General features: G+C 57.1%; 7 protein-coding genes and 2 long non-coding RNA genes across 17 annotated transcripts; 3 read left to right on the top strand and 6 right to left on the bottom strand.

The window, feature by feature from the left end:
• Positions 1 to 370: 370 nt before the first annotated feature.
• GRIN2C (glutamate ionotropic receptor NMDA type subunit 2C) lies at positions 371 to 17932 on the bottom strand. 6 transcript variants are annotated; one of them, XM_070480000.1, is made up of 13 exons: positions 17629 to 17932; positions 11674 to 12087; positions 8963 to 9561; positions 8543 to 8657; positions 6591 to 6802; positions 6268 to 6430; positions 5822 to 5975; positions 5394 to 5519; positions 4823 to 5052; positions 4293 to 4453; positions 3616 to 3803; positions 2316 to 2548; positions 371 to 1881 (listed from the first exon to the last, which is right to left on the bottom strand). In XM_070480000.1, the coding sequence occupies exons 2-13, from the start codon at positions 12070 to 12072 to the stop codon at positions 781 to 783; spliced, it is 3681 nt and encodes a 1226-aa protein (XP_070336101.1). In that variant the 5' UTR covers positions 12073 to 12087; positions 17629 to 17932; the 3' UTR covers positions 371 to 780. The 6 variants fall into 6 exon arrangements, with proteins under 6 accessions (XP_070336101.1, XP_070336102.1, XP_070336103.1 ...); XM_070480001.1 differs by lacking the exon at positions 17629 to 17932 and adding an exon at positions 16666 to 17456; XM_070480002.1 differs by lacking the exon at positions 17629 to 17932 and adding an exon at positions 15925 to 16648.
• A 694-nt stretch (positions 17933 to 18626) lies between these two features.
• Positions 18627 to 30267, bottom strand: FDXR (ferredoxin reductase). Its single transcript, XM_070480003.1, has 13 exons — positions 30226 to 30267; positions 29721 to 29801; positions 28850 to 28947; positions 24442 to 24537; positions 24114 to 24236; positions 23863 to 23976; positions 23435 to 23536; positions 21256 to 21363; positions 20855 to 20939; positions 20523 to 20722; positions 20268 to 20439; positions 19281 to 19451; positions 18627 to 19135 (listed from the first exon to the last, which is right to left on the bottom strand). Exons 2-13 carry the CDS (start codon positions 29797 to 29799, stop codon positions 19005 to 19007), a joined length of 1479 nt encoding a protein of 492 aa, XP_070336104.1. The 5' UTR covers positions 29800 to 29801; positions 30226 to 30267; the 3' UTR covers positions 18627 to 19004.
• A 73-nt stretch (positions 30268 to 30340) lies between these two features.
• Positions 30341 to 41690, top strand: LOC139039193 (uncharacterized). 2 transcript variants are annotated; one of them, XR_011492476.1, is made up of 3 exons: positions 30341 to 30457; positions 36706 to 36891; positions 41160 to 41690. It is a non-coding gene; the product is annotated as an uncharacterized lncRNA (long non-coding RNA). The 2 variants fall into 2 exon arrangements; XR_011492475.1 differs by lacking the exons at positions 36706 to 36891; positions 41160 to 41690 and adding an exon at positions 30981 to 31670.
• Positions 35064 to 57228, bottom strand: FADS6 (fatty acid desaturase 6). The gene is made up of 6 exons (XM_070480004.1): positions 56986 to 57228; positions 56201 to 56367; positions 38577 to 38757; positions 37621 to 37808; positions 36229 to 36408; positions 35064 to 35464 (listed from the first exon to the last, which is right to left on the bottom strand). The coding sequence occupies exons 1-6, from the start codon at positions 57146 to 57148 to the stop codon at positions 35315 to 35317; spliced, it is 1029 nt and encodes a 342-aa protein (XP_070336105.1). The 5' UTR covers positions 57149 to 57228; the 3' UTR covers positions 35064 to 35314.
• Positions 57229 to 60679: 3451 nt separating this feature from the next.
• LOC139038976 (uncharacterized) lies at positions 60680 to 64967 on the bottom strand. The gene is made up of 3 exons (XR_011492071.1): positions 64817 to 64967; positions 62296 to 62441; positions 60680 to 60951 (listed from the first exon to the last, which is right to left on the bottom strand). It is a non-coding gene; the product is annotated as an uncharacterized lncRNA (long non-coding RNA).
• A 2889-nt stretch (positions 64968 to 67856) lies between these two features.
• On the bottom strand, positions 67857 to 75225 carry USH1G (USH1 protein network component sans). Of its 2 annotated transcripts, XM_070479996.1 has the most exons (3): positions 74418 to 75224; positions 71023 to 72243; positions 67857 to 69594 (listed from the first exon to the last, which is right to left on the bottom strand). In XM_070479996.1, the coding sequence occupies exons 1-3, from the start codon at positions 74579 to 74581 to the stop codon at positions 69591 to 69593; spliced, it is 1389 nt and encodes a 462-aa protein (XP_070336097.1). In that variant the 5' UTR covers positions 74582 to 75224; the 3' UTR covers positions 67857 to 69590. The 2 variants fall into 2 exon arrangements, with proteins under 2 accessions (XP_070336097.1, XP_020741510.2); XM_020885851.2 differs by lacking the exon at positions 67857 to 69594 and having other exon boundaries at positions 71019 to 72243; positions 74418 to 75225.
• A 407-nt stretch (positions 75226 to 75632) lies between these two features.
• OTOP2 (otopetrin 2) lies at positions 75633 to 85399 on the top strand. Its single transcript, XM_020885850.2, has 7 exons — positions 75633 to 75805; positions 76093 to 76438; positions 77065 to 77201; positions 78469 to 78527; positions 78983 to 79116; positions 81525 to 82402; positions 84877 to 85399. The coding sequence occupies exons 2-7, from the start codon at positions 76126 to 76128 to the stop codon at positions 85045 to 85047; spliced, it is 1692 nt and encodes a 563-aa protein (XP_020741509.1). The 5' UTR covers positions 75633 to 75805; positions 76093 to 76125; the 3' UTR covers positions 85048 to 85399.
• Positions 85400 to 91938: 6539 nt separating this feature from the next.
• On the top strand, positions 91939 to 98808 carry OTOP3 (otopetrin 3). Its single transcript, XM_020885842.2, has 6 exons — positions 91939 to 92482; positions 92587 to 92723; positions 93642 to 93700; positions 93982 to 94100; positions 96149 to 96963; positions 98114 to 98808. Exons 1-6 carry the CDS (start codon positions 91939 to 91941, stop codon positions 98282 to 98284), a joined length of 1845 nt encoding a protein of 614 aa, XP_020741501.2. The 3' UTR covers positions 98285 to 98808.
• Positions 98809 to 99517: 709 nt separating this feature from the next.
• On the bottom strand, positions 99518 to 119716 carry HID1 (HID1 domain containing). 2 transcript variants are annotated; one of them, XM_020885787.2, is made up of 19 exons: positions 119528 to 119716; positions 113907 to 114056; positions 113065 to 113235; positions 112358 to 112474; positions 111724 to 111830; positions 111146 to 111262; positions 108803 to 109025; positions 108587 to 108643; positions 107309 to 107449; positions 107084 to 107174; positions 106716 to 106867; positions 106538 to 106616; positions 105073 to 105237; positions 102631 to 102858; positions 102274 to 102380; positions 101641 to 101721; positions 100962 to 101053; positions 100676 to 100834; positions 99518 to 100447 (listed from the first exon to the last, which is right to left on the bottom strand). In XM_020885787.2, the coding sequence occupies exons 1-19, from the start codon at positions 119591 to 119593 to the stop codon at positions 100384 to 100386; spliced, it is 2367 nt and encodes a 788-aa protein (XP_020741446.2). In that variant the 5' UTR covers positions 119594 to 119716; the 3' UTR covers positions 99518 to 100383. The 2 variants fall into 2 exon arrangements, with proteins under 2 accessions (XP_020741446.2, XP_020741447.2); XM_020885788.2 differs by having other exon boundaries at positions 112358 to 112471.
• Positions 119717 to 120115: the final 399 nt, after the last annotated feature.

Below are 120115 nucleotides of genomic sequence, written 5' to 3'. Positions count from 1 at the left end.
ATCTGTACCATGACATTGTCAGGCTTCCATCAGGGCCCCTGGCAGGGCAGGGCACCCACAGCCCCCTGGTGTGAGTCCTTGTTTTCAAGGACACTGGAGGATGAATGCCATCCATCAACCACCAGAGCCCCCTGCTGAGCACATTTGTCATTTTTGGCACCAGGGTGGGAGGGAGCTGACACTGTAAACCAAGTGGCTTCTGCCCGGAGTCTTCGCTCAGCCTCACTTCCTGGGTACTCCCACCCCGGGAGCTGCCCACCTGCTGTAGCCAGGCACCTCACCTGGGATACTCCCATGATGCTCCTCTCACCTAAAGGCTGCCCTGTGCCCCCCTCCGGGGAGGCAGAATGAGGCAGTCAGGGCCAGTGGGTTGTAAAAGGTTGGTTTAATGTCCCAGCACTCTGAGAAAATAAACTCCAGCCAGATGGAACAAGAAACACGTCAGCCCTGCCCCAACCCCAAGTTCCAGCTTCCATGCCTCCCACACCAAGCCCCCAGCAGCGAAGACCAGGGACTGGCTCATGGCACAGGAGGGAGACCCCACTGCTCCCCCCGTGACTCCAGGCCAGGTGGGAAGGGATTTGCATAAGAAGATAGCAGAAGCCCAACCCGCAACAGGACTGCGGCCGCTGAGTTCACCGGGCTGACCATGAAGATATCATCTGTCACTCGGTTGGATTTCAAGACGGAAGCCAGGAAGGCTGGAGACCACCTGCCCTCTAACTGCTGGCAGCGCCAGGCAGAGGATCCAGCTGAACAGGAACCAGAGGACCTGAGCCCTCAGACTTCTGACTCCAAGCTGGAGATCCGCCTCCAGGTGCAAGGCCGCGGAAAGTCGTGTGTCCCACAGGCCGCCCTGCTGACCCCTTCCAGTTCCCCACTGTCGCTGTATTCTGGGCTCAGCCCCAGGGTCCTGTGCCTGTGCCCTGGAGGCCCCCAGGCCCCAGGGAGCCAGGGGCCATGGGCAGCACAGGGTGGGAGGTGAGGGCAGACAACCCCCCAGCAGAGCGGCAGGTGGGCATGGGCGTGGAGGCAGGCGTGCTGTCTGTGCGGCCAGGCGGGGGGCCCGGCCCACAGCCCGTCCTGGCAGGCCTCGCGGTAAGACGGCAGCCGCATGGACTGCGCGGGTATCAAGCGCCCGCAGGCCGTGCGGGCACAGCGGGCGGGCCCGGAACTGGGCCGAGTGAAGGCTTCCGCCACTGAGCTGGGCAGGGAAGCGTGGCGCGGGCGCGACCCCTGGGCCCATGCGGCGCGCAGGAGGGCCTCCCGCTGGGCCAGCTGCTCCGGCCCGAGCAGCGGCAGGTCCTCGGGCTCCGGGGGCTCCGAGAAGAGCGGCAGGAAGGGGCGTCCGCACCGGTCGGCGCGAGGGAAGGAGCTGTAATGGCCGCGCTCGGGAGACAGGGGACGCTCCGGGTGCGCACGCCGCTCTGAGGCCGAGAAGCACCGCCCGCGCCGCCCGGGCCGCAGCGGCCACCGCGCCTCCCAGGCCCGCCGGCCCGACGCCCGGGAGACGTCGGGGAGGGCGGGCCGGGGCGTCGGGGGGCGGCCCGAGGGCTGCGCGGCCCTGCGCCCCAGTGCGGCGCGGCCCTCGCCCGGCGGCCTCCAGCCCGTGGGGCTCGGCTCGCAGGGAGGGCCCGGGGTGGGCGGCCGCGGGCCGGGGCAGGCGGGCGGCGGGGGCGCAGGGCGACAGCCGCCCCAGCTCTCGATGGTGCGCGTGGCGCGGTCCAGGGAGCTGCTCACCCCCGCCGTGGTCACCATGTCGCGCGCCGCCTGCAGCATCTTGAGCACGCTGGCCTGGGCCGAGCCGGCGGTGAGGTCCGGGCTGGGCGGGCGCGCGGGACTGGCAAGGCTCTGCACGCCGCTGAAGCAGCTGTAGATGCCCTGGGCGGAGGGAGGGGGTAGACCCGCCGTGAGCCGCGCCCTGCCCTCCCGGACCGCCCCCCACGCCGCACGCCCTTCGCCCAGGTGGGATCCAGCAACTCAGGCATTTCTAAGTCCCAGGAAGAAACTAACATTTGTTAGGCGCCTCTTACTTATATAAGGTCCCGCTGGGAGCGTTTACAGAAAAGCTCTGAGGCGCCAAGAGATGAACTCCTCTTAAACTCACACCGCTTGTAAATGGCAGTGAGGGCTCTGAACCCAGGTCAGCCTGGTTCCAGAGTCCTACCCTGCCTGTTGGAGAAGGGCTCTGCTTCTCATCTGCTGCGTGATGCTGGCAGGCCATGCCACCTCTCTGGACCTCAGTTTTTTACATCTGTAAAAGGGGCCAGGGGCCAGCTGGGTTGGTGACTGACTGGGGCAGGGCGGACACCCACCCTGCTGAAGGCCAGCAGGAAGTCCAGCCGGGACGTGTTGGGCACGGAGTGGCGCAGCTTCCAGTAGACCAGGTGCTCCCAGGCGAAGACCAACAGGGCCAGCCCCATGGCCACAAGCAGCATATAGAAGACGCCCGCCATGTTGTCGATGTCCAGCTTGCTGCTCATCACCTCGTTCTTCTCATTCTGGCAGATCCCCGAGAGCCACACCGTCTCCAGCTTCTGGGTCTCCCCTGGGGGCGGGGGTGGGTGCACATCTGGCTCAGGGAGGACCCTTCCAGCGCTCACCTATGCCTGGAGTGAGGAGGGGTCTGGGGCCAGGGTACCACCCACCTGTAGGACTACACAGGGATCCAGCCCTACAGGGAGGATGGGGGAAGGGTGTCAATAAGCAGGACGGAGGAGACCAGAGTGGGACCTGGGGGCCAATGCCAGCCTCTGACACGCTCACCTCCCACATGCCCAGTAAAGGCTTGCTGACTGGGTAAATGTTATCATTCATTTATTCATCAAAGACTTATTGATCACTTGCATGCCAGGCATGGAGCTGGGCACACACAGACAAAAGACCTAGGCCCCCAAGGAGGCTGCAAACACCTTCACTGGTATCACTCAGATTACTCTGCAGTAATGATGGAAAACCGGTTTCTTTATCTAACTGGGACGCTAAATTCAAAGCTCTCTCTGGGTCTCGGAGCAGCCTAGCTGGACCGCTCACGGGTGTGAGTTCTCAGTACCAAGGCCAGCCTGGGCTGGGGCTCTGGAATTAGGCTGGCTCTTGGCACCACCCCCAGATCATCTCAAGATGGGAATGGAGAGAATTCCCTGACTGTCCAGTGATTAGGACTCCATGCTTCCACTGCAGGGGGCACAGGTTCAATCCCTGGTCAGGGAACTAAGATTTCACATATCCCAAGGTGCAGCCAAAATAATAAATAAAAGATAGCTGTTGTTTAAAAAAAAAATGGAAATGGAAGGGAGGGGTCTTGGGAAAAAGTAAAGGAGTTCAGACTCCCCACCCCACCCCCCACTGTGTGGCCTGAGCTCCCTCCTTCAGGGACTCCCCGACTATTCCCTGCTCCCTCCTGGCCAACTCAGGTCTCCCTCCAGTTGTTCCTAATGCCCCTACCCAACTACTGTGCCAGCCTCCCACCCCCAGAGCCTCTCTCCCTGCCAGCGGGCGCTGGGCACTCAGAGGACAGCGGTGGAGATGCTGACCAGCCACCACGCAGCTGTCCCGGCCACAGGCTTTGTCAACCATGTGGGACCCACCCCGGCCCCCACCAGAGGCTGCACCCACCGTCTCCCAGGAACTGTAGGAGCGCCAGGTCTATAGCCCGCTTCCAGTGGGAGTCCTTCTGCATGGCGATGCCATAGCCGGTGGTGGCAAAGACCTTGCCAGAGCCGATGGTGACCAGCTTGCAGCCCTCGTCCTTGCCCGCCATGTAGTTGAGGACAGCGGCATCATAGATGAAGGCATCCAGCTTCCTGGGGGACAGGCTGAGCCCTCAGGCCAGTGATCAAGCAAGGTGCAGAGCACCGAACCTGGGGCCTGATGGGGATCTGGGCCACGTGAGCCCACTGGCCACCACCCGGGGGGAGGTGAGGAATGGGCAGAGCCTTCTCTTCCCTGGGGTCCTGGATGCAGAGAAGCTCCCTCCCACGGCTTGGGAACCCCAGCTCCCTCCTCTTCAGAGAGGCCAGGGGGCTCTCTGCCCCTGGAGGACCCACCCTCTCTGCCCTCCAGGCCCCTGAAGACCCTGAGAAGGTCGTAACCAGCACTGGGGGGCAAGGCTGAACCCTGGTCAGTACCACAGCTGCGCCCCTGGGCTCTGGTGGGCTGTCCATTTTTGTCTCACTCTGCCCCTCCCCAGGAGTCCTACAGGGCAACCCAGTCTCACCGTCCCCACCTTGGGTCTCTCGGGGAGACACGTGGGTAGAGACAGTCAGACGGGGGGTGCAGGGCTGCAGACCCACCCCATCTTGAGGCTGGTCAGCGCATCCTCCACCGAGCGCTGGTTGAACTTGACCATGTGGGTGTGCATGTCGCGGTAGTTGCTGCGGATGTTCCGCTCCGTGCTGCCGTTGGGCACGGTGCCAAAGCGGAAGGGTGGGTACTGATCCTGTGGCCGCTGGAACTGGGAGCAGAGGGCGGCTGTCGGCATCCCTAACCCTTCCTCCGACCTTCCAGGCGCCAACACCCCCAACCCCATCCCCGCAGCCTGGACTTGCACAGGAATGGCAGAACTGTCTTAGAGACCGACTGCGCCAGGTCTGTCTTACAGACGAGGACACGGAGGCCAGGACAAGGAAAGATGCACTCAAGACATACTAAGCGGACTGAAGCATCTCTCCCCTCCCCAGGCTCCCTGGCTTCTTCCTGCTCTCTCCTCCAGTTCAGATTCTGCTGATTCCAGCTGTCCTGCGTCCCACCCAAGGCCTGCCCCTGCCTGCCTGCCCGGGGCATCCCCCGCCCCGCCACCCTCCAACAGCAGGGGCTCCAGAACCTTCTTATCACTGAGTCCAGACACGGTGTCGATGTACTGCTCCTGGATCATGAAGGCGGCCAGGTTGGCGGTGTAGCTGGCAAGGAAGATGACGGCAAAGAAGGCCCACACCAGCACCATGATCTTGCTGGTGGTGCCCCGGGGGTTCTCGATGGGCACTGAGTTGTTGAAGACCAGCGCCCAGAGCAGCCACACGGACTTGCCAATGGTGAAGGATGGGCCCCCCGACCCTGGGGGCAAGAGGGCAGACACTGAGGCACAGAGGGCATCAGGTCCAGCCCACCTGAGTCCACGGCTCCTGTCTCCACTAACCCCATCCCTGGACATCCCCACCCCAGAGCACATCAACTCACTTTGCTTCCCCCTCTCATGTATCTGATGGGGCCCCTGCATGTTTTCTGAAGGCCAGGAACCCCCCCAGGGGGCATTCTCTGAAAGGCTCCCCCCACCCCACTGCCCCATCCTCTCACACTCTAACCTCCCCCTCAACCCCTCCACCCGTAGTCCTGAGCCCACCCCTCCAGGAAGCTCCAAACCTGCTCCGTCCTCCCAGGCCCAAGTGGGAACTTACTCTTGCCGCTGGTGAGGTTCTGGTTGTAGCTGACGGGGCTGAAGTACTCGAACATGAAGACAGTGATGGCCACGACCGTCAGGCACATGACAAACATCATGACCCACACGGCAGGGCTGTAGGGCTCTGGGAACAGAGGGAGGCGGCTCAGAGGAGGCCTGGGTGCAGGCAGGTGGGTCCACGTGGTCACCAGCCCCTTGGATGGAGCGGAGGGGGTCTCTGACTCTCAGAGCAGCGGAGCCCCAGGGGAGACACCACCCCTGGGGAGACCACGCTCCCCAGCAAGCTTTGGTCTCCCCTCTCCATCTGCCCTGGGACAGGGTCCTATCACCCAGTGCTTGCCCTCCAAGGGCCCACCCCAGGCTCCACACATCCACCTGGGGGTCCCTCCGCACCACCCTCGCCCCCCACCCCGCCGCGAGCCGCACCCAGGAAGGCCGAGGGGGAGACGGTGCCGTTGCTGCGGGCCACCATCACGCTGATGCCTGTCTCCACGAAGGGCACGGAGAAGTCCACAATCTCGGAGCGTTCCTCGTTGATGGTGAGGGAGCCGATGGCCATGTCTGCCCGCTTGTAGTACACCTGAGGGTCAGACCCAGATCGGAGGAGGAGCTCCCTCTCCCCTCCTGGTCCCCTCGGCCAGCACCCTCCACCCGAGTCCTCAGAGCTCTACCCCCGGGAGTCATCACTGGTGCCAACACAGTACCCATGCCAGCTCGGAGACCCGTGGGAGATGGGCCTGGGTCTCACCCCGACGGATCCCCAGCACAGGAGGAAACACTGAACGGACCATCTGGGGGTGGCTGGCAGATGTCAGGGCGGGGGGCGCCGGGCAGGCAGGCGGGTGGGCTCGGGCGGCCTGGGGGTGGCCTACCTCCCCGATCATGCCGTTCCACACGCCGCGCACCCGTTTGCCATGCTTGCCGTTGGTCACCAGGTACAGGTCGTAGGAGAACTTGACCACCTTGGCCAGCTTCTTAAGGATGTCGATGCAGAAGCCCTTACAGCACAGCTTGGTGTAGGGGGCTGCGTCCCCGCTGCCGCCAAGAAGACCAGCGGGGGTCAGAGCCAGCGGCTCTCGCAGCCTGGCGTGTGGGCCCTGCCCCGACTCCCGAGCGTGAGACACACTCTCCCGCCATCCCTCAGCAGTGCACAGCTCACGTCGCCCCCTCCCCGCGCCCGTGTGTCCTGGCAGACCTGAAGCTGTGGTTGCTCTGCCGGCGGCAGGGCACAGTGTTGGGCACGCAGCCGCCTGTGCCAGGGTCGGGGCTCTCCACGATGACAAAGGGTCGCTCCTCCAGCGTGGCCACGGTCAGGTGCCGGCTGTCCACCACAGGCTGCAGGGAGGCACTGTAGCGAGGCCACACGGGGTACTTCATGTGGAGGATGCCGTGGTCCCAGCGCCCCACCTGCAGAAGGTGACCCGCCTCAGCCTGGGACCTTCAGCCCTACTACACCCATCCGGTAGGTATGGCTTCTTGGGGGGAGCCTGCCAGGACCAAGAATCCCCCCACCACTCCTAGGGTCACCTGGGACAGGCCAGAGCAGGGCCTGGGGTGAGAGAGTTTGGAGAACAGGAGAGTCAGGGCAAAGGGCTGGGCATGCCCAGAAGGGAAGACCTCCCTGCAGCCTCCCCGGCCTCTGGTCCCCACATTTTTCAGTCCAGCTTCCACACTGCTGCTGGCCCAGAGAGTCTTCCTAAAGCCCAGACCTGAGCCTGTCTCTCCACGTCATTCCCCAGACCCTCACACAAAGCCCTTAGTCCAGCACTCAGGTTCAACTTCACACTCAGGTTCAACTTCCATCACCTCTTCCTTCTTCCGCAGTTTCCACACCCCTGAACACATCGATTAAAAATGCTCCACATCCTTCTTCCCCTTGGTCTATATGAGACTAGTATCCCTTCCAGGTGGGCTCCTACTCAACTGTCTATCAGTTCAGTTCAGTCGCTCAGTCGTGTCCGACTCTTTGCAACCCCATGAATTGCAGCACGCCAGGCCTCCCTGTCCATCACCAACTCCCGGAGTTTACTCAAACTCATGTCCATCAAGTCAGTGATGCCATCCAGCCATCTCATCCTCTGTCATCCCCTTCTCCTCCTGCCCCCAATCCCTCCCAGCATCAGGGTCTTTTCCAATAAGTCAACTCTTCGCGTGAGGTGACCAAAGTATTGGAGTTTCAGCTTCAGCATCAGTCCTTCCAATGAACACCCAGGACTGATCTCCTTTAGGATGGACTGGATGGATCTCCTTGCAGTCCAAGGGACTCTCAAGAGTCTTCTCCAACACCACAGTTCAAAAGCATCAATTCTTTGGCATTCAGCTTTCTTCACAGTCCAACTCTCACATCCCTACATGACCACTAGAAAAACCATAGCCTTGACTAGACGGACCTTTGTTGGCAAAGTAACGTCTCTGCTTTTTAATATGCTATCTAGGTTGGTCATAACTTTCCTTCCAAGGAGTAAGCATCTTTTAATTTCAAGGCTGCAATCACCATCTGCAGTGATTTTGGAGCCCAGAAAAATAAAGTCAGCCACTGTTTCCACTGTCTCCCCATCTATTTCCCATGAATTGATGGGACCAGATGCCATGATCTTAGTTTTCTGAATGTTGAGCTTTAAGCCAACTTTTTCACTCTCCTCTTTCACTTTCATCAAGAGGCTTTTTAGTTCCTCTTCACTTTCTGCCATAAGAGTGGTGTCTATAGCCCAGGCCAAATGTTCCAACTTCTGGGAAAACTTCTCCAGCTTCCTCCTCTGAAAACAGAATCAATTTCTGCCCCTCCTCTCTACTCCCTTAATGCTTTGCAAACCTTCTTTCATAAGCAAGGATCTCCCCAAAGTCTATTTTTTTCCATCCATCTAGCCAACACGGCTATGAGTTACTCCTCCAAGGGCAGGACTGTGTAATAAGAGTGCTTAATAAGTTCTATAGTGGAAGGAGGCCAGGGTGGTGTGGGAGCCTGGAGCAGAGGAGCCTCACCCACCCTGGGGGACCTGGAGGCTTCTCAGTGGCGATGTTTCAGCTGAGACCTGAAGGATGAGGGGCTGGATAAGGGGCAGATGGGACTCTCTGCTCAGCTGTGGGGCAAGGAGGGGGGACACAATGAAAAGATACCGAGGGCCCCTGGGCTCACCCCCTTCTCACCATCTCCCAGAGGCGGTGCCGGTTGAGGGCAATCACCACCATGGTGGGCTGGACCAGGTACCCACCAGGGCTGAAGGAAAAGTCCCGGCCCTCCCAGGTGACATTCAGGAGGTGCCTGCGAGGAGGGGAGAAGCCAGTGCCCCCTAAGCCCTGCCTGCAGCAGGGCCCAGGCCCGCACATTCCCTCCCCCATCTCCTGCCTCATCACCACCACCAGGACCAGGGAGCATTTGCGTATTTACTGCTCTGTTTCCTTATGTTGACCCCCGAGGTCCTCCCCACACTCTCACGCCCCGCTCTTTTCTCAGATGAAGAAACTAAGGCCCAGGGAGGTGAGGTCACTCGGCCCCAGCTCACACAGCTCGTGGGAGGTGTCACAGGCAAGCCCAAACTCACGCCCATGCCCTGGGCAGGTGCCTACCTGTAGAAGGCCTCCCGGGCAGGGCTGAGGGGCCCAGGGTGGGCGCGGCAGTCCCCAGCAGGGGCGGGAAGGGCGCCGTGCTGGCGCCGGTAGCCGTGGGCGCCCAGGGCCAGGATGGCCACGCCGTCTCGGACCTTCTGGCGCAGGCTGAGGCGCCAGCTCTCGGTGACGACGCTGATGAGGCCCACGGGGAAGGCGGCAGGGGGCGTGTCGGTGCTGCCCAGCGCCAGGCTGGGCACCAGCCACACGTGCCCAGGCCCCACCAGGCCAGCCTGCGCCGCCTCAGCGAAGAGCACCTCGGCCTCCTCGCGCGAGCAGTAGGCCACCAGCACGGGGGCGTCGAGCTGGCGCAGCAGGCGCTGGGTGTGCGCGCGCGCCCCGCCAGGGCCCAGCTCCAGCGTAAGCACGTCCAGCAGCCGCCAGCTCAGGTAGCTGGCGTCGGCGACGGCGCGCACGCCCTCGAGGAAGAGCGCGTGGCCGGGGTGCAGGCTGGTGATCACGGCGAAGGCGCTCCAGTCGTACTCCTCCAGAACCTTGAACAGCACCTGCAGCTGCTGCTCCAGGGACACGCCCAGCTGCAGGAAGGCGGAGCCCGGTTCCTGCGGGACGGGGGCGGGGCCTGAGCGGGGCGGGGGCGGTCGTGCCCCGCCCCTGCGTTAAACCCCGCCCCTCAGTTAACCCCGCCCCCACGCCTCTGCGTCGGAAGATGCCGGGCACCTCGGCATCCCTTCATCCCTCCGTCCGGTCCTGCGCGTAGTTCTCAGCCTCTGCTGCCCATGATAATCCCCTGGAGAGCATTTTTAAAACCCTGGTGCCTGACCAAGTCTGGACCGCAGACTGGCAGCAGCAGCGTCACCTGGGCGCTTGTAGAAAATGTAAATTCTCTGGGGCAATGCACACCTGCTGGGTCAGACTCTCTAAGGATGGCGCCCAGGGATCTGTATTTCAACAAACTTCAGATAACTCTAGAGCCCCTAGGCCCGTTCAACTGAATGGGCCTCTCAGAAACGGTACACTAGGCATCTGTATTATTCTACAGCACTGTGAGAGTGGAGAGTCACCCGCGCTGAGAGACAATGTCAGGCCCAGAGGCAACTGGGAAAGCTCCATCCTCTAGGGAGCCCTGGCGATGAGAAGGTTCCTCCTCTCCCCTGCCTCGGCCACCACAAAGCGCCCTGGCCCCGCCAGATCTAGCCTGGACTAGGGCAGTCCTCTCCAAGCTGTGGGTTTCCTGCTGCCGCCCCGCCCCATCACGATTTCACCACTCTGCGACTCTCCCAATCTTTTAAAAAAGCAACTCCATGAAAACCCTATAAGACAAGCAAACCAGTCCCTTCAACAAACAACTTTACAAGGAAAAAAGAGAGAGGTGGAAGAGGAGACTTGAGACGGAGACTCGGAAGTGGTACCAACTGATTGCTATGTGGGACTCTAGTTTGGCTCCTGCTTCAAGTGAACAGACTTTAACATACACATTTATGACGTTTATGAGACAATGGGGGAAGATTTGAACACTGCCTGGAAGTGTTTTGCTGTTAAGGGATTTTTATTGTTTCATAGATGGGATGATGTATGGTGGTTTTATTACTTTGTAAAGTCCTATCTTCTAGAGTTGTGTACTGAGCTGTTTATGGATAAGATAAATAGTACATATGGGTTTTGCTTCAAAATAATACGGAAGAAGGGAAAGTGGGTGGGGGTAAGGATAAGGCATGGTCGGCCTGGGGGTTACCTGGGATCATTAAACTCTTCTATTTTTATGTATGCTTAAAAATTCCCCATAATAAAAATATAAGCATAAAAGACAGGCAAATAGATCAGTTTCTCCCCTCAACACCGTCAGCTCACTTTCTAGGGTAAAACCCAAACGTCTTCCCATGTGGTTGAGACCTCACCTCCCCCTCCAGGCTTCTCTCTGTTCCTCAAATACTCTGCTGCTTCTAGCCTCTGAGCATTTGCGCTACTGTGAACTGCCTGGAACTGCTCCCTTGGCCTAGGACACTCACTCCCACTCCACCCCACACACACACAACTTGTCAACCCCACTCCATCCTCCAGGTCTCAGCTTAGGTGTCACTTCTTTTTTTTTTTTTTTTTTTTTAGGTGTCACTTCTCAAGAGACCTTCTTCTCTGACCAGCCCCCGACCCAGAAGGGGCCCTGTTGGACTGCCTCGAGGCACCCCGTGTTTTTTCTTCCAGACGCTGATCCCAGCTGTGACTGCAGGTGAATGTATCTTTAGAACTTTCTCCCCCCAGGACAGACAGCGAGGGCGTGCCTCCCCCAGGTCTCAGAGGTGACCTGCCCCCACAAGTTCCAGCCTGCAGGCCAGCTGCTTCAGATCCCATGCCCAGCCTGGCACTTCAGACCTGGGGTCTGAAGCCTGACCAAGGAAGGCCAGAAAAACAGGGGGAAGGCGAGCCAGGGCTGTCTCAGAACCAGAGGTGGGTTTTCCACCTGCCCACCCCTCATCTAGTCACAAATGCGATGTGAAGCAGCTCAGAAAGTTTATCTTCCAGAACATAGAACCATCATTCCCACAGCCTTCCCCTCCCTCACCCATGTCTCCCTCAGTCCCCACATGCTTGCTGGGCCCACCCAATCCCACCTTCCTGGGACCCAAGCATCAACCTGGCCCAGACTCAGCCCACAGACCCAGCCCCAGCCTGGCTCCAAGCTCAAGGGATAGGAAGACATGACTTTGAACGGGCACCTTAGGGGTGAGGACGACAGCAGAGCCCCCACTGATGCTGAGGATCGGCACATGGGTCTGGGAGGAGATGAAGTCCAGGATCTGGGCCACGGCCTCGGTGCCCACGTTGTCCTCAAAGACGATGCCATGGACCCGGGCAGCCCCCAGGAGCCCGCAGATCTGGGTGAGAAGACTGCTGGGGTTGGTGTTGTTGACGCCCACGGTCAGCGGCTGGATCTCCAGGGGCAAGTCCAGGAAGCTCTGGGGGGTGAGGTGGGTACGGGCCTGGGCCTGCGGGGACCCCGAGCTGCCAAACACCACGGCCACCGTCACAGTCTGCTCTCCCTGCCCAGGGCCCAGCCCTGCCCAGGCCCCGAGGAGTGAGGTAAGCAGCAGGGCCGGGCCCAGGGCCACCCCCATGTCCGCCGGAGAGTCCTGCGGAGAGAGCAGGGTAGGCACAAGCAGGGAGACGGAGGCATGGAGAAAAAACAAGAAGGACAGAGAGGAGGCGAGAGCCAGAGTCAGAGGGACAGACACCCAGAGGATGAAAGAGAAGAGGGAGGAGCCTCCCTCCACAGACAGAGGCGGACAGACACAGACAGACACAGAGAAAGAGGCAGAGAGGTTAGCTGAGTGTCCACATGCAGCCTGGAGACCGGGGTCTGGGCAGAACGTGGCCTGGACGGGTATTCTTAACTTCCCTTCTGCTGTCGAACAGCACGCTTGGCTAGAAAGGCCAGACCTTTGAAACTTATCTGTCTGGGCTCTGCCCCAGGAAGGTACACATCAAACGCTAATCTGGTACCAAGTGCATGGATTTGAATCAGGGAGACCTGAGTTCAGGTCCCAGTTCTGCCACTCACTGACTGTGTGATCTTGGGGAAGTTGCTTAGCCTCTCTGAGCCATGACTTCTTGCCTGCAATAATCACAGGGCTACATCATAGCAGTGGGAGGGCTACCCACTGTTACCGGCATCCTTATTTTCTAGGTGACAGCCCCATAGTCAGGTGAAGGAAGGCAGCTCTTGTAACACACACACACACACACACACACACACACACACACACACACACCTTCTGCATCTTAAGCTGAATCTAACATCCCTGAGGACCCTGCTGTGTGTAACCCTGCCTGGCACAAAGCCCCCTCCTTCTGGGCTCTGGACATCCTACCCTTCCCTCCGTGGCTTCAATTAGTAGCAGCTCTTCCACAGCAGGAGTGTGACCCCGCTGAGTTTTTCAGGGTTTGGGGTCATCTGCAGTCCCCACAGTATCTCACACATGAGTTGCCTCCCTGGGCCATCGCTGGTGTGAGGGATTTTTTAAACCTACCCCAAGGGCCTAATGTGTATCCTCGTGAAACAAGCATCACTGCTTTGGATTGGGACCAACAGCCACACCGCTGAGTGGCGTGCGGGGAGGCAGTTCTCCCTCCCTGCTGGCCCTCAGCCACAGCTTTGCCACCCTCTCCATCTCCATCACTTCCCCGATGAAACTTCTGAACGGAGAGGGCCAAAGGGTGACCGGGCTGGGCCAGCTTTCATTTCAGAATGAGAAGACAGGATTTTTGGCAGGAGAGGGAATACTGTACTTGTTTTTGTGCCCTTGAAATCTCCCCCTGTGTAGGGTTTCCCAGTACACTGAGAACGTCAGCCCGGAGAGACTTCCCTGGTGGTCCAGTAACTAAGATTCTACGCTCCCGATGTAGGGGGCCTGGGTTCGATCCCTAGTCGGGGAACTAAATCCCACATGCCATGACTAGGAGTTTGCATGCCGCAACTAAAGATCCTGAATGCTGCAAAGAAGATCAAAGACCCCACGTGTCACAGCTAAGACCAGGCACAGTGGAATAAATAAATAAAAAGAATGTCAGCCTGGAGACGTGTGTGACTCTAGGATAGGGACATAAGCCCACCATGTCCACTGCTACCTTCAATCAGAGATTTGAATCACACCAGCAAAGGACACTGTCATGCTCCTTTCTCCTTCTGCAAGCTCTCTGTGCTCAGCTGCCCATCTCTGGGAAGCCTGAAGCCTCCCCCGTTTCTGCCTCCCAGCTCTGAGTTCCGGACCCGTGCTGTCAAATATAGCAGGCACCAGCCATGTGTGATTATCAGGCCCTTAAATGAGGCCCATCCCAACTGAGGTAAGCCGTAGGTGTAAAATACACACTGGATAACAAAAACTCCTCTTAAAAAAAGAACACATCTCATTAATATTTTTATATTGATCATATGTTGAAGAAATATTTTAGATACATTGATTCAGACACAATATAGTGGTAGAATTCATTTCACTTCTTTTTCCTTTTTTCTAATGTGCCTACATGTGGTTCTCATTTTGTTTCTTTCCGACTACGTGACTGTAGATGAAGGACCCAGGTCCTCCCTCAGCTCCGAGGGGGCACCGCCCCCAGAGGCTGTCTCAGATGGGAAGGTGTCCTCCAGGGCTGGAATTGGCGAGGAGAGGAAGCTGGGGCAGGTTTTGCCTCTCCCCAGGAGTGATCACAGAATGCCTGTGGACGGAGGGACCCCAATCAAGGCAGTCCCCAGGCTTCAAAGAGCAATGGGAAAGGCTTCCCATTTGGCACAGTGCTCAAGAATCCGTCTGCCAGTGCAGGAGACACAAGAGACACGGGTTTGCTCTCTGGGTCGGGAAGATCCCCTGGAGGAGGGAAACGGCAACCCACTCCAGTACTCTTGCCTGGAGAATCCCATGGCCGGAGGAGCCTGGCGGGCTACAGTCCACGGGGTCACAGAGTCAGATACGACTAAGTGACCGAGCACGCATGCGTGGCTGATTCTCTTCGGTGTACAGCAGAAACTAACACAGCATTGAAAAGCAATTATGGGAGATGGGAGGGGGAATCGGGATATGGGGAATACATGTAAATCCATGGCTGATTCATGTCAGTGTATGACAAAAACCACTACAATATTGTAAAGTAATTAGCCTCCAACAAATAAAAATACATGGAAAAAAAAGAGAAAAGCAATTATCTTCTAATTAAAAATAAATTTAAGAAACATTTTTTTAAAAAAGAGCAATGGGCAGATTCCAAGAGTCTCAGCCTCCACAGTCTCAGCACCACAGGGCATCCAGCCTCCCCAGCAAATCAGGAGGGTCAGACCTGAGCCCCAGCCTGACCCCCTCTCCCACATGTCTCCCCCTGGCCTCCCACCTCTCCGCCTCCCATCCAGCCACCGCCCCCACCTGCCCCAGTGGCCAGAAAGCCCTCTGGCCGCTGCACCCCTCCTCAGACAGCACGCCTGCTCCCTGGTGCCCGCACACGAAGCCGGGACACCCTGGTCCCACGGACAGAGCCCGCCCGCCCCTCCGGGGACCTCCTCCTCCCTCCAGCCTGGTGGCCAGACGGCGCACTGCCTTCATCTCCAGGCCTTTGCTCTGCCGCTCCCTCGGGCTCCAGTGACCTCTTCCCTCTGCCTCTCTCGGCCACACGACAAGTTCCAGAACTTTCAGAGCCCCAGGTAAATCCCCCTGCCACAGATCCCCTGACTTAGTACCTCGCAGCTCCGGACACACAGGTGAGGACCCAGAGGGTCTGGGTCTGGTTCCAGGCTGGTTGCCCTTCCCCCCACCACCTCCGGTCCGGGAGCTCCGGCTTTGCCTCTGGGATGGCTCCTGTCACTTCCGGATGCCCCCGCCCCGCTCTGGACTGTTGCCTTCCAGATCTCTGCCCACCCACTTGCAGTCCACACCTTTCGCAAAGGGGCTGGTAATACTTGATGAACACTCCGACCGCCCCCCTCCCAAAAAAAGCCCGTGCGAGGGAGTCAATGGTCGGTCTTCCGAGACACTCAGCATCACCTTGAACGGCCCGAACACCTCCGCCTGCTTAGAGCTCTTCTCTCTCTTCCCCTGCTCCCCCAATCCCAGGCAGGCTCCCCGCACACAGACGTGCACACACTCTCCCACGCCAGACATCTGAGGGCCGTTCCCCCTCCCCCAGGCCGGGAACCTGGGTCCCCGGAGTCAGCCCCACCCACCAACCGCGCAGCTTCAGGGAGCAGCCGAGGGACCCCAGCTGCGCGGCCCGTCTGGATCCTCCGCCCACCGGTTGAGCGACCTGCCGTCGGGTTTCCCTGCCTCCCTTCTGCCGAGCGCCAGGGGAGAACCCGGACGCCAGGGGCGAAGACCACCCCTCCACCTCGCCCCCACTGTCGCGGGCACCGAGGTCTCCCTCCTGCAAGACTATCTCCCCACACACACCCTCGCCGCTGATTCCACTTGGACCCCCGGGGAATCTCTTACACTCGGGCTGTGAAGTTCGGGGTATTTTTAGGCCAGCGATAAATAATTCATAGGGAACGTGGCATCAGGCTCCCCCCGCGGGAGGAGGGGGCGCGAGCGGCGAGAGCCACTGTCACCCGCGGCTCAAGGACACTTGCGATGCGGCGCAGCCGACTCCGGACGCCGGGACCCGCGCCACGCCTCCTGGCGGCCAAACTGGGCACCACGCACCCCGAGCCCCCCGCCTCGCCACTGCCTTCTGCGGACCTCCCCGGCTCCTAGGTCGCCATCCCCGCTGCCCCCAAGCTGGATCGCGCCCCAAGCCCCGCGGCTGGGGAGAGCCGAGCTCGCCTGGCAGGTGGGGCTGTGGGCGCCGTACCAGCTCAGTCCTGTCCTAGGGCAAATCCGGGAGTCAGGTTGCCGGTCTACTGGGTCCTCTTCACGTTAATATTCGAATTCCTAGTACCGAGTTTAGGAGCAGCTTGGAAGCTGACTGGCACAGCCAGAAACTAGACGGGCTCTGAGACAGAGCAGGCATCCCCACCCCCCAAGTTCCCTTCCTCAATTTCGGGGATGAAGCCAGGGCGGTGCGCCTTGGGGAGCTGGGGACCGAGCCCGAAGTCCCTCCGGGGGAGCAGGGCTAGGACCAGTAGGGTGAGCGTCAGGGCCCGGCAGGAATTCCCCCTTCGCTCACCCGGCAGGACCTTTCCATGGCTCGTGGGATGCACCCTTGGGGATTTTCTGGCCGCTAGGTGACTTTACCTTCGCATGGCCCTAGCCCTGCCCGCCTGGGCCTAGGCGTGAACCTCTTTCTGCAGCAGGAGACTTGCGGCCCCCCTTCCCCGCCGTCGGGGATCCTGGTCGAAGCCCGGGGAGACCAGAGCAACGTGCTGGTGCGGCCGCCAAGGCCCAGCGCACCGGGGCGCGCGGCGGTGGGGGGGCTCTCGCCTCTCCCAGGTCTTCTTCTCCCACCCTTCGTCTCCCAGCCTCGAGCCTGGCAGGGTCCGCCGGGCGTGGGGCCAGCGTTTGGGGAGATCCCACCACCCCGTGAAGCCCACTCTGGTTCCCCGAGGTCAGAGGAGGGAGGTTGCACCGAAGGAAGAGCTGGGAGAGGGGATCGGGGGGGTGGGGGGCGGTGCTCACAGCCGGTGACGGGGCGGGGCTGCGAGGGCAGATGCTCGGCCGACCTCCGGGAGCAGGCGGCCGACTCCTGGAGCCACCGACGCTCCTTTCGTCCTCTCTGCTCCGCGCCCTCTCCAGCCCCCTACGCTCTGGCTGAGCTCAGCCACAGCTCCAGCTCCCCAAGCCCTGCCCGGCTTCCCGCAGCAACAGTTGCGGGGCTCGTAGCCCCGACTCCTGCGTCCGCACACCGCACCCTCCCCAGCGGTGCCGCGGCGCCCGGCGAAAAAGGGAGCCGGAGGGCTCGGCGACCCGGGAGACGAATGTCTTGGGCGCCTCGCCCGCGTCCTTCCCTCGCGTCCACCGTGCGTGCCTGGCACCTCGGCCTCTCTCCCACACCTCGTTCCCGCCCGCCTGGGTCTGAACCCCCAGGCCAGGTGCCCCAGGTCCCGGCCCCCCAGCTCCACCCCCCTCGGGCTCCGAGCGCCCGCCAGACTCTCCCCTGTGCCCCGCGTCTGTCCCCGCCGTCCTTGCCCGCGAGGCGCCGGAGCCCAGCCCCAAGTTGGCGGCGAAGTTGGCGCCCCCCGCTCGCCACCCGCCACTCACCGGGAGAAAGGGGCGCTGCGCCCGCGCCGGCCGCCTCCCGCGCGGTGCGAGTCCCGGCGCCTCGTCTCCGCGCGCTGGCGCGCTCTGTCCTAGCTTGGCGGGCGCCTGGGCAGGGGCGCCTGCGGGGCCGGTGCCCGTGGCGCGGCCTGCCTGGCTGGGGCCGGGCCCGCCCCCGCGCCCCGCAGCCCGCGCCCCTCCCGTGGCCCGCTCGGCGCCGGGTTCCGTCCCGGGCTGGGCGGCGCGCCGCGCCTCCGGCTCCCGGGTCTCGCCAGCCGGCTGTGTCGGAGCGCTGGCCGCCGCCGCCGCCGCCGCCACCCGCGCGGGCCCGCCCCACCGGGGCCCGCCGCCTCCGCCCCGCCCCGGCCGGCCCACCCCACCGGCGCGTCTCTTCTTCCCATGTCCCCAGACCCCACAGCCTCGGAGAAAACAAGCTGCCCGCAGCCCTGGGTTTGAGCCCCAGGCTTACTGGGTGTGTGACCTTGGGCTGGTTAATTTCGAGGATTCCGGCCCCACCCCACCCCCAGTCTGTAAAGTGAGGCCGGCAGCTTGGGGGACTGGTAGAAAGATGATGAACACGCTAGGGACACCGGGGTGCTGTTTTTCAAAGATCTATCTGCCTGGAAAGCAACAAGGCAGGAAGGAGCCGGGGACCCGGGCCAGTCCGAGGGGCCACAGGGACGCTCCGGGCGCCCTGGCTCCCACTTTTTGTCTTGCACTTGGTTGTGCTGGAGACAAACCAGGGACCGGGACCCGACAGGAGGGCGAGCGGAGCGGGCAGGCTGGGGTCACAGGGTGCCTGCAGGGCGGGCAGAAGGCAGGCCGGCCGCGGCAGCAGGGCCAAGCTGGGAAGACGGGTGGGTGCCAGGCGGGGCTGCCAAAAGCCCCCACCGGCCCCCCGGGGGCAGGGAGCTGGCTCTGCAGCGCCACCTGGCGACTGGAGGAGAGCTGCGGCCGGAAGGTGACCCTGAGCCTCGAAAGAAGTTGCGCACACGGACCAGTGACCCTCGGTGGCAGATGCTTTATTTCCAGCATGTTCCTGACCTCGGGGCCCTCCACAGTCCAGCAGGAGAAAGCAGGAGGGAGGGAGGTCAGCCTGTACCTGCCACCATCCCTAACTAAGGTTATCTCCTTGCTGAAATGTACCCACACTGGCAGAAGCGACTTTCTGGCTGGAGAAAGCGCTCCCACGCCCCTGGAGAAGAGGCAGCCAGGGCCGTATGCCAGGACGGGCAGACGACGCAGCTGGGGTGCAGAGTCCCGCTCAGGCTGACCCCGACGCCTCTTGGCTGCCTAGCACACCTCCTTTCTTCTCTGAGCCGGGCTGGAATCTGGGCTCACCCTCTTCTCTCTGCACCGGGCCAGACTGGGATCTGGGCTCAGTGCCCCAGCAGCTGCAGCATCTCCTGAGGATCCAGCAGCTTCTCTCTGGGCTTCCCCAAGGCCTGGCCCCGGGACACCTCCTCAGCATCCAGTTTCTCCCAGTCCGAGAAAGACACGGTCCAGACCCCTGCAGCAGAGGGAAGATGGCTCAGGGCCTCCACCTGCTCCCCCGCCACAGCAGGGAGCAGCCCCCTTCTGGCCCAGGAACTCCCCCCACTCCCACCCCCCACCTCCCACCTCCCACCTCCCGGAAGCTCACACGGGGCCCAGACCTCGGCTGCCCAGCAGGCGCTTGATGGCCGCAGAGCCTGGCCTGGGGCCAGACGGCAGGTGCCCGGCCTTCAGGTCCTGCAGCAGAATCTGGCTGGTGAGGAAGCTGTCGGTCATGGTGGTGGTGATGACACCCGTGGGTCCCCGCTTCACCCAGCCGCTGCAGTAGAGGCCTGGGGGTGAAAGAGGGTAAAGGAATAGGGAGTTGGGCCGGGTACCCTGGCAAGCCTGAGCCCCAGGATACACATGCTGGGAGCATGGCCCCCCAGCATCCATCGGCCGGGCCCACTGTCTGCTGCCCACTGCCCTCAGGTCTTCCCCAAACACACCCAGGTGTTCTTACCACGCACCGCCCCCCACTTCACACCTTAGTGTCCCTGCCTCTTGGAGCTCCCTGTAGGAGCTGGGTCCTGTCACTTCGCTTCAGCAGGCTCTCAGTAAACACTGACTGAATGAATTAATAACTAGATGAGTATGTGGCTATTTGGGCTTCCCTGGGGGCTCAGATGGTAAAGAATCCGCCTGCAATGCGGGAGACCTGGGTTTGATCCCTGGGTTGAGACAATCCCCTGGAGGAGGGCATGGTAACCCACTCCAGGATTCTTGCCCAGAGAATCCACATGGACAGAGGAGCCTGGCGGCTACAATCCATGGGGTCACAAAGGGTGGGACACAGCACACATGTGGACACTTAACCAGGTTGGAAACTCACAGAGGACAAGCATTAAGCTGCTGCTTAACCCCTAGTCTCAGCCCTGGCCTAGCCCAGAGCAGGCCTCAGTACCCTGACCAACTTAGTAACCAGACATACGAGTGGGCATCTCAGCTACACTGGGGACTTCTTGTAGGGCCAGGGGGCGGGTGGGGCTGAGTCACCAGCCTGACTCAGAACAGTTTCTCCATGCATGTCACTGGATGAAGGAATGAATGTGAAACAGCCCTGAGAGACACCAGCCTCCCTGGCCCACCCCTTCCCGACCCCCTCTCACCTGGCACATCCACAACCCGGCCCTCCATATTGGGGACGACCCCAAGCTTGGGGTCAAAGGGCACACTGGGGTCGATGGGGCGGCTCTTATAGCCAATGCTGCTGAGCACCAGCCCACAGGGGAGGTCCTCCGTGTCGCCCGTGGGCACTGCCCGGCTGGCCTCACCGGTGCCCTGCAGGGAGAGTGTGGGAAACACCAGGCTAGGGGGTAGGGAGACTTGAGAACGGGGGTGTCTTTGGTTAACAGGAGACTCACCTCCAGTCTAGTGACTGCCAGGCGGATGCCTGCCGCCCGCCGCCCATCTGGCGAGGGCAGCACTTGCTGCGGGCTTCGGAAGAAGCGGAGGCCCCAGGCGCGGGAGGCTGATGCCCGGCGGGCAGCCTCCTCCACCCCTGGCTTCTCCGTGGCTGTTCGAAGCAGCAGTTCCATCAGCCGCTTCCTCGGGCGAGCGGCCTCTGTTAGCCACGCAGGACATCTCAGGGCGGTGTCCAGGCCCCAGTCCTCTCCCCACATGCCCTCTCCCCAGCCCTCCCTGACCTAGACCATCCCCTCCTAGTGAGCTGGGGGGCCAGACCAGGGCCCCTCACCCTTGATTCTGTCCTGAAGACCCAAGAAATCTGCAGGATCCAACATGGGCCGAGTTCCTGGTAACTGAATCATCTCCCGAAGCTCCTTGGGGGTGGGGGTGGGGAGTGGAGGAGAGGGTCAGGTCCAGAGCACTGTCCACTCCCGAGCCCACCCCAGAACCCAGCCCAGGGGAGACATCACCGCCACCCACCGCCACGGAAGGCACTGGGCCCCAGGGGGCCCTGCCTGGCCCCCCTTCGTCCACCCCGGCGGCTCTGCCCTGCCACGCCTCCGCCACCCACCACCACGGAAGGCACTGGGCCCCAGGGGGCCCTGCCTGGCCCCCCTTCGTCCACCCCGGCGGCTCTGCCCTGCCACGCCTCCTAAGGGACCCTGGTGGAGCTCCCTCAGACCCCAGTACCTTTATGGTGAAGGCCGCTTGTAGGGGTCCACGTCGGCCCACAATCCACACCGTCTTCACCCGACTTCGTCTCAGGGCTCCCAGGGCAGCCTCAGTGATGTCCGTTTTCTGGCACAAAAGGAGGACCTTAAAGTCACTGGAAAATGACAGCAGAAGGGGACTCTCCATCTGCTGGTGTCCAGACCCTGGGCGGTAAGAAGGCTGGCAGCCTGAAACGGCAACACTGTCCCCTCTGGTGGCCAGATGGAGCACTGCGGCCAATTCTACTAGCAGCAAACCGTCCCATCCCTTCATGGCAAAGAGATGGGGGAACAATGGAAACAGTGACAGACTTTATTTTCTTGGGCTCCAAAATCAGTGCAGATGGTGACCACAGGCGTGAAATTAAAAGACGCTTGCTCTTTGGAAGAAAAGCTATGATAAACCTAGACAGCATATTAAAAAGCAGAGACGTTACTTTGCCGACAAAGGTCTGTATATAGTCAGAGCTATGGTTTTTCCAGGGGTCAAGTATGGATGTGAGAGTTGGACCATAAAGAAAGCTGAGTGCACAAGAATTGATGCTTTTAAACTGTGGTTTTGGAGAAGACTCTAGAGAGTCCCTTGGACCACAAGGAGATCAAACCAGTCAATCCTAAAGGAAATCAGTCCGGAATATTCACTGGAAGGACTGATGCTGAAGCTGAAACCCCAATACTTTGGCCACCTGATGCGAAGAACTGACTCATTGGAAAAGACCTTGATGCTGGGAAAGACTGAAGGCAGGAGGAAAAAGGGACGACAGAGGATGAGATTGTTGGATGGCATCATCAACCAGATGGACATGAGTTTGAGCAAGCTCTGGGAGTTGGTGATGGACCGGGAAGCCTGGCGTGCTGCAGTCCACGAGGTCACAAAGAGTCGGACATGACTGAGCAACTGAACTGAACTGAGTAGCAAATCAGGCTGATCATCTTCATTCAACAAGTGTTTACCAAGTGTGCAAGGGGCATAGGGGGCAGGGTCAATCAATGGTGAACAAAACAGACATGGTGCCGGCCCTCACAGAGCTTCTGATCTGGGAGAGAGGCTTATCAAATACTCATTAATAAGTGTAACATTGCAGTGGTGACAACATACTTTGAAACAAAAGTAGCCAAGTCTATGGGAAGGAGGGGAGGTAGACCTATTCAGGGTGGTCCTGGAACGTTTCCTGGAGGAACAACTGAGTCAGGAACTAAAAGATGAACACAGGTGAGTTTCCCTGGTGGTTCAGTAATAAAGAATCCGCCTGCTGATGCAGAAGACATGGGTTCAATTCCTGATCCGGAAAGATCCCACATGCTCTGAAGCAAGTAAGCGCGTGTGCCACAACTACTGAGCCTGCGCTCGACAGCCCGGGAGCTGCGACTACTGGGCCTGCGCTCGAAAGCCAGGGAGCTGCGACTACTGAAGCCCATGCGCCCTACAGCCTGTGCTCGGAAACAAGAGAAACCACCACGATGAGAGACCCTCACACCACGACTAGATAGCAGCCCCTGCTCAATGCAACTGGAGGGAAGTCTGCACAGCAACGAAGATCCAGCACAGCCAAAAATAAAATAAATGAAATTATTTAAAAAAATTAATTAAAGATGAATCCACCTGCAATGTGCGAGACCTGGGTTTGATCCCTGGGTCTGGAAGATCCCCTGGCGAAGGGAAAGGCAACCCACTCCAGTGTTCTGGACTGGAGAATTCCATGGACTATACAGCCGCAATGAGTCAGACATGACTGAGCGACTTTCACTTCCCCTGGAGGAGGGCATGGCAACCCACTCCAGTTATTCTTGCCTGGAGAATCCCATGGACAGAGCTGCCTAGTGGGTTACAACCTTTGGGTCACAAAGAGTCGGACATAATTTAGCAATTTAGCACGCACACACACACATAGGAGGTGTGTTGAGAGGCTTCTGAGTAGGGGGAGTGGTGTGTGTACACTGAAAACTTTCCCTTTTAAAAACCCTATGTAGCTGCAGAAAGTGATGAGGAAATGGCATGAGATAAAGCCGCCTTTTAGAAGGCCTCTGCCAGGCACTGTGGGGAAGCAGGCACTGGGTTCAGCCTGGAGGGACGAGGCCCAAACCCTGCAGGCAGGGGCCTCCTCTCCTTGGTGTAACCCCCCACTCCCACCCCTCCAGCCCCTGACCTACCCACTCACCTCCAGGTGCTCGGGTGGGGTCAGCAGGATCCGGGCCACGTCCAGAGCCACGTTCCCCTGCCCCAGAATCACGGCTGTGTCACAGCTCAGGTCCGGGGCCAGCTGGAGGGCAGAGGTCGGGATGAGGCTCACCCAGCCTGGGCCTCAGTCAGGCTGATCTCAGCCTCACGCCCCATCCCCAGCCATAGCCTCAAGCTCCTCCATGCTCAGAACGTTCGCCCCCCCACCCCAAGCCTCAACCCAGGTCCCGCCCCCAGCACCCCTCACCCCGTCTTCCCAGAGGCACCCCCCCCCCGCCAGCCTGATGCTTCACATCTCATCTCGCCGGCCGCCTCCCAGGCCTGCGGCTGCCCCTTCCCCCAGCTGTGGGAGCCAAGAGCTAGCTGAGAAGTGAAGGAAGAGGCCGAGGGAGTACTCCCCAAACTCACCTCCCGATTCTCAGGAAGCCCATTGTACCAGCCCACGAAGGCCCGGGCCGAGAACACGCCGGGAAGCTCCTCACCAGGGATATCCAGGGCCTGATGGTCCTCTGCCCCGTAGCTCTGAGGACAGACCCAGAGGCCTCAGCAGCAGCTAACGGGCCGGGCAGCCCACCCCCCAGGTTCCCACTGGCCTCCTTCCAGCTTCTTCCCCATGGCGTCCCCCCAGCCACCACCCCCGCCCACCCGCCTGCACTCACCAGCACCACGGCGTGGTAGGCGTCCCGCAGCTCCTGCACGGTCACATCCCTGCCCACCTCCACGTTGCCGTGGAAGGCACAGCGGTCAGAGCGGGCCGTCTGGGTAAAGGTGTTGATGACATTCTGCCAGGCCCGGGGGAGTGGGGGAGGGGTTAGAGGGTGGGGCAGCGCCAGGGCCCACGGCAGTGCCAAGCTCACCCCATAGTATCTGGGGTATCACCCCCTCCAGAGAGCCAAGGGTCATCCCATGAGGTCCAGGAGCCTCCCTCTGCACCCCCCATCTTGACCAAAGCCTCTTGACCCCCGCTCTGAGTCCAGAGACACCCACCTTGACCTCAGGGTGGTCAGGCGCCACGCCAAAGCGCACCAGGCCGAAGGGCACCAGCTGTTTCTCGTAGATGTCCACGTGGGCCCGGGAGTGATGCTGGGGGAGAGGGCAGCGGCTAGTGGGGCCAAGCGTCTTGCGAGCTGAGTCGCTTCAGTCGTGTCCGACTCTTTGCGACCCCGTGGACCATAGCCCACCAGGCTCCTCTGTCCATGGGATTCTCCAGGCAAGGATACTGGAGTGGGTTGCCGTTTCCTCCTCCAGGGGATCTTCCTGACCCAGGGATGGAATCCACATCGCCTGCATTTCCTACATGGGCAGGCCTCCTGGGAAGCCCTGGTGGGGTTGAAGCAGAGGCTAAGTCTGCCCTTCCCAGGGCAGAGCAGGACAGCCCCGCTCAGCGGGCTGAGGACCCAGGAGAAAGGAAGGCCCATCTGTCCTCACCTGCCCAGAGAGCCAGACTAGAGGGATGGGCAGTCCAGAGCCAGGGAAGCCAAGGCCCGACTTCAAGGGCCACCAGCCCATTGAGATGGCGAGACCGCTGGCCAGCCGAGGAAGGCGGCAGCTTTCCCTTCACCGGAGCTGTATCAGGAGAGCTTCTTCATCTACTTGGGTCAGGAGTGACACACAGCCCTGTCCCAGAACCCTCTGACGCGTCTAGCAACACCCAGCCTGTGGATGGCCTGAGAACCACTCTTGGAAACTTACAGCTGTGTGTGTGCTCAGTCGCTCAGTTGTGTCTGACTCTTTGTGACCCCATGGACTGTAGCCCACCAGGCTCCTCTCTCCATGGGATTCTCCAGGCAAGAATACTGGAGTGGGTTGCCATTTCCTCCTCCAGGGGATCTTCCCGACCCAGGGATCGAGCCCGTGTCTCTTATGTCTCCTGCCGTGGCAGGCGGGTTCTTTACCACTAGCGCCACCTGGGAAGCCCACTGCCTGTGCCCAAGTCCAGGCACCCCACCCCCCAACACTGCCCACCGTGCCTCCTGACTCTTCCCATCCGTGCCATCCACAGGCAGCGCCAGAACCACCTCCCTCTGCCCCATCGACCTCCCTATGCCCTTGAAGAGCTGAAGTTTTGGAGTCAACAGCCACGGGAGCTGACCCAGCGCCACCACTATCTGACTCTGTGCCGCTGGAATGATTCTTAACTTCTCTGGGCCACAGAACACTCCCTGGCGTGATGCTCCAGATGCAATGAGCAAGGCCTGCACCCTCAGCCCCGGGCGAGACCCACTGCGAGTGTTCAATCAGAAGCTGCCATCACCATCACTGCAGTTGCTGTGGTGGCTGTGTCTCACCGCCTGGCTCACGAACCTTCCCTGGCTGCCCGGCCAGGGGACAAAGTTCAAACTGCTTAGCCTGCAGGTCAGTATCATACACTATCTGCCTTCCCATCTTATCTTTCCTTCTTTCCAGCTTGGAGCCTTCCCTCCAGGACTCAGGGCCCTCTCCAAGGCCACCTCCGAAAGACTAAACCCGCTGGACCTGTTCACTGGTTCTCTCACAGGACCGGACTCCTCTTCCGGGAAGCCCGTCTTTCCTAGCTCTCACACGAGTGCTGAGTTGCTCCAGTCGTGTCGGACTCTTTGGGACCCCACCTGTAGCCCACAGGCTCCTTTGTCCATGGGATTCTCCAGGCAAGAATACTGGAGTGGGTTGCCATTTCCTCCTCCAGGGGATCTTCCCGACCCAGGGATCAAACCCTCATCTCTTGTGTCTCCTGCATTGGCAGGAGGATTCTTTACCACTGGTGCCTCCTAGCTCTCCCCCGTCCCTCCAATCCCTCTAGCTGTTCTTTCCCAGGTCCTCTTTGCTCTATTCCTCCTCTAACAAGAATATTCTTGGAGGTTCTTCCAATCTGAGTTCCCCTCCCCTTGCCCAGGACATTCCCTTGGGGAGGTGTCATCGCTCCCTCCTATGACCTCAAATTCCTGTGGACTTACTGATGACGTTCTACTCTCTCCTGCCCAGCCTTCCTACCAAGCCTGAGACCCCTGGACAGCTCACCCGAGACACCTCACACCAATCTGGATGGAAGCCAGTCCCCCTTCCCCCAAACTTCTCCCCACTCTGCTCCCAGGCTTCCTTCCACCCTGAGCCAGAAGCTAGGGTTCCTCTCTGACTCCCCTTGATCGTGTCCAATCAGACCCCCGTCCTCCCCACTGCCACCCCAGCAGCTCCCACTGCTCTCCTGGCCACCAGCCCTGCCCTCCCTGCAGGCAGAGAAAGCTCCAGATCAAAATCAGGGTGCTTTCAACCCCCCCGCCTAAAACCCTCTAGCAAAGCCAACCACCTGTGGCAACTGTGCACCCAGGAAAAAAGAGGTGTGTTGTTTTCAAATGCTGATTCCTGGGCCCCAGTCACAGCTTGATTAGGTGGAAACTAGGCCCAGAAATGTGTGTTTTCCCCAGTCCCCCAGGGGACTCTGATGGAGGGAGGGGGTGGACAGCACCAAGAGAAACCGCCGGCTTCCAGCCTGCTCAGGGCTTCCAGGTCCCCAGAACCTGTGCCCACGCACCTCCTCCAGCCTTTGCTCCTACCCTTCCAGCTGCTGAACTCGCCCATCCCCAAGCCCACATCCTCTCTCCTCGGGGTGATTGTCACGCCGTTCTCTGCGCCCGGGGCTCTCTGGCCTCCTGCCCCACCCCTCCTCTGTCCTTTACACATCGATCAAGGACATCACCCCCTCTGGCTGGGTAAGGTGTCCCCCCTGTACGCAGTGTCCCCTCGCCCATCAGGATCCTAGAATATCACGTAAACCCTCTTCTCCTCTACTCCACAACCCCCCAGGTAGACGCTCAGGTCCTTGAGCGTGGGGACCATGTCTGTCCTGCTCATGTTCCCCGTGCCGAGCCGTGCCTGGATCATGTCAGAGTCCAGTGGTTGATAACTGAACGGCCCAGCGTGGACCTTAAGGGCAGGCTCTGCCATCGGACAGTCCACGCTCAGAACCCAGGCCTTCCCTGCTCAGCGGTGGGGCCTTGGACAGCCTCCCTCAGCCTCAGCATTCTCACCTCTGAAGCAAGAGTCATGCCACCTGCTTCGCAAGTTGTCTTGAGGCTGCGAGGAGCTGCTGTGCAGACCGTGCCTGACTCAGCTAAATGCCACTGTCCCAAACCTGCCTTGTGTTCCCGCCCCGGGAGCACAGCTCGTAGCTTGAAGCTCCCAGTGGACAGGGACCAGCTTGTAATTGGCCCCGGTGCCCACCCCCAGTACCTCCCACAGGGAAAGAACGCACAGGTCAGAGCCTTTGTTCACACTCGGGGCACTGAGCATGCTGCCGGGAAGGCCCCCTCTGCCCACATTTCAGACTCCGCTCGCACGGCGACCCTTACCCAAGCCCCGGAAGATCCCTGGTCTCCTTCCCAGTGCCCAGGTCTGTTGTGACACATGGCAACTGGCCTGTAATGAAGCCCCACACGTGGGAGACCTTCTCCAGAGCCTGGGAGCCTCCCTCAGTGCAACGCAAACACAGCTTCTCCAGGAGGCACCTTCTTACCGACCCCACCTAACCAGGCTCTTACTGGTCACTTCACTGTAATTAGCTCTTTTACCTGTGCTGCTTGGAAGGTGAGCTTAGGTCACTTTCTGGCAGGGGGACCAACTCATCCTGGCCTCCCCAAGACCCTCCCAGCAGTAAGGCTGAAAGCCTCACATCCCCGACAAACTGGGAAGGTCGATCGCCCTACTTTTTAAGTAGAGTGTATAGTTAATATATTCATCCATTCTCCTGTCTCTCCACAGCAAGGTCATTGTCCTATGTCTTAGTCAGCTGAACTCTCCCACATCCCTCTCCCATCCAAGACTCCTGCCCCACCAAGGCCTGCCGATGTTTCAAGGGTAACCAGCAACCTTGGGGCCCTGCCCGCCAAGGCTAGTACTATAAACCTTGAGACTCTGGCCATGGGGTGGGGGGAAGGGGTAGGATGGGGAGTGGAGAGCAGGCTGAAAAACAGCATGGCATAGGGCTGGAACTATTGGCAAGGAGAGTGCAACGAGGCACCTAAAGTTACAGAGGGCCTTGAGAAGAGGGGATGGCCTCAAGATGCAGGATATTGGAACAGAGAGGAGAGAGAGGAGAAAGAAGGGAAGATGACGGGCAGAATAAAGTTATCCTTCAGGTCTGGAGTAAGCTCCCTGGAGTACTTGGCCAGGAAAGCATAGCCAACTGTCTGCCACGAACCACCACCCAGGAGGCAAACACACTTCTCTCCGAGCTGAGGACCTACAGTGGGGAACCCCAGGTGACAAAGCATGTACAAAGTGTCCTGTCCAGATGCGCTGGAAGCCTCTTCCCCATCAGGAATCCAGGAGTGCTTTTAAAACCCAAAGGAGTGGGGCTTGCACTTAAGACTGGAGCAGCAGGTGAATCTTGGGGAAAAGGTACCAGGGGGAAGTGGCTTACCTTTAGCAGGTGCTGGGCTGTGTAAAAGCCAGCTGGGCCACTGCCCACCACACAGATCTGGGGGGTCTGCTCCTGTGTGGAGAAGTGCTGGCCGAAGTCTAGGGTGGAGGGATGGGGGCAGAAGGTCAGATCAAGACTCCCTCGCCCATGCCAAATCCCAACTTGAGTATCGAAGAGAAGACGGAATTTCCCAGCCTTCACCCTCATATGCATCCTCCTTCTCTTTTTCCTCGAAGCTTCGACATTTGCCAGGGTCCCTTATTCCATCTGAATCCCCAAAGGTTGTGTGTCCATCCAGAGGCCCCATCTCACTCACATCCAGAGCCCGCTTTAGAGGGCCTACTCAACACTCCCCATCACCCCTGAAGCTGCCCTATTTAAATTTTCTTACTGGGTTTTCACGACCCACTCAGCTAGAATACCACATCTTCCAACAGACCCAGTATCACCCAATCTCACCCCTGTGGATCTCCCCACAATGCCCCGTTTTACTTCTTCTAACTCCTCTCCTTCCACAGAGCCCTCTATCACCGATACAGACGCCTGTTTCGCCTCAGACTTCCCTCCTGCCCCACAGACCTCCTTATTCCCCTCATTCACTCCTTCTCACACCTTTGGACATCATGGTCTCCCCTTCGAACCTTTGTTGACCCTGTCTCACCCCAGCAGCCTCACACCTTGCCGCACAGGCCGTCATCTGCCCCTGGACACCGCCCGCACCCCGTCTACATGAGTGCACCCCTCCAGTCTCGGCCTTGGTCTCCTCCCTCTCCCCTCTCCAGCCCTGCCCCAGCTCGGCTCCTACTTCTCACGGAATCGCTCGCAGGCCTCCCCGACCTCCCACCCAGCCCTAGAGGCGCCCTGCTCTTACCCTGGGTGCTCCTGGAAGAAGGCAGCCAAGTCCGAGTCCAAGACGACCAAGGCCACCAGCGCCAACAGCGCGGAGCCATGCCTAGGAAGAGGAACCAGCCAGGGGACCAGCCTCTGCCGGCTGCCCCGCACTCCCGCGCCTGGCCCGGCCCCGCCCCCGCCTCCCCTGGCCCCGCCCACGGGCGCGGCCCCGCCCCAGTCCTTCCTCTGGCCCCGCCCACAGGTTAGGCCCCTCCCCCAAGCCCGCCTCCCACGCTCCAGGACCCCACGGCGTGGCGGCTCTATCCCCACCGCCCCACAGGGAAAGGCCCGCCCTCCCGACCCACCCCCTTTCTCTGAAGGCCCGCCCCCCAGGACTTCCGGGCAGTAAGTGACGCATTAAACTTCTCCCTCTTCACCCTTTCTCCAATTATCTGGAGCCTAGACTTGGAGGAGAGCAAATCCCCATTGCTGTTTCAACCTTCCTGAAAGAGCGAGCCAATTAGAAAGGAGCTTAGTTTGCTTACCTGCTCCCTCTAGAGGCACTCGTCGCTCGCTGATGACGCAAGGCGCCGTTCCCTTTTGAGAGCCTATCCCGGCTCGCTTCGGTCCCAGCCAATCACAAGCCGGGTTCAAGCGCGCCTCCCCGCCCATTGGGTCATAAAGACGAAGTTCGGAAGTCTGGGAAAAGGGTCTTCCCGAGGCACGCTGGCTACCCCGCTTTTTATGGCGCGTTGTACATGGTCTGACCCCGACGAGGTGAGTCCTGGTCGGGCCAGGAAGAATTTAACCTCGGTGATCTTGTTGCGTAACCGTCCTTCCCTTTACAAAGATGAGGGACCAGCAGGAAGGTCTTGCCCTCCGTACTAAGGACAGAGCCAGGTCTCCCACCCTCGTCCAACAAGCTGGAATAGACGGAGGTGAATTTTGCACTGGCCCCGAGTGCAAAATTTAAGAGGGCGCCAAACCGTCAGAAATCGAGGTAATAATATTGTAATGCAATGTTTTAAAAGATGAAAATAAGGCCAAAAATTCATCATGAACAAAATGTATTTTAAATGACAGCCCTAGTGACATCTGACCCAATACTCGTGATGCCGCCTCCCCCAACCCCCCGCCCCAAGTGCCCTCCTGTCACGCACATCCTTGAAGAAGCCTTCCCTGACCCGTCGTCTCCCAAGCAGGGTTAGCGCCCTTTTTTGTCCCCTCAACACTCCAGCTCCTCATTACTTATTAAACTGCTTTATCATTCTTAAGTTATCTTTTTATTTGACATTGTCAGCTAAAAGAATAATGCACAATGTACACGTTGTGAGTTCAGTTTTATTCCGGGACCTTACTGAGGAATGTTGCCCAGGAAGACAGCCTCTCAGATTACTCTGAGACACTGCTTCAAAGAGGTAAGGGAGGAGCCAGGATATTTATAAACTTGTTTTTTTTTTTTTTTTTTTTGCTAGAAATAACATGTAATCAAGCATAAAAAGATTACTGTTAACCACAAAGAACAGACATCTTGAGTTAATGATTTTAGTGCTTTTCCATGTATGGGAAGACGCAAGAATCTGGGGTCACTGGAATTTTTCCTTAGTTATATAACTTAACTATCTGGGGGCCCAGTATATCTAAAGCACAGGGCTTCCCAGGTGGATCAGTGGTACAGAATCCACCTGCCAGTGCAGGAGACATGGGTTCGATCCTTGGGTCAGGAAAATCCCCTGGAGCAGGAAAAGGCAACCCATTACAGTATTCTTGACTGGGAGATCCCATGGACAGAGGAGCCTGGAGGGCTACAGTCCAGGGGGTCCCAAAAGAGTCAGACACGACTTAGGGGCTAAAACAACATACAAAGCACGGAACACTTCCTGTTTTTCCCCATCATGAATTCCCCTCAGGGAACATTGTTGGTGAGTGACTGCAGGAGCTAATAGCTTGATCCTTGTAGAACTGGAATGGCAGACTTTTTTTTTTTTTTTTACAAAGTATGATGAACAGAAAACTGCACAAACCATAAGTGTACTGGTTGATGAATTATCACAAGATGTAACCATGACTTAGATCAAGAAGTAGAACTTGGCCAGCACTTGCAGGGGCTCCTTTTGCCCCTTCTAGACACTTCCCTTCCCTTTGCTTACTTCCCTTCCCTTCCACTTACTTCCCTTTACTGAGAAGTAAACACTGCTCTGATTTCTAATAAGTCATTGTGTTTTGTACTCCTCCCATCAGACCAGGAGTAGGCAAGCTACAGTTTGTAGCACAAATTCCTCTCACCACCTGTCTTTGTATTGTATAACCCACAAGTTCATGACTTACATTCTTAAATGGTTTCCCTAAAACTAGAGAATAATATTCTGTGACATGTGAAAATTACATAAAAATTTTTTTTTTTTTAATTTAGGGACTTCCCTGACAGTCCAGTGATTAGGACTCAGTGCTAAGACTGCCAGGACCCATGTTTGATACCTGGTTGGGGAACTAAGATCCCACAAGTCTCACAGCATGGCAAAAAACAGAACACAGTGATGTTCATTTCTTTACATATTGTCTCTGGCTGTTTTTGTATTTTCATGGCACAGTTGAGTAGTTGTGACAGAAACCATATCATCCACGAAGCCCCAAATATTTACCATCTAACATTTTACTGAAAAGGTTTCTCGATTCCTGCACTAGACAATAAGCTCCAGCAGACTGGGGCCCAATCACACTTTTGTATCCCCTGAGTTTGCACACTGCCAGGCACAAAATGGATGTACATGAAGAGTTTCTCTTAACATTCCATTTATTATCCTCTCACATGGGAGGAAGAGATGGAGACTGAGGATAGACACCCTAGAAAGCCCTAGACTGCTCCCTACCCAGAGGTGGTATCTCTGGTGGTTAAGAGCAGGAATTCTGGAGTTGGACACACCAGGTTTGAATCTTTCTTCCTCCACGTACAAGCTATATGACATTGATAAGTTCAATCTCTCTAAGGCTTATCTTCACAATATGAGGGGGAAATAGTAACAATTTCTTGTAAAGATTAAAGTTAGATAGCATAGGAACTTCTCTGGTGGTCCAGTGGCTAAGACTCTGAGCTCCCAATGCAGGGGCCAGGGTTTGATCCCTGGTCAGGAAACTAGATCTCACATGCTGCAACTAAGACCCAGCAAAGCCTAATAAATAATTTTTAAGTTAGACAGCACAAGTTAAAAATGTGCCATAAGTTCTGAATTGATGATAGCTAACATCATCATAAGTATTATCCCCTCCAGTATGTCTCTGTAAATTAGACCTTAGGTCTCTGCAGAGCCCTCAAAGGGCTTCCTTCACTCTTGTCATCTCTCATTTCTCAAGGCCCAGTCAATCCCAGTCACAATCCCAGAGTAACAGATAATTAAGCCTCAAAGTGACAGAGCGTTCTTGGGGGCCTGCTGTGTAGCCAGGTCTGGTACCAGGGCCTCCAACTTCAGCCTGTTCCCCACTCAGGCCCAGATCAATAACACTGAGTCACTGGTTGTATTAGGATGGTTTTAATCATTAGCCAGGAGGCCTGGAGGTGCAAGGGGCCTTTTCTGATGTTGCATTTTTCATGTGGAGAATTAGCAGTTTGATTAATCACATTCCTAGACCTTAAGGCCATTTCTGAGTTGCTAATGCATTTCACAAGAGCATCAATAACATATAGCAGAGCAGTAGGCGGAGGAGGCTGCCAAGCCTGCCTCCTTCCAAGAGGGCTGCTTGGATCCAAAACTGCTCTATCAGTCAGCCTCCCAGCAGGAACCAGATGGCATGCTCAGAGGGGCTGATTGAAGAGAGTTTAATGAAGAAACTTTGTGCAGAGGTGTGGCAGGATGAAGGATGTGCTGAAGCCCCCCCCCCCCCCCCCCCCCACGGAGGGGACAATCAACAGCTGGAAGACACTTTCACCCTAGGCCCTGAAGGAGCAAAAAGAAGGAGCTATTCTGGAAGAAGCAAGAGCTGCAGCAGGAGGAGAGGGCACTGGCCAGGAGCTGTGGGCTTCCAGAGAGAAGGGCAGGGTGGAGGAGAGGGGAATGGACCTGGCCAGGCAAGTGGGAGCTACTCAGCAGAGCCGCCTAAGGCCACACCAGTGACCGGTGCTCTCACGGGACCAGGCTCAGAGAATGCCTTCGCCTGCCCCTCTCCCCTCCACCCACCCCACGTGCTGGCATTCAGCCTTCCCTTTATCAGGATCAGCATGCCCTTCACCTCGTCCAAGGACTTCACTGAAAAACAAGGTGATCATGCACTTAGAACTGACTTGTGTGTCCTCAACCAGAGGGTTTTTGCCACCTGCCCCCCAACCAGGAGACATTTGGCAATGTCTGGAGACGTTTTTGATTGTCACAACTTGGCATCCTAGTAGATAGAAGATAGAGATGCGACTAAACACCCTACAATGCACAGGACAGTCCCCAGTGACAAAGAATTAGCTGGCTAAAGCATCACTGCCAAAGTGAGAAACCTGTTTTAAACTTAACTTCTCTGGCCTCCTGTCAGAGGCCCGGCCTCCTTCTCTGACTCTCCCCCAGCCTCCAGCTGGGCCCTGCCTCCCACTTTCTCATCCAACCTCCAGGCAGCGCTGCTCCCGCCTCTCTCTCCAGGCCGCCAGCTTTGGGCTGGATCTCAGTGGCGTCCCCACTACCTAGGCTCTTGTTCTGGCTGGCATCAGTCACTCCCTTATATCTCCGCCTCACTCTCAGGCTGCAGACATTCCTTTCACAGCTAAGCGTAGCCCTTGACTCCCAGCTCTTGTGTCTGAACCCCATCCCTCTCCCCCTCCTTCCTCTCCTCTCCAAGGCCATCTGACCTCCAGCGCCAGTTCCCATAACCCCTCTCCAGCCTCAGCTACCCTCCCAGTCATTTTCTCTCTCTCCCAGTTGAGAATTCCTCCACCCCTTGCAAATAACACAAGCAAAGCTGACTTGGAGAGCTAGCCAAGGTCCCGCTCAAGGCTACTTACCCCCTTGCTATCCTCATCTGCCCTGGAGCCTTCCCCACAAAACACACACTTTGATCTCACAGATGCTGTGGGTCTCGGGAGCTGCTGAGCCCAGGGTCTTGCACAGGCTTCCTGGCTGAGATACTAGGAAAGTCTGCTGGAGGTAACCTCTCCCTGTGGTCCCTCGGGAGAGGGCTCCTTTGGGGCCGGAACCTCAAACAGCACATGAAGGAGTAGTGGCCAAGTCCAGAGCTCCCTGGCACCAGGGAGGCCCTCGCCAGGGGGCAGGTGGACCCCTCTCTCTTGGTGCCCCTCCCGGCCTGCCCCCAACCTAGAGCCTCTCCATACCCCTGTCCACTAGCCCTCCCAAGGCTCAGAGCGAAAGCAGGAAGGAATCCAGCTGTTTGGTCCTGAGATGAAGCTGGCTGAGGTCCAGACTGAGCAGAATGCCCAGCCATCTTTATTCCAGAAAAGCAAGCAGAGCAGGTGACCCCCGGAACCCCCGGCGTGAGCTCCCTGCCTCACTATCCACCCGCGCCTCCGCACTCTGGTGGAGCGAAGCACAGCCCCTGGGTGGCGGCCGGCGCCCTCCCCGCCCCAGGGGTGGCCAGCAGAGACAGGAGCGCCAGGGCTGGGCCCCCGGGAAGGACAGCGGGGTGGCCGGGCTGGCCCGCCCCTCACTGCAGCCCCACCAGCTCTGTGATGGGGGGGGTCTGCACCATGAATTCCTCGTAGCGTTGGAGAAACAGCCGGAAGCGAGCCAGGTAGGAGTCCTCGTTGTATGGCAGCTGCTTCTCATGGAGGAACCGGGACACCACGGGCTTCACCTGCCAGAAGGTGGGCGGGAGGAGACACTGCAGGTGGGCGCATCCTCATGGGGGCTTTCCTCTCCCAGCCCCCAGCTCCCATCTGCTTGGTCCCGTGATGCTGGGGAGGAGCTGAGGGGCTGGGAGAACTCCCGCGTTTCCAGCAGGCAAGGGAAAGGGGAGTTTTCATCCCCAGCATTCTTCTCCGGGGATCCTGACTATCTGACAGTCCTCCTTAGCATAGGGGGATAAACTCCATCTCTCCCTTTCACCAACCATACAGGTACCTGACATTTCAGGTCCATTTCTCCATTATCTTCAAAACCTGTCAATGTAAGCAACGTATCTGACTCTTTGCAACTCCATGGACTGCAGCCTGCCAGGCTCCTCTGTCCATGGGATTCTCCAGACAAGAATACTGGAGTGAGTAGCCATTCCCTTCTCCAGGGGATCTTTCCAACCCTGGGATTGAACCCAGGTTTCCTGCATTGCAGGTGGATTCTTTACTGTCTGAGGCACCAGGGAAGCCCAGGCACGGCTTAGTCCCATTTTACAGATGCGGAAGCTGAGGCTCAGAGGTATTCAGTTAACTTGTCCAGAGTCACACTGCCAGATCAGAAACCCAAGTGTTTCTGATCAAAAGCCACACTGCTGCTTGTTCCCCGAGCGGCCCTTTCCTGGGAAATTCTGGCCAGGTCAGTTGGTCAGAGGGCCCTGAAGGGGACTCCCCCTCCACCCTCAGGCAGCTCCCTCATCCAAGCCCCTCCAGCCCCACCCTCATCTACCTTCAGGCACATGTTGTCGGAGAGCCTGGGGAAGAGGTGGTGTTCCACGTGGCAGCTGATGAGAGAGTGGCCGAACGCCCAGTCCAGCACGGGCAACCGGGGCAGGTTAAGCACCCCCAGGCTCATCATGTGGATCCGTCGGGGCTTCTTGTCGGGGGAGAACATGGGCAGCCCGATGTGCTGAGACAGACAGGAGGGTCAGGCCCTGGGGCCAGGCCGGGCAGACCCGTGTGTCCCCACCCCGCCCCGGCACCCTCAGCCGGCACCCGGGGCCCCGTGGGTCCTTCTGTCCGTCTCACCTCCTGCCCCGTCAGCACCCTGTCTACCCTGTGCTGAGCCTCGCCCATCCCTGGACCACTCCCCCCGTCAGCGCAGCGAATGGGAGTCTGGGTGCCCCTCTGACCCCGTGGTCCTCTGAGTCCACGGCTGCCCCCCACTGTCCCTCACGTCCCTGTGCCTTCGCTTCATCCCAAACAGACCCTTCTCTGCTCTCTTTTCAACAATCAAAATCCTGCTCATGGTTCAAGAAACGCCTCCTCTGCGAGGCGTTGTCCTCAGTCTAGAGGATGTGGAAGTGAATGGGAACTTCCGGTCTCACAGGACAAGCGAAGGGAACACAACTATGGGACTGCATCCTGGGATTAAGGCATTAATGGCTGTGTGGTAAGTGCTAGGTTGGGATCCTCACTGGTCCAGGGAGCAGGGAGGGGACCATCCCCATGGAAGTAGCCCCAGAACTGAGCGCTGAGCTGCCGGCCTCCCACAAAGACCTCCCATCTCCAGCTCCCCCAGCATCTTACCTAGACACATGCCCGCTGGGATCTCTGTGATGGCCCTTGTTTCACTTCCCTCGGGCTCATCACAGTAAGAGCCGAGGCTCGGAGCTGGGGTCCTATTCACTTGTGTCCCTAAAGAGCTTAATCAAGTAAACTCTGCACATGTGCGTGCAAGGTCACTTCAGTCCTGTCCGACTCTTTGCACCCCTATGGACTGTAGCCCACCAGGCACCTCTGTCTATGGGATTCTCCAGGCAAGAGTACTGGGACAGATTGCCATGCTCTCCTCCAGGGGATCTTCCCAACGCAGGGACCGAACCCGGGTCTCTTACGTCTCCTGCATTGGCAGGTGGGTTCTTTCCCACTAGTGCCACCTTTGCACAGAAGCTGCTTAATAAATCTCCCATTCATGCTCAAATGGCAGCCAGTGTTGAAGGGAAGTAAACTCCTTACCTGAGACCAAAACCCTCTGTGATAACCCTCAGGGAGAAGGGCAGAGGCTAAGGGTAGAGAGGTACGTCACCTGGTGGCCTCTCTCTCCCTAGAATCTAGAGTCCAGCTGCAGCCAGGCACCCCGGAGGCTGGTCCCCACGCCCCCCTCCCCAGTGGGCCTCACCTGGAAGATGTTGACGTGGAGATAAGGGTGGGCCAGCAGGGACCTGGTGATGAGCATGCAGGCCAGGGCCGAGCCGGGGCTCCGGAAGCCAGACACGTTCAGGAGCAGCCAGTATTGAGAATAAAGGCCCAGGGAGATCAGGCCCAGAGTCCGCAGGGCCGTCCTGAGCTCCACCTCTCTCAGCCGCTCTGCCAGAACGGGCGAGAGATTGGGGGAGAGGGGGTTGGCAAGGTTCCCATCCAACATATGCAGGCTCCCTGGTGGCTGAGTGGTGCAAACTCGGGTGACCGAGGTAGTGACAGCCCTGAAAAGTAGGTTCATTCTCTTTTCTTTCCCCCTCTGGCTGCACTGTGTGGCTTGCAGGATCTTAGTTCCCCGACCAGGGATCAAACCCAGGCCCCAGTAGTGAAAGTGCCAAGTCCTAACCACTGGACCACCAAGGAATTCCCTTTTTTTCCCTTTCACCCATTTTTAGAATAGAAAACAGAGCATTAAGCAACCTGAACGAGGTCAGTCTGATACTAATAGTAAGTGGTGGCATGTGGCTTGAGCCCTGAGCCCCTTAGGGCCCTGCTCCTTCCACCTAACGATATTGCCCCTATGAGACTAACAATTATAACATACAACAGAGGGAGGCCTTTACAAAACACTGTTACATCATCTACGACCTCGTTATGCTTTCACACCATCCTTGAGGAGCAGGTAAGAACCTGAAGTTCAGAGATGTTAAGCTACCTGCCTGTGGTCATCACCCCCCAGTAACCAGCAGACGCAGACTTGGCCCCAGCTCCAAAGTTCTGTCCACCCTGCTTGGGTGTCTCAAAACGTTTCTGTCTGGTCTCAACCCAGGGCTCCTCGCTTCCTTCATGAAGCCTCCACGAAGGCAGGAGAGGGGGGAAGGGAAGGGGGGTGGGGGGGAGACCAGGTCTTTGCAGGGCACGGCCCGGCTTACTCACCCACAGCCACCAGCGGGGTTATGATGGGGATCAAGAAAGGAGCGAGGAACATGTAGACGTAGCGGTTGAGGCAAGGCAGCCTCCACGTGCTTGAGTCCCCCAGGCCCAGCACGTTGGTGTAGCCGTGGTGCATCTTCACGTGTCCATACTTGGCGTACTCCGCAGTGAAGGACGTGCATACCTGGAGGAGGAAGCCAGAAGCGGGGCGGGGTCCACATCACAGGCGAGCAAAGCTGGACTTTTGGAGTCTTGAAAAGACACTCCTTCCCCAGACCCTGCCTTTCCAGGGCCTTCCTGCCTTCCACCCCCAGCTCATCGGCCTTGACCATCAGCTCTCGGGGATCTAGGACAGCAACCCCATCCTGGGACTTCCCTGGTGGTCCGGTGGTTAAGAATCTGCCTGCCAATGCCGGGGACACGGGTTCGATCTCTGGTTGGGGAACTAAGATCCCACATGCCTGGAGGCAGCTAAGCCCAGTGTACCCCAACTACTGAGTCTGCACACTCAAGAGTCCGCAGCACAACCAGAGAAGCCCGTGCGCTGCAGTGAAGAGCCAGTGAACCACAGAGAAAGATCCTGCGGCTGGTGCCGCAGCTAAGACCTGGCGCGCGTGTGCGTGCGTGCGTGAGCGTGCTACGTCAATTCGTTGGTCCATACTGACTCTTTGCGACTCCATGGACTGTAGCCCGCCAGGCTTCTCTGTCCGTAGGATACTCCAGGCAAGAATACTGGAGTGGGTCGCCATGCCCTCCTCCAGGGGATCTTCCTGACTCAGCAATGGAACCCGCATCTCTTGTCTCCTGCACTGGCAGGCAGGTTCTTTACCACTAGCGCCACCTGGGAAGCCCCTAAGACCCGATGCAACCAAATAAATAAACTTTTTTAAAAAAAGCAACTGCATCCACTCAGCATGATGCTGCAAAGCATTTGGGGGCGGGAGGCCAGCAAGTCTGAGAGGGCCGCTGGAGGACTGGACGCACCGAAGGCAAAGCTCCAGGCATCTGATGGCAATTATTTCCTGAGTGTTCATCGTGGAAACCTCTGCACCTTCATGACGCTGCTTTGCATCCTGAGCCCCCCGCAGTGAGGGGAGTCTCGGGAGGAAGAAAGGCCATCTTCTGAACCGTCCCTGAAGGTGGCACCCAGGGTAGAGTTAACTTCTTCCTAGAGGTGACTCTTTGCCATGACCCTACGTGGGAGTCTCTGAAGCTGGTAGCCAGCAGCTGCAGCAGCTCCGTGACGCCAAGAAGAGCAGTCATTCTGAATATAAAAGAGGCGCCAAAGTGTTCCTCATGCAGATATATGCAAATTAACACACCCAACCTCAGCCTCTTCCAATATTTTATCCAAAAGCCAGAAGACTTTGCTAATTTTATTGAAGATGCCGCCTGCCTATTTCCTTGAGGATGTGAAGGGCGTCCCAATGCCAGTCACTGTGAACACCATAAACACAGCAGAGCAGGGAACTTCCCTGGTGGTCCAGTGGTTAAGGCTGCAGGCTCCCAGGGCAGGGGCCACGGGTGCAGTCGCGGATCCCTAAATGCCGCACGGCACAGTCAAATAAATAAAAAATAATTTTTAAAAAAGTAAAACATAATCAATTATTTAAAAAAAAAAAAAAGGACCAAACAGTTGGTTCACAAAGGAGCAGTTGCCGGGATCTGGCAGGGCCTCCTCAGAGGCCAGCCTGCCTCTGCCCAAGGCTTGCAAGTGTATTTTGAGCCTCACGGTTCTGTAACTGGAAAAAAGCAACTGGGCTTTTGTTGTTGTTGCTATTTTTAATTTAATTATTACTTTTTGGCAGCTCACGGACTTTCTTGAGGGTGGCTTCTCTTGTTCCCGAGCACAGGCTCCAGGGTATGTGGGCTTCGGTAGTCATGACACACGGGCTTAGTTGACCCTGGGTATATGGGATCTTCCCGGACCAGGGATCGAACCTGTGTCCCCTGCATTGGCACCACAAGGGAAGTCCGTGACTGTTTTTAACTGCTGTTTTTAACTGCTTTCCTTCCTCACACTTCTGTGTGAGGCCGAGCTTGTCTGCATTGCTTTTTGCTTCAAGAAATGTTAGCTGCCCTCAGCAATCTGCTCTTCCTTCTTGCCCTTCCTTTTGGCCCTGCTCAGACTAGCAGCTGATCATGCTTTGAGCCAGAAACAGCCTGGGGCCTGAACCCTACTGAGCATGGTAGGAACTTGACCTCAGGGGCCTGCAGGGCCAGGTTCTCAGCCACATACCCAGACCAGAGAATTGGGGGCAGGGGCCAGCATGTGTGTAACATGTGGTTTGTGACTCAGCACAGGCTTCCGGAATCTGTGTGACCTGCCTTTTTGCAAGAATAAATAAGAACAGATCTAGGGGAACTTCCTAGGTGGTCCAGGGCTGAGACTTCACCTCCTAATGAGGGTGTTCGAGTTTGGGTTCCATCCCTGGTTGGGGAGCTAAGACCCCACTGCTTCCCAACAGAGGCACAATTGTAACAAATTCAATAAAGACTTTAAAAATGGTCCACGTTAAAAAAGAAAAGAAAAGAAACCCAGATTTGAGTCTATTTCTATATACTGGAATTCTCCCTCCCATCTAGATGTTCTTTCCAGAATGAGGGGGAACACGGTGGGCTTCGGAGGAGGAGAGAGACTGGACACCAGGCTCGGCGTGTATCACGTGTACCCATCAAAGGGCCGGGGGACAGGGCCACGCGTTACAGACGGTCCTGCTACAAAAGATTATTTACAGGCCTCGCCCAAGATGATCTCCCATCCAGACCCAGAGAAAGTTCCAGAAACTTCTTGATATCACTACCCTCTACGACCCTCAGGCAGACTTAAGAACCTAGATCTCTCAGCCTCACTCAGTCTCCTCAAGTGGCCAAAGTGAGTGTGGGGTAGACGTCAGTATAATTCCCCTCGACATCTCCTCTCAGCGACAGTTGGGGGACCCACCATACCCTGGAGCCTTTGAGTGGCAACTACTGGAGCCCACGCGCCTAAAGCGCAGCAAGAATCCCCAGCACCATAACGAAGAGTATCCCCGGCTCACCACAACTAGAGAAAGCCCATGAGCAACAGCGAAGGCCCAGGGCAGCCAAAAACAAATAAATAAAAATGAAAATAAATCGGAGCCCCTCCTCAGATCTCTCATTCGTTCATTTAGTTGTTTATTCATTAAGCATCCTCAGACCTCCACCAGCAGCCAAAAGTAGTTCTCTAACTTGGTACTTTTTAAAACATTTTATTTTTTGAACAGGTAATATGTTTGCATAATTCAAAAAGTACGCAGGGTGGGGAGGGGTCTTCTTCCTACCCCACCTGCCAGTTGCCCCATTTTCCTCCTGGGAGGTGAGGGAGGTTCTCTATCTCTCTATGTGTCCTCTAATATTTTCCTCTTTTAATTTTTAAACAAACAATACTTTGCAGGATTGAAAACCGTCATTATGAGATTAGGACACAGAGTTGGGCTTCAAATAGATCACTAACTGGATCAGAAGGGAAGGGGCAGGATGAGGCAGGTGCCAGGCTGGAGGCTGGAGGCGTGGCCACTGAGAGAGGTGAGAGCCAGAGGGCAGGGTGGAAGGAGGGATCTGGGGCAAGGAGGAGGAGGAGGAGGCAATCAAGACAGGAGCCAAGTCTCCAGCTCAAGGCCTGGGGGGTGCGGCTCACTCTGGAGGTGGGGACAGGAGAAGAGGGCCACAGGGTGGGCAGGGTGAGGAGGAGGGGCTGGGAGTTGACCCACAGGCAGGAGGGGGACTGTGGGCTGGGGTCTTCCCCGCTTTAGGTTTGTCAGATAAAGTATAGGACACCTGGAGACGTACTTGCTGGTCCCGTGGCTAAGACTTCATGCTCCCAGTGCAGGGGCCCTAGGTTCATCCCTGGTTAGGGAATACCCCACATGTCGCAACTAAAGATCTCACATGCTGCAACTAAGACCTGGCACAGCCAAATATACATTTTTTTTAAGTATAGGATGTGGAAACAGAAATGGCAACCCACTCCAGTATGCTTGCCTGGAGAACTCTATGGAGCCTGGTGTCTTACAGTCCATGGGGTCACAAAAAGTCAAACCAGCAGCTGCCTTCCCACCCCTGGGCCCAGCCAGCCTGTCCTGACAGCGTCTCCTCCAGACGCTCTCACCAGGGGTTCTCAGCCTCACCACTGTTGCCTTTGGGGACCGGGGGCTTCCCTGGTGGCTTAGATGGCAAGGAATCTGCCTGCAATACAGGAGACCTGGGTTCGATCCCTGGGAAGGGAAGATTCCCCTGGAGGAAGGCATGGCAACCCACTCCAGTATTCCTGTCTGGAGAAGCCCATGGACAGAGAAGCCTGTCAGGCTACAGTCCATGGGGTTGCAAAGCCTCAGACACCACTGAGGGACCAACACGTTCACACTTTTTCGTTCCATATCCTGTGTATAATAGACTACCAGCAACCTTGGCCCCTACCTGCTAGATGCCAGCAGCACACACACACACACACACACACACACACACACAAACACAGACACACCCTAGTCATCACAGCCCAAACACCTGCAGACACTGCCCGTATCCCTGCCACCCTCTCTCCTCTCCGTGTTCCCACGGCCTCCACACAGCCGCCTTCACCATCTGCCTGCCCTGGCCCTGGGCTCCACCGTGTAGCAGCTGAGCAGTCGGAGGCAAGTGACCTAACCTGCCAGACCAGTGTTTCCTCATCCACAAAGTCAGGGTGATAATAGGCTTGACCTCACAGGGAGGCGTGATTTTAAGATAATTGACATCAGCTACACAGTAAGCACCCAGTAAGGGTCAGTTGGTATAATTAAGGCTTCTATTATTTTGATGTCATTCATGTGTGCCTGTTTACCCACTGGACTCTGAGCTCTTGGGGAACCGGACGAGGGTTCTGCTCACCATTGTGTCCCCAGCACTCAGCAGACGGCTGGGCCGGGAGCGAAAGCGCGATGATTTTGAGCTGCTCAGCCAGTGCCCACATGGAGCCTCAACTACCGACACTGTTTCAGTTCCTACATCTCCCCAGCAAACCCAGCTTCCCTCCACGTCTCCCCTCCCCGCTGGGCAGCCACGGGCCCCCGGGAGCAGCCCCACCCTTTTCTCCGAGCCCCCCCCCCCCACCATACCCACCCCAGGACATTCACCAGGCTCAGTGCTACCACCCACAGAGGACCACCCGATCCTGCTCCAGCATCCTTGGCCTCTGGGGGCCCATGTGCAAGCCCAAGGGGGCCAGGCTTTTGGAGCCCCACAGTTGTGGGAACTGCCACACGACCCTTGCAAGTACATTCACAAATCTGCACACATGATCAAATCGCACAGACACACACACACCAAAGTCAAGGTCCTGGCGTGCTGAATTGCTGTCGTTTAGCCACTCAGCCGTGTCTGACTCTCTGCGACCCCACAGACTCCTAGCCTGCCAGGCTCCTCTGTCCATGGGCTTTCCCAGGCAAGAATACTGGTGTGGGTTGCCATTTCCTTCTCCAGGGGACCTTCCTCACCCAGGGATTGAACCCATGTCTCCTGCACTGGCAGGTGAATTCTTTACCACTGAGCCACCAGGGAAGTCCTGAATGTCAAATGTTGAATGACATTTTAAATATATGTAACTATTCAGGGAGACTAGGTAAAGGGTCCACTGGACCGCTCTGTCCCCTCTGATCCGTTTTTGCAGGGTCTTGTGAATCTCTATTTCAAAAGTACAAAATTTTTTTTTTAAAGAAGTATATTTTGTACTACAGATCTCTGAGTTTGCCTGCTAAATATTTTTTTTTAATTAAAAAATTTAAAAATCACAGTGAAGCATACTCAGAGGACCACCCCTCGGGGTTCAGGTGGGGCCAAACAGAAAGAAGGTCAGAGACGGCCCAGAAGATGAAGGCCACAGTGAACTGGTGGGAAGAGAATCGGAGTCATTCCTGCATCATAATCAGGCTGGGGGTTCTGGGCTTGGGCTGGGTTTCCACAACCACCACAGGGGACTGGAATGAAGGTGACAGTATCCCCCCGGGTGACACCCCCTGCCCTAGGGCAGAGCCGGCCTGGGCTCTCTGTGGACCAGCTGCGACACCACCCCCGTAGCACAAAGCCGACTTTAAAAGGAGAGTTGGAAGTTGAGACACAATGGGGCTTAGTAACTGGCACGGCCTGTTCCCTCCCACTTAGGGGAACATCTTGACTGTGAGTGACTTGCAAGGGAGTCCCTGAAGCCCTCCTGATTACAGGAGTTAATCTTCTCCAACTAAAAATAGAGTTGCCATATGATCCTGCGACCCACTCCTGGGTGTGGATCTGGAGAAAAGATACATGCATCCCTGTGTTCACTACAGAACTATTTACAACAGCCCAGACATGGAAACAGACTAAATGCCCATCGACACATGAATGAATAAAGAAGATGTGGTGTGTACATACATAAATATATTATATGATAATATATACTATATGGAACATAACATGTGGTTATATTATAAGATTTGATAATATATATTTTATGGAATATTAATCATAAAAAATAATGAAATAATACCACTTGCAGCAACGTGGATGGACATAGAGATTGTCATATTAATAAGTTAGGATGAGAAAAACAAACACCATGTGATAGATATCACTTGTATGTGATAAATTTATCTACAAAACAGAAACAGACTCACAGCCACAGGGAAAAGGCTCACAGACTCAGGGAACAGATTCACAGATACAGAGAACACCCTTGGGGTTGCCAAGGGGGAGAGGGATGGGGGAGGGACAGGGAGTTTGGGGTCAGCAGTTGCAAACTACTCCGTAGACACGGGTGAAAAACAAGGTCCTACTCTATAGCACAGGGAACTATATTCAATACCCTCTGATAAGCCCTAATGGAAAAGAATATGAAAAAGAATGTGTGTATGTGTGTGTGTAACTGAATCACCATGCTGTATAGTAGAAATTAACACAACATTGTAAATCAACTATAAATTAAAAACTAAACTTTTCCAAGCTTCAGTACCTGAACCATGGGGGCCTGCCCACTCCAGCCTGCCCCCTACATTCTTGTGGCCCTTGACAGGCAGTGCCCAAGAAGATAAGCGGAAGTCGTCATGACAAGGGGCAGGCAGACGAGGGTAATCCGTGGGCAAGGGAGAGGATCAGAGGTGCACGGAATGGAATGGAACGTTAGGGTGTAGACGGGAAGTGAGTGTTCGGAGGGAAGTCAGTCCTGGCGTGAGTGCGGTATATGATTTTGGATACTTTAGCAGAGAAGCAATAGCAACCTGGATGTCAGCCGCCCCCGCCATCCTGCCCGCCCTCCCCTCAGACCCAACGGGTCAGAGAGGGTGACCTCTCTCACCCCCAGCTCTTGCCAGCAGATCGTGAAAGAGGCCTGGCAAAAGCCGGGTGCAGTGACACTCAGTCGACACCTGAGGCTGTGACTAGGGGACCAGATTCTTCTATAGTGATGCTGGCTCCTGCAGGTCAGTTTGGAAAGAGTGCAGGCAGTTGACAAGCGGAGGATGAAAGAGAGACAACGAGAAGTGAAAGATGGGGGAGCCGGGGATCCAGGAGGGTCCCAGGTAGTCCACTGAGATCCTGCGTGGCAAGAGCTGGTCGGTCCTCTGCGTGATGCAAAGGACAGGTATGGTTCAGGGCCTCAGCAAACAGCCCCCTCAATACAAACACACACACAGCTCCACTGAGCTTTGTTCAAGTTGGTCAAACTTTCAGTTAAAAATCAACAACGCTGGGCTTCCCTGGTGGCTCAACGGTAAAGAATCCGCCTGCCAATACAGGAGACATGGGTTCGATCTCTGGCCCAAGAAGATCCCATGTGCCATGGTGCTACTCAGCCCATGTGCCACTGAAGGGGGAAGCAGACAGAGCTGGGTTCCGTCTTAGGCCAGGCTGCGAACATCAGGCTACACACATGGTCACCCTCCCAGTAGAGTCCGAACTTTGGGCCCTGTGTCTATAGAAAGGGCATACCAATGGAAAACCAGACCCCCGGATAAAAGAGCCTCAGGACTTGTACTTGGACGATCCGTTGCCTAAAAGAATATGCTAATTATCTCTGTAACAGAACAAAGTGGTAGATTCCATTATGTTTATCAGGATATGGCCACAGGCCTGTTGATAAATATCCAGTTTATCTAGTCTTGTGACACATGAATCATGGGTTAACTTTGATCGAATCTCTCTTTTACCTTGTCCAGACTAGTTTTAAGGAATTTGGGGAGGTACACAAATTCAAGGAATTTGAACAAGTACACTTAGGGTATATAAGGTTTTCCTAAAAACCAGTCAGGGTCCTTGGCTAAGAAGAGACTCTGCCTTGGGCCCGCAGGTGTAATAAACTGCACTCCACTACCTGCATTGTCCTTCTGAGTGAGTTTGTTTCCCGGAAGGCGTGGCTACAACATTTGGTGCATGGGCCGGGAAATTCCTCACTTTGAGGAGACAAGTCCCATTTGGGACTACTCCGAGGCCTTGCGGCTTGAATCTTCTAGAGGGGGGAAGGCGCCTCGCCCTTCTGGAAGGATTCTGCTTCTCAACGCCCGGACCTTTCACGTTAGCAGGTGGTGGACGGTAGCAGGGGAACTGAGCACTCAGGTGAGGAGGAACCCACCCGGCAGGGTGGAAGAGGGGGCCTGATCACCCCCCTGGGAGGGACTAGAAGGGGCGCGGACCCACAGGAGCCTGGAATAGGCAGGTGGTGATTGCTTGGTACACAGGAGCGTGCTAGGGCTTAGGGAGCGAATTTGTGAAGGTCATTTAGGAGGTGTGTCCACGCTGTCTCAGGGAAAATTATTACCAGCGATCGCCAGGGGATTTTTAGGATAGGAAACTGGTCCTTGTATGCTCATATTCTGCCCTCCCCCAGGAGGTGTCCTGTCTGCTGTGAAATTCTTGACCCCCTTGGAATTGTCAGGCTAGAAGGAGGGGGATACATGAGTATGAATTGGCTTTTCCAGAGAGATGGCCTGGGACATGGGATATTTAACCCATCTATGTTTTCATCCACACCTGATCAAGCCCACCAAGGCAGAACAGACTTTAAGGGGGAAAAACAGTCTTAGACCACGTGGTGTTCTGGTTCAGTAGTGCTGACCAGCAGGTGAAGACACGCCGATCCCCCTTCTCCCTCTGGGATCTGGCAGGATTTGGACGGGGATGACCTGACCCCTACCCCATACTGGATGATGGCGCGCCTGCCGGCCCAGTGCTCCACCAGGACCGGAGGCCGCCTTAATGCCCAATCCAGGGCCAGGAAGTTCCTGCAGCAGCCGCTGTTCCTCCGCCAGCTCTCCCGGAGGAGGTCGTAGAGCCGCCACCTCGGCGGGCTCCGATCCCGGTGGCAGAAGCCTCTAGCCAACACTTCCAGGATCTGGCTCCAGCCGGAACCGCCCAAGCAATACCCACCTCTCCCGCGAGTACTGACAGGAAGGGAAGGGAGACGCTGGAATTAAGCAGAGACTGCGCTCTGTCAGAGAGCCGGAGGGAGCGAAAGAGAACAGATAAGAGATTTGCAATGCTAGCTCCTGCTCTGGGAAAGTCTATCTCTGGCAGAAAACCTCCTCTGCCCCCCAGGAACAGGACAGTCCTTCAACCAGTCCCAACGGAGGCCCAGGGCCCCAAACCAGTGTGGCCGGTGCCGAGGTTTTGGCCACTGGAAGAATGAATACCCTAAGGCAAGGAAGGAAGAGGAAGCTCCTGCACTTCTGAGGCTTGCTGGAAATGAAAATTACTTGGAAATTAACTAGGGCTGCGGGGCTCAGAGATATCAGGTCCCCGAAAGCCCATGGTAACCTTAAAAGTGGGGGACCAAAACACTGATTTCATGGTGGATACAGAAGCAGAACTGTCGGTGGTAACAAAACCTGTGGCCCCACTGTCCAGAAAGACTACCGCTGTAACTGGGGTATCGGGAGAAAAGATGATTAAATCGTTTGCCAGCCCAGAAAATGGGCAGATGGGGGGGGGGGGCACCAAGTGATTCATGGATTCCTCTACATTCCTGAGTGCCCAGCACCCCTGTTGGGAAGAGACTTGCTCTCCAAACTAGGAGCACAAGTGACTTTCTACCCTGAGGAGCGGCCCACCTTCTGGACGGACTCTATGACTTATTTGCTTTCTCTCTCAATACCACCCCAAGATGAGTGGAGGTTGCATGAGCCTCCAAAGGAAGAACCGGGTGGGCCGGAAGAGCATGAGAGAGAGCTAAATCAATTATTCCCTGAGGTCTGGGCAGAAGACAACCCCCCTACCCCCAGGCTGGCTAAACATCAAGCCCCAGTGATAATAGAGCTCAAACCAGGCACCATCCTGGTTAGAAAGCGCCAGTACCCGCCACCAATAGAGGCCTGGGCCGGCATACTGCCTCACATCAATAGATTGAAACAAGGGGGCATACTAGTATAGTGCCAGTTGGTTGGAATATGCCGATCCTGCCAGTCAAAAAGGAAGAACGACAGGACTATAGGCCTGTACAAGATCTCAGGCTAGTCAACTAGGCAACTGTGACCTTACACCCCACTGTTCCAATCCTACACCTTACTTAGCCTCCTCCTGCTGAGGACTAAAGTTTATACTCGCCTAGATCTCAGGGATGCCTTCTTCTGCGTACGCCTCGCCCCAGTATCACAGCCCATCTTTGCCTTTGAATGGGAAGATTCAGTCGGGGGCACCTAACAACAGCTCATCTGGCCTCCCCCACGAGGGTTTAAGAACTCCCCAGCCATCTTTGGGGAAGTCTTGGCTTCGGACCTGGACTCATTCCATCCAGAAGAGTATGGATGTTGGCTCCTACAATACGGGGATGACTGGCTGCTGGCTGCTGAGACCAAGGAAAAATGTTGGGAAGGGACAAAAGCACTGCTCCAGCTGCTGATGGAAGCAGGTTACTAGGTGTCAAAGAAGAAGGCACAGATCTTCAAGGAGGAGGTAAGGTATCTGGGGTTTGTCTTAAAGAAGGACACAAGGTCCCAGACCCTAATTGGGTCCTATATACTGACGGCACTAGCCTGATAAAACAAGGACAATGGCTGTCAGGTTAGCCAAAGCGGAAGGGACCATCAAGACTGAAAAGGGATGGTGGGAATTGCCAAATGGCAAATTATTGGTACCGGAAGAGCTGGCAACACTCTGGTAAGCCAAACACACCAAGCGACCCACCTAGGCCATGCTGCCTGCTCACAGGTTAACGCTGCCTCTCGGGTATTCAGACAAAACCTCCGGGTATTCAGCTGAAAGGCACGCTGCCCCTTGAACACCTGCGAGTGGACTTCACTGAAATGAAACCTGTACCGTTACCTGCTGATCATGGTATGTACGTTCTCGAGATGGGTAAAAGCTTTTCCTACCTGGACTGGAAGAAGACAAAAAGAAAGGCCATGAGAAAATACTCGAGGAGATAATAGCTGAAAACTCCCCTAAAATAGGGAAGGAAATAGTTACATAGGTCCAAGAAACCCAGAGAATCCCAAACAGGATAAACCCAAGGCAAAACACCCCAAGACACATATTAATCAAATTAACAAAGATCAAACACAAAGAACAAATATTAAAAGCAGCAAGGGAGAAACAACAAATAACACACAAAGGGATTCCCATAAGGATAACAGCTGATCTATCAATAGAAACTCTTCAGGCCAGAAGGGGATGGCAGGACATACTTAAAGTAATGAAAGAGAATAACCTACAACCTAGATTTCTGTACCCAGCAAGGATCTCATTCAGATATGAAGGAGAATTCAAAAGCTTTACAGACAAGCGAAAGCTGAGAGAATTCAGCACCACCAAACCAGCTCTTCAACAAATGCTAAAGGATCTTCTCTAGACAGGAAACACTGAAAGGTTGTATAAACGTGAACCCCAAACAACAAAGTAAATGGCAACGGGACCATACCTATCAATAATTACCTTAAATGTAAATGGGTTAAATGCCCCAAACAAAAGACAAAGACTGGCTGAATGGATACAAAAACAAGACCCCTATATATGCTGTTTACAAGAGACCCACCCCAAAACAAGGGACACATACAGACTGAAAGTGAAGGGCTGGAAAAAAATATTTCACGCAAATGAGACCAAAAGAAAGCAGGAGTCGCAATACTCATATCAGATAAGATAGACTTTAAAATAAAGGCTGTGAAAAGAGATAAAGAAGGACATTACATAATGATCAAAGGATCAATCCAAGAAGAAGATATAACAATTATAAATATATATGCACCCAACATAGGAGCACCACAATATGTAAGGCAAATGCTAACGAGTATGAAAGGGGAAATTAACAATAACACAATAATAGTGGGAGACTTTAATACCCCACTCACACCTATGGATAGATCAACTAAACAGAAAATTAACAAGGAAACACAACCTTTAAATGACACAATGGACCAGCTAGACCTAATTGATATATCTATAGGACATTTCACCCCAAAGCAATCAATTTCACCTTTTTCTCAAGTGCACACAGAACATTCTCCAGAATAGATCACATCCTGGGCTATAAATCTAGCCTTGGTAAATTAAAAAAAATTGAAATCATTCCAGTCATCTTTTCTGACCTACCTGGACTGAAAGAGCATCAGAAGTAGCCCGGTGCCTGCTTAGGGAAATAGTTTCCAGATTTGGATTTCCTACCAGCATTGGATCAGACAATGGCCCGGCTTTTGTAACTGATTTAGTACAACAAGTAAGCAAAACTTAAACATCAAATGGAAACTGCACACTGCATATAGACCTAGAGTTCTGAGATGGTGGAATGAACCAACCGGTCTCCAAGTGGACCATAGAGACTGACTGCTCCTGGGTGGACTTGCTTCCGACAGCTCTGCTCAGACTCAGGATGACCCCACAGTCCCAAGGCTATTCTCCACACAAAATTGTGTATGGAAGGCCTCCTCCCATAATAAAACAGGTGTCAACAAATTTGCCTCAGGTAAGGGGGGATAGGATTTTGCAGCAGATGGACCTGGGTAAGGTAATAAATCAGGTAACTAATTTTGTACAAGAAAGGGTGCCGTTCCCCTTTGGGGAACAGATTCATGAGTTTACACTTGGTGACCAAGTATGGGTCAAAGATTGGAAACTTGACTTACTAGCCCCTTGGTGGAAGGGCCCTTATACTGTTATTCTAACTACCCCTACTGCAGTTAAAGTTGCAGGTATTGTCCCTTGGATCCATCATACGAGGGTGAAGACAGCATACTACGCAGACCCAGGAAACGCTGAGTGGACTACACAGAGGGACCCTGCTGACCCTCGAGAGACTAAGACCATCCCTAAGAAGAAGGAAAAGAAGATCCCAGACCAGCCCCTTGAGGATGAAGCCACATAATCAACTCCTGCTGCTTTGGTCTCATCAACGTGCACATTCCTATACCAACTTCCACAATACCTCCAACTGTTGGGTTTGTGGGGCTATGCCTCTGTCTGTGATGGATGGACTTCCCTGGGGGCTGTCACTGCTCCACCAAGGAGATTTTAAACCACTCTGCTCTTTTCTGGGACACAATCATAATCTCTCCCTGTTCTCTGGGTATAAGCCAGACCTACAGTCAATAGACTCAGGTCATAGGGTTACATTTGATATAAATGCCAGTGTAACAAAAGCCTAACCTACAACAAGCCCCAGCAAATCTACCTTATTTACATGCTAGGTGGACAAGATCTGTGTTTCAATGGTATGAGTATATTGCTGCCTTATTCGTACCCTCTATAGGGACAACAGATATTATGATTAAAGTAGAGGTCTTGACAAATTTCACAAAACAGGCCCTCCTAGATAGAACAAAAGCCTTCCAAACCTTAAATGAAGAGCAAATCCAAATGAGAAAAGCGGTAATTCAAAATAGAATGGCTTTGGACATACTCACAGCGGCTCAAGGAGGGACCTGTGCTATAATTAAGGTTGAATGTTGTGTATGCATTCCTGACTTACCTGGCAATGTATCAACTGCTTTAGATGACATGAAAAAACAGGTAAAAGCAATGTCAAATGAAAACATTCCTTTCTGGACTTCGGTCCTATCTTGAGTGAAGGGCGATTGGTGGAAAACTATATTTACCATTGTTATAGTTGCCTTGATAGTTCTGCTTTGTGGACCCTGAATTTTACAATGTATTATGAACTTTGTAACCCGAAGGTTGATGTCATTCTCCCAAATTGGAGGTCGGAGAGCCAGGGTGCAATATATCCCTGTGCATGATGCTCATAATATGAGTTAAGAACATCAAGAGGGGAGAATGAAGGAGGAAACAGACAGAGCCGGACTCCATCTTAGGCCAGGCTGTGAACAGTAGGCTACACGAATGGTCACCCTCCCAGTAGACTGTGAACTTTGGGCCCGGTGTCTATAGAAAGGGCATACCAATGGAAAACCAGACCCCCGGGATAAAAGAGCCTCAGGACTTGTACTTGGACGATCTGTTGCCTAAAAGAATATGCTAATTATCTCTGTAACAGAACAAAGTGGTATATTCCATTATGTTTATCAGGATATGACCACAGGCCTATTGATAAGTATCCACTGTTTATCTAGTCTTATGACACATGAATCATGGGTTAACTTTGATCAAATCTCTCTTTTACCTTGTCCAGACTAGTTTCAAGGAATTTGGGGAGGTGGGTTTGAGCAAGTACACTTAGGGTATATAAGGTTTTCCCAAAAACTGGTCGGGGTCCTTGGCTAAGAGGAGACTCTGCCTTGGGCCCGCAGGTGTAATAAAGTGCACTCCACTATCTGCATTGTCCTTCTGAGTGAGTTTGTTTCCCGGAACGCATGGCGACAACACCACAACTAATGAGCACGTGCTCTAGAGCCCGGGAGCTGCAATTTCTGAAGCCCTCACGCACGAGAGCTCTGTTGCTCTTCAACAAGAGAAGCCACCGCAATGAGAAGCCAGCGCACCGCAACTGGACAGTAACCCCAGCTCGCCACTACTAGAGAAAAGCCCATGCAGCAACAAAGATCCAGCACAGACAGAAGTGAAAAAAAAGAAAAAACAGAAAACTAAAGCATTTGATTAAAGCAATTTCTTTAAAAAAATAAATGCTAACAAACAGAACAAAACAAGTAACAAAAACCACTAACCTTTCCCTTGCAACTGACTGTGGGTTCCCTCAAGAGGAAAAAAAATGTGATGGGGGGCAATGGGGGAGCTTGTTACTTGGAAGCAGGCATTGAAGAGTCAGGCCCAGGCCCTAATGACGATCTAGGGTGTCTCGTTTAATAGTCACACTGGTTTCACAAAGGATGTAACATTATTATTCTCATTTATTACATGGAGAAACCAACACTTAGATGCTAAATTAAGTAACTTGTCCAAGGTCACAAAGTCAGTGTGGCCAAGGTGGCCCCGACACTGTCCGCTGCCTGGTTGACAGCAGGAAAGAATCCACGCCCCACCCATGCCAGTGGCCGAGGAGGTGGAGCTGTCCCCTCCTTCCCACCGGGAGCTGAATCTTCCCTGAGGTTGGCCAGAGTCAGGGCCATGCCTTGAGGCACGGGGGGCAGAAGAGCAGAGGCCTCCCACTCAGGTTGCCCCTGAGCAATCTGTGATCTGCCTGCGGCATACCAGCCGTCACAGCTCAGGAGTGGAAGCCAAGCCTCCCCCACTTCATGGGGCTCACCCGCCTCCAGGCTGTGACCTTCCGGCAGCTCGCTCTTCCCAGGACTTTGTCCCCAGGTCCCCTGCAGGGTCACTGTCAACAAACATTGAGCTCAGCCCTGTGCCAGGGACTAAAGAGGCAAAGATGAGGCCACTGCCCTGGGTCCCAGGGGACAAGATGAGGTGCAGCTACTAGGCTGCCGGGGTCCTTCCAGGAGGGTCCTGCGCTGTGGTTCAGCTGGAGCCCTCCATCTGGGGAGCCTGGGAAGACTCCACCTTCTCAGCCGCCCCCGGGCCCCTGGGGCTCAGTGTAGCTTTGACAGAGCCGACATGATAGCACAACATGCCTGGTTCCTCCCCTACTTGTGATTACAAACTTGGGGGGGGGGGGTCTGACCCTGGCTCGAGGGTTGGGTCTGTACCTTAGAGTCTGGCTGAGACCAACGCTCAGGGGTCCCTGGGAAGAAGAGTGTCTTGAAATGGACCCTGAGGACCCATTGGTTCCCCTTGTCCTTTTTAAAAAGTGTATTTCTTTATTTTTATTTATTTGGCTATGCTGGGTCTTTGGTGCAGCATGTGGGACCTAGATCGCTGACCGGGGATCAAACCCAGGAGCATGCATTGGGAAACCTGCATTGGCATCTTACCCACTGGACCAGAAGCCCCCCCTTCTCCTTTGCATTTTAGAAATGTGTGCAGGGATTTCCCTGGTGATCCAGTGGGTAGGTCTTGGCGCTCCAAGTGCAGGGGGCCCAGGTTCAATCCCTAGTTGGGAAACTAGATCCCACATGCTGCAATGAAGACCAAAGATCCCGAGTGCCACAACTAAGACCTGGAGCCAAATAAATAAATACTTTAAAAAATAAAAAATTAAGGAATCTCCCTCCCTTTAAGGGAAAAAAAAAACAACAGAAATGTGTGCAGGTGGGAGAGGTGGGTTTGGGGAGGATGAAGGCAATGGAGGGCGCTAGACAAACAATGCTTCCTCTCATCTAACTCATGCACTATAATTTTATAAAATGTCCTGTGTGCGTGTGTGCACAGTTATGTAAAGTTATATAACTTTATTAAAAGTTAGTAATTGAGGGACTTCCCTGGTGGTCCAGTGGTTAAGACTTTGAGCTTCCAAGCAGGCGGTGAGGGCTGCATCCCTGCTTGGAAAACTAAGATCCAACCTGCTTCGTGGTGCAGCCAATAAACAAATAAAAGGTCTTTTTTAAAAAAGTTAATAATTGAGTTGATTGGTCACAGTAACCAGTTCCTGGTAGAAAAGGACAGTGTCTGGTACCAGCTTTCACGTTTGTTCATAAGGGACCCAGGGCCCACGGTGGGGGGTCACCTGGAAGGGAGGGAAGAAGGGGCGCTCAGAGCATCAGAGACAAGAGACTGGTCCAGAGAGAAGGGGAACTGGGCCAGACACCTTTGCCTTCCTGACCACGCCCACAGGCTGAGGCAGGCTGGGGAGACGGTGGAAGAAGCGGGGCAAGAGTCAGGAGAGAGGAGGGACCCTCTCAGTACAGACCGGGGGAAGCAGAGGGCTTCGAGGAGGCTCCACCATCGCCAGGTGTCAGGAGGTGGGGGCTGCTGTGGAACTGGGGTGCTGGGACAGACACCAGGCCCCTGCTCCCCCTGCCTCTGTCCGTGGCTCACATCCCAAACCCCAACTGCAAAACCAGGACGCCCGAGGGTTGCAGCCAGGCCCTGCCAGCTGCAGGAGTCCTGGGGGGAGTAAGAAGGTCCGCCCTCCTGAACCAGTGCTGCAGAGAAGAGAGCCACCCCCAGGATAAACCGGTGCTCGGGCCGCGTCCACGGCCTCAGCTGAGCACTGGTCATTCCTCATGCAGCCCTCTCCCCTCTCAAGGGCCTGGGGTCGTGCACACATACAGACACACACAGACTGTAGTGCAGGCAGGCAACACGCTTGGGCCCATGTGCCAACAGCCACAGCTGCTGACCCTCCAGGGCTCACAGGGCTGTGCACGCCTGGATTCTCACACCAAAGCCCTGCAGCGGCTCCCACCCAGGCCCAGGCTCACCTCCACAAAGAAAAGTGTCCAGACCTTGCTCCAGCCTCTGGACTCGGTGAGGGCACCATGAGTGGCCAGGTGGCTGCCCTTGACGGTCAGTGTGTAGTGGCACACCCCGAGGATGGTGATGCCCAGGGCAAAGACCAGGGGACTGTCAGAGCGCAGGCACAGGAACCCTGCACGAGGAAGAGAGAGTTGGCTGCAAGCAGAAGAGGGGTAAGGGCGGCAGATCTTTCTCTGGTTCTTGGAGATCTGGGCCCAAATGCCCCAGCCTGCACCCCTGGAAGCCCGGGCCAAAGAGGGCCCAGCCCTGGGGACTGCCACAGACAGCGGTGTGGCAGGTTCCACGAAGGCCCAAGCGGGATGGCTTGGCTCCCTCTAAAGGCTCTGAGACAAGACAGAGCCCCACTGACACCGAAGAGGTCGCGGGAGTCTTGTTTCTGCGCCTCTGCCAGAGGAGCAGTGGGGAGAGGGCACGGTGGGGGGGCCAGACCAGGCAGGACCAGGGAACACGCCCCTCGCCCCCTCCCCCAGACAGCACCCTCCCCCTCCCCAGGCCATCTCATCCCCCGACCCCCACCCCACCCCCGCCTCTCCCTGATCGGCTCAACTTTCTCCTCCACTGCCCTTCATCCATCAGGGCACCTCCGGGTACACAAGTCAGGACACCCCAACCAGACTTTCCGGGCTGACCCTCTGTCCTAGGGTCCCGGGCACGCGCCATCTACCCCATCCTGCCACCCTCCCCCACCGTCCAGCGGGCCCCGCAGCCCCCAGTGCCCCGTGTCCCTCACCGGGTGGCAAGGCGAGGAGGCTGAGCGCGAGGATGGCGCAGTCCACGCCGTGGCGCTCCCACCACGAGCTGGCCCTCACCACCTCCTGCACCCGCGCCTCCAGCTCGCCCAGCAGCGCCTCGGCCCCGGCGCTCTCCCGGGGCGCGCCCCCCGCCGGCTCCATGGGCTGCACGCTCGGACTGGGAACCCGCCGAGGACTCGGAGGATCCGGAGCGTCTGCGGCGCCGGGCGGCAGAGGCGCCGAGCGCGAGCGGGGGCGGGCGGGGCGGAGTCACGCGCGCGGCTGGGGACACCCGCCCCCGGTGTCACGGTGCGCGCCCAGAGACCCGGCCGGCCCGGGGCCACCCTCCTGGCGGGCGGGACCAGAACGGGCGCAGGAGGAGCGCACGGATGCGCGGGGGTGGGGAGGCCACCTGCAGCCAGAAGCAAATCGCCGCAGAGGGGACGCGGGCGCCGGCGGGATGGGGGCGCGAGGACCCCCGTAGAGACCCTTATCCCCCAGGACTTTCCCGACCGCCTGACCTCAAATAGCTCCCTTATGTAATTCCGGCGCCGCACCCTGCTCGGGTTTGTGGGACCTTTTTTTTATCCCTGAACTTAAGTATTTTTCCCAGTAGCACTTAGCAGCCGCTCCACACCCGACACGGACATTCGTCCCCTCTCTCCACCCACAGAGGGGACGCTGGTACCGGCAGACCTCACTTGGCCAATTTTTCTCCAGTCTTATCTTCATGACCTAAAACAGTGCCGGGAAAGATGTGTGAATTCATGGGACAGAAAGTTCAAGGCCTCGCTCAAGCCTCCGAGTGATGGTGGTGGGTGGGCGCTCCCCTCTGAATCCGGCTTTAGCAGCGGCACGTGGAGAACTGTCTCTAGCCCAAAGGGTTTGGGACTGAGAAGGGATTGCTGTAGCGAAAATAGCATTCAGAGCTGACCATCCAGGTGGGGTCGCTCTGCGGTACCGCTCACTCAGGCCACCCCAAAGGGCCCTGGAGACGGCAGCAGCACCCGTCCTGGCCCTTGCATCGGCCCCGGCCCTAGCCCGCGCTGTGGGAGGCTGGCCTTGGCCCTGGGAGCAAAGCCGCTGTGTTGTGCAAACATCCTCCGCCACTTCTGATTGTCCTTTCTCTTTTTTCATTGGGAAGTCCTGGCTTCATATGGAGGTCCCTCTAAAATGAGGCCTGGAGTGGTGGGGGCGGCAGCTCTGGGGGCAGGAGCCCCTTGGAGGAGGGAGGAGAAAGGAGAGAGGAAGGCGAGGAGCAGGCGGGGAGGAAACGGAAGAGAAACCGGGAAAGAGTCCGGAACGCTTAGAACTTGGATTCCTTCATCTTCCTTCGCGTTTTCCTTCCTGATTTCTTTTGCGTTTATCCCTCCAACTTTTTTTTTTAAATACATATAAAGGAGTTTCTTTACCAGATCGATATTCTAAAGAGTTTGTAATTTAATAGGCCAACACATACACACCCAAGCAAACACACCTGATTCCTTACAGTTTACCAAGGCTTCGCCCTTAACAGGTTCTGTGTAACCCCCACAACTCCCAGAGGATGAAGTCATCCCCATTTAATTGATGGAGGCCCAGATCTGCCCACAGCACCCCCGCACAGTTACTAAATAGCAGAACTAGAACTCAAATCCAGGACATCTCCTCCAAGCCCAATCATCTTTTGTTTTTATCAGAGATTCTTAAGACAGAGGCATGGGGTGGGGTGGGTGGGGGGTGCCTTTCCCCCTCCCCATTCCACCTTCATGTTCCTCTTTCTCAGATAGCCTGGAATTTTCAGGGAGGAGGATACATATAACTTTAAAAAGCATAGTTGCCACTGGTGTGCAACATTATAATTCTATAAGGGCAGAATCCCACTGCTTGTGAACTTTCTGTTGCCAAGAAGCCCCTCTCCAGCCTCGTGCACCCTTTGGACATCTAAGCGGTACTCTACGGAGGCAGATGCTGTGTTAAACAGGAGCAGAGGCAAATGTGTATTCACGGAGTTCAGAGGAGCGAAGAATCCCCGTGGGGTGGGGCTGACTGGAGTCTCCTTGGAGAGAGGCAGCCTTAATTTAGAACCCACTTAAAACAAGAAGGTATACTGCAGGTGGAGACGGCCGGGGGAGGGGCTGTGGATTGGGAGATGGGGGAATAACAAAATCCGAAAGACCTGAATAGACAGCTCACCAAAGAAAAGGTACAAATGGCCAATAAACACAGGAAACGATGCTCTACGTCATTAGTCTCGAGGGAAATGCACGTTAAAATCCCAGTAAGAGAGGGCCCTTCAGATCCAGAGCATAGCTAAAATTAAATAGCCGGGCAGTGCTAATCCTTGGCAAGGGGATGCGAAGTCACGGACCTCTCATTTGTTGTTGAGGAGAGTGCAAAGTGGTGCAAACCCCTTGGAAAACACTTTGACAGTTCCTTTTAAGGTAAATATACACTTACCCTGCAGTGTGTGCTGAGTTGCTTCAGTCTTGTCCGACTTGTGCGATCCTATGGTTGTTGCCCGCCAGGCTCTGTCCATTTGATTCTCCAGGAAAGAATACTGGAGTGGTTGCCGTGCCCTCCACCAGGGGATCATCCCAGCCCAGGGATGGAACCCTCGTCTCCTGTGTATCCTGCCTAGCACTTCTTTACCACTGAGACTGAGCCATCCAGGAAGCCCATTGGAGCCTCAGCTTAAAACATTGGATTCTTTACCACTAGCGCCACCTGGGAAGTTCTATATGCTTAACCTATGACCCAGTAATTCAGCTCCCAGATATTCACCCAGTAAGAATGAAAACATATCCATATAAAGACCTGAACCTGAACGATCATCGCAGCATTGTTCATTAGAGCCAAGTTGGAAACAGCCTAAATGTCCGCCAACAGGAGAATGGACACGCTGAATATGATAGGTTCACACAACCTACGCAATAAAAAGGCATTGGCAGAGGCAAGAGGGTAGATGAACTGATGTAATCTCACAGACATTAGGTGGAGGGTAAGAAGCTGCAATTACTGCATGATCCCATTTTTGTGAAGTTCAAGAACAGGGAGAGCTAATGTATAGCGATCGAAATCACATCCATCCTTCCCTGGGGAGGGGTGGGTGGGGGACGTTTATTGCAAAGGGACATGAGGAACCTTTCTGGGAGGGTGGAAATGACCCAGATGGTGATTGTGGTGGTGTTTACATGGGTGTGTATACATCTGTCAAAAGTCACTAACCTGCACACTCAACAGGCGTGTGTTTTATTATAGTTAATCAGACCTCAGTAAAGTCGACCAGGGCAAAAACAAAGCAGCAAAGCAGATTTTGATTCAAAATGGAAAGAACTTGGGGCTTCCCTGGTGGCTCAGTGGCTAAGACTCTGTGCTCCCCATGCAGGGGGCCCGGGTTCAATCCCTGGTCAGGGAACTAATCGGAAAACTAGGATTCCACATGCCACAACTACAGACGCTGTATGCAGCCACTGAGACCCAATGCAGCCAGATACATGAATAAAAGTAATTATTTCCAGATACAAAATACTATACATAAAATAGATCAGCCAAAAGGGATTTGCTGTATAGAATAGGGAACTATGGTTAATATCTTGGAATAACCTACAGTGGAAAATAACCAGAACAAAAGAAAAAAAAATATATATATATATATATATGCCTGAATCACTTTGCTATGTGCCTGACAGTAACACAGTATTGTAAATCAACTATAATTCCATTTTTTATTTTCAAAATCTATAATGGTTTTTTTAATAGGTATAATTCAGATGGTAAATGTCACCCATAAATGTAGCACGCTGAAGTGTGGGAAAGCAGGGTGATTCTGGCATCTGAGGTCCCTTGGCCATGGGGTTGACAACCGAGTGTGTGGAGTGGCTGAGAGGCCGATTTACCAAATTCTTCAGTCCTCTCTGCGAGCTCCTTCCGGGTTCTCAGCCCTGGTCCACTGCCTTCCAGCTCCCAGCAAAGATGAGAAAGATCTGAGAACAAAGCTTGGGGTGAAAGGCTCTGGGTGGTTGGCCAGGCAGGCCTGCTGCCATCAAGACTCTCTGCTTGGATTCTCACAACAGGTCCTGGGGGGGCAGGCCTGGGCAGGCTCCTGGCCCTCTGCCCACAGTGGGATGCTAGGCAGAGACAGCCAGGGCTGGGGGCCGTCTACGCCTCCCGGCCGCTCTGCTCTGCACCAGCCTCTGCTCCCACTCAACCTCTCACCTGTCTGCACAAGACTCGGTGCATGTGACGAGCACAGCTTTGCAGTCTGGCATGCTTACTAGCTGTGTGACCTTGGGTAAGTTACTCAACCTTTCTGAGCCTTAGTAGCTTCACATACACTAAAACAGAGGGAGATAAATATCAATAGGAGTTTTAATATTTTCTTCCTGTATCCCAGTAGATTGTGTGTACACTCCCACTGTAGAGATGACTAGACCACAACCTAAAGTCTGAATTACTCAGCTCGGTCTTTGAGGGCGGCCAAGTTCTAGCTCCAACTCTAGTGTCCAAATCTTTGTGACCCCGTGGACTGTAGCCTGGCAAGCTGCCCTGTCCATGGGATTCTCCAGGCAAGAACACTGGAGTGGGTTGCCACGTCCTCCTCCATGGGATCTTCCCCACCCAGGGATTGAACCCGGGTCTCTTACATCTCCTGTATTGGCAGGTGGGTTCTTTAGCACCACCTGGGAAGCCCCAAATAAATAAATTTATATATATGTTTTTTTAAAAGGTAGACTTTGTGCTTTTTTTTTTTTTTTTTGACTTTGTGCTTTTTTAAAAAACTTAAAAAACAGATGATAGAGAAGACTCCAGACCCCCAAGGGGCTGGGTTCTCATGGACCTACCTAGGCATCAGTAATAGCATGGGGGGGTGTGGTGTTAGATGATGCTGGGTTGGGTCTTCCTGGGAGACTCTGGAGTTCCCCACCCTGGGGCAGCGATGAGTCCTCCCTTCTGCCATCCAGATCTTTACTTGCTGGAGTTCATTGGGGTTAATTACTGTTGTGTTTGGGATAGGGTGGCAGAGAGTGTTGCCTGGGACCCAGGGCCTGGAGGGGGAACCCTGAGAGTCAAGGATGGGTTTGGAGGCCTGGAGGGTTGGAACCGGGAGTCTGGGGGGCACAGGGTGGTCTAGAAAGCCACCTCCTGCCACCAGGGCAACCTTTCTTGCTCTAAATCTAGGTGAATGGGCCTTTAACCCTTTCTTGTGTTCCACCCATTCCTGCCACCCCCCAAATCATCAAAGGCCCAGCTCCATGAGGCAAGTGGCATTATTCACAGGGGTGGGGCTGAGTGCGCTGGGGAGAAGTGGCCGGGCCGCTGGCTCAGACCTTGGTCAGCTGAGAGTGGGAGCAGCACCCGAAGCTTCTGGATCCAGCAGGGCAGGACCACAGGGACGGGGTGTCTCGGCATCAGCCTCGCCTCCAGGGACCCTCTGCGGGGTGCCACAGTTACCTGCAGCCTCCATCCCGCCCTTCTGCAGGGACAAAGCCAGGTTGGTTATGGACCAGAGGCAGGTCAAGGAAGAAAGAGCAGTGAAGGAAAGGGGCCCGACCTGGATCTGGTGGGGATGCTGCTGAGACTCTGGGGCCATCGTCTGTCCTCACCTTACAGGCATTGAGGCTTCCTCAGCATCTTAGGTCCTTGAAAACCCAAGGCTGGGGCTCTTAGCAGCCCAGCCTTCTGCCTTGTGACGCTTTCTAAGGGTCATCTGGTCCCTCCCCACCGTACCAGGGCAACACCATAGCCAGTGTGAGTGAGTGACTCTGGGGCATGGAATAGCCTGACGGGTGTGTGGGGGGCCTGGGGTGCCAGTGCCAGGGCTGGAGCAGGGAGTAAGGGCTGCGACTCTTGTATACAGATTCCGGTCCTTGCTGTGTGACCTTAGGTAAGTCACTTGGCTTCTCTGGGCCACAGTTTTCTGAGAGGGTGATTTGGAGAGGATGAAGGTGATACTATTAATATGTACTTTACCAGGAAGGTAATAAAAGGGCTAAGGTTTGAAGCAGATACACTATCACAAATGCCATTCCTTGGGACATGGCAATGATAGCAATGTTATTTTGGCTATTGATATGATTTAAATCTAATATATATTGGTGTCAGTAATGATATTCATAAACGGTTTCTGTTTCCAGTGAGGAAAAGGCCTGAACAAGCTCACTTCCTCTATGTTGCTCTTGTCCTTGCCCACATTTTGCATGTGTGTGTGTGTATGTGTGAAGCACTGGGGTTCAGAAGTGTGATAATCCCCCGACTTCCATTCTGCATGACTGAGCGGAAGGTGTGTTAACATGGGGTTCAGCCCAGCATGGCACTGCTCTCTGCCAACAGCTCAGGGATGCCCAGGCCTGGCTGATGCCCACTGAGCCCTCCCCCGTCCCCAGATTCCCTGCCCCCAGGTCCCTGGGCTGGTTCTCTACCTACTGGATGTCAAGGCTGAGCTAAGTGCTTTTAGGTAGTTTATCCTCACAACTGGTCTGTGATGTGGGGTATAATTATCCCCATTTACAGATGAAAATACCGAGGCTTGAAACAGCAAGTCAGCCCTCCCAGCAAATATCAGGGCTGGAAGGCCAGTCTGGGCACTGCAGCTCCTAGAAAGGCCCATCAGGCCCCTCAGTACCCGGACCACCCCGAAAGGTGGATTCCTGTCTACCCCATTCCCTGCCTTCTGGACCACCGGCCCTTCTCCCACTACTGCCCACCCCCGCCCCGGGGCTCTGACTCCCCAACAAGCCAGTTACTGAGTGAGGGCTGGAGGAAGCTTCATGGGAACCCTTTGCTCAGGGCGAGGGATGGGGCCGGAGCGTCAACCTCTCCGTCTAAAGGAGCTGGGGCCCCGACAACAGACGGGAGGAGGAGCCTAAAATAGACTCTAGGGACGTCCCTGGTGGGTCAGCAGCTGAGACTCTGCCTTGCAAGGCAGGGGACGTGGGTTCAATCCCTGGTCAGAGAACTAAGATCCCACATGCCTTGGGGCAACTAAGCCTGTGTGCCACAACTAAGACTCTATGCAGCCAAATAAGTAAATATTTAAAAAATAAAGTAGACTCTAGACCAAGTCATGAAGCCCTCTGTGACTGTGCATGCACACACACACACACACACACACACACACTCACGTGCACACATCCCTCCTCTGGAAAACCTGGAAACCCCGAGGCAGACAAATGGGGAAAACGACAGAGACACAGAAGCACACTGAAGCTCACAAGTAAATACAAGCTTCCCAGGACGGGCTGGGTCCATCACACCCTGTCCTTGCATGGATCCACGTGCGGGTCCTCAGCTACATCACATACACCCACCCACACGTGGGCGCACACGGGCACACATGTACACATGTACACACAGGCAGAGAGCCATGAGTGGTATAGTTAACGGCTGAGCAGGAGGGGGCAGAGAGGCCCGTCTGTCCCCCATCCCACCTCCCCAAGTCCTGCCAGCGGAGCCCCTGTTCGGACCCAGGGAGCCCCTGAATCAGGCTGAGTAAGCATCCAGCTCAGTGAATGGGTCTGGGACGGCCATGGAAAGAGCCAGAGTTTGGGGTTTGAATCCCACAGCCCTGACATTTCTGCACTCAGAAGCTTGGTGCTGTACAATATTCAGTCATGTCCGACTCTTTGTGACCCTATGGACTGTAGCCCATCAGGCCCCTCTGTCCGTGGGATTCTCCAGGCAAGAATACTGGAGTGGGTAGCCATTTCCTCCTCCAGGGGAATCTTCCCAACCCAGGGATTGAACCCAGGTCTCCTGCATTGCACGCAGTTTCTTTACGGTGTCAGCCACCAGGGGAGTCCCAAAGCTTGGAGAAATGACTTAAACCTGCCCGAGCCCCGGTCTCCTTACCTGTGAGACAGAGCCGTGACACACCATTTTCCTGGGTTTGCTGGGCCCGATATGTAGAAAGTGCTAGATACACGCCCTGAGACGGCAGCTGACCAAGTGCAGCTGTGTGAATGGTCCAGACTAAACATCCTGGCTTACGCAGTTCCCAGCAGGTCATTGCCCCCTGAACCTCGGTTGCCACACCTGTAAAATGGAGCTTGTATGTAATGTCCTCCCGCCCTTGCAGGAGTGGCAGAAGGGGCATAGGGGAGGGATCCTGAACTTTCCTTGACTTTCGAGACCTTGGGAACATCAGAAAACCTTTCTGATACTCATTATCTTCACCTGTGAAGGATAAAACCCCTCACCTGCCTACATCGCAGGAGTGGGGAAAGCTTTTGGTAAAGTTCCGACAATGGCAAAATGGGGGCAGGCTGGTGGGTCTGCGACTCCCCCTCCCTAAAAGATACTCAGCTCCTTGGGCACCTTAACAGCTCGGACTTCTCCAGGGGTCCTCCCCCACCCTTGGCTAGGGGACGCTGGCTGGATTGTCAACACCCCCTGCTGGTTTGATGAGGATGGGCTCTGTTTGTTTGCCACATAAGGGTCAGAAAAGCAGGACTGCTCACTGGAACTGTCTTGGACTCACCTACTGGGCCGCCGGGACCACAGATGCAAGGAGTGCCCTGTGGGCCCGTTTCAGACCCCACCGATAGCCATGATCGTTACTAACCCACGTGCACTAAATCCTGGGCAGCATGTTAAGTGCTTTCTGCGCATTGTCACTACCATCTCCCAGTGACCCATGCGGGTACCACTTTCATAATATATTATAAGATCTGTTTTACAAATGAGGGAACACTCAGAGAGGCTGGGTACCTTCCCTAGGGCAACATCTGGAGAGGGGAAAAGCCAGAGTTGCTGCCCAGATCCGGCTGCCTCCTGGAGTACGACCACCTCCCGAACAACCCATGCTCGTCTCAGAGAAGGTTACATAGGTTACACGCTGGGAGGATGGAGTATGGTGCCTCCCGGGACTGTCTAACCTGGGAACAGGAGGCAGCTGGCACTGCAAGAGGCATCAGGCAACCGAGTGTTACTTAACCCACCTGGCTGCTCTGTGATCTTTGGCTAGCCCCCTTGCCCTGTGGCCTGTTACTTCATCTGTAAAAAGAGAAGTCTGTTGGGTCTTCCCTGGTCGTCCAGGGGTGAAGACTCTGCGCTTCCAACGCAGGGGGCCCAGGGTTGATCCCTGGTCAGGGAACTAAGATCCTGCATGCTACAAAGAGCAGGCAAAACAAAAAAATGTGCCACATTCCCTGAGGCCCTTCCTGCCTGATTCATCCCACCACCCCCACCTCCAGCAACTTCGCAATCTTGTTTATGATGTAACGTCACAGCAGTCTCACTAAGCCTTCTTATTTAAAAATTAATTTCATTTATGTATTTATTTTTGTCTGCACCAGGTCTTTGTCGCTGCAAGGGCTTTTCTCTAGTTGTGGTGAGCGGGGGCCAGGCTTCGTTGCAGGGCACGGGCTTCTCATTGCGGTGGCTTCTCTAGTTGCTGAGCACGAGGTTTAGTGTGTGTGGGCTCAAGAGCTGTGGTTCCCAGGCTTCAGAGCACAGGCTCAGTAGTTGTGGCACATGGGCTTAGCTGCTCGGAGGCATGTGGGATCTTCCTGACCCAGGGATGGAACCCATGTCTCCTGCATCGGCAGGTGGCTTTTTCACCACTGAGCCTCCACGGAAACCCTAAGGCTTGGGGAGCGCGGGTCCCTGAGCTTTTACTGGCTACAGGAGCTGCCTGGAGTCAGGAGGAAAGTTGTGAGTGTAAACGTGTGCAATGTGCATTTTTCCAGGGCAAGTGTCTATACTGGCACCAGATTCTAATCCCCCAAAGCTAAGACTCATTGATTAGTCTAGCATTTCAGAATTTCCCTAACCTCGATCTAAATTTTACGGGGAATGAGCAGAGAAGGGTGAATCCCTACTGTATAAATCTGCCCCCTTCGCTGTGTTTAAAGTCCCCTTAGACCTCCTGGAGCCACACCAGCTGCTGCACCCCAGGCTTCCACCCGTGGGGACCCCAGCCCCCACTGCTTCCGGTTAGTCTCGCCTCCACGCCGAAGCTCGGGTCTGTTCTGGCTTCCTCACCCCCATGTCCGTCCCTGGACCGGCGGCGCCAGGAGGCGGATCTTCGGTGAGGTAGGTGCAGTGACCAGGACTGCCAGTAGGGGTCGCGAGGTAGCGGAACGCCGAGGAGCACCTGAGGGCGGCATCTCGCATCTTTATTGGTCCCCCTGGCAACCGAGGTGGGGATGGGGATGGGCGCGATGGGGGTGATGGGGGTGATGGGGGTGATGGGGGTGAGGAACGCCTGGCAGCAATCAGGAGGCCTGGGTCTCCTCGGTAGGCCTCAGGTTTCCCATCTGTAAAGTGGAAGGAGGTGGCCTAGAACCTCTAGATGCTCGCTGGGCAATCTTGTGGCTCTGATGTCCTCCTATAAACCCTTCTGATGATCCTGGAGGGACGAGGCTGTCTTGAACTGCCCTTGACAGCAGCACTGGGCCCAGCAACCTTAGGAAAAGAAACAAAATGACTCCAGGGCCCTTTCCCAGACTTGGCTGAGAAAACAGAACCCATTGTCCTGCAGCTTCAAGGCAAGCCTTCCCCTGGGAGAAAGGGCATCGCTAAACAGGACTGCCCCACGAGCTCCCTGGGGGTGATGAAGGAAATGGAGACCCCACTGGGGCTGGGTCTTGAGATCCTCCTCACTCAGCTGCTGGGGGCTCTTCTGACCCCCCTCTCTCCATCAGCTCTAAATCCTAGGTCCAGAGAGAGCAAGGTGAAGACTTGGGGATGAGGGAGGCTCTGCAGAGATGCGTGGGGGCTGCCCTACCATCTATCCCAGGACCCCCTCCCCCCAAGGAAGAGGACCAAGTCCTCGTACACACAAAAAGACCCTCTCCCGCCTCCACCCTCTTGCTCTCTTCACCCCCCACCCCTGTCTCCCACCCCCCACATGAGTAAACCACGACACAGACATGACAAGGATGCAGAATGTTTTCTACAAAAATTATAATGAGCCTGCAGGAGGGGCGCTTCGTACAGTGGGGGGAATCGGGGATCACTGGGAGGATGGGGAGGGGGCCGAAGCCATCCGTGGACAGGGAACGGAGAGGAAGGGCAGCTCCCAGGGCTCCGGGAAAGTTGCATCGGCACGTGGGAGTGGCCCCAGGCCCAGAGGACGGGCAGAAAGACTGAGGCGGGCTCAGGGAAGCCAAGCCTTCAGTGTGGGAACAGAGGCCACCTCCATCATGCCCCCACCTTGGAGCACGTGTGTGCCTGGAGGCCATCCTCAAACATAGACACTCCGCAGGGAGGCCTGTGGCGTTCTGTGGGGGTTCTCTCTCCCCTGCCCCAGCCCAGGGGCCCCAGGAAGGAGCAGCTGGGGGCTGTGGCAATGCCCCCCCCCCGTAGGAGCCGCTTCCCAAGCTGAAGATCAGGGACGGGGGGGACCATTGTCGGCAGAGGAGCAAGGACGCATCCACATGGGGGTATATGTGCCCCCCATGTGTGGGCTTTAGTGACTGTCCCACACTCAGGACCTTGGTCTGAGGACCCTCTGAGGCTGGCCTTTCCGCCGACCTCACCAGCATGACGGGGCAGGGACTCTAGCTAAGCTCTCCCTCACCTGCTACCCATGCAGAACCAGAGAGGCACCCAGCAGCTTCCAGAGCATGAGGGACATCCACCAACCAACCTCCTGACAGAGCCCTGGGGGTCTGGGGACAATCAGAGTTCAGACTGTCCACATCCTCAGGCTCCCAGGGTCCACCTCACAGGCCTTGCCCACACTCGGCTGGACACCTGGCTACAGCCAGTCTCTGCCCTCCTGGGCCTGGGGGACTCTGAACCAGTTGGCAGATGCCTTTCCCCAGCCCAGAGCATGCCCACTGGGCCATAATACTGCAGCCAGTTGCTCTAGCACCTTGGATCTACGGCCTTGACCTTCGGGGGCCTTAGGCAGGGGGTGACAGGCTGGGTAACCAGGCTGCACATCCGAGGAGAGAGGGAGTGGACGAGGTCAGGGTGGGGAGGGCCAAGTCAGGCTAGACCCCGCCCCGGGGTATGCCGGAAGGGCACCAGTCACCCTACCCCAGCCCAGCCTGGCACTCCAGCCACCCACCCCCAGCATGGCCAGTAGAAGAAGGAGGGGGGCTAGCCATGCCCAGTGACAGGCCGGGGACTAAGCTCAAGCATTTGGCTGAAGAGTCTAGCTGGGACCTCCTCCCTGGGGTATATGTGGGGAGGGGAGGCAGCCCAAACCCTTCCTTCACAAAAATGTAGGAGGTGAGTTTCCAGACTGAGCAGGACAACAGCACCCTTGGAGGAGGGGTGAGGACAGACCTGGTCCCCAAGACAGGTGCCCCCATCCCCCTACCCACACTTCCATCTAACGGGCGCATCATTTAGCGCCCCCGGCCCTGGCACTGGGGCTGGCCTTCCATGAATGCACATGTCCTTTAAAGCCACTCAAATAGACGTGACTTAGGGGCCCTGAGACCCCTCAGAATTGACATTCTGGGTCACTTTCTTGACCTTCCAGGTGCCTCCAGGCCATACCCTCCACTGCAGAGTGTGGACAGGCATTCAAGAGAGATGACCCGCATGGTCCTTGCTCCAGGGAAAGGGGCCGGGAAGCTGCAGGGCTGGCAATGGTGAGGACCTCGTGGTCCCACTGTGGGCTGTGGCAACTTGCAACTCATTTTGGTCTGGGGAGAGGAGCCCCCTGTTACCTGTGGAGAAAGAGACAGAAGCAGACTTGAGCTAAGAATCTTTGAAGACTATTTTAAGCCAAGACCAACTATTCTGACCACTTGCCTTCCCTGGGCAGGCTAATGGTCAGGGATGCAGAGTGGCCGCAGGGTGCCCTCCCATCCTCCAAACTCTAAACCAGATGCCCTTCCCCACCCACCCCTGCCCAGCTGTGCAACGTAAAGCCAGAGAGATGGAAAGGGGGCGGCAGTGTTTGCTGGGCTTGTGGGATGTCACGATGGCGAGTCAGCCCAGGGGCAGGCCAACGACACTGCCAGTGAGACAGCGGCCCTTGGCTCCCATGGTGGCTTTTTGAAGGTGACAACTCCACCCTCAAGGCTGCTGTTGGCAGCAGCTCCCCCAGCAGGGGCTGGAAGCATTTGCTCCTGTTCCTGGTTCCAGGGTTCAGGGACCAGCAGGTAAAATATCTGCCTTGAGGGTTTGGGCATCTGGAGAGATGACTGACTGCACACCATCTATCCCATGGGAGTCACCTTGTCCCTAGCCCCTAGAGCCACAGGGATCAAGCCTAGCTCTGCACTCAGCAGCAACAGGACCTCAGGCGAGCTACTCTAACCCTCTGAACCTCCACTTGCTCACCTGTCAAATGGGGATGATATAGCCCCTTCACGTGAGAGGATTAACTGAGAGAACTTGCACAAGGGCATCTCCAGTACCCAGGAGATGGCAGGGCTCAAAACAGCCTGGCTGTGATTACCACTGTGTGGCATCCATAGGAAGACACCCATTTCCCTGCATCTTGACATCTTCAAAATTGAGGTGCATTTGACATTAGCAATGTAAATTGGCAGCTTCTTTGTCAGAATCGGGGATAAATAAGTGGTTTCCCTGATGGCTCAGTTGATAAAGAATCTGCCTGCAATGCAGGAGACCAGGGTTTGATCCTTAGGTAGGGAAGATCCTCTGAAGAAGGCAATGGCAATCCATTCCAGTATTCATGCCTGGGAAATCCCAAGGACAGAGGAGCCTGATGGGTTACAGTCCATGGGGTCGCAAGAGCTGGACATGACTCAGCGACTCAACCTCTTCAAGTGGAAGTGTTAGTTGCTCAGTCGCGTGGGACTCTTTGCGACCCCAGGGACTATAGTCTGCCAGGTTCCTCTGTCCATGGAATTCTCCAGGCAAGAATACTGGAGTGGGTAGCCATGCCCTTCTCCAGGGCATCCTCCCCACCCAGGGATTGAACCCAGGTCTCCTGCATTGCAGGCAGATCCTTTACCATCTGAAACACCAGGGAAGCCCTGCTAAGTAACTGGGGCCTCTTGCAGTTGATGACGACCTAGTTATTATCACCCCCACTCCCTCCCCAAAAGGCAGATCCACGCCCACCCCAGGGCGTTACACACAAGCCCTATCTTCCCATCCCCGCGGAGGCGCAGCGCACTCACAGCTCGGTGTCCTCCAAGGCCGGCGGGCGCTCCAGCGCCTGCCTCCGCCTCCGCACGGCACCCAGGATCTTCTTGCGGGGCCCCAGGGGCACGCTGATGCTGCGGAGGTCGAGGTCCGAGCAGAGCATGAGCGCCTCCAGGTCTATCTTCTCCTGCCGCAGGAGGGAGGTGAAGTCCTCCATGTGCAGGGAGGCCAGGAACGTCTCCAGCGGGCTGGTCTCGGGCTCCAGGTCCTCGTCCAGGCCCAAGTCCAGCTCGTCCCAGGGCAGCTCCTCCCCACAGCTGCGGTCCTGCAGGCTGTTGGCACTGCCCAGGCTGTCGTCGTCGAGGCTGGGGGAACTCTGCAGCCGCCCCCGCGGCGGGCCCGCGCCGTCCAGCGCCGCGTCCTCGCGGCCCAGGCCGTGCAGCCCGCTGCTCAGGTAGTTTCTGCGGAACACCATGGTGCCCAGGCCCGGGCGGGTAAACAAGGAGTCGTGGCCGGAGTCGGTGCTGACCTCCGAGTGCGCAGGCTCGGCCGCCAGCGTGGCACGGGAGACGCTGTCCTCGTCGGAGAGGAACATGTCCCGGAGCGGGGCGCGGCCCCACTCCTTGGGGTTGGCGTAGGTGCCCTGGCGCACGAACATCACGTCGCTGCCCAGCTGCAGGCCCGAGAGCGAGCGCACGCTCTTGCGGCCGTCCTCGGAGATCTTGAAGGTGCCCTCGCCGCCCTGCTTGCGGCGCCCCAGCTTCCGCTGGATCTTGGTCTGGCCCGCCTTGGCGGTGCCATGCAGGGTGGCCTGCGAGTAGGGCAGGTGGCCGGCGAGAGCCAGATGCTGCAGCCGGCCGCTCAGGGTGCTGGACGTGAGGCTGGAGAAGCTGAGCGAGTCGGCGCGCTCGGCCAGCTCGCGCCGGTAGCGCCGCTCCATGCGCTCGTGGTGCTTGCGCTGCAGCTTGGCGCACTCGCGGATGCGCCGCTCCGCCTCGCGGAAGGCCTTGTCCTTCAGCTTGCCCACCAGCTTGGGGCTGAGGCCGCTCTGTTTGGCCGCGATGGAGTCCAGATAGCGCACGCATTCCATGTGGCCCTTCATGGCGGCCATGTCCAGCGGCGTGTGGTAGTCGTTGTCCAGGCACCAGATGTTGGCCCCGAAGGACACCAGGAAGGAGAGGCAGTGCAGGTGGCCATTGGAGGCCGCCAAGTGCAGGGGCGTGTTGCCCCAGATGTCGCACTTGTCCGGGTCACCCCTGCGGGGACGAAACGCGGGGAGGAGTGAGGAGCCCTCGCAAGCTCAGGCCGACAGTCGGCAGGCGGCGGCTGCAGGCGGGGGAGGCGGCCGGCCTGGTTGAGCTCCCCCCCAGAGGCACCCCAGAGGGGACTCGACGGCCTGAAATCGCTCCTCCGACTCCAGGACACCCGGACCCGCAGCCTGGAGCCACCGCAGGCACCCAGAGTGAGCCCAGGCTCGCAGAGGGTGGGGCGACAGAGAAGGCGGGGCCAGGGCCGGGCCTTCCCCCAAGAGAACCGCGGGCTGGGAATCTCAGGGGATAAATATTTGATGCCCAGAGAGAAAGGAGTGAATTATTCATGGTACCCGGCGGGGAGCTGGCCCAGAGAGGTGGTGGGCCAGGGCCGAGTCCGGGTCTCTCGGGCAGGCGTGGTGAATGCGGCTGCCAGTACAAGGGTGGTGTACTAGTGGCGTGTGCTGGGCCTGAGCCCCCGGGAGTGTGTGAGCGCGTGCCTGTGTGTCCCCAGGACCCGCCACGTCTGCAGGGAGCAGGGCCAGCCCTGGCAAGCCCGCGTGTGAGAGCAGGTGTTGGGTCTTGGCCTGGGCCAGAAGGGGAGCGTGGGGGCAGCCAGGACGGGAGGGGAGGGGGCCGGCAGCCTGCCACCTGGGCCCAGCTGCTGTCCAGTCCTGGGGCCGCTGCATCTTCACGAGCCCTGGGAGGCAGGCTGGCTTGGGCCTGTCCCAGGGACCCACGCAGCCCCTCCATGCCAGGCTGTTTTCCCTCCGGGGACATGTCCGCTGGCTCCTCCAAGCTCCCTCCTCCCTCAAGGGCCTAGCTCAGGCCCTCTGCCCCAAGTTAATGAGGAGGCCACCCTGCCAGGGCTGGAGGAAGAATAGCTTCATTGTGTGACCGCTCCTCCTCCCACCCTGCACCCCACTCCTCATTTCCACTGCTGGTCTTCAAGTCCTGCATGTGGGAATGAGTTGCTGGGCAACAGGCCCGCACCCCATCAAGCACCAGCCCTTGCCCTCCGAAGGAGCTGGGGGGTTGGTGCACTCAGGGGGCCCCCTTATCCCCTCTTCCCATGAACTTCTCCGAGGGGCAAGCAGGATCACTGTGTACCCTCTTGGCGTGGACAGGGGCCAGTCTTGGCCTCTTGGAACATGGCTCAGCTCCTAGTCTTGGGGGCTGCTGTCACCTGCTGCTGGGCTCGGGGAGCAGCCGTGGAGGGAGGGCAAAGGCGGGCTCCCCAATCACCCCATGCTCCAACCGCAGGCCAGGGCCTGGCATCAGCTGGGCCCCTTTGCCTGCACCATGATTTCCCAGGCCCTGAGATGTTCTCATGTTAACCCTCCGGGGGCATCTCTGGCCTCCCTTTGCCCCGTCCAGGCCGCCCTGGTGTCTGGGTCAACCTGGCTTCTCTTTGTTAAACCGCTGGGGCTGGCAAGTAGTTCACAGGGTCAGGCAGCCCCAGGGAGCCCACGTCAGTGGCCCTGGGCACCACATTCCTCAACTGCTACTTCCAAACCCCTTCCCTGGCCCTGACACTTGGATGCAATGCCCAATCATCCCCCCAGACAACTCCAAAGGGAGGGTGAGGGAGCCTGTGTGGGGGAGGGGGACAGAGGGAGCTGGTTAATGGGGTGGCAGAACCGAGTGACATTTGGTCCTGCGGGCAGTACCCATAAATCCCGGGAGTGAGCAGGGAGCAAGCTATGTGAGAACAAGTGTGTGGGGGCTGTGGGCGCTGGTGGGAAGGACCCCTTGGGCCCCCGCTGGGGGTGGGGGTGGGTGTGGGCAGTGAGTAGCGGCTCCTTCTGCAGCCCCACTTCTGAGGTTTCTGCCCCTTCTCCCCAGGCTTCTCCTGCCCTTGCTCTGGCTTCCTGGTGCCACCCACCCAGGCGCCCCCCTCCCCCTTTCTCCTCACTCTGAAGCCCCAGCCACAGTCATGGACCCCACCCCCAACCTGCAAAGTCCCACATCCAGGTCACAAATGTCACAGGTCTCAGCTTGTCTCCACATCCCACGACTGCCCGTCTCCCAGGTCCCACCTTCGGGCCTTGTCCTAGGGGAGGAGGTGACTCAGAGGAGGTGGGGGGAAGATGCCATAGGGTTGGGCAGCGGTGGTCTCAGGGGCTCCAGATGGGCCCTGAGGCTCTTGCCCTCCCCCACGGGGCCTGGCCGGCACTCACCCTCGGCTCACAATGAGGCGCAGGGACTCCAGGTTGCCGTGGTAGGCGGCCCAGAGGGTGGGGGTCATGCCATCCTCGTCGGGGGCATTCAGCTCCTTCCTGGTGGCCTCCTTGAGGAGTTCCAGGTAGCCGTCCCGGGCCGCCCGGTGGTACTGGTCGTTCATGGCTCCTGACTTGGACGGGGCGGGCCGGGGACAAGGGGACGTGCCCCCCGCGGGGGAGGGCGGCGGGGTTAGAGCTGCGGCATGGGGCTGGGGGAGGGGGCCGGGCAGGGGCCGGGGCCGCCAGCCCCCGCCGCCGCAGACCGAGGACGGGGAGCGCCAGAGCCGCCGCTACTCCGACACCTGAGCCGCGCACCCGGCGGGGAGGGTGCGGGGAGGATCGCCCGCCGCCCGGAGGGCCGCCCCGCGCTGCCCCTGGGTCCTAAACTCCCTGCTGCCGAGCGCTCGGCGGCGACCCTGCCCCTGAGTCCACAGGGCCGGCCCCTCTGCCGGAGGGCCCACCCCAGCGTCCCGCCCCAGGAGGCCCAGTCTGGGGGCAGCTCGAGGTCTGTCCTCACTAGAGCCCAGGCGCGGCGGCTCCCGATGTCGCTACCCGTCGAGGGAACAGGCCAAGGACTGGGGAGGGATGTCTGAGGGCTGTCCTGCGCCCCCCACCGCCTCGCCCTGGACAGAGGGTCCAAGAAGGTTATGAGGACCGACTCCCAGACGGTCAGCGATCCGCACTCAGCTGTCCAGGCCGCCCCCTGCCCCCGCTGTCCAGTAGAGGGCGCTGGAAGACTAGCCAGGGACTTGATACCCAAGTGCGCCCTCGCAACATCCCCTGGAGCAGGGATGCGGGAAAGGCTAGAGGAAGACCCGACTAGGGGTCCTGGTGAGGGTGCCGGGAAAGGGGCGTTAGGGTCCCGATCTTGGGGCGGCAACAGAGGAGCACAAAGGTAAGGGCCGCCGGGGCTGGGGGCGCGTCGGGGTGCCTACGGGCCCTTAGGGCGTCTGTTGAGCGTCGGCTCTCTGGGCTCTGGGTGTTGGGATCGCGGGGCTCCAGGGCGCGGTGGGCGCCCGGGGCGGGGTGTCCTCTGGGTGCCGCACTGCGGGGCCGCGCCCGAGCCGGGCTGCGCCCAGGTGACAGGGCGGCGGGGGAGGGGGCGCCTCTTAACGGGTAAATATAAATCTCACCTTATCTGGCTCCCGCACGCTCTTCCCTAAATTCAGCCCGGAAAAAAGATGGATCATGTGAGTGAGACTGAGAGGTTTATGGAGCTGAGCTCCCGCGGCTGTAAATCACTCTGCCCTCCCCGGTATAAAGCGCCCGTCCAGTCCGGCATCAGAGACAGGACGCGCTCGCCGCCCCCTGACCCCCAGCTCAGCGCCGGCTCCCGGCCCAGTCAGGTGGGTGCCCCTGGGGGCCAGCCGGCCGACGGATCTCGGGAGTGGGGGACCTTAGACGGGGTCCGACGGGGCCGCAGCCGCCTCTCCTTCCCTCCCCGTCGAGCGCGAGACCGGCACGGTCGGCTTCTCTCTTCCGCTTCCGCGCGCGCATCCTTCACCACCCGCAGCCCCCACCCTCTGCGCGGGCCAAGAACTCCCCCCGCCACCCCGGTCCCCAACTATAGAGATAAGATGCAGCAGGGAGGGCCCTCGAGGCTGACCTGGGTCCTGTCTGCTCCCCACCACAGTGACCCCTCCAACCTCCTCCAGTCGCCCCTGCCATGTCCACCGAGCTGCCCTCGGACCCCGAGGAGAGCCCGCCGGCCCCGCGGCCGGCCCCCCGCGAGGTCTGGAAGAAGGGCGGCCGCCTGCTGTCGGTGCTGCTGGCGGTGAACGTGCTGCTGCTCGCCTGCACGCTCATCAGCGGCGGCGCCTTCAACAAGGTGGCGGTGTACGACACGGACGTGTTCGCGCTCCTCACCACCATGCTGCTGCTGGCTCTGCTCTGGATCCTCTTCTACCTCCTGGGCACGGCGCGCTGCCCCGGCGGCGTCCCCTACCGGGACGCGCACGCAGGCCCCATCTGGCTCCGAGGTGCCGGGGGAGGCGGGGGCGGGGGCGGGGGGGGGGGGGGGGCGGCGCAGGCTGGGAGCGGGAGGCTGAGGAGCTCTCGAAGGAAGCGCTCGGGGCCCATGGAGGTTGACTGTGGAGAAGTGTGCCTCCCCGCACCGCCCCCACCCCCCACCCCAGCACTGCCCAGGACTAGATGTGCCTGAGGGCGAGGTGGGCTGCGATTGGGGGAGAAGAGGGAAACAGTCCTGGAAAAGGGATGCGGAGAGGGCTGGAAAGGAACTTCCTTGCCATGTCTAAAAATTGAAATAGGATGAGCATGGGAGAGACTTTGATGGAGAGCCCAGAACAGATGACTTTTGCGGTTGAAAGAGTCTATCTAGGGCCCTTTCCCTTATCTATCTGTGCAGCCACAGGGATGGGGGCTCAATGGGACATCCATCCATCCACTCACTCAATCGTATACTCATCCTTCCACCCACCCATTCAACATCCACCTGTCCACCTAGCTATCCATCCATCCATCCATCCTCTCACCTACCCCATTCACTCATGGATCCACCCCGTCATCCCATTACTTAGCCATCGGTCCTCAGATCTATAACCCCTCTCTCCTGCCTCTCTGATCCACCCCCACCGCTCACTCCCAGGTGGGCTGGTGCTGTTTGGGATCTGCACTCTCGTCATGGATGTCTTCAAGACCGGCTACTATTCCAGTTTCCTTGAGTGCCAGTCAGCCATCAAGATCCTGTACCCTCTCACCCAGGCTGTGTTCGTCATTGTCCAGGTGGGTGGGAGGAGTGTCCCTGAGTGTGGTGGCAAGGAGCCAATGCCTGGGGTCGGGAGGTCTGAGCCCCACTCCTCTTCTACGCTGAGCAATTAATTAAGGCGGGGATGGGATTGTAGTGAAGATCACGAGTCCATAAATCTGGAAGCACCTGGTAATGAAGTAATATCCAAATGTGAGTGCCTGCTTTGGCGCCCTGCGATTTCATTTCAACTTAAGCAGTGCCAGTAGTTAACACCTAGGAGGTGTCACTTGTGGCAGCTGCTTTGTCTCCTAGAGCCTGCCCTGCCCTCCTTGGGGGCCCATAGAGGGCATCAGTCTCAGCTCAGGGTCCTGCTGTGGGCATGGCCAGTTTGGCCTCAGCCATGTCCCATATGTTCTGAATTTGTTCAGAAAATATGGTATCGTTGTACATGGGATTTTTCAAACAAGTTCAAGTTTTTATTTGTTGCATAAATAAGCCCTGGAAAGATCTGCCTGAGCTGAGACAGGACTGGTTTGAGAACAGACCTCAGCCCAGAATGACCACATGTATGGTTCCCTCTCTTGAAACATCATCCATGCTGCCCAGGTTTCTACAATTTAATTCACTTATGACCTTGGCATTTATATAGTTTTAATTTTACATTTTATGACTTTAAAGAATACTCAGGCAAAATGGGAAATAAAGTTACCCCAACATCAGTAACCCTGGAGAAGGAAATGGCAACTCACTCCAGTATTCTTGCTTGGGAAATCCCATGGACAGAGGATCCTGCCAGGCTACAGTCTGTGGGGTCACAGTTGGACATGACTTGGCGACTAAACAACATTGATAAACACCAGAGCAAGGATTTGTGGGCATCCAGGTGAGGGGGAGGACCTGCAGGGCAACAAAGGATGAGGATGGGGGGGGATGCTGCCTAAAAGAGTGGAGAAGCCCCCAAGATTCTTTTTACCTTGGACAAGACCTAACCAGAGGCTGACCCTGCACTCAGGAATAAATAACTGGGCTCAAAATTCCACTCCCTTCACCTGCGAAGGAACAGAAAACAAACACAGAGAATTTACTGGTGACATTTTGCAAAGTTTTAAAAATCGGAGAAGTATTTGGTACTAATTGTTGCACAGAATAGAAAGAGAGAAAACCTGCATCTCACATTGTAAAGCTGAAATAAACGTGATTGCGTAGTCGGAGAGTTCCGAACTTAGGGCCGGCGTGGGTCCGGGGCTCCCACCGCGAGCCCATCTGCGGAGTAGCTGACACCACCACTCTCTCTCAACACAGACTTACTTTCTCTGGGTCTCCGCTAAAGACTGTGTTCACACCCACCTGGACCTGACTCGGTGAGTGCCTGATGCACGCCCGTGGCCCAATGCCCGTGCCCAGGTGTTCAGCTCACCTGGCATGAGATGGGCGCTTCCCAACCTGGGGCGAGGGTCCTCTTTCTGCCCCCAGATGGGGCTTCAGTCGAGGCCTCTGCACTTTGTAAGCCCGGCTTCCACCACCGTGTGCTGTGGGGGCGGGGGGTACTTGGCAGGATGGTGTGTGTCATGTACAAACGTCCTCTCCCTTAGAGGAGGGAGCAGAGTGGCCCCTGGACACCCCCAGTTCTCTCTTGGAAGGCATCTCAGCCAGGCTGTGTTCCTTCCAAACTCATCTTCTCTGCTCACACGGGGGCTTGCCTGCTTTCTTGCTCCTCAGCACCATCTCCCAGTATAGCCCCCCAGCTCTCCACCTTGCTGGGGACCCAGCACAAGCCACAGACTCTCACTGACCTCTGCTCTCCCTCCCCGAACAGGTGTGGTCTCATGTTCACCCTCACCACCAACCTGGCCATCTGGATGGCGGCCGTGGTGGATGAATCCTTGCACCAGGCTCACTCCCACAGCAGTTCTCACAGCAACACCAGCCACACCCGCCTCGCTCTGGACCGTGAGTGCCCACTCCAGAGTAACCCTGGCCCCATGGTGGCCAGGCCTTGGGCTGGGTGCTCTGTGGACCTGTAGAGTGCATGGAGGCACAGGGGGAGGCCAGAGGCCCCCTCCTGCTCCAGGCTATGCCTCTGAAGAAGTTTAGATGTGGGTGACCCAGGAGGAAGGGTAATGGGCGATCTTTTTTCCTTCTTTTAAAAACCTTTTACTTTGTATTGGGCTATAACCAATCGGGGCTTCCCAGGGGGCCCAGTGGGTAAAGAATCTGCCTGCCAATGCAGAAGATGCAGGAGACTTGAGTTCGAGCCCCAGGTTGGGAAGATCCTGTGGAGGAGGGCATGGCAACCCACTCCAGTGCTCTTGCCAGGGAAGTCCCATGGACAGAGGAACCTGGTGGGCTACAGTCCATGGGGTCTGACATGAGTGATGCAACGGAGCACGCACACACATAGCCAATTCACAGACTATGCTGTGAGTTTCAGGTGGACAGCAGAGGGACTCAGCCATACATACACACGTATCCGTTCTCCTCCAGACTCCCCTCCCATCCCTACCATCCAGGCTGAAGGGGACATATTTTCATCCTGGATAGTACAGCCTTGATCCCACTGTCAGGGTCTCCATTCCACCAGAGAAGGGATTCGGGCTCCAGAAACAAGGGGCGAGGTTGAGCAAGCTGGATAGAGCAGAAGGGAAGCAGGGTGGCTCAATGGTGGCAGTGTAGGATCAGAACAGAGTGTCTGACAAGGAGGAGAAGGTAGAAATAATAACCATGAAAACGATGGTGACAATTCACGGAGCTCTACACATCAGGTGCTGTGCTTAGAGTCTTTAACACCATCTTACTTAACCCTTGCAACCTCCCTATGAGATGGGTACTATTAGTATTCCCATTTTACAGATGCAGAAACTAAGGCACAGAGAGGTTAAGTAACTTGCCCAAGGTCGCAGAGCTGGACAATGGAGAACTAGCATTAAGACCCATCTTTGCTTTGAATCATCAGAAAGACCGCCTGGAGACAGAAATGGCCACCCACTCCAATATTCTTGCCTGGAGAATCCCCTGGACAGAGGAGATTGAGGGGCTACAGTTAATGAGGTTGCAAAGAGTCGGATGCGACTGAACACACAGTATGCTATGGTGAAGAACAGGCCCACAGTCCCCCAGGCCTGGTTTTCTGGACTTCTTTAGGGCTCCCCACTGCCGGGATCACACTAGATGACCAAATCTACTTGGACCTCACCTGAAGACACACACACATCCAACCTGTCAGGGTCCAGGAATGGAAAGCGTGGATCCAGGAGATCCCAGGCCAGCAGGACGGAGAAAGGGCCGCCTTCCACATACAGAGGGCTCCTGAGGATGGTTAAAACCAGCCCAGGGAGGTGGAGGACCTAAAATGCTGGGACTGCGGGGGTACAGAGAGGCGCCCGGTGAGGTACCTGCCTCGGGGGTGAGAGTCACAGCATTTGTATCAACTCGCCATCACAAGCCTTGGTGAGCCTTGCCCTCAGTGAGCCTTGGTTCCTTTTTCTGCAAAACCAGCTGAGATAGTTCTGGGGATCAAAAGAGATGTCCACCAAGGCCCGAGGTACCCTACACAGCAGAGCACACTCTGGATGTAGGACGAGATTTCTGTAGGTACGGTACAAACCAAAGTGACGGAAGGTCCTGGTCAAGACCTGGGCACAGCAGGTGCTTTCTGGCTGAGGCAGATGCTGGAGAGAGAGGCGAGGAATCTTGGATTTTAGGGGTTGCCAAGGGGGCCACCTTCTATTAGGACCAGAGCCGTGCCTGTCTTGAGCGGGTCATGACTGGTGGGGAAGGTTTGGGAGTGCATTTCTGCAGGAATGGGATGGGATGAAGCAGGCACTTCTGCAGTTCAGATTTTTTTTTTACTTTATTTACTTATGTGTTTATTTACTTTTATTTTGCCTGCGCTGGGTCTGTTCTGGCACACAGACTTTCGCTAGCTGCAGCTCTGGGCCTCTCATATGGCAGTGCAGGGACTCCAGAGCACACGGGGTCTCTAGCTGTGGCCTTTGGGCTTAGTTCCCTCGAGGCAGGTGAGAGCTTAGCTCCGTGACAAGGGATTGGACCTGCATTGGAAGGCGGCTTCTTCACTGCTAGAGCATCAGGGAAGTCCCCCAGATTTTTTTTTTCTTAATTGAGCCCTGAATATTGTTCAGGGACGTGCCCCCATGGTCTCTGGCACATAGTAGGTGCTCAGTAAATACTTGTGGCATGAATGAACATGCCAGGCCCTGCGTAGGCATTTGGGGTACGGTGGTGGCAGCTAACAAGCCTGCCCTTCCAAAGGTCACGGTCCAGGGGTGAAGCCCTTCAGAGGGGGTGCCTCCAGAAAGGCGGGAGGGCAGTGCCGCTCCATGCCATCCATCTCTCCACAGTGGAGCGTGCGAGCAGCGCGGTCGGGGGAGAGTGCTCCTGCGACACGGCGGTCTGCCAGATCTTCCAGCAGGGCTACTTCTACCTGTACCCCTTCAACATCGAGTACAGCCTCTTTGCCTCCACCATGCTGTACGTCATGTGGAAGAATGTGGGCAGGCTGCTCGCCTCCTCCACGCACGGCCACAGCCACGCCCCTTCCCCCCTCAGCCTCTTCCGGGAGACCTTCTTTGCCGGCCCGGTCCTGGGCCTGATGCTCTTCGTGGTGGGGCTGGCCGTGTTCATCATCTACGAGGTGCAAGTGAGCGGGGAGCGGGGCCGTACCCAGCAGGCGCTGGTCATCTACTATAGCTTCAACATCGTCTGCCTGGGGCTCATGACCCTGGTCAGCCTGAGTGGCTCGGTCATCTACCGCTTCGACCGCCGGGCCATGGACCAGCACAAGAACCCCACGCGCACCCTGGACGTAGCCCTGCTGATGGGCGCCGCCCTGGGCCAGTACGCCATCTCCTACTACTCCATCGTGGCTGTGGTGGCAGGCACCCCCAGGGACCTGCTGGCGGCGCTCAACCTAGCCCACGCTCTGCTCATGATTGCTCAGCACACCTTCCAGAACGTCTTCATCATCGAGAGCCTCCACCGGGGCCCCCCTGGGGCTGAGCCTCACAACACAGCCCCCAAGGAGCCCTGCCATGGCCTGACCTTTGCCAACCTGGATGCCCTCCACACCTTGCCCGCCTGCCCGCCCACCCCCAGGTTGGTTGGCCCCAGCCCAGCAGGACCTCAGGAGGCTTCGAGTGTCATCGTGGCCCCCAGGAGCCACTGGAGACGCCGGTGCTTGAAGGACATTTCCCTGTTTCTCCTACTCTGCAACATCATCGTGAGTAGCCGGGCAGGGAAGGGGGTGGGCTCCGGGGAGGAGAAAGCCAAGGAAAGATGCTCTTTTTATGGTTTCTTCACCTGGCCTTCTCTGTCTTGCCCCCATCCCCCTTGGAAGCATCCTATGCCTCTCGAGAAAAGGAGCAGGTTCAGGGAGGGTTGGGAGCAGCCCCAGGGCAGACAGCATCTCAGGGCAAACAGAGAGAATGAGATGCCAGCATCCTGGCCTCAAGGCTACGGACGGAGCCGGAGGGGTTCCAGGGGATGCTGACATTGGAGCTGGGAGGAGGTGAGAGGGAGCTGGGATGGGGGGGCCTCACTCCAAGATGGGAGGTGTGACTGCTCCTGGGAACCTGTGACCGGCCTGCTTCTTAGAATAATCAGAGCAGTGACAGGAAGTGGCAGGGACCAGTGTACTTGTGAGTGGTCTGTCAGCAGAGTGCAGAGGCGGGCTGGCCAGGAGAGGAGCACCCACAGCAGCCGCCCCCTTCCCAGCGAGTCCACAGAGCCCCGTTCTTATTTTTTTATTTTATTTATTTAATTTTTTTGGGGGGAGGGTTACACTGGTTCAGCATGTGGGATCATCATTCCCCAGCCAGGGATCAAATCCACACCCCCTTCCTTGGAGGGTAGAGTCTTAACCACTGGACCTCCAAGGAGGTGCCAACAAAGCCCCTTTCTAAGAGAAAGAGAAAGTGTTAGTCAGTTAGTCTGTCCAACTCCTGGGAATCGCCAGGCTTTCTATGGGATTCTCCAGGCAAGAATACTAGAGTCGGTTGCCATCCCTTCCTCCAGGGGGGCTTCTTAACCCAGGGATCGAACCCAGGTCTCCCACACTTCAAGCGGAGTCTTTACCGCCTGAGCCACCAGGAAAGCAAAGGAAGACTGGAGTGGGCTGCCATGCCTTCCTCCAGGGGATCTTCCCAACCCAGGGATCAAACACCGGTCTCCTGCACCGCAGGCAGATTGTTTACGATCTGAGCCAAAAGAAAGCCCCTCTGCATATCGGCTGGTACAAATATGCATCCTGTATGACACTCTTCCTGAAGGTGCATTCTCACGGCAAAACACTCCTACTGTGTCGCTCCAACCCAATAGAGAAAGGCTCCAGCATAGAAGGAACCCCTGGGAGGGAAATCTCTAACAGAGAAACATGTTCCCCTGTGAATACATCCCACGCCGAGCACACACCTCAATGAAGTGTTGCTCAATATAAAGTTAGTCCTTTTAGCTGTAACCTCTAACAGAAAAATACCTCTAATATAGAAAACAGCCTTAAATAGATAGGAAAATGGGTATACCCCCAATATAGAACACATCTCCAGAGGGGTTGCATTCCAATGGGGTCTACATGAAAAACTGAGGTGCATTCTTGGCAAAGTCCCCAGTTTGAATATTGCCCCTTCTACTGGTAACCTTGGGCTTTCCAGGTGGTGCAGTGGTGAGGAATCCGCCTACCAATGCAGGAGATGCAGGAGGTTCGATCCCTGGATTGGGAAGATCCCCTGGAGCAGGAAATGGCAACCCACTCCAGTATGTTGCCTGGGAAATCCCATGGACAGAGGAGCCTAGCAGGCTACAGTCCATGGGGGTCGCAAAGAGTCGCTTAAGCACAGATAACCTATTAAAAAAAAAAAAAAGAGCAGTCACCAATCTCTGACGTAACAGTAGAACAATAAGGATCGAAACCTCCTCCAGCCCTGGCCACTCCCTCACTTTCTCCCGAGGGAGGCGGAGCCTACAGGTTGAGAGTCACTTGGGAAGACATTTTTGCTCCAGGTATCTGAGTCTGGATCAGCTCTTAGAGTGTCATCTCCAACTCCTTCATTTTATAGGACAGAAGCAGGGTCCGATTTGGGCTGTGATGTGCCTAAGGATGTGATCGGTTTGGCAGTGGGGGAGGGTCCAGCCTAGCCCAGAAGCCTTTTTTCTTTGCCTCATGCCCCACGCCTGAACCACCTGGGTTCATAGCCAGAGATGAAGCAGGATTCCAGCTTCAACCTCCTCCCACACCTGGGAAGGGGGTGGGGAGCGGAGGGTGGAACTGGAGAGTGGAGCTCATAGAGAGCTGGGGTGGGGGAGCCTTCTGGCAGGATCCTGACCCCCCCTGCCCTGGGCCTGTCTGCTTCTACCATCCTCGCCCACAGGCATCTCTCCAGGGGAGAGCTGCTGGTTAACCATTGATTCCAAATGCTCCCATCACCTACTGAAACCTCTTCTCTCTCTCCATCCCACAAGTGGGCCATCCTGAGGGTGGAGCCTCAGCCTGGGGGTGGGCAAGCTCAGTTGGGCACATTTACTGAGTTTCCTTGTGAGTGCCAGGCTCTGCCTAAGGGGCTGTAGCTCCCGCTCGGCAGCACCCAGCCCTTGATAGCCACAAACCAGAGGACCAGGACCCCCATCCTGTCCCCCGCCCACAGAATGACCTGCAGCCCCCCGTCCGGGCCAGGTCCTGACCCTCCTCTCTCCCCACAGCTGTGGATCATGCCCGCCTTCGGGGCCCGCCCTCACTTCAGCAATACTGTGGAGGTGGATTTCTACGGCTACTCCCTCTGGGCAGCCATCGTCAACATCTGCCTGCCTTTTGGCATCTTCTACCGCATGCATGCTGTCTCCAGCCTGCTGGAGGTCTACGTGATGTCCTGAAGCCCCGCTCGGGACCTCGGGAGGAGGGGCTCGGCTCATGCACTCACCCAGAGATCCCCAGGAATGAACCCCAAGCTGGCAGTCACTGTGCCACATACTCTCCATTCTGGCCCCTGCACTGGCCCCAGAGTGGCATTTTCACAAGAGTTATTTTTCCAAGATTAGTTTTTAGATCACCATCAGGACATGCACATTCACCCCAGCATGAGCCTGGGGGGTGGGGCCGCTGGGGGAGGAGGGCCCCTTGCTGCACCCCTTTCTAGGACCAGACAAGGTCCAGAAGCGTCCTTGGCTCTGGTTCCACCCCTACCCCAGCCTGGTGTCCTGGCCATTGCTGCCGCCTGGAGCTGGAAACCAATAAACCTGATGCTGCCCTATGCCACCTGGGTCCCCACTTCTTGTCTCAGCACTCACCTCTAAGATGATCACAGGAGGGGGGGGTCTTGGGGTCAAAGCTGCAAGGACCCCTGGAGATGTTGAGGTCTGAGGCATCTCTGTGGGCAAGCCAACTCCAAGTTACAGACTAGTACCTGGGTGGCTGGGAGCAGCTGGGTGGAGTCTCCAGGCTTCCACCTCCCTCTTCACTTTATCCTCAAGTGACATAGCCGTTTTTTTAATGTGTTCCATGACACGTGAAAGGTTGGGAAGGACTGACTAAGCCAACTACCATTTTACAAAGAAGAAACCTGAGGTCCAGAGGTATAGTGACTTATCCACAGTTCCACCAAATGGAAGCCAGCACTTTTCTACTAAGAATAATAATTTTCAAACTTTTCTTTCAAGCATTGGAGCATTTTTTCCCCCCTCAAATAAAACATTTCAGGGACCCACGTTTATAACATAGGCTGGTATAACCTAGTTTATAACCTGGCTGTTCTAGCTTCGCAGGGGTTGGGTGGCACAGCTGCTCATCCCCACCCCCTCGGGGCCTCCTCTCACCCACCGCCTGCCCTCTCTGTGGTCCTCGAGGCGCCTCTCCAAAGCCCTATGGCTTCTACTCTACAAAAGATACAGAGATGGGGTGACTGTGGAGTCAGGACACTCAGGTGGGGCAGAGGACATGCGATCTCATTGTTCTCCCAGCCCGTCGACCCTCTCTGGAAGCCCCCCAATAAAATGATATGATCCCAAAAAGGAAGGAGGGGGAGATAGAGAAGGAGAGACCGAGAAAGTCAGATGGTGCAAAGAGAGATGGCAAAAGAGGTGCCAGCAGCTAGTGGAGTCAGGAGAAGGGGTCAGGTTGGGATGGGGCCTGGGGTGGGAGGAGAGGGCATTTAGAGGGGAGAGTGGGGGCAACAGGGCCCGGGGCACAGGGGACTTTAGAGAAAAACCTGCCAGGACTCCGCCCGCAGAACGAGATGGGCAGGACTCCAGGCTGCAGGGAGAGCTGAGGAGGGCCAGAGGGGGCGCCCCCTGCCCTGTCGGAACCAGGTCTCTTCCGCCCCAAGTTCACGTTTGAGTTAGGGAGAGAGAGGGTGCAGCAAGGCTGGTGCTAGGTGGGGTACGGGGAGCGGGGGCGGGGAGAGACCCCAGATCTATGGAGGACGGCTCCTTCCCTGCCAGGCCACCAGAGGAAAGTGTGGCCTGAATCCCGCAAGGCCTCAACTTGGCCTAAGGACATTGCACCCCACGCCACCCCAGCGCCGCGCGTCTGCACCGCCTCCGGCCCCTCCCGCTGGTCCAGCCGCCTCGCTATTGGCTGAGCCGTCCGGGGAGCCCCCGTCGGGGTAATTAATGAAGGATTAATGAGAGCCCCAAAGTCAACAGAAAAATCAATGGGCCTCGGAGCCCGAGAGGCCGCAGCTGCGCAGTCCCGCGGGGGCAGGGCGTCGGGGGCCTCGGTCCCCGCGCGGGGGCCTCATCTGAACAAACGGGAGCCAGCCGGCGGCGACGCCTGCCCAGGCCTCAGGTAAGGCTCCCCCGAGGCGCCGTTAGGGCCCAGCGCCCTTGGACCCCTGGAGGAGCCCACCCTCGACACATACCTACGGGACTCCCAAAGTGAGGTTCAGAGATCGGGGGCTGCAAGGACTGGGGCTGGAGGGAAGCCAACCCCTGGGTACCCGAACTCCAGCCCCTATCTGATCAACACCTCAACCTCGGCTCCGCGCCCCATCTCCTTTTCGCGGGCTGGGGGCGCATAGAGCTCGCCTTGCCGTAGCCGCGTCCGAGCGCGAACAGCCGAAGCCGGCAGCCGAAGCCCAGAGGAGGAAAAACGCCCGGACGGCTGAGGTTGCCCGAACGCCCAGTTCGAGGCAGACGTGTGGCGGCTGCCCTAGGCCTCGCAGTCCCTCGAGTGGCTCGGGAAAAAATGCCGAAGCTCCCCTGGAAGGGCCCGTGCTCAGCAGCCTCCTTCGGAACCGGCCGGGCGCCGCGCCCCGACGGCTCCGCAGCTTTCATCACTGCCTCTAATCAAGACCCACAAACCAGTTTGGTGTCTGGGCCCTCCCTGGGACTGGCGTCGCGCCGGAGGGCGTTCCAGAGGGTGGTGGATTTCTCCTTGTCAGTCCGGGCGCCCTCACCTGCTTCCCGCGACCCCAGCTTGCCCACCCCGGCACCCTCCCCCGGGGAGGGACCCACTCCGCCCCTTTGAGGGCTCCCTCTAGCTGCCAACGGAGGGTTGGCCCCTGGGGATGGGGGCGGGGAAGATAGTCAGAGGACCCCGGAGGATAGGACTTCGGCCTCCAGCGTCCTGTCTAGTCCAATCAAAACTGCCCCCCCAATTCAATAACCGTGACCCTTGGGGCTCCTCTCGGACCGGACAGAGCAGGGAGGAAGTGCATAAATAGCTTAACACTCAGACCATTCTGTGTGCCAGGCATGGCTCCATAGGTATTTGCACGTGTTAAATCATTTACTTTTGAGAGAACTCCATCAGGTAGGTATCGTGCATTAATTCCTTCCCTTACTCCTTCAAGAAATCTTTATTAAACATATACTATGTAGCAGGTACTATTCCATAGTTGCGTGTGTGTGCAGATGAGGAACCCGAAGCACAGAGTCTAGAGAGCTTGTCCAAGATCACCCTGGTAGTAAGCACCGGGTTCTGGCACTAGGCTGTCCTCCAGCCTTGGTGCAGATTCTGGGAAGGCGAGATGGGGCAGTCAGGTTTGGGAGGAAAGGAGCCGGGAGGTGTCCCTGTGAGCTTCAGGCTTGCTCAACCTGCGCGGGGGTGTCTGGGGGAAAAAGATCAAGATCTTCTGGAAAGTCAAGGGTTTGGTGCCGAAGGGTCTCTGTCCACGGCTCTGGTGCTGGAAGCCCCCCCAAAAATGCCAGAGGCAGCAGCAAACATTGGTTCAGTGTCCTGCCTGTGACAAATTCAGGGGTAGGGAGGGGTCTGAGGTAAGCATGACCCGGTCTCTGCCCACTGGCACACCCAGAGCAGGACACACCCACTCTCGATAGATGCTTGGGCAAAGGGAGAAGTCTTCCCGGGAGAGGTGCTTAAGCTGGATGGTGACTGGGCAAGAGTCACTGGGGGAAGGACAGCACATGAGATGGAAGGAACAGCAGGCTGGAGGAGTGATGGGGGGAGACAGCAGGAGAAACGGGGAGTCCTCTGGCTGGGCCTGTGGTGGACGTGTGCCTGGAGTGTGAGAAGGGGGTTGGATAAGGAGGGTGAACTGGAGCAAGAAGGACTGGGTAAAGGATAGGAAATCATTGGTGGAATCTTCAAAAGAGTACCAAGTTTTATTATTCTGTTTGCCCCAGAAGAGGACCTTAGAAGGTGTAAATATTGGGCAGGTTGCACATGGAAGAATGGGGGCCTGAAGCAGCTGCATTTCATTTTATTATTTTTATTCTGACTGTGCGGGCTCCTCATTGTGGTGTGGGGAGCTTCTCTCGTTGTAGCTCATGGGTTTATTTGCCGCTCAGCCTGTAGAATCTTGAGCTTCCCTGGTGGCTCAGAGGGTAAAGAATCTGCCTGCCATGCAGGAGACCTGAGTTCAATCCCTGGGCTGGGAAGATCCCCTGGAGCAGGGAATGGCTACCCACTCCAGTTGTTGATGGACAAGGAAGCCTGGCGTGCTGCAGACCATGGGGTTGCAAAGAGTCGGACAAAACTGAGCAACTGAACTGAATTGACCCACTCCACTGTTTTGCCTGGAGAATTCCATGGACAGCGGAGCCTAGCAAGCTATAGTCCAGGGGTCTCGAAGAGTCAGACACAACTGAGCTACTAGCACTGTGGGGTCTTAGCTCCCCAACCACAAACCAATCTTGTATCCCCTGCATTAGAAGGCAGGGTCTTAACCACTGAACCACCAGGGAAGTACCGAGGCTGCGTATGAAAGCCAAATGTGCTGAGGGTCCTCTGTTGGTTCCATAGAGGGAGAGTCTAAAGCTCAGAGTCCAAAGAGAGAGAAAGAGCAGAGAACAGCTAATTAAAACAGAGTTTGACCGAAGATGCTCCAGCCTCAAGCATGGGTGCAGGGCAGGATCTAGAGGAACACCTAGTCCAGCCTCAGGTGAGGGGGGTCAGGGGAGGGTTCCTTGAGGTGGTGGGACTCCGAGTCCTCAAGGACTCAGTTTAGCCAAAGGGTGAGGGCGTGGGTATGATTAAAGGGTGGGGTGTGGGAAGGACAGGGAGGTGAACAAAAGCAGAAGATCCTAGGAACTAGGCAGCAGGATGGCACGGCCTATGGGCAAGGGGGAGGGCCTGAAAACGGTGCTGGAGAGGGCGGTCAAGGCCAGACCAGGAGGCAACAGCAGCTGCCCTGCCTTGACCACGTTGCACAGTCCAAGCCCATGCTAAACACTGCCTCGTTTCTTTTTATTATTATTATTTAATTTAAAATATTAGTTTATTTGGCTGCACTGAGATTCTTAGTTGCAGCATGTGGGATCTATTAATAATTCCCTGTCGAGGGATCGAACCTGAGCTCCCTGCATGGTGAACATAGAATCTCAGCCACAGGACTGCCAGAGACGTCCCCTTTGTTTCATTTTGAAAGGCCATGAAGGCCATGCTAGGTAGTGTGGCCGTTACACTGAGGGCAGTTGGTTGCCTTTGCAGGGATCACAGTAAGGGAGAGACACAGTGGGTAGGAAGACTAGTTTAGGAGGGAGCCATGAACCAGGGTAGTGGTTGAGGTCAAGAAAATCTCAGAGCTGTCTGTGAGCTGGAATACACAGGGGTGAGGGGACAGGCGAGGTGGACACGTGGTTCCTTCTGGGAGATGTATGGGGTGGCGATGCTGCTCTGAGACGGTGGATTAGAAATCAGGCCACTGGCAGCCTGGAGAACGGGGACAGTGAGCACTTAGGACCCTGAGCCAAGAGCACCAAGGAGGCAGGGTAGCAGCAGGTGGAGCCCTGGCATGGGAGGGGTGGGGAAGGAACCTTCTCACCATGACAGCAGCTGGGGCCAGCGGGGTAGCCCTGCTCTCCAGTGCAGCTCTATGTGAGCCCAAAGGGTCCACGGGGGAGGTGCTAGACTTCAGGAAGGGACCCTGAGCTGCAGGTATGGGGGTGACCCAAGATCTGGGTCCAAGCAAGTGGGAACAAAGGGGTTTGTTGTTGCCATTTAGTCCCTCAGTCATGTCACACTCTCACAGCCCGATGTGCTGTAGCCCGCCAGGCTCCTCTGTCCATGGGGTTTCCCAGGCAAGAATACAGGAGTGGATTGCCATTTCCTTCTCTGGGGATCTTCCCGACCCAGGGATCGAACTCGTATCTCCTACATTGGCAGGTGGATTCTTTACCACTGAGCTACCTGGGAAGCCCCACAAAAGAAGTAGGCCTGAGTGAAAGCTTGGGGAAGGTGAGGAAGTAGCAGGGACATCCAGGGAAAGAGGAGTCAGGGGTGGAACTCCCCGTGCTGAGCTGTGCACTCCTGAGACACTGAGGCGTCCAGGGAGGGTGCAGATAGAATTCACTTCTATCAAAGCCAAGGGCACGAGAATTCCCTGGTCATCCAGTGGTTAGGACTCTGTGCTTTCACTGCCGAGAGCGCAGGTTCAATCCCTGATCGGGGAACTGAAACCCCACAAGCCTCACAGCAAGGCCAAAAAAAAAGTCAAGGGCATGGCATCTGTGCTGATCCCAGGATGTCCCGTGCTCATGGTAGACGCTGCAAATCAGTCTCAGAACTTTTCCCTTAAGCCTTTAATGTGCTTTAAAATCAATTTTAGGAAATAAAATAAAATTAACTTTAGGACTTCCCTGGTGATCCAGTGGTTAGGACTCTGTGCTTCCACTGCAGGGGGCACAGGTTTGATTCCTGGTTAGGCAACTAGGATCCCATATGCAGCACAGCACAGTCAAAAAAAAAAAAAAAAATTAACTTTACAAAAGTAATGTTAAAAAAAAAAAAAACTAGAACATTAACCACTCCTCCCAGCACCAGTGTTCTCCTCCTTTCCCCAGAAGCAACTCCTATCGTGAACTCAATGCGTGTCTTCTAGATCTTTTCAAAGTAATTTTATATACACCCATATGTACCCATAATAGAGCATTATTTTGGATCACAGCATTCTTTCCCAAGAATGGGAAAGCCCAAGGCCACACTTAGCCTCGGGATCCTTCTCAACACAACAGTCTAGGCAACCACGACCCAACTGATCAGAGTCAGAATAAGAGAGGACACCGACTTTGCTCTCCCTGACTTCAGGAGTGAAACTCCTTCCAGACGACGGCACAAACAGCCTTTCAGGGTGACAAGTCACAGCCTTGGAAACGGCCTGGTGGCCAGGCACTGTGCAGATACCCCTGGCTCCCTTGCTGGACGTCACTATTCCACCTTAAGATCAAACACTGTTGAGGAAAACGGGGTGGGGGTGGGGGAGAGGTGGTCTTCAAACCCGTTTAAATAATCACTATGTTTATGTGGAACACAGAGGACTGGTCTCTTTGAACCTTCTCTGCTCTCGTAAGGTAGATGGGGTAGCTGCTATGGTTTCCAATCTCCAGACCAGAGAGGTTGCTTGGCTTACCCTAGGTCACACAGCAGTGAGAGGCAAGAGTGGAACGGAGCCCAGGACAGCTTGGCAGCCAACCAGAGCCCTGTCTCCCTCCCCAGCCCCTACTGAGGCTCCGCCCATGGCCACTCCAGAGGCTCAGGCGGCTGGAGAGGCTCCGGCCAAGGAGAACCAAGTGGCCTTGGGGTCTGAGCAGACCAGGGCTCCCGCCTCGCCGGTCAAGAGGTCCTGGCTGGCGCGGCATTTCTCGCTGCTGCTGCGGCGGGACCGGCAGGCCCAGAAGGCCGGGCAGCTCTTCTCGGGGCTCCTGGCGCTCAACGTGGTGCTCCTGGGCGGAGCCTTCATCTGCAGCATGGTCTTCAACAACGTGGCCGTCACGCTGGGGGACGTGTGGATCCTGCTGGCCGCGCTGAAGGTCCTGTCCGCCCTCTGGCTCCTCTACTACGCCGCGGGGACCACCCGGCAGCCGCACGCGGTGCTCCACCAGGACCCACACGCGGGGCCCGTGTGGGTGCGGGGTGAGTGTCCGGGCGCCCGGGGCGGGGCGAGGGGTGCAGAGGGCGGGGGAGGGAGGGTCCCCGCTCCGGGAGGTGCCAACGGCCCCCACCCCCGGCCCGGCCAGGCTCCCTGGTGCTCTTCGGCAGCTGCACCATCTGCCTCAACGTCTTCCGCGTGGGCTACGACGTGAGCCACATCCGCTGCAAGTCGCAGCTGGAGCTGGTCTTCCCCGCCATCGAGGTCATCTTCATCAGCGTCCAGGTGACTGGCTCGCCCACCCCCACTCCCCACCCTATGCCTAGAAACAGCCGCATCAGCAAATGTCTACAGGGCCCAGAGGAGATGCACACACACCACCCCCCACCCTGACCCTGACATGCCCCCAGCACCCACACCCACGCCACCCACGTGTGTCAGCATCAGCGCTGCACACGGGAATCACTGCAAGGCAGCCACCTATAGATACATCTGCCAGTACATACCTGTGTGTACCTAAATCTACACCCCCACCCGGATATACAGAGCTTTTTTTTAATTACAATTTATTTTTTTATTTGGTCATGTGGCATGTGGGATCTTAGTTCCCTGACCACAGAGGGAATCGGTGCACCCTGCAGTGAAAGTACAGAGTCTTAACCACCAGACCACAAGGGAAGTCCCCAGAGCTACTCTCCTTTTTTTTAATAATTTTATTTATTTTTGGCTGTGCAGGGTCTTCGTTACTGCATGGACTTTTCTCTAGTTACAGGGAGCAGGGGCTGCTCTCCAGCTATGGTGGGTGGGCTTCTCGTGGGCACAGACTCTAGGGCACACGGGCTTCAGTAGCTGGGGCGCATGGGCTTAGCTGCTCCAAGGCGTGTGGGATCTGCCCGGATCAGGGATTAAAACCCTAGTCTCCTGCACTGGCAGGCAGATTCTTTACCACTGAACCACCAGCGAGGCCCAGGCGTTCCCATTTTAGTCCCATTTTAGAGACAGGGAGACTGAGGCTCAGAGATGTTTTGCCACTAGTCCCAGACCACACAGCAAGCAAACAGTGGAGCCAGGAATCCAAGCCAGGCGCCCTCACTGTCTCTTCTGTTGGAAATACACACGAGCCACTGGTGCACTCATACCATGAACCCACCACCCACCTCCACCCCACCGCAGCCCTCCGGGCTCAGGCCTCTTCTCTTTCAGACCTGGGTGCTCTGGAAACACTGTAAGGACTGCGTTCAGATCCAGACCAACTTCACTAGGTGAGCTGCGGGCCCCTTCTCTCCTTGCAACTACTCCTGGGACACCCCATCCCCCACTCCCGCCAGTCCCCCACAGCTTCCCTGGGCAGGGTGGCCCTGGGACTATGGATTGGTCTGGGGTTGGGTCCTGGGGAGCCCCTAGGGCCGCCCCTCCTGAAGTTCTAACGGCAGGTGGGATCTGGCTTTGGGAGAGAGCAGCCCCCCCAAAGGCAGTGATGGTGAACGCGCGGTACCCAGGGTGCCGGCCAGGCTGTGTGGGCAGAGTGTAGCACCTCCTCCAGGTGTGGCCTGATGCTGACGCTGGCCACGAATCTGCTGCTGTGGCTTCTGGCCGTCTCCAACGACTCCATGCACCATGAGATCGAGGCTGAACTCAGCGCCCTCATGAAAAAGCTCTCAGGTACAGAGGAGATCGCGACCACCCCCCATCCCTGAATGTACACACACACACATGCATCCATCACACGTCCTCAAATGGGTGAGGCTCAGTGACTCTCTACAGCTGGGAGCAAACTCTAGAGGCCAGATCAAGACTCAACAGAAACTGACTTTTGCCAGGGGTACTGATTTTTGCCTGCATTCTGGGCCTGCCCCACATGTTCTGGCGCTCCGCAAGCCCTGTCCGGGCAGCATCTAGCTATCAGTGAGCTGGCCACTAATCCACCGATAAGTCCAGGTATGCCCTCCACCCCTGGTATCTTCATTTTACTTGCAAGAGACTGAGCAGCCTGTAAGATTGAAAGGAATGTCTTCCTAACACACTTGTAGGCACCTGGACGTATCAGGAGGAACAGAATATTTCTGGGCAGAAAGAACGCCCTGGATTCTCCCATGTACACAGTACCCTACCTGCACGGGGTGCGCTTAGAGGCCACGTCCCATAAACCTACGTGGGAAGGAACATTGCTGTCTGTGGGATGCAGCCACACCTGTATGTATACAACCCCCCCTCCCAGGTGTCATCACCATCTTGACTTGTGTACACCACGCCTTCTCGCACACTCATGCACTCACACACCCACTGCATAAATCTTGGCACACCTGGATACTGTGGCATTTTTTATGCTCCAGATCCATTTTTCAGAAGAGCTATGCAAAGAGAATTTTTGGCAATTTGACATCATAGATTTTTCATTATTGAACAATCCAGACATCTAGATGAGTAGAACAGGACATACCTATAACCTAGATGTAACTGTTCGTAACACTTTGCCATATTTATTCCAATACTTTTGGTGAATTACTTATCTTACAGAAATCCTGTCATTTCATCTCAAAACATTTCAGTATGCAAGCCTTTAAAATAATATATTTCCCTACATTAGCAAAATGCTATTATAATTGCTAACTTCCTTCACATCATCCCCATCCCCATTTATGTGGATAAATCTACATTCGACTTTGTCCAATCAGCCTATGAGATGTCATTTACGGATGGTTTGTCCAAACATGCAGTACAGTTGGTGGCTCAGTTAAATCTCTTTTCCCCTGATGACATTGAGATTGGTCAGGTTGCTTCCTCGTGGTGGCATTTGTCCCTCTTCCCTGCTTTTCCTAGAAATGGGAAGTGTGGACTGAAGTGTTGATGAGACTCAGGAGGAGCATTCTGGATGCCAGCATTCCACCAGGGATGCTGTGTCTTTGCAGGCACCTCCCCACAGGAAAGATGCCTGATCACCCCACGGTGGATGCTGTTGCCCAACCAGTTGTAGCAGCCAGGGCCTCCTTGGTATAAAGTTACAGGTTTCCCCTCGTGCTCAGCAAGTCAGCTTTGGCACCAAAGACATCATGTGTCAAATGCTTTATCTAAGCTTGGCCCCTGAGGTCTAGAATCCTTTTGTCAAGAAATGATCATCCTGGGGACTCCCCTGGAGGTCCACTGGTTAAGACGCCATGCTTCCCCTGCAGGGGGCACGGGGTCTGATCCCTGGTTGGGGAGCTAAGGTGCCACAAAAAACAAACAAACAAAAAAAATGGAAATGACCACCCTGTTATTTCTGCTCTGTGTGTGTGTATGTGTGTGTGTATTTGTGTGTGTGTGTATTTTGTCATGCTGGGTCTTTGTTGCTTTGTGAGGGCTTTCTCACTCTTCATTGTGGCGTGCGGGATTCTCACTGCTGTGGCTTCTCTTGTGGCACGCACAGGCTCAGCTGTGGTGCATGGCCTTAGTCGTTCCGAGGCAGGTGGGATCTTCCCGTACCAGGGATCGAACCTGTGTCCCCTGCATTGGCAGGCAGATTCTTAGGCGCTGCGCCACCACCCATTCTGTGATTTCCGATTTCTCTCTTGGGGCCTCCATTTCCACGTCTGTGAGATGGGTGGCTTGGGCCTCTTCCACCTCGGCCACACTCCAGGAGGTGAACGGGATTGAGTCGTGCCTCTGGTTTCCCCCCGGCCCGCGAGCAAGGCCCACCTGAACCGCTGTCCCTTCCCGCCCTGCCCCCCCAGGCAACGGTACCAACACCTGTCTGTGCCTCAATGTCACCATGTGCGAGGTCTTCCGGAAGGGCTACCTGATGCTCTACCCCTTCAGCACCGAGTACTGCCTCATCTGCTGCGCCGTGCTCTTCGTCATGTGGAAGAACGCGGGCCGCCGCCCGGCGCCCGCCGCGGGCACGCTGCCCGGCGGCCCGTCCTTCCACCTGCACGGCGCCATCTTCGGGCCGCTGCTGGGTCTGCTGGTGCTGGTGGCGGGCGTCTGCGTCTTTGTGCTCTTCCAGATCCAAGCAAGCGGCCCGGCCATCGCGCGCGAGTACTTCACCATCTACTACGCCTTCTACGTGGCCGCCCTGCCAGCTATGAGCCTGGCGTGCCTGGCGGGCACGGCCATCCACGGGCTGGAGGAGCGAGAGCTGGACACGTTCAAGAACCCCACCCGCAGCCTGGACGTGGTGCTACTGATGGGCGCGGCGCTGGGCCAGATGGGCATCTCCTATTTCTCCATCGTGGCCATCGTGGCCACCCGTCCCCACGAGCTGCTCAACTGCCTCATCCTGGCCTACTCACTGCTACTCATCCTCCAGCATATGGCCCAGAACCTGTTCATCATCGAGGGCCTGCACCGCCGCCCGCTCTGGGAGGTGGCTCCCGAGAGCCTGGCCGGGAAGTGGGAGGCCGAGCCGCCCCGCAGGGGCTCCCTGCTGGAGCTGGGCCAGGACCTGCGGCGGGCCTCGCTGGCCTACATCCACTCCTACAGCCACCTCAACTGGAAGCGGCGAGCCCTCAAGGAGATCTCACTCTTCCTCATCCTCTGCAACATCACGGTGAGTTCTGGGGCCGGGTTGGAGCTGGTGAGACGACCCCAGAGAGCCTCATTCGGGAAGGAATGGATCAAGGTGCATTCACTGCACATTGACAGTCCCCCGGGCGACTGGCTTGCCCTTTGATTGCCAAGGACACAGGCCTCTTTCCAACGAGCTCGATGCTGCTTGAGAGTGTCCCCCAGCTCCCTGCAAGGTACCTGGCATGGATGAAGGTGCCAAGCCTGTAGCTAAGTGCTGTTTATAAACATGCATGTAGGATTTCTACCCTGGGGTGCTTACTGCTTAGTTGGGGAGACACGGGGGGACCAGTTAGACAGTTACCAAATATTTAATTGTCCACTGAATTCAGTCAAAGGAAGAGATCAGAAAGTGTGTGTTTTTCTTAAGAACCTCAGGGAAAGGTCTTGACAGTGACACTCAGTGCCTGGTGGCCGCTAAGTCTCGAATCCACCTTTCTCTGCACCTCGCTGAATCGTCACGCTAACACATGAAGCAGGCACTATGACTGTCCCCCTTTAACAGATGAGCAGGCTGCGCTTAGGCCGTTTGACCTGCCCACACTCCCAGAGTCTGCAAGTGCCAGTCCTGGGACAACTCCAGGTTGTTTGAGCCCATGCTGATACTGGCTGTGCTGGCAACACCTCTGATGCCCAAACCTCTGGTCCAGGCAGAGCATAAGTAATAAATTGGCCCTAAAGGGAGGTAGGAGCTCAAAGAAGGAAATGTGGACTCAAGCGGCCAAGGAAGTCTTCGTGAAAGTTTGGTCTGGGCCTTGAGAAATTAGCAGAATTTGGACAGAAGGCAGGGTCAGAATGGAGCTGGCAGAGAGTCGTGACAGTGGAAGAATGAACAGAAAAGGGAGATGGAGATCGAGGCCAAGGGGATCCCCACTTGATGGAGCAGGTTGTCCCGTGGGGCTGGCAGCCAGGGGTCTCAGCTGGAACTCAGGCTGGCTGGCCCCAGGCAAGCTGAGGAGGGGGCTCAAGGCCTTGAGGAGGAGGAGGGAGATATAAGGGCAGAGGCTCTGACATCCTGAGGAGGAGGAGGCATGGAGGAGCCGCAGGTTTTGGGGGCCTACTTCCCCTGAGCCGAGGGCCTTGGGGGATGAGAGAGCCCCCAGCCTCACTCAACACCCTCCTCTCCTTCCCAGCTATGGATGATGCCTGCTTTCGGCATCCACCCTGAGTTTGAGAATGGGCTGGAAAAGGACTTCTATGGCTACCGGACGTGGTTCACCGTCGTCAACTTTGGCCTGCCTCTGGGGGTCTTCTACCGCATGCACTCCGTTGGGGGGCTGGTGGAGGTCTACCTGGGGGCCTGAGTGCGCCCGAGGAACCCACGCCCTGCAGACCCCCGAAGTGCCAGGGCCGGGGAGAATGTCACCCAGATGCCCCATTCCAGGGGCACCTAGACCAGCCTGGCGTCCCCAAAGCCTGCTCTGCCCCGGAACCTCATTGTGGGGTGGTGTCACTGTCTCCAACCCCAGACCGAGGCCGGGGCCTGGACACTGAGCTGCTAAAACCCACACCCAGGACGGAGCCCGCGCCTGCCCCCTGCTCACCACCACAGTCAGCGCAGCCCAGGAGGAAGCCCCCACAGCTACCGTCCGGGACAGCCCTGCACTGGGAGTTTGGGGAAGCGCAGCCCCTCCCCAGCCAGGCCTGGGGGCTCGGCCTCCTGCCTGGCCCAAGCCCAGCCCAGGACATCTGGAAGCTCGCGGCTCGGCAGGCCGCCCTGCCCTGGTCTCCCCGCACGCCCTGTCTCCTAATGAGCTCCTTAATTAACTGCCAGGCAGGGTTCAACAGCTCTCTCTCCCGCTGCCATAAACCCTGTTTGTTTGATCGATTCCACTCGGGCTTCGTGGCATTTGTTCCCGGGGACAGAGCTGCCGCTCCACGTATGGTGGGAAGGGACAGTCCTCCTGGGCGGGGCTGTGGGGCTGGAACAGCCCTATTTCTGGGCCAGGAGGGGTCTAAACCCTTTGTCTGGTCCTCCCCTTGTCTGATCCACGGCAGGAGAGGGGAAGAGAGAGGCTGGGGCTTCCGCATCCTCCCACCCCTCGCCAGCCCTGCTTTCCCCCAGGACACAGCCCTGGGGGACTTTCCCCAGCTGTGGGGTCCTCTGAATCTTCAGGCAGGGAGGGCAGCCCGTCCATCTCCGTGAGCCCAGTGCAAACAGTGAGCTGTGCCCAGGGTGAGGCCTGGGGCGAGGCATGGGGAGGGCAGCTCCGCCCCTGCCAACCAGGCTTGCACCCCACAAAGCTGGGTGCTGGTGAGCATGGGGCTAGAGTCCCAGGGACCCCCAGGGTGGTCAGCAGAGCCCCATGCAAGAGGCTGGGAGGCAGACCCTTCACCTCTCCTGTGTGAGCTATTTCTCTGGGGGCACCACGGCCAGGGAGCCCAACCCTCCACTTCCTCACCCAAGAAAATGATGGATGCTGGTCGTGTGCCGAGGGCCCTCTGGGCCTGACTCTGGCAGGTGGAGCCCCAGTGTCCATGAAAACAAGAGCCATGGACTGACCCCCTGCCTCCCCTCCAAGCACAAGGACGCAGGGTCTGGAGAGGGGGGTTTTATTATGTAAAGAGGCCGATTGTACAGAGCAAAGATTGTACTGACACAGGCGGGGTGAGGGAGACCCAGAGGCCAGAACCAGCAGGAGGGAGGGGTGGCCTCCCAGTCCCCGCTCCCCCGCAAACATCCAGGCGGTGGGAAAGGGGAGGGAGGGCTGAACAGTGGCTTCTCCCCCCCATCCCCTCACCCCCGATTCTGTGTAAGAGTCAGGCAGGCTACATCCCTTGACCCAGAAAATACAAAGGAGACCCTCAACCCCCTATTCCAAACCCTAACAAGCGGGAGGTCCTCCAGTCTGGCTCTTGGCATCCGTCTGCCCCCAGTCTCCTCCATGAGCATCTTGGCCACCCTTCTTCCCAGGGTCCTGACAGCGGGCAGGGCCTGGACCAGGTGGTTTCCCGGTAGGAGACTTGGAAAGGCTCTCCCCACCCTTGCAGGCACCTCCAGGAATGATGACCCAAGACTTCCTTGCGGGCAGCCCATTGGGGCACAGAGGCCTGGTGCCCTCCAGGATCTGGCAGCCCAAGAGCCAGGTGGGCACTGAGGGTCAGCTTAGAAATGGGTCCTGAAGGGCAGCCAGAGAGAGAGGGGAGCTCTGGGTGGGGGGCGGGGGGCTGCAGCCTTGGAAAGAGAAGGTTCCGTCAAGTCCAGCCTGCAGGCAGGGGGCAGGGTGGGTCCCCACCAATCCAGCCACAGGGGGCCTCTGGGACCTGCCGCCCAGGACTCAGCCACTTAAGCGCCCAGCCCTGATTGGAGTCATTTAAAGCTCAGAACAGGGGATTGGGGTCAGCACCGGGGACCCCGGGTCCCCGCCCTCCCCTGGCCCCTGCCCCTTGCAGGCTTCCATCTTCACACCCGCTGGATCTCAAACAGCTTCACGTCCGTGTCGTACCAGACAGGTGGGTCCACATTCCTGCCGAGAGAGTTGACGATCACCCGGGGGCCGGGCGGCCTCGAGGAAAAGCCTGGGGAGGAACTGGGCTGTCCTCCTCCCGCCCTGGCGTCCCCCACCGGCCCGGGCAGTGGGTGCCCACCCCCACCAGACAAGACCACCCTGGTGGACGGTCTTGACATCAACCCCCCTAGCTGAGGCCGACCCTCAGGAGGGACAGCAGGCCCCCAGCAGCCCCCAGGGGCCCACCTCAGGTAGATGACGCCCCACATGTAAGTGCGGAACCACATGGCCGTGCCCGAGTTGGCCTGGTACTTGCGGATGAGGATGGGGTGGGGCACAGGCAGCAGCCCCACCAGGGTGCCGTGCTGCAGGAACCGCAGGATCTCCGACTCGTCCGTCAGGCCCCTGCCAGGGAGACGGGGGTCTCCAGCGTGCCCACTCTGAAAGGCTCACCCATGCTCCCGGCCCTGGCCCCGCCCCAGCCTGGGCTGGCCCGCAGAGCCCGCCTGCCCAGCCACGCCCCCAGCCTCACTTGTCGATGCAGATCTTCTCCACCTGGGGAACCAGCACCTGCAGCAGCCTCATGATGGTTTGCAGCGGCAGCTTCGACTTCCAGGAGAGGACCTGGGGGACGGACCGGGGTTCCCCGGCTGGCAAAGCAGTCCCCCAGAGGCTCTGGCACAGACCTGACCCCTGACCTGGAACCATGGGCTCCCCAAGGCAGAAGGCATCTTGGCTCATCACAGCAAGGGCCTGGCAACCGGGCAGGGCCCGTGAATAGTGACTGCAATTCGTGGCAGGGGCTGCGGCCTCTCATGGAGCGTGTACCATACCCTGCCTTTGATCCTCACGACAGAGTGATGAGGCTGGGACATTTAGTATCCCCATGCAAATACAATTAGTGGTGAGGTCAGGAAACAAGTAAGAGAGTGAGCAAGTGATGCAAGGAAGGAAACTGGAAAGGGTGATTTATTGAGAAAGGGCTGTACCTTAACCCTGCTGGGGAACCAACCCTGGACAGTGTAGACAAGAGGAAGCAGCCAAGCCAGAGAGGCCAAGGTCACGAGACAGGACTGACCCTAAACCTGACCCCAGGCCAGTCCCTGGAACTGGACCCATTCCCATCCAAGCCTTTCCTGAGCCAGGAGCCCCCGTCAGCCCCCCCACACACACACACCATGTGCCATCTGCCCCACCTGCCCCACCCTCACCCACTCCGACGTCGGGTTCCACTGCCCACTGGCCGATGCGCTGGACAGTCGCCGCTGCTCCCGCCAAGCCTGGCTGGGCTCCTGGTCCCCAAGAAGGAACCAGAGTGAGGGGTGGCGGGCAAGGGTAAGGATGGGGGGTGGAGGGTAGGCCATCAGGCCCTTGAACAGCCCCTACCACAGCCTGGGACCCAGAGGGCAAGGAGGTCTCTGCCCTGGCCCATGCTGGGGGAAGAGGGCTCCCTCCCAAAGGAGGGGATGGCCCAGCCCAGTACCCTTTGCCCTGGGCCCCAGGCCCTGCCCGACCCAGCCCAGCCCGGTGACAGGTTTAGGGCCAGGGGCTGAGTGGGCAGACGGGGTAAAGGCCGGCCCAGCCTTGATAAGGCTGATGGATGAGGAGGCTGAAGGCCAAGGGCTTAAGCCCGTGACCAATAAATGAGGGAGGGGTCTGTGAAAGACACCCCCCACCCCCGTGGCAGAGAGTCAGCAGTGCCAACCCCAATGCCCTGAGCACCAGGTGCCCAGCCCTCTGCGGCAGGGGACCCCAGGGTGCCCCGGCCTGGCCCGCATTTCAGAGACCAAGGAGGAAGGGAAAATGCCCAGCCTCACCCCCCACTGCGAGTTCCCGGGGCCCACCTCCGTGGCCGGGCTGTCCTCCGCCGAGCTCTGCTGGGGCGCAGAGTCCAGGGACCGCAGGGTGCCATCCTCCGACACCTGGGACTTCTCCGTCAGCTTGTCAATGCCTGCGGCGGGGTGGGGGGCAGTGAGGACTCCTGCCCCAGCGCCCCTCCTCGAACGCCCCTGCACAGCCCCGCCCTGCGAGTCCCCAGCTTCCCTCCACTTTAGAGATGCTGTGTCTGACCCACCCCTGCCCCGTCCAGCACGGAGGTCCAGTCCCCCCCACCCAGCTAGCCCTCCCGGGCTCCCCCGAGACCTCCACCCCGACCCTTCCCGTCACTTTCCACAGCGCCCTGCCAGCCGTCAGCACCGGACCTGGGGTGGCCACCAGGCTGGCCTTGAGGGTGCCCGGCTCGGCGGGCGCGGCGGGGCGGGACCCCTCCATGGAGGCGCCCTCCTGTGAGCCCGCGCGGGACAAGGGCTCGGGCGGTCGGCGGCGCCGCTGCAGGGCCTTGTGGATGGCGGGCGGGTCGGTGGGCAGGTTGGCCAGCTGGTGGAAGACGCTGCGCTTCCGGATGATGGCATAGACCAGGTTGGAGTTGCCTATGGGCGGGGAGGGGGGGTCTCAGAGAGGCCCCCTCGCCATCCCCTCCACGGGAGCGGCTTCCTGGGAGCCAGGGGGAGCTTGGAGGACAAGAGGGGCGTCTACCCCAGGGGGAGGCGACAGTAAAGGCCACAGAAGAGAGGGCGAGTGGGCAGGGTTGGTGCTGGGGGCGGGCTGAGGCGACTCCAGGATGCCACCTGTCAGGGAAAGAGCTTCTGGGCTGAGCTCACCCCTGCCCCTCCCTGGTACCCGGGGGACCCTCTCGCCACCCAACATGAAGGGGCAACACCTGGCAAAGCCGGGTGGGCCCAGCATGTCAGGTCCCACTAAGCCAGCTGTTCAATATTTTGATGGTCCCCCAAACCAAGTCACCGGGAGGAAGGACCATACGGTGTGTGCCCACGCTGAACGCCCTCAACTCCAAGGGAGACAGGAATGCTTTCTGGGCCTTCAGTGCCACATCGTGCCCCCGCTCGCTGCCCCACCCCGGTCCCTGCCTCTCACCACCCTGCTCCACGTCCACGTCCACGTCACCCCATCAGCTTTCTGTAGACTGTGCCCCCTCCGTGATTTCCTACTGTCTCCACCCCATTCATCCCTGATGAGTTAGGGTTACTCACTCAGTCATGTTCGACTCTCATGTGACCCCATGGACTGTAGCCCACCAGGCTCCTCTGTCCATGGGATTCTCCAGGCAAGAATACTGGAGCGGGTAGCCATTCCCTTCTCCAGGGGATCTTCCTGACCCGGGATCGAACCCAGGTCTCCTGCACTGGCAGGTGAATTCTTTACCATCTGAGCCCCTGGGAAGCCCTTCATCCCTGATCGATTAGTGCAAATACTGCTTATTCTGGAAATAATAACAACTGCTAATATTTAAGTCACAGGCAAATGCTAAGTGCTTTCTTGGATTATTTCACCTAATCATCCCAACACCCTCTGAGATAGGGACTCTTGGTACTACTATTATGCTCATCTTACAGATGAAGAAACTGAGGCTCAGGGAGCCGGTGTGCACACACTCACACTCACAGCTAAGTGTTTGCTGCTGTCATTCAGTCGCCCAGTCTGTCTGACTCTCTGCGACCCCATGGACTGCAGCACGCCTGGCTTTCCTGTCCTTCACCAACTCCCAGAGCTTGCTCAAACTCACGTCCATTGAGTCGGTGATGCCATCCAACCATCTCATTCTCTGTCGCCCCCTTCTCCTCCTGCCTTCAATCTTTCCCAGCATCAGGGACAAGAGTAAGCAACTAAACAACAACAATCCTAAGCTATACAATAGGTCCTTGCTGCTTATCTATTTTATATTTAGTAGTGTGCATATGTTAACCCCAAATACATATAATTTTATTACAGAAAAATGGAGAAGGAAATAGCAACCCACTCCAGTATTCTTGCCTGGTGAATTCCATGGACAGAGAAGCCTGACAGGCTACAGTCCATGGGGTCACAAGAGTCAGATATGACTTGGCATATAAACCACCACATTATAGAAAAAAGGGTTGCATTCCAGTTATATATGTACATGTCTGCCTCCTCTAAACACTAGAGCTTTTCGAGGATGAGAATGTATCCGATTGATCTCCATCAGTCTAGCACTTAACATAATGTCTGATTACCAGACAGCGTCAAAAGTATATCCATTGCTGTTGTTGTTATTGTTCAGCTGCTAAGTTGTGTCCGACTCTTTGTCTTCCCATGGACTGCAGCACGCCAGGCTTCCTTGTCCTTCATCGTCTCCTGGAGTTTGCTCAAACTCATGTTCATTGAGTCATGATGCCATCCAACCATCTCATCCTCTGTCGCCCCCTTCTCCTGCCCTGAGAGCTAAGTGGCAAGGCCTTCACTGACAGCAGGCAGCCCAGCATCTCTGACGCCCAGCAGGCCCGTGACACCCTGAACTTCCCTCCCATCAGACTTAAGATGACCTGTTTGTCTGGGTGACCATCTGTTTAGAGTCCCACCTCTAAGCCTCCCTCCCCAGCTGTGAGCCTCACAGGGCAAGAGGCACTCTGCTTGGTTTCCCAACGAATCCCCTCACCAGGCCCAGGGCTTGGTATACAGCAGGCACTCAATAAATGCATGCAGGACAAACAAACTGGGGATCAGAGGGCTGTGTCCGCCTCAGATGGGAAGGAGTCCTCGCCAACTGCCCACCCCGGCTCCCCCGGTCCCCAAGGCCAGGCCAGGGGCTTGGGCCGGCACCTCACCATCAAACTGGTACTGGATGATGTTGTTGAAGACTTCCAGAAGGAAGAAGACCAGGTGGTGGTTCTGGGCAGCAGAGAAGAGGAACCAGGTGGTGGAGAAGGCCTCCAGCAGGTGCAGCAGCTTGTTGGCGGCCACCATGGACAGACTCTTGAGGTAGGGGGACACTACAGGGGAGGGGTCAGCTTACTTCCGGGGCCCTGCCAACCAGGCCTGCACACCCAGGGCCTGGGAGGGACACAGTGCTCCCGCTCCCACACCCTCCCTGCCCCCTGCCTGGGAAGTCCCCCCCAAAAGTCAGGAAGACCGAGCCCCAGAGGCCAAGGCCACACTGACCATGCCTCCCGCAGAGCCCCAGGGCTCCACCTGGGCCCCGCCCCTGTGGACAGCCGTGTTTACAAAGCCACTCACACACTCCATCTCCCCCACTCCTCCTCGAACCTGAGAGGGAGGCAGATACAGGAGACCATTCCCATTTAGGAGATGAGAAAACTGAGGTTCAGAGAGGTTCATAAACTTGCCCAGAATTGCCCAGTTATAAAGTGATGGGCAGGGATACAAACTCAGGATCTTTACATCTTTCTAGAATACCAAGCTGGGAATTCCCTGGTGGCCCAATCGTTGGACTCTGAGCTCCCACTGCAGGGGGCCTGGGTTCCATCCCTGGTTGGAGAACTAAGATCTTGCAAGCCATGCAGGACACCCAAAACAAAAATTAAAAAAAAAAAAAGTAAGTAGACTATCAAGCTGATATTCCATATATAATTATATACGGATTTTCTGCACAGACGGTGAAGGGGGAGTCAGAGACGCAAGGCTGCAGCTGGCTTGACATCACAGACTGATCTGTCATAGCCCGATCTTGCCTCGTGTCTTTCTCCCTCACCGGGGTGGGGCAGGGTCGGTGGCTGTCTTGTTCACAAATGCATTCTCAGGTAAGATCTGTGGGATGGAGCCAGTGATGGAAGGCCCAGTTTTGAGCCCTGGTTGAGGAAATAGGATGCCACAGGCTATGCAGTGCAGTCAAACAATTAAGAAAGAAGAAAGGGGGGAAATGAGAGAGAGAAAAGGAAGGAAGGAAGGAAATTGACCAGTAGGTACTTTGTTGTTGTTGTATTGTGTGGTCAGTTGTATCCAATTCCTTGCGACCCCGTGCACTGTAGCCCACCAGGCTCCTCTGTCCATGGGATTCTCCAGGCAAGAGTACTGGAGTGGCTTGCCATTCCCTTCTGCAGGGGATCTTCCCAACCCTGGGATTGAACCCGAGTCTCCTGCGTTTCCTGCATTGGCAGGTGGGCTCTTCACCTCTGCGCCACCCGGGAAGCCCCGTAGGCACTTAGCGGCCCTTATGTTAATATTTCTATTGGACCCAGCAGGTTTGAATCAGGGAGCCCGCGGCAGGTCAGCCTGTGGCCGGGCGCCCCCTGGTGGTGATAGTGGGAAAGGCGCGTCCTGGTCCACGCGTACCGTTGACCACGATGGTGAGCAGACAGTCGAAGAGCGGCTGCAGCCGCTGGTGCCCGCTGGTGATGATCTTGTGGAAAACCTACGCGGGGAGCAGGGGGTCAGCCACGGGGTCCCCGCCGCCTCCAGTCTCGGCCGAGGGCACGTCACCCCCAGACTTCCAGGTCCCCCCCTGACTTACCACGATGAGCAGGTCGGCGTGGGTGCCGGTGAAGACCGGGATGTCCATGGGCACGCGCACGGAGTAGGGCTTGTTCAGCCGCACCCCGAAGTTCCGCTCCCCGCTCAGAAGCAGCAGGATGAAGACGCCGATGTGCATCAGGCCCACCCGAGCTGCGGCACGGGGTGTGGGAGGGTCACCTCGCTAGGCGTGGCGGGGAGGAAGGGAGCCTGGGGCAGGGACCCATCTTGGGGGGCTGGTGGGGGGAGAAGCCCTTCCCGGGAGGTCAGGGCACAGGGCCCGAGCTGCTCGGGGGCAGGACAGACTGGCCGCAGCTGCCCCTCTGCGAGGAGCACCCCCCAGGGACCCCGAGCCCACTCCAGCCGTACACTGATCCGCTCGAGCATCGTTGAGGAAGTAGAGGATGGGAACCAGGATGTCCAGGACGTCACTGCTCTTCAGCACAAAGAAGAGGAATTTCTGGGGTGGAGGGGAGACGGGTGGGCGAGGTCAGGAGAGGGGCAGCTCTGCCCCGCCCCTCCCAGGAGTCTCCCTAGATGCCCTCTGCATCCCAGGGGCAGACCACGCCCCCCGCCCCACGTGGGCCGGCCCACCTTGTTGAAGTCGCAGAGCTTCCAGAATAGGACCAGCAACTCCTGATGGAACTGGATCTTCTTGGTCGAGTTGGGCAGGTAGGTCTGCAGCAGGGGGTTGGACAGCAGCCGGGCTATGCCCTTGAGGATGAACTGGAAGTCCTGCGTGGGGTAAGGGCAGGGGCCTGTCCAGTCCAGCTCCCTGCAGTCCCAGCTTCCTGGCCAGGCCCCCAACAAATGCCTCCTCTCCCCCCCAACTCCCACCCCACCCAGAACCTGATTCCCACCATCAGAGCCAGAGGGACCCAGGTTCCAGCGTCATCAACAGCTGTCCTGGGGGTAGCCCCTTGAAGCTGGGTCCAGGGCAGGTCTCGAGAGCTTACTCCACCACCAGGCCACAGGCTCCCCATCTACGCACGGGACTCCTGCCCACCGGGACTTCTTATGGACAGGTCCAGTCCTCCCGCCCCTTCCCAGCACCCTGTCACACATGAGGAACAGCCTATTCTAGAAGAGCTGTCCATCACTGAGCACCTACTGCCCGGACAGTGCTCTCAGCCAATCGTCACTACGAGGCAAGGATGCAGTTCCTGTCCCCACATCACAGCTGCAGAGGTTAGAGTCCGGGGGGCACAAGAACCTCCCCCAAGATCACAAGACACACGAACCCAGGTGTGACTGGCCTTTCTGTCCACTGTAATTCCCCTACCAAACCCACCATCAGAGCCACCTCCTCCCGCAAGTCTTCCCCGGCTACCCTCCCCCAGTTGAGGCCATCAGCCCTTTTCTGAGGCTCAAGACCCTTGTGGTCCAACCCCGAGTCCACCGGGACCGTGGTTCCTTCAGGTAGGGGTCAGGACTCTCCCTACCCCCAACCTTATCTGCATCCTCTCACCCCCTGCAAGGTCACAACCGTTGTGGGAAGTGGGCATCAAAAACCCACCGGAGGACTTCCCTGGTGGTACGGTGGATGGGAATCCACCTGCCAAAGCAGGGAACATAGGTTCGACCCCTGGCCTGGGAAGATGCCGAATGCCACGGAGCAACTAGGCCGGTTCACCACCACCACTGGGTCCGTGTGCTGCAACTACTGAAGCCAGCGAGCCTAGAGCCCCTACTCCGCAACAAGCAAAGCCACGGCAATGAGAAGCCCGTGCACCGCAACAAACAGTAGCCACTGCTCACCATAAGTAGAGAAAGCTCAACAACGGAGGCCCAGCGCAGTCAAAAAATTGATTACTTAAAAATTAAAAAGAAAGAAAGAAAAACCCGCCAGAGCAAGAGCATTGTTCAGCTCACCTCTTCTCGATGGATGCGGGACAGGTAGTTCACAAACAGGTTCTCGGGCCCTGGAGGCTGCGGAGGGTGGAACCGGGGCTCAGCAGGTGCCCTCACCCCGCCCCCACCCTACTCCAGGCCCGCTCTGACCCCAGACACCCCCACGAGGTGTCCACCGGGTATCCTCGCCCGGGCTGCTGGAGGCGGGGCCGGCGGCCCGCGCTCTCCCGTGCTCACGTCGGCATCGTCCATGGCGGTGCCCGTGGTGGTGCCGTCCACGGTGGGGCTGGCACTGGTGGCGCTGTCATGGTCCAAGGTGACGATGAGCACCTGGGCCGCTTCCTCCACCAGGGGCTCCCGGTAGTCGGAGAAGAGCAGGTGGTTGTAGGGGATCCCGTAGCCCACAGGGTCATAGGCACACACGGTGTTCAGGAGCGAGGTGAACAGGGGCAGGGCATGTCTGTGCCGGAGAGGGGGCGGGGCTTCAGGGACTCCGCCCACTGTCCACTCGCTGCCGCTGCCGCGGCCGGGTGGACGGGTAGGCCAGGACGACCCCTCATCCCCAAGTGTCTCAGGGCCAGGCTGTGGCCTGGGGGGCCAGGGAGCAGCCCCAGGAGCTCATCCCCTTCCGTTCTGGCAAAGACCACTCCCCCCTCCTTGCCTGTATCTGGGACCCCGGCAGGGATGGTTGGGGGCCAGAAGGAATTCATTACCAAGACAGGGATGGCCAGTCCTGAGGGGCTCTTTGCAGAATATCATGTCCACACCCCTTAGATTTTCACCCCCAGGGGTTGAAGCCTATTGTGGTTTATTTAAAATTTTTTTAAAATATATATATTTTTGTGACTGCTCCACACGCTACAGCTGGGATCTTAATTCCCCAACCAGGGATGAACCTTTACCCCCCTGCACTGGAAGTGCAGAGTCTTAACCACTGGACTTCCTGGGAAGTCCCTAAAAATACTTTACTTTTTTAGAGCAGTTTTAGGTTCATAGTAAAACTGAGGGGAAGGCAGAGATTTCCCATAGATTCCCTACCTCGACACATACACAGTCTCCACCACCATCCACATCCCCCACCATCCACATCCCCCCCACATTTGTTACAACTGATGAGCCTACATCAACACATCACTGTCACCCAAAGTCCACAGTTCACATCAGGGCTCATTTCTTTCTTTTTTTTTGGCTGCAAGTGGAATCTTACTTCCACCAGGGCTCGAACTTGCACGCACACACACACACACACACACACACACACAAACACACACACCCCGCAGTGGAGGTGCAAAGTCCTAACCTCCGGACCACTGGAGAATTCTCCAGAGTTCACTCTCGACGCTGTATAATCTACGGGCTTGGATAAATGTATAAAGGACATGCCTCTGAAGTTTCTGCAGGGCAGGTACCCTCCCCTCTGGGCCTCGGAGAAGCGTTGGAGGCCCACAGGGAAGGCGGGAAGCAAAGCATGTGCCCCATTCCCCAGCTCCCAGGCCACAGAAGGCTTCCATTCAGAGATTTGTGAGGTGTCAGAGGTCAAGCTCCTCACCTTACAGATGAGGAAACTGAACCCAGGGAGGTTCATCAAGTGGCAAAGGTGGCCGTTTGCCTGATAAGGCTGGGGAGGAAGAAAACCCTGACCAGCTTTTAACTGTACCTGGTGGGGGGAGTCACCTGGATTCTCTCTACTTCTGGGGGTTTTGCAGGGGGTGAGGTTGGGCGGAAGGGCTGCAAAACCTGAAGATGCGGCGTGTCATGTGGGAGTCAGTTTGGAAGAGGGTGAACCACGACACAGGGACACTAACCCCATGTTGCCAGTACAGCCCCGGGCACAATCAGAGCTGCCCAGTTGGAGCATTCATACCTGCTGTAAGTATGCAGTCCTGCCATGTGACACCTCCATGAACTCATATGCTCCCCAGAGCCCTTAAGTGCCCCCACGTGGGCCAGGCTTCCCCATTCTTCGGAGTATTCCTCACACCCCCACCCACCCACCATTTAAACAGCACCGTCCAGAAAATTCCCTGGCTAGAACTTGGCCACTGGTTCAATCAGCCCTGGGTTCAATCCCTGGTCAGGGAGCTAAGATCCTGCAAGGCCACACAGCACGGCCAAAATTAAATAAACTGTCCAATACAAGCTACATGTAGCTACGGACAGCTTAACATGTGGCTGGTCCAAAGTGAGATGTGCTGTAAATGTAAAACTACACACCAGATGAAAAGTGAATGTAAAACATTTCAATAACTTTGTTTAGTGATTACACCTCAAATACTGATGTTTCAGATATATTGGGTTAAAAGAAATACATAATTAAAATTAACTTCACCTGTTCCTTTTTAACTTTTTACATACTAGAAATGTTTAAACAACACATGTGGACGGAGCTCTAGATGGAGGACCCAGGGCCCCCAACAGGGGCCGCGCTGGTGTTAAGGTGCAGCTGTTGTTATAGGTCATCACCAGCAGGGAGCAGCGTGCCTCCTCAAATAAGACACATTCACCAGCAAATGGCCTCAGCGCAGTGCTGCCTGCAAGCAGGAGGTGGGGAAACCGAAAGGCAAGCCAGGGGCCCCTCACCTGTTTTCTGTGGAACAAAAAAACTGCACCCACGGATTGATGCTGCTGCTGTCCGGAGCTGGGGGCAGGTACATGGCCTCGGAGAAGCAAGTGAGCAGCAGTTTCAGCAGCTCCATCCTTGGACAGAGAGGACAGGAGAGGCTCTCCTGAGGTTCCCAGTTCCTCTAGAGGAGAGCACGTCCCACCTCCCCCCCGCCCCAGCTCTTGTTCAGGTTCATGAAAAGTGACTCCATTTTATCCCTATGAGGCTGAAGCTGGGTCACGAGCAGGCAGGGTCTTCTCTGTTACTGTTTAGTCCCTAAATCTTGTCTGACTCTTTGCGATCCCCTGGACTGTAGCCGGCCAGGCTCCTGTGTCCACGGGATTCTCCAGGCAAGAATACTGCAGTGGGTTGCCATGCCCTTCTCCAGGGGATCTTCCAGACTCAGGGATCAAACCCGGGTATCCTGCATGGCAGGTGGATTCTTTACCACTGAGCCACCAGGGAAGCCAAGGGTCTCCTTGGAAGACCCCCACACATGGCTCCCTCCCTGAGCTGTGCAGAGGCCAGGCTTGGGGTCCAGCCCGAACAAGCTCACCGATTCATGTCGTGGATGTAGTTGGGCTGGGGAGAGTGAGCAAAGCCCACGCCAGCCTCCCAGATGTATTCACAGCTGTCCAGGGAGTGAATGTCCTCTGCCGAGTCCTGGGGACAGGGTCAAAGAGAGATCAGCCCCCCCACTCTCCTTGGGGAGCAAAGAGCCTCATACTCTCCTAAAGACAGACCCTCAAAGCACCCCAGGTTCTAGGAAAGCTCATTTTCCTTCAGTCTGGTGTTTGCTCAGTCCGGTGTGGACAGGAAGAGAGACAGGGAGTGAGCAGAGTGGAATTGGGGGCCCCTGATGGTGTGTGGGCATGCAGGGTGGACAACCCCCGAGGTCCGTCCACTGCCTTCGGGAAGTGAGGGGCCAGGCCTCCAGTGCGCCAGCCCCACCCCACCGCAGCCCAGGCCAAGACAATGGGTGCTTGTGCCCTGCCTCCCGGATACAGAGGGCAGGGCCCGCACCAGCTGGCTCCCCGCCAGCCGTGCCAGCCGCCACCCCCTCCTGGGACCACGCGTGCCAGGCAGCCTGGCCGCCCCGGGGCAGTCCCTGCCCCAGGCAACTTCAACCGGCCGCAGTCCGGGGCCCGAGCCCTCCTGGGCCGGGGCTGGGGGTGCTGGTGGGCTCTCACCACAGTGCTCCGCCGGTGGCTCTGCACGGTGAAGTCCGGGCAGAAGAGCAGGTCCGCGACGGCCAGGAGCAGGGACTCGGCCAGCGGCCGGGCGCTCTCGTCATCGTCCTCTGCCTGCTTGGGACACGGCCCCCAGAGGCCCCTCAGTCGTGGCTGGCCGAGGAGAGGCGGCCCCAGGACTTGGGGAGCAGGTGGAGGACAGGGTCGGCCCAGGCAGGCACCCACGGCGGAGGGAGAGAGGAAGCGGGGGGAGAAGGAACAGGCAGTGGACCCCTAATCACCCCAAACCTCCCAAGGCAGAAGGGGGACAGCGGGGAGCAGGGCTGGGAGCATTCAGGAGGCCTCCCCAGTGACTGGGAGGGGCCGGGTGAGCCCCCTAAACTCGAGAACCTCAGCCCTGCTGAGAATTACTGGGCCCGTCCACCCAACACCACACACCCCCAGTTGCCTGGACAGAACCCCAGGGAGGGAGTGGGGTGAGTGGTGGGAGGGCCCAGCTGCCCTGCCCCCACCTCTGCCCAGCTGCAGGGGCAGGGACCCCCACGGGGGAGAAACCCAGGACTCAAGGGGAGCTGACCCCCCTCCCCCGGCCCTTCCCAAACCCCAGAAGAGGTTTAGAGGAAGGCGACTGGCCCTACAGCTTTCTTCCCCTGTCCCCGCTGCCCCACCTCCCCCCGCCTCCCAAAGTCCCGGCCAGGCCCACAGACCCCTCCTCGCCCAGCCCCGGGCACTGTGGACCAGAAGAAGCCCCTCCAGTCGGGGTCCTCGAAGATGTAGGGCAGCACGCGGGTGAGCAGGCGGCTGCAGTTCAGCACAATCTGCCTCTCCTTCTCCGAGTGGCAGCCGCTCTCGGCTCCCTGCACCAGCTTCTCGACTGCCTGCAAGGGTGGGCAGAGAGGCGGGCGGCAGGGGGCATGAGGCCCTGGCACCTGGGGTCAGGCTGGGCACCCCGGGCTTCAGGGGGAGCGTGGCCAACCTGCAGGGCCCCCTCTCCAGACAGGGTCAGCCAACGCTGGGGGGACAGGGCATGAGCCAGGGAGCAGCCTGGAGCATCTGGGAGTGGGGCCCAGCCCACCACTCGCCGGCTGAGACCTTGCTAAGTGACCAGCCTCAGTTTCCTCATCTGTAAAATGGCAACACTGACAGCACCCCAAGAACTGTAGCCCACCAGGCTCCTCTGTCCGTGGGACTTCCCAGCAAGAATACTGGAGTGGGTTGCCATTTCCTTCTCCAGGGGATCTTCCTGACCCAGAAGATCAAACTGCATTGTCTCCTGCATTGGCAGACGGATTCTTTACCACTGAGCCCCCAGGGAAGCCCAGCAACCGCACAAGGTGGGCTAGCTGAGGGGGCCTGTGGCGAGTGTCGCCAGCACGTCCCCCAGAGCCCAGCCCGGGAGAGAGGGGGTGAAGCCTCGGGGCCACCTTGACTGGGGGGCTGTCCTGGGTGCCGGCCCCATTGGACCACAGGGCTGGGCCAGCTCCAGCCTCCCTGGGACTGTGGGGAATGGCTCGGGTGGGGGTGACCGCGAGGGGCCGGGCCCCCTCACCTTGTAGCACAGAGTGGCCAGGTTGGAGGGTGACTCCTCTCGAACCGCCCGGATCTCCGCTGCCGGCACCAGTGCAAAGACATCCTGCACCGAGGTGGCAGTGTCCGCCCAGAACTGGTCCCAGAAGGCGTCATCGGTGGCTTCCACGGGCTGTGGGGGGACCGAGTGCCCAGAGTCGCACGATCTCTTGCCAGCAGGCCCACAGTGTGCCCAATTCTGTGACCAAGGGAGCCCCGGAAAGGGAAGCCCCCTCCTCCACTCCTGCTGGTGCCCAGGAGTCTTCCCCCATGGAGACATCCTTCAGTGGCCATGAGCCCTGCTTGGCACAGGCAGGCTGGGGACACTTGACACAGACGGTCAGGGATCGGCTGGCACTGAGTTCAGTAGGCAGAGATCAACCCAGTCCCTGAGACCTGTGACCCCCAGGAACTCACCACCCCCCTTTGGTAAATCCTCCCCAGCTGGGGGCCTCCCCAGGCCACACCCCTAAGTCTGCCCAGGGGCCAGAGCCAGGCTGTGCCCCTCCCCCCGGGAAGAAGCCAAGGGGACATGTGCCCACTGCCAGTCACGCAGGCTGTCCCCTCAACCCCAGCCTCCACCCACACCCGGGACACCCAACTAGCGCCGAATCGAGTCACCCCACGACTCTCCAACCACTTCCGCTCTTCTCGGTACCCAGTACTGGCGCTGCCGCTCAGGCCACTCTTGCCAGGGCCCCCCCTTCCAAATCTACCCCCTCAATCCTGCCTCCACACTGCCCCCAACCAGCATTCAAAGCACAGCACCGAAGGCATTGCTCCCTCAACAAAGACACTTAGGGCTCCCCACTGCCGGCCGAGTCCAGACCTCGGCCGGACAGTCAGCCAAGATCACACCTAAACACACTTACAAGCACACACCTGGGCACACAGACACACACACGGACACACAACAAACACACGCGTGCACGTGCATGCGTGCACAGGCACACCTGTATTCACGATCCCAGCAACACAGCCCTGCCGTATTTTCTGGTTGCCTTTGCACAGAACCATCCCCTCTTCCCCACAAGCCCACCCCACCCAACACTGTCCAAAGTCCTACCAGACCTACTGAGGCAACATGCCTTCAGGACACTCATGCCTTTTAAGTCGTTTGGGTAGCCAAATGAAACCTGATTTGAATCATGAACTCTAGAAGTCTCTCCTAAGGAAATGATCTGAGATATGGAGGTATGAGAATGTTTACTAAAGAGTTGATAACAGTGAAAAGTTGGTATCAACCTAAATAGCCAACAATTGGGGAATGCTTAAAAAGTTGCTGCTGCTGCTCCTAAGTCACTTCGGTCATATCTGACTCTTTGCAACCGTATGGACTGTAACCCACCAGGCTCCTCTGTCCATGGAATTCTCCAAGCAAGAATACTGGAGTGTGCTACCATGTCCTCCTCAGGGAATTACCTGGCAATCTAGTGGTTAGGACTCTGTACTTCCACTACAGGGGGAATGGGGTCAATCTTTGGTCAGAGAACTAAGATCCTGCATACCACTCAGCCAAAAAAATAATTAAGACATAGTCAAACAATGCAATGTTATGCAGCCATCAGAATCATGTCTTCAAAGAATACAAATGAATGGAAAATGCTCGTCGTATATGAAAAAGAGAAGATATAAAACTAACTATAGGATGATCATGATTTTTTGTAAAATTATAGAGGAATAAAAGCCTAGAAGAAAATAACGAAGTGGCAATAGACATTATCTTGCGGGGTGGCTTTTTTGTTTGTTTATATTTTTCCTGTACATGCACATATAGCTATTTTTTTCTTTTGAATGGTCATCTGTTTGAGGGTCAACCAAGGTCCTCTTACCCTTCCGAATAGCACTTCCTGCAAGAGACCTTTCCAGGCTGCTCCAATCAAATTAGACTTTTGCCTTCTCTGAAAGAGCCGATAAAGGGCTGCTGCTGCTAAGTCGCTTCAAGGGCTACTCTACCACAAATCAGCACATACGCATCACTCTTATTATCAGGAAACAATGTGAATCTTACTTAAAAAACAATAATTCTGTTGGGATTCCCTGGAGACCTAGTGGTTAAAACTCGGCACTTCCAATGCAGGGGGTACAGGTTTGATCCCTGGTCAGGGAACTAAAACCCCACGTGCTGTGAGGTGAAGCCAAATAAAAAAATACTTTAAAATAAAAATTCTGTTCTCTAAAGACACTTCTTCCAAGAAGTCTCCCAGTTTGTACCAGTGGGCTCGATCCCACCTTGGACGCCTGCTCCCCACCCGCCACAGTCACTCATCACGGGCCTGACTCCACACTTGCCTGGAGGCCCTATGCCTCCACCAGCCCTTCTCCCGGGACCGTGCACTTGAGGCATATGGCAGACACTTGGGCGGTATTTGTCCAGCTAAAGGCTGTAATCAGTCCCAGAGACTCCCTTCAGCCCCTCCACTGGGCAGAGCTGAGCACGAGGCTGGGAACAAGCCTCGCCAGGGTCCAGTCCACCCCAGCCCACTCCCCAGCAAGGCCGCCCGCCGAGGCAGAGGGCAGCCAGTGGCCACGGCCTTCAGGGCTGGCCTGGCACCAGGACACCCTGGGTCCCAGAACTGGTAGAGCAAGTTAGCTGGGGGAGAGGAACAAAGACCAAAGCTGCGCCCTGGGGCTGCAGCGGGCTGGTCCTCAGGCCCTCCAACCCTCTCTGGGGTCCAGGGGAAGCACGCCCCAGTGTGGGTGGCCGGGTGGAAGTGGGGAAGGAGCCTCCTGGAAAACATGCAGAGCCCCCAATCTACGAGCACCTCTGGGAAGCCATTTTTCCCCTCCTCCCATGTAGCCACGACCCCCTTAAAGGGGCAGAAACTCATCAAGTGCACTTGACCTCTGACCTAGTTCATCAGGCAAGTGTCACCTGGGGACTGAATTAAGAATGAGGAGAGAGTCTTAGCAGGGAACTTGAGAGGCCCCAGGGCAGCCCAGCTCTGAAGCAGAGGGAAGTCCCAGCTCTGGGAGCTGGCCTTGAACTTCAGGACTAATGATTTCACCTCCCCCATCCCCAACTGGGACCTCTTCTCCGGGTCCCAGCTGTGGCTCTGGATCCTTCAGTTTGGTGGCCGTTACCATACCAGGAGAGGCTAGCTTGATGCTATAGGTACTGGCCAGGTTCGCTGGAACTTCTGAGTGTGGGGGAAACATAGCTTAGCTCCTGCCTCAGTTATTCCAGCCCCACCCAACATAAAGAAGCTTCTAAAATCCAAGCTAGTTTCTTTAAAAAGAGTATTTTTGGTGGAGGTGGGCAGGCCCATGCTGCCAGGGGCATAGGGTCTGAGCTACCCTGGAGGGAAACCAGATATTCTTAGCGCAGCTTTGCCGGGACCTGCTCAGGCCCACCAGCCTGGAGGACCAGCTGCATCTGTTGAACCTCTCTGCGGGGGAGAAGGGAAGGACCAGCAGTGGTCTAGCTTGCCAAGGGTGACCTGTACTGAAGGATTGTGTCACCACGGCATTTGCACACTCATAGGTGTGCACACGTGTGAACATGGACCCACCAGATATCCTCTGGCCTACAACAGAGGAATCTCCAAAAGGAAAGGATCTAGGAGAGGGTCCCAGATCCAGGAATATGCTCCTCGAGGGCTCCACCCACACCGAGAAAGGCTTGGGAAACACAGTCAAAGCTTCTGGCTTCAGGACCAGGGTCGGGCCTATCCCAAGGCAGGAAGAAAACAGGATACAGCACAGGAAGGCTGGGAAAGCCAACCAGCTTTGGCCCAGGCCACAGGGAAGAGGTGCTAGGTTGGTTTGTCTGCAAAACCCTGTGATCACAGAGGCCCTGGGACAAGAGGACACCCTGGGGACAACTGGCCTGAATCTCCTTGGGGACACGGAGTGGCAAGGTCTGGAACGACCATCTGGGGTTTGGCCCTGACTCCCAAGCTGTCTGAGCCAAGTCACTGTAAAAGGTCCGAGGCTTCAGGCCCTGAGGGTCTCTCCCTCCAGGCAACCCAGGTCCCCTCCCACCTGCAGGGCCCCTGGGCTCTCCCAAGACAGACTCAGGCTGGTCTCTGGCTCCAGCCCTGTCCCAAGTCAGCTCACTGTCCCCATCTGGGAAACGAGACAGCAGCTCCTCCGTCCATCCTGTCATAAGGCCACAGCCAGGGGAGGATGGAGGCCCAGTGTAATTTGGGGAGGGGGCCCATGCCTGTAGGAATCCTTTGGGACCCAGCTGAGCTGGTCCTACTGGCGGGGCAGAGACCCCAGCTGCCAAGGCTACAGCCCGCAGGACAAGGTGTTTCCCTCCCCGGGCAGATAAACACGGAGGCCTCCCTCCCCTCCTCTCCCTGCGGCCCCCCACCAAGACACGGGCCCACCTGCCACCCTCAGATCTAGAAGCCCCACACCAAGAAAGCCAAACGCCGGAAACAGCCAGGAGCCTTGGGGGACAGGAGCGATTAGCAAGGCCTGGTTTCTATCAAATGCCTCTCAGCTGGGACTGGACCCTACAGAGGTCCTGGGTGTGTGCCGGGCTCCTGACCTTTATCCTGTGGGAACCAGGTGTGGGACTACAGGTCTGGCCCCTAGAGCTGCGACCAGCTGGCTGTGGGGGAAATGGCTCCCTTGAACCTATTCTACTTGCCGGGACCATGAGAGAGCCCAGGGGGGTGCAAGTAGAAGGAAATTCCCCGCTGGCAGCAGGTCCTGACTCCCTCGAAAGTGGGGGACCTGGGGAGGCAGAGATGGGCATCTCTTTGGCCAGAGCGGCCTGGCTCAAGGAGTGAGAAGAGAGGGGTGGGCAGGGAGATAGCCTTGCTTGGGCCAGCCCTTGTGCTGCGGGCAAGGAGTTGGCCTCGGTGCCACTTGTGGGCTCAGGGGGGTACCCCCAGGCCCCACAGCACGTAGTCCAGGGGCAGCCTGGACGGTTCTTAGCCCTGCCCCAGAAAACAGGGGGTGCTGGCAAACACAGCCACCTCTGCAGCAGGGCCTGGAAAGGGGAGCCCCTGGAGCAGTGGTCCCCAGCTGGGAATCTGGACTCTATGGGCCTGGGAACAGCTCCCCTTGCCAGGCTGCAGAGCTGCCCACCACTCTGCGTGTTCTCATCAAGACCTAGGCCTTCTCTGACCCTGGGCATCGACCCGGCCCAGCGAGGCCGCCACCGCGCACCAGCTGTTTCCCCGATCCGGGAGGGCAACCGCCGGCTTTGTTTGCATTGAGTCAACCGGGTCTGTGGCTCCCGGATCGCCGGCACCGAGGGGCAGGGAGGAGAAAAGGAGGTGTTTGGGTGGGTGGGGGTGGGGAGAGGCTGGAGATTGCGGAGCTGGAGGGGCGATGAGGGGGCCGACAGCGGAGCGGACAGCGGCGACGCCGGCCTGGGGAGTAGGCACACGTCAGCCTAAGGTGGCAGCAGCAGCTGCGGGAAATAGGGATGTTCCCGGGAGAGAAGGCTGGGGGTGGGGGACTAGGGGAGGGAGCCCTGGGGTACAGGCCCAGGGGTCTCGCTCCGGCCCCGGCGTCACCCTCCCGGCCAGCTGGTCCCCCCAGTCCCCGGCTAGCCAAGTTCTTGCAGGCGCTCCCCGCCCCCCGCCAGCCCTGCCCAGCCCCCAGCTCGGCAGGTGGGTGGGGAGGCCCGGGCCCCGGGCGCACCTGCGTCTTGGTGGTGAGCTGGATCACCGCCTTTCGGAAGTTCAGCTTGGAGTCGGCCGACCCCATTTCGTTGGAGCCCGTTCCGGCCTGGCCCCGGCCCCGACTCCCGCCCGGGCCCCGGCTCGATCTCCAGCTCCAGCTCCAGCCCCGCGGCCCCCGCGGCTCTCGCAGGAACCGAGCCGCGCGCCCCGCCCGCCGGCCCGGCGTCGGCCCCACCCCCTGGGCCCCGCCCCGCCGGGCCCCGCCCCCCGCACCTGCCGCTCGGGAGCCGCGTTCCCGGCGCGGGCCGGGGGTTTAGCCCGCGGATACACCCCCAGCCCCTTCTCAGCTGGACCAGGTGCCTTCTGCGTGGAAGCGTTATCCCCGCTCGGTCTCTCCCATTTACAGCCAGCGCCCCCGCGCCGGGGCCCGCAACCCTCCCAGCCTCCGTCCCCTGCCCCCCATCCTCAGCCTCGGTCCCCACGCCATCACTAGGCCCACAGTTTCAAAGCCGGTCCTCTCCAGCATCTTTCTTGTCCATCTCCCGGCATTCTGGGCATCCGCTCGTTTGGTTCCCCTTTTTCCTGACCTGTCTCATCGGGCTCCGAG

Source organism: Odocoileus virginianus, chromosome 17 (assembly GCF_023699985.2).
Source record: "Odocoileus virginianus isolate 20LAN1187 ecotype Illinois chromosome 17, Ovbor_1.2, whole genome shotgun sequence".
NCBI lineage: Eukaryota > Metazoa > Chordata > Mammalia > Artiodactyla > Cervidae > Odocoileus > Odocoileus virginianus.
Note: the sequence above shows the minus strand (reverse complement) of the source record. Positions and strands in the feature narration are given on the sequence as shown.

What these genes read in the sequence shown, in the direction of transcription:
- GRIN2C (XM_070479997.1), bottom strand. Translation starts at nt 15,597, where the DNA reads ATGTCTGGCGTGGGAGAGTGTGTGCACGTCTGTGTGCGGGGAGCCTGC. An exon ending in GGCACCGCCTCTGGGAGATG is followed by an intron (nt 6,803 to 8,542) that starts GTGAGAAGGGGG and finishes CACCTTCTGCAG; the next exon opens with GTGGGGCGCTGGGACCACGG. An exon ending in CTGACCAGCCTCAAGATGGG is followed by an intron (nt 3,804 to 4,292) that starts GTGGGTCTGCAG and finishes CCTGTCCCCCAG; the next exon opens with GAAGCTGGATGCCTTCATCT.
- FDXR (XM_070480003.1), bottom strand. Translation starts at nt 29,799, where the DNA reads ATGGCTCCGCGCTGTTGGCGCTGGTGGCCTTGGTCGTCTTGGACTCGG. An exon ending in TTCTTCCAGGAGCACCCAGG is followed by an intron (nt 28,948 to 29,720) that starts GTAAGAGCAGGG and finishes CCTCCACCCTAG; the next exon opens with ACTTCGGCCAGCACTTCTCC. An exon ending in GGCTTCCTGAGAATCGGGAG is followed by an intron (nt 23,537 to 23,862) that starts GTGAGTTTGGGG and finishes TCTGCCCTCCAG; the next exon opens with CTGGCCCCGGACCTGAGCTG.
- FADS6 (XM_070480004.1), bottom strand. Translation starts at nt 57,148, where the DNA reads ATGGAGCCGGCGGGGGGCGCGCCCCGGGAGAGCGCCGGGGCCGAGGCG. An exon ending in GGACACTTTTCTTTGTGGAG is followed by an intron (nt 38,758 to 56,200) that starts GTGAGCCTGGGC and finishes TTCCTCCTCCAG; the next exon opens with GTATGCACGTCCTTCACTGC. An exon ending in CCGACAACATGTGCCTGAAG is followed by an intron (nt 35,465 to 36,228) that starts GTAGATGAGGGT and finishes ACCTTCTGGCAG; the next exon opens with GTGAAGCCCGTGGTGTCCCG.
- USH1G (XM_020885851.2), bottom strand. Translation starts at nt 74,581, where the DNA reads ATGAACGACCAGTACCACCGGGCGGCCCGGGACGGCTACCTGGAACTC. An exon ending in CGCCTCATTGTGAGCCGAGG is followed by an intron (nt 72,244 to 74,417) that starts GTGAGTGCCGGC and finishes TCGTCCCCGCAG; the next exon opens with GGGTGACCCGGACAAGTGCG.
- OTOP2 (XM_020885850.2), top strand. Translation starts at nt 76,126, where the DNA reads ATGTCCACCGAGCTGCCCTCGGACCCCGAGGAGAGCCCGCCGGCCCCG. An exon ending in AGGCCCCATCTGGCTCCGAG is followed by an intron (nt 76,439 to 77,064) that starts GTGCCGGGGGAG and finishes GCTCACTCCCAG; the next exon opens with GTGGGCTGGTGCTGTTTGGG. An exon ending in CACCCGCCTCGCTCTGGACC is followed by an intron (nt 79,117 to 81,524) that starts GTGAGTGCCCAC and finishes ATCTCTCCACAG; the next exon opens with TGGAGCGTGCGAGCAGCGCG.
- OTOP3 (XM_020885842.2), top strand. Translation starts at nt 91,939, where the DNA reads ATGGTTTCCAATCTCCAGACCAGAGAGGTTGCTTGGCTTACCCTAGGT. An exon ending in TCATCTTCATCAGCGTCCAG is followed by an intron (nt 92,724 to 93,641) that starts GTGACTGGCTCG and finishes CTTCTCTTTCAG; the next exon opens with ACCTGGGTGCTCTGGAAACA. An exon ending in ATCCAGACCAACTTCACTAG is followed by an intron (nt 93,701 to 93,981) that starts GTGAGCTGCGGG and finishes CACCTCCTCCAG; the next exon opens with GTGTGGCCTGATGCTGACGC.
- HID1 (XM_020885787.2), bottom strand. Translation starts at nt 119,593, where the DNA reads ATGGGGTCGGCCGACTCCAAGCTGAACTTCCGAAAGGCGGTGATCCAG. An exon ending in GCCACCGGCGGAGCACTGTG is followed by an intron (nt 111,831 to 112,357) that starts GTGAGAGCCCAC and finishes CCCTGTCCCCAG; the next exon opens with GACTCGGCAGAGGACATTCA. An exon ending in GCTCACCATCGTGGTCAACG is followed by an intron (nt 105,238 to 106,537) that starts GTACGCGTGGAC and finishes CCTCCCCTGTAG; the next exon opens with TGTCCCCCTACCTCAAGAGT.